We start from the raw sequence: 144,179 nt of genomic DNA on the forward strand, positions 1-144,179 counted from the left end.
CCGGCACCTGTCGCCGGTTGACGTAGGTAGTCGCCAATGTCGGAACCCGGCAACAAACCAACGTCATCCTGGCGACAATCTACGACAGGACCTACGTCAGGAGAAGTCAAGCTGCGCTCATTGGCGTCAAACCCACTGTCGCCGACTGTCGCTGAAAAGTTTTAACACGTTGAAAATCCAGCGGCGCCCAGAAAGACGCCACGACTCTTTGGGCGACTGAGGAGACGACTCACGACCGTACGGGCGACACCCCGGCGACCATGTGGCGACAGCCTAGTCGCCTGTAGGCGCCTAAATAATAGCCTAAGTGGGACAGGCCCATAAAGAGAGTGAGATGAGCTAAGAATTCGAGTGAGAGGGACAAAGTTTAAAGGAGATGTGTGGGGTAAATATTTTACACACTACGGAGTTGCCAGGGGTGGTGGTGGAGGCAGATACGATGGCAGTCTTTAAGAGGGTTTTAGATAAGCAGAGGGGATTAGTTTATCTTGGACTACGGTGTGGGGATTGTGGTCTCAATGGCCTGTTTCTGCACTGTACTGAACTGTGGAGAGGCACAAAATGCTGGAGTAACTCAGCGGGTGAGGCAGCATCTATGGAGAGAATGAATGGGTGATGTTTCGGGTCGAGACCCGAAACGTCACCCATTCCTTCTCTCCAGAGATGCTGCCACACCCGCTAAGTTACTCCAGCATTTTGTGCCTACCTTCGATTTTATCCAGCATCTGCAGTTCTTCTTTCTCATGCACTGTACTGCAATCGTGTTCTATCAAGGGGCAATTTACAGGGGGGCCAATTAATCCGCAGACCCGAACGTCTTCGGGACGTCGCGAGGAAACCTGAGCGCCCGGAGGAAACCCACGCGGGTCACGGGGAGAAGGTGAAAACTCCGCACAGCCAGCACCCGAGACCAGGATCCATCCCGGGCCTCTGGCGCCATGAGGCAGCAACTCTACCAGTTACGCCACCTGGGCTTGTAGTCTTTTCAGGCCATTTCAGACCTGCAATGGACACAAATAGACAATAGACAATAGGTGCAGGAGTAGGCCATTCGGCCCTTCGAGCCAGCACCGCCATTCAATGTGATCATGGCTGATCATCCCCAATCAGTACCCCGTTCCTGCCTTCTCCCCATATCCCCTGACTCCGCTATTTTTAAGAGCCCTATCCAGCTCTCTCTTGAAAGCCTCCAGAGAACCTGCCTCAACCGCCCTCTGAGGCAGAGAATTCCACAGACTCACCACTCTCTGTGAGAAAAAGTGTTTCCTCGTCTCTGTTCTAAATGGCTTATTCTTAAACTGTGGCCCCTGGTTCTGGACTCCCCCAACATCGGGAACATGTTTCCTGCCTCTAGCGTGTCCAAACCCTTAATAATCTTATATGTTTCAATAAGATATCCTCTCATCCTTCTAAATCCTACAAGCCCAGCCACTCCATTCTATCAGCATATGACAGTCCCACCATCTTGGGAATTAACCTTGTGAACCTACGCTGCACTCCCTCAATAGCAAGAATGTCCTTCCTCAAATTTGGAGACCAAAACTGCACACAATACTCCAGGTGTGGTCTCACAAGGGCCCTGTACAACTGCAGAAGGACCTCTTTGTTCCTATACTCAACTCCGCTTGTTATGAAGGCCAACATGCCATTCGCTTTCTTCACTGCCTGCTGTACCTGCATGCTTACTTTCATTGACTGATGAACAAGGACCCCCAGATCCTGTTGTACTTCCCCTTTTCCCAGCTTGACGCCATTTAGATTATAATCCTCCTTCCTGTTTTTGCTACCAAAGTGGATAACCTCACATTTATCTGCATTAAACTTCATCTGCCATGCACCTGCCCACTCACCCTACCTGTCCAAGTCACCCTGCATTCTCATAGCATCCTCCTCACAGTTCACACTACAAACCAGCTTTGTGTCATCTGCAATTTGCTAATGTTACTTTTAATCCCTTCATCTGGTATTGGGCAGGATTGTGGGAGCAGTGGTAGAGTTGCTGCCTCACAGCGCCAGAGACCCGGTTTCGATCCTGATCTCCAGCATTTTTGTCTGTACGGAGTTTGCACGTTCTCCCTGTGACTGCATGGGTTTTCTCCGGGTGCTCCAGTTTTCTCCACACACTCCAAAGGTTTATAGATTAAATTTAGTTTAGTTTAGAGATACAGCGCGGAAACAGGCCTTTCGGCCCACCGAGTACCTACCGACCAGAGATCCCAGCACAATAACACTACCCTACACACACTAGGTACAATTTATACATTTACCAAGCCAATTAACCTACAAACCTGCATGTCTTTGGAGTGTGGGAGGAAACCGAAGATCTCGAAGAAAACCCACGCGGGTCACGGGGAGAACGTACAAACACCGTACAGACAGCGCCCATGGTCAGGATCGAGCCCTGGTCTCTGGCTCTGTAAGGCAGCAAATTTGATATGGGTGTGCAGGTACCAAGGCCAAGGTCAAGGTCAAGACCAATGTCAAGGTCTGTTTTGGAACTGGGCGATGAGAAACAGGAGACAGAGATGGCAAATGTCCAAGTGAAATGCTGGAAGTGAATTTACAGACAGTTCTGTTCAAGAAAGAACTGCAGTTGCTGGAAAAATCGAAGGTAGACAAAAATGCTGGAGAAACTCAGCGGGTGAGGCAGCATTGAGACCCGAAACGTCACCTATTCCTTCGCCCCATAGATGCTGCCTCGCCCGCTGAGTTTCTCCAGCATTTTTGTCTACCTTATAGATAGTTATGCTAACTTCAAATAACACTGACTTAATTCCCTTCGCTTTGGCCAAAACCTCCGCTGCATTAATAGAATAACATTTCTTTGGAATTAAGTAATGCTAATATTTTGTTGGACAAGGAATAAATGAGTCATGTTCAGTTTGCGAAACTGTTAATGAAATAGTATTACAATTACAGGTGTAAATATTGAATGTGGCTTTCGTGACTGTGTGTTTTATAGTTAGGTACTTTTGAAGTCACTGTTGTGATGCAGGACAAAACAGCAGCCAATTTGTACAGCAAACTCTCTCAAACTACGAGCTAACAAATAATTGGACCATCTGTGTTATAGCAGCTGATTGAGAGATAAATATTGGCCAGGATTTGGGGGAACTCCTCTGCTCTTTATCCAAGTTTAGTTTAGTTTATTGTCACATGGGCCCAGGTACACTGAAAAGCTTTTAGTTTAGGTTAGGTTAGAGATACAGCTCGGAAGTCGAGTCCGCGCCGACCAGCGATCCCCGCACACCAACGCTATCCTACACACACTAGGGGGACAATTTACATTTATACCAAGCCTATTCACCTACAAACCTGTGCGTCTTTGGAGCGTGGGGAGAAAACGAAGATCTCGGAGGAAACCCACGCAGTCACGGGGAGAACGTACAAACTCCGTGCAGACAGCACACGCAGTCAGGATCGAACCCGGGTCTCTAGCGCTGCGAGCACTGTAAGGCAGCAACTCTACCGTGCTGCACCATGTTGCATGCTAACCAGTTACCAGAAAGACAATACATGGTTACAATGGAACAATCAACAGTGTACGGATAAGTGATAAAGGGAATAACGTTTGGTGCAAGATTAAAATCTAGTGAAGTCCGATCAGAGATAGTCTGATGGTCTCCAATGTGGTAGATGGTAGCTCAAGACTGCTCTCTAGTAGTTGGTAGGATGGTTCCGGCAACAACTAAATGCAACGCCAAAGTATCACGTTGAACGCAAAACAAGGAACTGCAGATGCTGGTTTACAGAATAGAACATGAATTGCTGGAGTAACTCAGCGGGTCAGGCAGCAACTCTGGAGAACATGGATGGATGATTATAGACAATAGACAATAGGTACAGGGGTAGGCCATTCGGCCCTTCTAGCTATTCAATGTGATCATGGCTGATCATCCCCAATCAGTACCCCGTTCCTGCCTTCTGACTCCGCTATCTTTAAGAGCCCTATCTAGCTCTCTTTTGAAAGTATCCAGAGAGCCGACTTCCACCGCCCTCTGAGGCAGAGAATCCCACAGACTCACAACACTCTTTTCCTCATCTCCGTTCTAAATGGCTTACCCCTTATTCTTAAACTGTGGCACCTGGTTCTGGACTCCTTGTTTCGGGTCGGGACCCTTCTTCACACAGGTTGATTCCTGGGATGGCGGGACTGTCACATGTTGAGAGAATGGAGCGGCTGGGCTTGTGTACTCTGGAATTTAGAAGGATGAGAGGGACTCTTATTGAAACATATAAGATTATTAAGGGTTTGGACACGCTAGAGGCAGGAAACATGCTCTGATGTTAGGGGGATCCAGAACCAGGGACCACAGTTTAAGAATAAGGGGTAAGCCATTTAGAACAGAGATGAGGAAAAACTTTTTCACCTAGAAAGTTGGGAATCTGTGGAATTCTCTGTCTCAGAAGGCAGTGGAGGCCAATTCTCTGGATGCTTTCAGGAGAGAGTTAGACAGAGCTCTTAAAGACAGCAGAGTCAAGGGATATGGGGAGATGGCAGGAACGGGGTACTGATTGTGGATGATCAGCCATGATCACAGTGAATGGCGGTGCTGGCTTGAAGGGCCGAATGGCCTACTCCTGCACCTATTGTCTATTGATTGTGGTGAGAGGGTGGGGGTGGGGGGGGAGGGGGGAGAAAGCTGGAAAAGAGGTGGGGACGGGACAAAGTCTGGCGAGTGATAGGTGGATACAGGTGAGGTGGGGGGGGGGGGGGGGGGGGGGAGGGGTGGGGGAGGTGATTGATTGGCAAATGGTTGGACAAAGGCCTGAGATGAAAAGGAGATGGAAAGGATGACAAGAGTGGACTAAAGAAGACAAAAGGGTGTTGGTGAGGAGAGGAGTGAGATGTAACTCCTGAGGGATGGACATAGGTGGAAGGGGAGAGGGGAAGGGGGATAGTAGGAACATGGATCAGAAAAGAAGGGGGAACGGGGAAAAAAATAATGGGATCGGGTGTTACCTGAAATAGAACATTGAATTCACCTTCTAATTGAGGTGCACTCTGAGCAATAGGATGGAGTAGACTTGATGGGTCGAATGGCCAAATTCTGCTCCGATAGCTTATAACTTCTTAAGTAGATTTGCCCGCCCTCTGATGTAAATCATTGCACCACTGTCGCCTGTATGTTCAGCTGTCCCGAACATTGGCCAAAAAACCTTTCAGTCTCTCTCTTCTTTTTGAAAATGCCTCAAAAACATGTGCCTGACCAAACGTTTGGCTCTCCGCCCTGTGGCCTATTTGCGTTACTTTGTACTGAATTCTGTTTGATAATTGTTTTTTGCTGAAGCACATTTGGCCTGTCCTGCTGCTAATAGACACTACATGGGTAACGTTGATATTGTTATGTTTATGATGTTTCAACGGGATCCTTCCCAAAACAAGAACAGCCGTACAGATCGTACAAGAGCCGCGAGCGGTCAGAAACTTGCCTTAGGTTGCCACAAAAGTAGAACTTGAGGTCAAATCCACAAACGTTTACAAGCTGAAAAGATAAGACGTCGGAGCAGAATTAGGCCATTCGGCCCATCGAGGCTGCTTTGCCATTCAATCATGGCCAAACTGGAATGTGGAATTCTCTGTCTCAGCACTCATTAGTAAGAGTGTCAAAGAATCAAGGAAAAGGCAGGAGAATGGGGTTGAGAGGGAACTATAGATAGACAATAGACAATAGGTGCAGGAGTAGGCCAATCGGCCCTTCGAGCCAGCACCACCATCAATGTGATCATGGCTGATCATCCACAATCAGCGCCACGTTCCTGCCTTCTCCCCATATCCCCTGACTCCGCTATCTTTAAGGGCCCTATCTAACTCTCTCTTGAAAGCATCCAGAGAACCTGCCTCCACCGCCCTCTGAGGCAGAGAATTCCACAGACTCACCACTCTCTGTGAGTAAAAGTGTTTCCTCGTCTCCGTTCTAAATGGCTTACCCCTTATTCTAAAACTGTGGCCCCTGGTTCTGGACTCCCCCAACATCGGGAACATGTTTCCTGCCTCTAGCGTGTCCAAACCCTCAACAATCTTATTTGTTGTACTTGTGAGTTTGAAGGATACTGATGTTGCAGCCAAAGAGGGAATCAGAACTTTATTCCCCAGGGTTGAAATGACAATGACTATAGTGTCTAGCTTTAAGATGAAAAGTAGCAAAGAGACTTGCTGGGCAACTTTTTTACACAGTGAGTGATGCAGGAATGTCATGATGAATTTCTGCACTCGGGTGCAGGAGTAGGCCATTCGGCCCTTCGAGCCAGCACCGCCATTCAATGTGATCATGGCTGATCATCCACAATCAGTACCCCGTTCCTGCCTTCTCCCCATATCCCCTGACTCCGCTATCTTTAAGAGCCCTATCTAGCTCTCTCTGTTCCCTCTGTAACCTGGCTTCTAAAAGGTACTGTTTCCTCGCTGTAACTGTAAACTAAAAATCCTACCATAATCTGGGGTCCTGTCCGATTCATCTCTACCCCATTGCGGACATTGGACTTTGTCTCTGGAACTGATGCTCTACAATGCTGAGAACTATATTCTGAACTCCGATTCTTCCCCTTTGCTCTACCAATTGTACTTAAGTTTGACTTGAATGTATTTATACGTATTTACTTGATGGTGTTTTATCATTAATGTTTTATTATTATTAATGTTTAGTGTTTTCGGAGTCATTAGTAACTGTCACTGTATGTCATGTTGTTATTTGTAGGCGGAGCACCAAGGCAAATTCCTTGTATGTGAATACTTGGCCAATAAACTTACTTACTTACCTATATATAGTATTATCTGACTTGATTGGACAGCCAATTAACCTACAAACCTGTACGTCTTTGGAGTGTGGGAGGAAATCTAAGATCTCGGGGAAAACCCACGCAGGTCACGGGGAGAACGCACAAACTCCGTACAGACAAGCATCCGTAGTCAGGATCGAACCCGGGTCTCTGGTGGTGTGAGGCAGCAACTCTACCGCTGCGCCACTGTGCCTCCCATTAATGCAGAATGTTATACCTAAGCGGAGGCAACTGCATCATCCATCCTACCACAACCAGAGAGCAGTGCTGAACTACTAACTACCTCTCTGGTGACCCTCGGACTATTCTTGATCGGACTTTGCTGGCTTTACCTTGCATTAAACGTTATTCCCTTATCGTGTATCTATACATTGTAAATGGCTCGATTTTAATCATGTATTATCTTTCTGCTGACTGGTTAGCACGCAACAAAAGCTTTTCACTGTACCTCGGTACACGTGACAATGAACCAACCTGAATTAGATTATTTTGTGAGAGTTACAGTCATAGAGTGATACAGTGTGGAAACAGGCCCTTCGGCCCAACTCGCCCACACCGGCCAACAATGTCCCAGCTACACTAGTCCCACTTGCCAGCGCTTGGTCCATATCCCTCCAAACCTGTCCTATCCATGTACCTGTCTAACTGTTTCTTAAATGATGGGATAGTCCCAGCCTCAACTACCTCCTCTGGCAGCTGGTTCCATACACCCACCACCCTTTCGACAATAGACAATAGGTGCAGGAGTAGGCCATTCGGCCCTTCGAGCCAGCACCGCCATTCAATGTGATCATGGCTGATCATCCCCAATCAATACCCCGTTCCTGCCTTCTCCCCATATCCCCTGACTCCGCTATTTTTAAGAGCCCTATCTAGCTCTCTCTTGAAAGCATCCAGAGAACCTGCCTCCACCGCCCTCTGAGGCAGAGAATTCCACAGACTCACCACACTCTGTGAGAAAAAGTGTTTCCTCGGCTCCGTTCTAAATGGCTTACCCCTTATTCTTAAACTGTGGCCCCTGGTTCTGATCTCCCCCAACATCGGGAACATGTTTCCTGCCTCTAGCGTGTCCAAACCCTTAACAATCTTATATGTTTCAATGAGATTCCCTCTCATCCTTCTAAACCCCAGAGTGTACAAGCCCAGCTGTGTGAAAAGGTTACCCCTCGGATTCCTATTAAATCTTTTCCCCTTCACCTTGAACCTATGTCCTCTGGTCCTCGATTCACCTACTCTGGGCAAGAGACTCCGTGATCTATTCCCCTCATGATTTTGTACACTGTAGAATTTTACAATGAAATTCTCCCATTATTTCAGCAAGGTTTATTTTGTGGATCAGAGACTGGCGGAGAGGTCAAGGGGGCATCACACTGAAGCTCTGGAGGGTTTGATGTGGTCAGGTATCCTGCTGATGTTTGAGTTGACATGAAAGCTGCCCTTGGTGATTTATTGAAGAGGCACAACAGAGCCCGGGCTTCAACCATTCATCAGCTCTGTCAACTACCTTTGATCTTTGAAAAGTTTGATGGCAGCTTGGTGCCAAACAGGAAGCTTTCATGTCCGTTTTAGATGACAAATGTTAATCCGGGAAGAATCCACTGCAGATTAGAGGAAAAAAATAGTCTTTGAATACAACCTACAGTAGTGTATGTATACCAGGCTATTAGATTAGCAACTCCCACCATCACTAATTTGTTCACTAGATACAGGAGTTGAGGCTATGTTTTAAAGTTACTCTGGCAGTTGTCAATTCATTTTCCCATCAATAATAATTACAGAATTAGAGAAAATAATAACATCCTTTCCACTTATGTCATGCACATGTAACAGTTCCAAAAAAACTTTAAAAGGAATGATTAAATCTCGATCTGTCAGCTTCACTTGCCTATGAGGAGATTTACTAGAATGTTGCCTGGGTTTCAGCACCTAATTTACAGAACAAGATTCTGAGGGAGGACATTCTTGCCATGGAGGGAGTACAGAGAAGGTTCACCAGACTGATTGCTGGGATGTCAGGACTTTCATATGAAGAAAGACTGGATAGACTCGGCTTGTACTCGCTAGAATTTAGAAGATTGCGGTGGGATCTTATAGAAACGTACAAAATTCTTAAGGGGTTGGACAGGCTAGATGCAGGAAGATTGTTCCCGATGTTGGGGAAGTCCAGAACAAGGGGTCACAGTTTAAGGATAAAGAGGAAATCCTTTAGGACCGAGATGAGTAAAACATTTTTCACACAGAGAGTGGTGAATCTCTGGAATTCTCTGCCACAGAAGGTAGTTGAGGCCAGTTCATTGGCTATATTTAAGAGGGAGTTAGATGTGGCCCTTGTGGCTAAAGGGATCAGGGGGTATGGAGAGAAGGCAGGTACAGGATACTGAGTTGGATGATCAGCCATGATCATGTTGAATGGCTGTGCAGTCTCGAAGGGCCGAATGGCCTACTCCTGCACCTATTTTCTATGTTTCTAAGATAGGTCTTTATTCTTTGGAGCGCAGAAGGTTAAGGGGAGACCTGATAGAGGTCTTTAAATTGTGAGAGGGATAGACAGAGTTGACATGGATAAGCTTTTTCCATTGAGAGTAGGGAAGATTCAAACAAGAGGACATGATTTGAGAATTAAGGGACAAAAGTTTAGGGGTAACATGAGGGGGAACTTCTTTACTCAGAGAGTGCTAGCTGTGTGGAATGAGCTTCCAGTGTAAGTGCTGGAGGCAGGTTCGATTTAATCATTTAAAAATAAATTGGATAGGTATATGGACGGGAAAGGAATGGAGGGTTATGGTCTGAGTGCAGGTAGATGGGACTAGATGAGAGTAAATGTTCGGCATGGACTAGAAGGGCCGAGATGGCCTGTTTCCGTGCTGTAATTGTTATATGGTTATATGGTGTGCAGGAAAGGGTAATTCAGAAGATGACGGCAGGGCGGTGCAGCGGTTGAGTTTCTGCCTCACCGCGCCAGAGACCCGGGTTCGATCCTGACTATGGGTACTGTCTGTACGGAGTTCGTACGCTCTCCCCGTCACCATGTGGGTTTTCGCTGAGATCTTCAGTTTCCCCCCCACACTCCAAAGGCGTACAGGTTTGTAGGTTAACTTAAATTGTGAATTGTCCCTTATGTGTAGGATAGTGCTAGTGTACGGGGTGATCGCTGGTCGGCGCGGACTCGGTGGGCCGAAGGGCCTGTTTCCGTGCTATATCTCTAAAGTAGGAATAGGAATAGGAATACTTTATGGTCACATGTGACTACACACAGTGAGATTCTTTGCTTGTATACACAAGTCTAAAGTCTGCATAATGTCTACAAATCTAAAGTCTAAAGTGCTGTATAAACGATAATTGAATTTTTTCTATAACTGATGGCTAATCCAATACCTTGTTCGAATTCAATAACATAGAAAATAGGTGCAGGAGTAGGCCATTCAGCCCTTCGAGCCTGCACCGTCATTCAATATGATCATGGCTGATCATCCAACTCAGTATCCTGTACCTGCTTTCTCTCCATACCCCCTGATCCCTCTTAAATATAGCCAATGAACTGGCTTCAACTACCTTCTGTGGCAGAGAATTCCAGAGATTCACCACTCTCTGTGTAAAACAATCATATTAAGTTTTTAGATGTTTTTGAAATCTGCATTGATGTCTTCATGAATCTAGTGGTGATGTTTCATTTTCAAGAACTCTGTTGTTTTGTTACCCCAAAATATATCACTGCAGTTTCAGTTTAGTTTATTGTCACGTGTACCGAGGTACAGTGAAAAGCTTTTGTTGCGTGCTAACCAGTCAGCAGAAAGACAATACATGATTACAATCGAGCCATTCACAGTGTACAGATACAGGATAATAGAATAACGTTTAGGGCAAGGTAAAGCCAGTTAAATCCGATCAAAGATAGTCCAAGGGTCACCAATGAGGTAGATAGTAGTTCAGCACTGCTCTCTAGTTGTGGTAGGATGATTCAGTTGCCTGATAACAGCTGGGAAGAAACTGGAGGTGAACGTTTTCACACTTCAGTACCGTTTGCCTGATGGGAGAGGGGAGAAGAGGGAGTGGCCAAGGTGCGGCTGGTCCTAGATTATGCTGCTGGCCTTGCCGAGGCAGCGTGAGGTGTAAATGGAAATGGAGGCAATGGAAGGGAGGTTGGTTTGTGCAAAGGTCTGGGCTGCGTCCACAATTCGCTGCAATTTCTTGTGGTCTTGGATGGAGTTTCCTTGTTGCTGCTCTTTACACTAATCTCGTTCACTTCCTCCTTCACTGGCTGGGTCTGTTCTTAAGTTGTTGTTGAGGGAATTTTATCATTTCTGCACATTTTCTTCTGTCTGGGTCCAAATTAGTCCCAGCACGTACTCCCGAAACACACATCTTGCCAATTCCCCCCAAAAAAACGTTTCACCTGCCTGTCGTATCTAATCCAAGGTGAGGTCACCTGCTGGCTGTTATTAAATATTATTCTCTAAGCTTTATAGCCCAGAATAATCAATTTGGTGATGCAAAGTTTGTCTGAAGTTCCTCAGAGTTTTGAACTTTTTCAGTGGTTTAAATCAATATCCAAAGACAAAACCATCACAGTTTAGATTGTCCTGATCCCACACTCCGCACTTGTGGGTTTTCTCTCTATGGCAAGATCAGGAACGCCGTGTTATAGGTTTCAGATGAAAAGAAGGAAATATAATATATTTTAGTGCGTAATTTAGTTTTATAGATACAGGCCCTTCGGCCCACCGAGTCTGCACCGACCAGCGATCCCCGCACACTAACACTATTCTACACACACGAGGGACAATTTACAATTTATACCAAGCCAATTAACCTACAAACCTGCATGCCTTTGGAGTGTGGGAGGAAACCAAAGCTCAGCTCTCGGAGAAAACCCACTAGGTCACAGGGAGAGCGTACAAACTCCGTACAGACAGCACCCTAAGCCAGGATCGAACCCGGGTCTCTGGCACTGCAAGCGCTATAAGGCATCATTTACGTACGCATGGCGCGTGGTGAGACGTGGTGGCGTAGGCAGTGATGCGCGGGCGCGTGCGGCACCCAGGGATATTGGGATTCACAAAGTCTTCGCGCGCCACCTGCGTGACGCGCAAATGACGCCAAAGTGGGACAGGCCGTTAAAGCAGCAACTCTACCGCTGCGCCACCGTGCCGCCCCAACTCTGTGGAAAGATCATGACAGATAGTTTTGCCTCGCTCTCAACTTCATACCCTTTAGTAGTGAAACGTGAAAACCTGATGATGAGGGGAGGATCTCATTTTTGTGCCTCAGGATGAATGGATGAATCTTTAGGAAGGAGATGAGGAGGAATCTCTTTAGTCAGAGGGTGATGAATCTGTGGAATTCATTGCCACAGACGGCTGTGGAGGGAGGCCAAGTCGTTGGGTATTTTTAAAGCAGAGATTCTTGATTATTAAGGGTGTCAAAGGTTATGTGGAAAAGGCAGCACAATGTGGTTGGGAGGGAGAGATAGATCAGCCACAGAAACACAGAAAATAGGTGCAGGAGGAGGCCATTTGGCCCTTCGAGCCAGCACCGCCATTCATTGTGATCATGGCTGATCATCCACCATCAGTGACCCATGCCGGCCTTCTCCCCATACCCCTAGATTCCACTAGCTCTCTTTTAAATTAATCCAGTGTATTGGCCTCCACTGCCTTCTGTGGCAGAGAATTCCACAACTCTCTGGGTGAAAAAGTTTGTTCTCATCTCAGTTTTAAATGCCTCCCCTTTATTCTTAGACTGTGGCCCCTGGTTCTGGATTCGCCCAACATTGGGACCATTTTTCCTGCATCCAGCTTGTCCAGTCCTTTTACAATTGTATACGTTTCTGTAAGATGCCCTCTCATCCCTCTAAATTCCAGTGAATACAAGCCCAGTCTTTTCTCATATGACAGTCCTGGCATCCCGGGGATTAACCTCATGAACCTAGGCTGCACTGCCTCAATAGCAAGGATGTCCATCCTCAAATTAGGAGACCAAAACTGTACACAAATGTCCAGGTGTGGTCTCACCAAGGCCCTGTACAACTGCAGAAGGACCTCTTTGCTCCTATACTCAAATCCTCTCGTTATGAAGGCCAACGTGCCATTAGCTTTCTTCACTGCCTGCTGTACCTGCATGTTTACTTTCAGTGACTGTTGTACAAGGACACCCAGGTCTCGTTGCACTTCCCTTTTTCCTAATCTGAAACCATTGAGATAATAATCTACCTTCTTATTCTTGCCACCAAATAGATAACCCCACATTTATCTACATTATACTGCATGTGCCCATTCACTCAACCTGTCCAAGTCTCCCTGCAACCTCTCAGCATCCTCTTCGTAGTTCACACTGCCACCCACCTTTGTGTCATCTACAAATTTGCTAGTGTTACTTCTAATTCCATCATCTAAAACATTAATATATACTGTAAATAGTTGTGGCCCCAGCACCGAGCCTTGCGGCACTCCACTCGCCACTGCCTGCAATTCTGACAGGGACCCGTTTATTCCTACTCTTTGTATCCTGTCTGCCAACCAATTCTCTATCCATGTCAATACCCTACCCCCAATACCATGTGCTCTAATTTTGCCCACTAATCTCCTGTATGGGACCTTATCAAAGGCTTTCTGAAAATCCAGATACATTACATCCACTAGCTGTCCTTCATCCATTTTATTTGTCACATCCTCAAAAAATTCCAGATTAGTCAAGCAGGATTTCCCTTTCATAGATCTATGCTGACTTGGACTAATCATTTTACTGCTATCCGAATGCGCTGTTAGTACTTCTTTAATAATTGACTCCAGCATCTTCCCCACCACCGATGTCTGGCTAACTGGTCTATAATTCCCCGTTTTCTCTCTCACTCCTTTCTTGAAAAGTGGGATAACATTAGCTACCCTCCAATCCACAGGAACTGATCCTGAATCTATAGAACATTGGAAAATGATCACCAATGCGTCCACGATTTCTAGAGCCACCTCCTTGAGTACCCTGGGATGCAGACCATCAGGCCCTGGGGATTTATCAGCCTTCAGTCCCATCAGTCTACCCAATACTATTTTGCGCCTAATGCAAATTTATTTCAGTTCTTCTGTCTCCCTAGATCCTCTGTCCTCCAGTACAACTGTTTTCATTAAGGAAGCCTCAAACAAAGTACCTGTTCAACTTTTCTGCCATTTCCTCGTTCCCCACAATAATTTCACCTATTTCTGCCTTCAAGGGACCCACATTTGTCTTTACTAATCTTTTTCTCTTAACATACCCAAAGAAGCTTTTAATATTCTTCTTTATATTCTTGACCAGCTTACCCTCGTACTTCATCTTTTCACCCCGTATTGCCCTTTTTGTACCTTCTGTTGTCCTAGGAAAGTTTCCCAATCCTCTGGCTTCCCGCTACTCTTTGCTGTTATACAACTTTTCTTTTAGTTTTATTCTATCCCTAACTTCTCTTGTCAGCCACGGTTGCCTTCCTCCCCTTAGAATCTTTCTTCCTCCTTGGAATAAAATTATCCTGTATCTTATGGATTATGCCCAGAAATTCCTGCCATTGCTGTTCCACCGTCATTCCTGCTAGGATCCTTTTGCAGTCGACCGTGGCCAGCTCCTCTCTCATGCCTTCATAGTCCCCTTTGTTCAACTGAAACATTGACACTCCTGATTTAACCTTCTCCCTCTCAAATTGCAGATTAAAACATCATATTATGGTCACTACCTCCTAGCGGTTCCTTTACCTTGAGTTCCCCTATTAAATCTGGTTCATTAGACAACACTAAATTCAGAATTGCCTTCACTCTGGTAGGCTCCAGTACAAGCTGCTTATGATTGAATGGTAGAGCAGACTCGATGGACTGAATGGCCTAATTCTGCTCCTATGTTTTATGAACATAATAACGTTTGTTTCTTTTAGCATGCATATTTACCAGATAATTACTCTTTAATTACTCTGTGGAATTCTCTGCCTCCGAGGGCGGTGGATGCCAGTTCTCTGAATACCTTCAAGAGAGAGCTAGATAGGGCTCTTAAAGATAGCGGAGTCAGGGGATATGGGGAGAAGACAGGAACGGGGTACTGATTGGGGACGATCAGCCATGATCACATTGAATGGCAGTGCTGGCTCAAAGGGCCGAATGGCCACTCCTGCACCTATTGCCTATTGTCTACTTGAGGTAGTGGAATCATGAAATACATGGTACAGGTAACGCTCAAAGAAGCAGACATTTAAACAAGATTTTTATTGTATTTTCTCATATTGATATACAATTTCCTATTAGTTTGAGCACTTCATATCCTAGTCTTGCTAAAATTGCAAATATCCACACACACATCTTTTGCAAGTGAGAGAAATCTGCAAAATTTTATTAAAGCTATATAAAACATGAACAATATTTTGTCTTTGTCAATTTTAAAGCACCAAAGCAAGCTCTTCATTTAGCCCTGACAATCTACGTATAATATAGTGGAATCACTACAGTGCAACACCAATTCTGATCAGATCAAGCTTTACTCGAGATAGTTACATTTAAGACCTATTTTTACTTTTGCCGTAAACTCGATTTAAAATAGCACATTTAAAATCAACGGTAAAATATCAAGTTACAATATATAACGTCTGTCATTTTCCCATTTTCGTAATTTGAGTTTAGGTTCAACATTTTCATTAACTAGTCACAAATCCCCACTAGCTTGTTTTTTCAGTTGGTGAGGGAGTCCTTTGTTGTTTTTTTTTATCACGTTTAAGATGAAATAGTACTGGCACTCCAAAGCAGAGAGCAAACGACATCAACCTATTTTAAGAAACATTTGAAGGAAGACAAAAATGCTGGAGAAACTCAGCGGGTGAGGCAGCATCTATGGAGCGAAGGAATGTGTATATATATATATATTCAATGGTATATGGACACACTGATCTGTTCTGTATTATTTATGCCTACAATATTCTGTTGTGCTGAAGCAAAGCAAGAATTTAATTGTCCTATCTGGGACACATGACAATAAACTCTCTTGAATCTTGAATAGGTTCCCTGAAACGTCACCTATTCCTTCGCACCATAGACGCTGCCTCACCCGCTGAGCTTCTCCAGCATTTTTGTCTACCATCGATTTTTTCCAGCATCTGCAGTTCTTTCTTAACAAACATTTGATGTCAGTCCACATACAGCTTTGAGGCACGTCTGTAATTCAGACTCCTTCAATATAGCGGACCAATAGTCACCAAGTGTTTTGACAAGCTGGTGACAATATCCTTTCAACTGCATATGGGAGAGAGTGGCAAATAAAGACTGTCATAGCAATTTGAGGGGCTTCTCATGCCATGAAAACAAAGTGCAATCTTACAGTCTGTCTTTAACATTGTATCACTAGACTTGCTCACTATGATTGTCCTGGGTCCACACACACAATAAGAGTAAAAACTAGCTCTGGCTTAATACCTCCGATACAATCAACTTCCCGCATTTCAAACTCAAGGGGAAATTATACGGGCTTTGTTCCCAAACCAGGAATTCACTGGCGTTCTGAATTCCCCCATCAGTTACCAAGAACCGCTGAGAAAATCTGGTTATACGTGAGAGAGATTCACTATTACTATTTGTTGCAGAAGCCTCACCAGAGGTTACAGCAGCATCTCTTAAAGCAAACAATGGATTGCCAAAGGAGAAATGGACATTGACTAACAACATCATTGCTTCACCATTGGCGGTGATAGCAACTCCAAGGCTGTCCCACTGTACGAGGTAATTCAAGAGTTGTCCCGAGTTTACCCGATTCGAACTCGGAGAATGTCCGTAGCGGGTCCGTAGGAGTTCGTGGATGTCTCGTAGCGGCTCGTACGAGTAAAGGCCGCTACTCGGGAAATCCGGTAAACTCGCGATGTTTTTTCAACACTGAAAAATGTCCACGAGTGAAAAAATACTCGTGATGAAAAAAATTGTTACTTTTTACTCGTACGAGCCGCTACGAGGCATCCACGAACTCTTACGGACCCACTACGGACATTCTCCGAGTTCGAATCAGGGAAAAACTCGGGAGAACTCGTGAATTACCTCGTACGGTGGGTCAGGCCCTTAAAGCTCCATAAATGTCTTCTTGTTTCCTCCCTCTCTTAATCTCAAAACCGACCTATCTGTTCAGTCTCTGGTCATTCACCTTGGTATCACCATATGTGGTTCAGTAACATCTGAAGTGCCTCTGGATATTTGAACCACATGCAAAATCGTACACAGATAGTTGTCGCCATAAAACTTGACCCTCGTGTTCACTCGAAGTTGCATAAATAGGTTAAATCAGCAGGATCAAGTGTTTGCACACAATTACAGAAAAACCGGAGCTTAAATTATAGCAAATATGAAAGAAATACCGTTTTACAATGCATGGTTGAGTCGAGGAAGGGTCTCGACCCAAAACGTCACCCATTCCTTCTCCCCAGAGATGCTGCCTGTCCCGCTGAGTTACTCCAACATTTTGTGTCTATCTCTAGTGGAGTCAATCTGACCTCAGTGTATATCGAATGTCTGTTAATTGTATGCAATTTAAAGTAAAAACAAAAGATCTACAGGCATTGCACCAAGTTTTGTTAAATGTACATTTTCACCACTAATATCTTAAGCATTCACTCACTCTTACATCACCGAATTGTTTGTCAAATTCTTGGTGAATTCACGATCAACCCCGGCATGACAGCACTAACAGCATGGTTAATAGTTTCACGTTTAAATAATTCAATGCGAGGTTTCATACCATACCTGCCACACCGATGCACACGCAATCACATCTTTTATCGGTATCTCCAAAAAATTTAAACTTATATACTGTATATCTGATCAAAACCTCACGTTAACTAACAGCCAAACATTGGTACATGTGTTATTACTAATTAGCCAGGTATCTTGCGCTGTAATCAGCAATGTTGAAATTCACGGACACTTTTGCTAGTTACTAATTCTAGTGCCAAAAAAAAGCAAATGTTGCTGGTCTTTTAGACAGAAAATATGGAATGCAATGCACTGACTGAAACTCAAGTCAGCGGGAAAGAACGGTGTTTTTTTTTTTACATTTATCTTTTTGGGACAATATATATCAATCAGGAAAACTCGCACCAATCTTGTGAATGCTCCAGTTTTAAACTGAGATGGGTGCAGGTCAAAGTAAAGCAGCACTTACTTGCATAATCAGGATATATATATATATATAAAGTACAAAGTGCAATTTTTATTGTGGTACCAAAAAAGATAAAGCTCTCAATACGCTTTCATTGATCACATTTAAAATATAAATAGACTATAGTTAGGTAGTCCGTCTGAGGCTGTGTATGGTAGCACTACTGGGATGAAACGTTTAGTTCACCGAGGTCCGTAGCCTGCAAACACCACCTTCGATTGCTAACGACTGCCCTGCCACAGCTCCTGGCGGAAGCCTTGAAATATGAGTCTGTGGAACAAAAGACATTCACCGTTAAGATTTCACACCTACAACAAAACTCAGACGCAAAACAAGTGTCCCTGGTGTGTATAGGATAGAGCAGTGGTTCCCAACTTTTTTTAGCTCATGGCCCCCTTGGGATCTTTTAATTTTTCTGTCCCCTCCCCCCCCCCCCGACATTATTAGCGGAAAAATATTTTAATACCTTCCATAAAACTATCAGTGTCTATTAATTGCACATATATTCTCTTTTATTCTATTCCACAAACATCAAAAATATTTTGTGGGTTCAATAAAACAACCATTTATAATCATACATTAAAAATATATTTCAACTACATAGATTTAAATTTATTAGAACTGAAATTTAGGAGGCAACAGGGTGGTAGCTCTGTGGCCCCCTAAATCCCAAAGTTTTTCTGTGGCCCCCTGAAATTTGCCATGGCCCCATGTTGGGAATCACTGGGATAGAGTTAGTGTGCGGGGATCGCTGGTCGGCGCGGACTCGGTGGGCCGAAGAGTCTATTTCCGCGCTGTATCACTAAACTAAACATATAGAATCTCACTTTTAACAGTTTCTGAGATTCTGATATTCACAGGCGCTTATAAATAAGGTAGAATTGATGCCTTCTGTTATCTGATACTGTTAACCACAACTCCTCTACATCCTGCTGCAGTTAGTCGAACGTGGTCCAATAACTTGCATTGTGGATGTCTCCAAAATGCAGAGTACGACACAGGTCACGATCGATAAACCTTAAAAATAGCAAGACCTTAAATGCCAATCGCTACAAGAACTGACAGGATATAATTGAGAAAAGCATCAACACAGTTTATAGGCTTTAAACATTATTTAACTTGTTACATGATGTGCCTTTCACCATTAACATCTTGATTCTATTTAAATAATTGTTTATTTACAAGCACATCTGCTCAACCAAAGCAAAAGAATTGAGAGGTTTTAATAATCAGACCCATAAAAGTGGAGCAAACGCACGCAGTTATATTGGTCGATTCTGTTTTTCCAAATGTTGCAACATCCTCTCCTGATAAAAAAAAACCCAAAACATCTATTGATGCTCCTGAACTCATCATCAGTGATGTAAGCTGGGGTCATCGGGTCTTTCAACATCACCCAGGCGTTTCCCCCCCTGCACCTTCTCTCCTGATCCAGAGCCATCTTGAGGCCTTCTCTGCTGCCTCTGTGGTGTTCTTGATGGCTCTTCAGTTCAGGAAATAGACACAAAATGCTGGAGCAACTCAGCCGGGACAGGCAACATCTCTGGAGAGAAGGAATGGGGGACGTTTCGGGTTAAGTCCCGTCTTCAGACTGTAGGTCTGAAATCTAATCATTTCAGGAAAGCTTAAAAAAGCAGCAGGATCCAAATTAATATTAATTGTGGAGACCCACAGGTGAAAACTAACATTATGGGCTCTGTATTGAAGGTATTTGCCAAGGTATATCTGGAAATGCATGATATAAAGAATTTATTTGAAATGATCAAGTCTGAAGAATTCTGAGTCTGAAGAAGGGTCCCGATGCGAAACGTCACCTATCCATGTTCTCCAGAGATGCTGCCTGACCCGCTGAGTTACTCCAGCACTCCGTGTTCTGCATTCCCTTGTTAAGGGCTTGGACACGCTAGAGGCAGGAAACATGTTCCCGATGTTGGGGGAGTCCAGAACCAGGGGCCACAGTTTAAGAATAAGGAGTAAGCCATTTAGAACGGAGACGTGGAAACACTTTTTCTCACAGAGAGTGGTGAGTCTGTGGAATTCTCTGCCTCAGACGGCAGTGGAGGCGGGTTTATTTATTTATTTATTTAATTTATTATACCTTTAATAATCCTTTACAGGAAATTACAGTGCCACGACAGCTTCAAGACAGACATAACACCACACATTTCCTCAAATGGCTTCCATACTTAACAAGTTAAATACAAGTTAAAATACAATGAATGAAAAAAAGTGCAGTTATTTATGCGCATTATATAACCTTATAGCAGCTGGTATACAAGACTTCCTATGTCTCTCAGTTTTGCACATTGGTGCAATCAGTCTCTGACTGAAGATGCTGCTCTTGATCACCTTCAGGGCATGGAGTGGGTGAGTGGGGTTGGTCATTATTGAACCCAGTTTGTTCAGAGTTCTGGCCTCTGCCACCTGCTGGACCGTTCGTTGCTCAGCCCCGACCACTGAGCCGGCCTTCCTGATCAGCTTGTCCAGTCTGTTTTTGTCCGCTATGCGGGCACCATCTCCCCAACAGGCCACAGCAAAAAACAGAGCACTGGCCACCACTGAATGGTAGACACTGCACAGCAGGGGTTGGCAGATGTTAAATGACCTCAGCCTCCTTAAAAAATAGTCGACTTTGTCCCTTCCTGTACACCGCCTCCATATGACCCTTCCAGTCCAGCTCACTGTCAAGCTGCACACCAAGGTACCTGTGGTTAGCGACCACCTCCACCTCAGTGCCCCTGATGGTGATTGGTGTTGGTTGAGTCCTCCTCCTCCCCCTCCTGAAGTCCACAACTATCTCCTTGGTTTTTGTGGTGTTAAGATGGAGGTTATTGTGTGCACTCCACTCCACAAAGTTGCTTATTATGTCTCTATACTCCTCCTCATTGCCCCCTTTGATGAGGCCGACAACAGCTGTGTCATCCGAAAATTTCTGCAAAAAGCAGCGGTTGGTGTTATATTGGAGATCCGCGGTGTAGATGGTAAACAGGAATGGAGCCAGCACAGTTCCTTGTAGAGCCCCTGTGCTGCTCAAGATGGTGCTTGAGACATTGTTCTGTAGGCACACGTACTGTGGTCTGAGGGAAAGGTAATCCAAACACCACAGTACCAGTGATGGATCCACTTTCATCTTGTCCATCTTCTCCCTTAGCAGTCGGGGCTGAATTGTGTTAAAGGCGCTTGAGAAGTCAAAAAATGTAATCCTTACAGATGCATCAGTAGTGTCCAAATGTGTGTACGCCCTCTGCAGCATGTAAATGAGAGCATCATCGACACTGATGTTGGGCTGATATGCAAACTGTAAAGGATCCATTTGAGTTGACACACTAGTCCTGATGTAGGAAAGGACAAGTCTCTCAAATGTCTTCATAATATGTGAGGTAAGCGCTACTGGTCTGTAGTCATTGTGGTGAGTGGGATGGGTCTTCTTTGGGACAGGTACCAGGCAAGATGTTTTCCACAGCCTTGGAACCTTCTGTAGACGCAAGCTCAGGTTGAACAGGTGTGTTAGAATACCACACAGCTCTGAAGAGCAGGTCTTCAGTAGCCTTGGGCTGGTGTCATCGGGCCCCACTGCTTTCCCTGGCTTCAGTCTGTCCAGCATCATCTTGAACTGAGCAGTATGAAGAGTCATAGGTGGGGCTGCTGGTGGAGTGGGAGGTGGAAAGAGGGGACTCCGTACAGGTGACATCTCAGGAGTGTTGGAGAGAGGGAGGGGAGGTGGAGAGGAAGCAGCAATGGTCAGCAGACCAGGTGGGGGAGGCTGGGGTGGTGTGGGGCAGTCAAATCTGTTGAAAAATCTGTTCAGATCATCAGCCAGACTCTGTTCACCATCAGGCAGTGTACCGCCCTTCTGCTTCATGCACGTGATCTTTTGCATTCCAGCCCATACCTGGGTTCTCTGGATGCTTTCAAGAGAGAGCTAGATAGGGCTCTTAAAAATAGCGGAGTGAGGGGATATGGGGAGAAGGCAGGAACGGGGTACTGATTGGGGATGATCAGCCATGATCACACTGAATGACGGTGCTGGCTCGAAGGGCCGAATGGCCTACTGCACCTATTGTCTATTGCGACTTCTCTGAATCCTCTTACTTTGCATCTCCACTTTGCTTCTTGACCTGACAGAAAAATCTAAATACCTTACATTTCTTATCCCATTTTTAGTACTTTTGAAGTAGGCAGCGTCTGTCAAATACCTCAATGAAGACAAAAGCTGGTCTGGTAATCCCAAATCAGTTCAATTTGCTAGTCAGAAAATATTCCCCATTAATGAATGCAAACCAAAATGGTGGATAATGTTTTCTGTGACAAAATATTTAAAGATTATTGTCATTGAAAATAATAAATGTAGGAAAATATAAAGAAAAGATATATGACATTAACATCGAGTCTGAAGAAAGGTTGCCTATTTCCTTCGCTCCATAGATGCTGCCTCACCCGCTGAGTTTCTCCAGCATTTTTGTCTCACAACAAAGCAAGATTTGTTTCATAAAAGCAACATTTTTTCAAAGTAAATTAATATATCTTTTGTTTACTCCTGTGGTATGTGACAAATAGATACAAACAAGCAAGTAGCAACAGTTGCTGAGCAAATACAATGGATAAAAAGCAGTAATGCAAACCTTGCAAAAACAAAACAGATTTTAAAACTCAAGGAAAATGGAAAAGGTGAGGCTAAATCTGCCTGTAAAAGTTGACCAAGATCATCATTTTTCACCTGCGTTAACAAAGATAACCCAATGTGGGCTATTTCTGACACTACAAGGTCCTGTAAAGGGGCTGTCCCACTGTGGCGACCTAGTCTGCGAGTTTAGAAGAGTTTGCCCTCGACTCATACTCGCAGCATGGTCGACACGAGGTCCTAGGAGGTCACTGGAACTCTCCTTCATGCTCGAAGAAAGTTCCCGAATACTCGCGGCCTCAGTTTGGTCGCGGAAAATTTTTCAGCATGTTGGTCGGCATGGTTCTTTTAAACTCATAGTGCAGTGGAGTGGGGTCGCTATGTAGTTACAGGCAATCTCCTTCGCTGACCGGGCATTTTAATTGGCTCATTGGAGTTTTCAGGACCAAGGAAAATAGACCGGAAATGTAAAATGCCCACTAAACTTTATTAAACGTTGTTTGATTTCTTAAAAGTGTCTCCGCTCCTTATCTCACCCTCCCCACCCCCCTCCGCGCTCTCTAAAGGACTTATCGTTACTGTGCAGCCGTACCATCCCGTTCATCGAGGGTGTGAATTTCAGACAGCGCTCCCCCGCTTTCCCTGGCCCCCGCTTTTACGATGTGTTTGTGTGTGTGTGTGTGTGTGTGTGTGTGTGCGCGCGGCCGGTCGATCCAGCTCACGGTTTCATCGCTGACGGTCGATCCAGCTCGAGGTTTTCCAGGCGAGTGCCCTCGAGCTTGAAGGTCGAAGACAGTCGCTGAAAAGTCGCGTCAGTGGAACAGGCCCTTTAATTGAAGCCAAGTACTCCAGATGGTAGAGTTGCTGCCTCACAGCGACAGAGACCCGAGTCCGAACCGGACTTCGGGTGCTGTCTGCATGGAGTTTGTACGTTCTCCCCGTGACCCGCACGGGTTTTTTTTCCAGGAGCTCCAATTTCCTCCCACACTCTAAAGACGTGCAGGTTTGTAAGCTAATTGGCTTCGTGTAATTGTAAAAAAGAGTGTGGAGGATAGTGTTAGTGTGCGGGGATTGTGGGTCGGCATGAACTCGATGGGCCGAAGGGCCTGTTTCCGTGCTGTGCCTCTAAACTAAACTAAACAATAGAAGCCAACCATGTGGATGAAAAATATAACACTTTTCTCAAAACACAATATCATATCTTAACTTATCTCGTTAGCTTAAATAAGGTAGAGTTGTAACATCTAATTTGAAGAGGCCAAATGTCAGATTCACTGCAAAATTATCTTTTCGATCAAACCTACCCCGACCTACCCACCCACCCCCCCGTCCCCCGAGTGTTTTGTGGTTACTTGGTGAAAAACATTTGAGGCCTCAGACTCAAAGTGGGGGTGGTGAAGAAGGATTAGTCTCGTAAAGTAAGGTCAAAAGCGAGAAGAGCAGCTGCATCTGTCAGGAGGACTTCAACAATACCAGCTGCACAATTTGTGGCCAATATGGAAACAATGTACACCAGATGTCAGAGAAAGGAAGGGAAGCTACCCAGCGAACGGCCAAATTACTGTGCCTTTAATGTCCCAGCCGTCACCTTTGTTCACTGCCCGGGCCACATTTCACACATAGGCTACGACGGCTACGTCCAAAATATAAATCAAGCTTCCGACTTTTTGAACATCGCTCCGCATATTTAATAGCCCGGCACAAAAAAACGTCTCCAATTCTTTTCGCTTTGAAGTGAGTGGCAGAAATGAAATGCGAAAAAAAGTTACAACTTTGAAAAAAAAAAACTCAAAGCACCATCATCGCGGATTTGGACTGCCAAACAATTTATGATTTGGTAATAGAAAACAATCTTCAAGGGATGTTCCACACTTCAAAGCTACTGAAAAATACAGATTTCTGAAAAATCCCACATGAGTTTTAAAGTCCGCCAACACATGATCTATATTAATTGGAAAAGACATTCTCCTCACAGTTTTGTGTGTGATCTCTGCAAATAATATTTTGGATAGACATCTGTAAAATGTATTAATAAAAAAACAATTTTGAAACTGCCTCTATAAGATTTTTAAAAAAAGGTATCAGAGCGAAAACATAGACAAGAAAAGTTATTGGTACTGTCTTACATTTACCTTAGCTTTTCCATCTTGAGTCGACATGTAGCCAACACACATGCTCTCGGTGGTATGACTCCATAAAAACTCAACTGCATGGGAGAAAGATTAAAATATGATGAAAGTAAATTCAAGTGGCATAATAGAAGCAGTTATTCAGGTCAAATACAACGCCTAACAAGACAGTCAGAACAGTTTTCCCAGGTTGGAAGCGTCAAGGACTTTGAGGCGAGAGAGGGGATAAGTTTGAAAAGGAGATGTGTAGGAAGGAACTGCAAAGCAGACAAACAAATGCTCGAGTAACTCAGCGGGCCAGGCAGCATCTCTGGAGAGAAGGAATGGGTGACGTTGTTTTGGGTCGAGACCCTCCTTCGTATTCGAACCTGAAGAGGGGTCACGGTGGCGCAGCAGGAGAGTTGCTGCCTTACAGCGAATGCAGCCCCGGAGACCCGGGTTCGATCCCGACTACGGGTGCTGTCTGTACGGAGTTGTACGTTCTCCCCATGTGGGTTTTCTCCGAGATCTTCGATTTCCTCCCACACTCCAAAGATGTACGTACATGTTTGTAGGTTAATTATCTTGGTAAAGGACCTGTCCCACTGTACGAGGTAATTCAAAAGTTCTCCCGAGTTTTCCCCTGATTCGAACTCGGAGAATGTCCGTAGCGGGTCCGTAGGAGTTCGTGGATGTCTCGTAGCGGCTCGTACGAGTAACGGTAGGTACTTGGGAAATCCGGTAAACTCGTGATGTTTTTTCAACTGTGAAAAATGTCCACGAGTAAAAAAAATACTTGTGATGAAAAAAATTGTTACTTTTTACTCGTACGAGCCGCTACGAGACATCCACAAACTCCTACGGACCCGCTACGGACATTCTCCGAGGAGAAAACTCGGGAGAACTCTTGAATTACCTCGTACAGTGGGACAGGCCCTTAAATGTAAACATTGTCCCTAGTGAGTGTAGGATAGTGTTAGTGTGCGGGGATCGCTGGTCGGCGCGGACCCGGTGGGCCGAAGAGCCTGTTTCCACACTGTATCACTAAACTAAACCTGAGATGTCACCCATTCCTTCTCTCCAGAGTTGCTGCCTGTCCCGTTGAAAGGAGGCAAGTTGAATTTTTTTTTTACACAGAAAGTGGTGGGTGCCTGGAACAGCTCCCAGGAGCGGTGGTGGTGGAGGCAGATACAATAGTGGAGTTTAGAAGGTTTTCAGAGAGGCACATGGATATGCAGGGAATGGAGAGATATGAGTGAGGCAGGTAGGGTTTGTCTTGGCATCGTGTTCAGCACAAATGTTGTGGGCCGAAGGGCCTGCTCTTGTGCTGTGCCTTTCTATGTTCTGGTCAAACAAAAAGCTGTACATTTTCCAAAGAGCAGCAATTTCAAGTTCAGTCGGCACGCCATGACAAAGCTAGTCCATTTCATTTTCTAATACAAATCTAAATTTCGCTATGTTTAATGAAGGAAGATTTGCTTAAATTAAAAATAATTTAGTGCTCAAACTGCAAGCGAATTGTATTTAAAGTCAATTTTTCGGTATTTTCCTAATTTCTCCTCTGTTTTAATGATCAGCGGGAATCTCTCTTATCCATGACCATAGGGTAGGGTTGGTAAAGAAAAAGAAGTTTACATTCATACATTAACACTAGAACAACATTTGTTATGATACAAAGTTAATCATGAACTCATAAGTGATAGGAGCAGAATTAGGCCATTCGGCCCATCGAGTCTACTCCGCCATTCCATCATGGCTGATCTATCTCTCCCTCCTAACCCCATTCTCCTGCCTTCTCCCCATAACCCCTGACACCCGTACTAATCAATAATCTATCTATTACTGCCTTACAAATATCCATTGACGGCCTCCATTCACCACCCTCTGACTAAAGAAGTTCCTTCTCATTTCCTTCCTAAAGGAACATCCTTTAATTCTAAGGCCGTGACCTCTAGTCCTAGACTCTCCCACCAATGAAAACATCCTCTCCACATACACTCTATCCAAGCCTTTCACTATTCGGTACGTTTCAATGAGGTCCACCCTCATTCTTCTAAACTCCAGTGAGTACAGGCCCAGTGCCGCCAAACACTCATCATAGGTTAACCCACTCATTCCTGGGGTCATTCTTGTAAACCTCCTCTGGACCCTCTCCAGAGCCAGCACATCCTTCCTCAGATATGGTGCCCAAAATTGCTCGCAAAACTTCAAATGCAGGCTGACCAGCGCCTTATAGAGCCTCAGCATTACATCCCTGCTTTTGTATTCTCTTGAAATAAATGCTACCATTGCGTTTGCCTTCTTCAATATAATCTTCAGTATAATTTAATCTCTTTTGAGGGCTTGTGTTAGGGCGGGCGAAGAAAGAAATGCCTTTCATTCCCATTTTCCATGACATCCAACTCAGTCCAGTTGGCAGGAAAACTTGGAAGCATGCATATAAAAATCTGGAGCCTCATCTGGCGGCTAGCCCCTCTCTCTATGCAGTAACTTCATGCACATATATACAAGGGTGGCACGGTGGCGTAGCGGTATAGCTACTGCCTCACAGCGCCAGAGACCTGGGTTCGATCCTGACAATGGGTGCTTGTTTGTACGGAGTTTGTACGTTCTCTCCATGACCTGCGTGGGTTTTCTCTGAGATCTTCAGTTTCCTCTCACACTCCAAAGTCGTATAAGGTTGTAGGTTAATTGGCTTGGTATCAATGTAAAATTGTCCCTAGTGTGTGTAGGATAGTGTTAATGTGTGGGGATCACTGCATGGCGCGGACTCGGTGGGCCGAAGGGCCAGTTTCCACGCTGTATCTCTAAACTAAACCTCTCTGTCCATAATTAAGTCCAAATTAAGTTCTAGAGCAATGATGTATAGGGGCCACAATACTGCTTTAATTATATTACTGAGGTCAAAGATTGGTTTGGCCAGTATAATACATTGGTTTATTAATAAAATATATTGTGTCTTCAATTGTCACAATCTAAGAATAAGGGGTAGGCCATTTAGGACTGAGATGAGGAAAAACGTTTTCACCCAGAGAGTTGTGAATCTGTGCGCTTCTCTGCCACAGAAGGCAGTGGAGGCCAATTCACTGGATTTTTCAAGAGGGAGTTAGACTTAGCTCTTAGGGCTGAGGGAATCAAGGGATATGCGGAAAAAGCAGGAACGGGGTACTGATTTTAGATGATCAGCCATGATCATATCGAATGGCGGTGCAGGCTCGAAGGGCCGAATGGCCTACTCCTGCACTTATTTTGTTTTCTATGTTTCAAAAACATCAACATAAAATCAATAAGAAAAAAAGCCTCCTTCATTTTTTTTTAAAAAAGTACCTTCGATGTGGAGAAAAATAAAGGTTAGGTTAGGATGTTGCCTGGGTTTCAGCAACTAACTTACAGAGAATGGTTGAACAAGTTAGGTCTTTATTCTTTGGAGTGCAGAAGGTTAAGGGGGGACTTGATAGAGGTCTTTAAAATGATGAGAGGGATAGACAGAGTTGACGTGGATAAGCTTTTCCCATTGAGAGTACGGAAGATTCAAACAAGAGGACATGACTTGAGAATTAAGGGACAGAAGTTTAGGGGTAACATGAGGGGGAACTTCTTTACTCAGAGAGTGGTAGCTGTGTGGAATGAGCTTCCAGTGGAAGTGGTGGAGGCAGGCTCGATTTTATCATTTAAAAATAAATTGGATAGGTATATGGACGGGAAAAGGAATGGAGGGTTATGGTCTGAGTGCAGGTATATGGGACTAGAGGAGAATAAGTGTTCGGCACTGACTAGAAAGGCCGAGATGGCCTGTTTCCGTGCTGTAATTGTTATATGGTTATATGGTTATAGGAAGGAAAATGGCTAATTCTATCCTCTGGCATATCACTCATTTCAAATTCAGTAGCAAACATGCCAGTGATCCTCGCACACTAACGCTGTCCTATACACACTAGGGATTATTTACAATTACATCAAGCCAATTAACCTATAGACCTGTACGTCTTTGGAGTGTGGGAGGAAACTGGTGATCCCGGAGAAAACCCACGCAGGTCACGGGGAAAACGTACAAACTCTGCACAAACGGCACCCGTAGTCGGGATCGAACCCGGATCTCTGGTGCTGCGAGGCAGCAACTCTACCGCTGCACCACCACGCTGCCTTACGTGCTAAGTAAAAGATCCAACAGACGGAATGTGAACAACAAACCACCTTGATTGGGATGTTTGAGAAAGAACTGCAGATGCTGGAAAAAAATCGAAGGTAGACATTTTTGTCTACCTTGATTGGGAGATCAATAGGTTCCTTACTTATGTGTGGGAAGGAATTGCAGATGATGCTGGTTTACACCAAAGATAGACATAAAATGCTGGAGTAACTCAGCGAGATGGGCAGCATCTCTGGAAGGAAGGGATGGGAGAGGTTTCGGGTCGAGACCCTTCTTCAGACGGAGAGTCGGGGAGACGGAGGCATAGACACAATGGAAGGGTGAGGTGTGAAACATATCAAAGGGGACGATGATCAAGGAAATGTAGAATGGTTCATTGTTAGCTGAGGGGAAGGTGACAACGAGGCGTACAGTCAGTAATATTTAATCAGCTGGTAGACAAAAATGCTGGAGAAACTCAGCGGGTGCAGCAGCATCTATGGAGCAAAGGAAATAGGCAACGTTTCGGGCCGAAATCCAAGGGTTGAAGCCCGAAACGTTGCCATAGATGCTGCTGCACCCGCTGAGTTTCTCCAGCATTTTTGTCTACCTTCGATTTTCCAGCATCTGCAGTTCCTTCTTAAATATTTAATCAGCTATCTGGTACGACGCAGAGTAACGATCATATTGGAAACGTATTGATTACCTAGGAGGGCTGGTGTGTTCAGTGCCGACTCAGAGTCCATTGAACATCTGCAGCAACGGAGAACTATGACTCCGCCAAGTACAGAGTCCTCACAGGCTAGGAATGGTGAACCTATGAAGAACACAAAACGTGTTACTGCAGTTGGACAACAAACTTAAAACAACCGAAATAACAAACTTAAAATATCGGAAGAAGGGTCTCGACCCGAAACGTCACCCATTCCTTCACTCCAGAGTGGCTGCCTGTCCCGCTGAGTTACTTCAGCATTTTGCGTCTACCTTCGATTTAAACCAGCACCTGCAGTTCTTTCCTACACAAACTTAAAATAACTCCAGTTTGCAAAGTCCAAAAGAATTACCGCTGCAAAATTGATCCTATTCCCCATAAAAGCAAACTATCTGTAAATCATCAAATGTCTCCGTTTTACACACAGCGCCCGTCCCACTTGCATGCGATTGCGTGCGTTTGGCGCGACCAAACGGAAGCGTTCACGCAAAGTTCACGCGTGACTTCATTCGCGTCATGCTTACCAATCAGCTGGGCCGGAGGCGGGCCGACTGAATTTTGGCGTCGCACGGCGTCGGGCGGTGACGTCATCACGCAACGCCACGCCGGGTGGTGACGTCATCGCGCAACGCCACATGCTAGGCGTACGCCGTCAAGACGCTGCGTACGACCGCAATGCGCCTGCGTGCCGACAAGCCGTTGGCGCGCGAAGATTTCGGCCACTGCAAGAATTTTGGAGCCCCGCGCGATGTCGGGGCCAGCCCCGCACAACTCGGCGCTTCTAAGTGGGACCGGCCCCGCGCAGCCATACGGTGCCCGTACGCCTCAAGCGCACACGAGGTCACGTAATTTGCGAGCCAAGGCCGCGTAAGAGGGACAGGCCCTTAACTCTCAGGGTCAATGTCCGATGCATGTAGAAGGCTGACTTAAGAAAAAGCCCAGTTTAATTTGAGGAAGGACATTCTTGCTATTGAGGGAGTGCAGCATAGGTTAATGAGGTTAATTCCCGGGATGGTGGGACTGTCATATGATGAAAGGATGGGTCGGCTGGGCTTGTATTCACTGGAATTTAGAAGGATGAGAAGGTATCTTATAGAAACAAGGTGGCGGTGTCAGCCGTATGCTACAGGCTGGCAATAGTGAGCGTGGTGCTACAACTTCCTCAACTACGATAATCCGAGCTCCACAGAGGCCTGACTGGGTGACATTCTGAGTGTACAGAATGCTAGTGTGATCCTGACCACGTGGTCTCATTGAAACATATTCAATTATTAAGGGATTGGACAGGGTAGATGCAGGAAACATGTCCCCGATGTTGGGAGAGTCCAGAACCAGGGGCCACACAGTTTAAGAATACTTTTTCACACGGAGAGTTGTGAATTTGTGGAATTCTCAGCTTCAGCAGTGCGGGGCGATTCACTGGATGCATTCAAAAGAAAGTTAGATAGAGCTCTTGAAGATAGCGGAATCAAGGGATATAGGGAGAAGGCAGGAACGGGGTACTGATTGTGGATGATCAGCCATGATCACATTGAATGGCGGTGCAGGCTCGAAGGGCCGAATGGCCTACTCCTGCACCTATTGTCTACAGTGGCTTGCAAAAGTATTCGTACCCCTTGAACTTTTCCACATTTTGTCACGTTACAACCACAAACGTAAATGTATTTTATTGGGATTTTATGTGATAGACCAACACAAAACAGGACCAACACAAAGTTATGCATAATTGTGAAGTGGAAGGAAAATGATACATGGTTTTCACATTTTTTTACAAATAAAAAACTGAAAAGTGTGGCGTGTAAAAGTATTCAGCCCCCTTTACTCTGATACCCCTAAATAAAATCCAGTGCAACCAATTGCCTTCAGAGGTCACCTAATTAGAAAATAGAGTCCACTTGTGTGTAATCTAATCTCAGTATAAATACAGCTGTTCTGTGAAGGCCTCATAGGTTTGTTAGAGAACATTAGTGAACAAACAGCATCATGAAGCCCAAGGAACACACCAGACAGGTCAGGGATAAAGTTGTGGAGACGTTTAAAGCAGGGTTAGGTTATAAAAAAATATCCCAAGCTTTGAACATCTCACAGAGCACTGTTCAATCCATCATCCGAAAGTGGAAAGAGTATGGCACAACTGCAAACCTACCAAGACATGGCCGTCCACCTAAACTGACAGGCCGGACAAGGAGAGCATTGATCAGAAGCAGCAGAGATCCACTGCTCAGGTGGGAGAATCTGTCCACAGGACAACTATTAGTCGTGCACTCCACAAATCGGGCCTTTATGGAAGAGTGGCAAGAAGAAAGCCATTGTTGAAAAAAAGCCATAAGAAGTCCCGTTTGCAGTTTGCCATAAGCCATGTGGGGGACACAGCAAACATGTGGAGGAAGGTGCTCTGGTCAGATGAGACCAAAATTGAAGCTTTTGGCCTAAATGCAAACGCTATGTGTGGCGGAAAACTAACACTGCACATCACCCTGAACACACCATCCCCACTGTGAAACATGGTGGTGGCAGCATCATGCTTTGGGGATGCTTTTCTTCAGCAGGGACAGGGAAGCTGGTCAGAGTTGATGGGAAGATGGATGGAGCCAAATACAGGGCAATCTTGGAAGAAAACCCATTAGAGTCTGCAAAAGACTTGAGACTGGGGCGGAGGTTCACCTTCCAGCAGGACAACGACCCTAAACATACAGCCACAGCTACAAGGGAATGGTTTAGATCAAAGCATATTCATGTGTTAGAATGGCCCAGTCAAAGTCCAGACCTAAATCCAATTGAGAATCTCTGGCAAGACTTGAAAATTGCTGTTCACAGATGCTCTCCATCCAATCTGACTGAGCTTGAGCTATTTTGCAAAGAAGAATGGGCAAAAATTTCAGTCTCTAGATGTGCAAAACTGGTAGAGACATACCCCAAAAGACTTGCAGCTGTAATTGCAGCGAAAGGTGGTTCTACAAAGTATTGACTCAGGGGGGCTGAATACTTTTGCACGCCACACTTTTCAGTTTTTTATTTGTAAAAAAATGTGAAAACACATGTATCATTTTCCTTCCACTTCACAATTATGCACCACTTTGTGTTGGTCTATCACATAAAATCCCAATAAAATACATTTACGTTTGTGGTTGTAACGTGACAAAATGTGGAAAAGTTCAAGGGATATGAAAACTTTTGCAAGCCGCTGTATGTATCTATGTAAACACAAAATGTAAACTTTGTCACAGTTCTGATGCAAGAAAGAAAACTGATTTCTTCTTTGTGAAAATCCAGAGAGATTAGAAGCGTTAGACATGCAATCTTGCCAAAAACTAGGCTCACAATCTGTGAAAAGGAAATGAGAAAAAGAAAACAGAAAGAGTAAAATTGTTTATACACCTCCCTGCAGCTAACTTCCAGACACATGGGAACAAATGATTATCAGTTGTCAAAGGAGAATATTTCCAAAAATCTGTCTGGTATGTCAAAGGAATAAGAATAAGGGGCAAGCCATTTAGAACGGAGATGAGGAAACACTTTTTCACACAGAGAGTAGTGAGTCTGTGGAATTCTCTGCCTCAGAGGGCGGTGGAGGCAGGTTCTCTGGATGCTTTCAACAGAGAGCTAGATAGGGCTCTTAAAGATGGTGGAGTCAGGGGATATGGGGGAAGGCAGGAACGGGGTACTGATTGTGGATGATCAGCCATGATCACATTGAATGGAGGTGCTGGCTCGGAGGGCCGAATGGCCTACTCCTGCACCTATTTTCTATTGAGTATATCATGAAAAATCTTTGTTAATAAAATACCACCATATATGAAAAGGAGTATCTCAATGCATAACATTTTTATAGCATCTGGTTTCATGATCAACAGCTATCTTTCCACAGACCCTGCTGCCAACACACTCATCTGCATTGCTGGACAGTGATACATATCCTGTCACAATGAAAGCAATTAGCCACATTGAAATCATAGCTCGGAACAAGATCAAAACAGAAAGACTGCAATTTCTCAGAATCACATTTCCAAAATATCTAATTATGGCCAACAAAATTATTCTTTGCTTTCAATGGCTAATTAAGTTAACGAGTGAAAGTGAGTGGTTGCTGGCGAAGAACAGATTATGGAGATTGACACTGTGAATGAGCTGAATTAATAACTGAGGGTGCTCCAGCGCACTTGTCATTTCAACTCTGTATAAGTGGAAGAGATGCATCATTAGACACAGTAACCTTGCCCGGCTAGTTTCCTTTAAGGTTGCAACGTTAGTTTTGTACGTTCGCCCCGTGACCTGCGTGGGTTTTCACCGAGAACTTTGGTCTCCTCCCACACTCCAAAGACGCACAGGTTGGTAGGTTAATTGGCTTGGTATAAATGTAAAAATTGTCCCTAGTGTAAGGGTATGGACACGCTAGAGGCAGGAAACATGTTCCCGATGTTGGGGGGAGTCCAGAACCAGGGGCCACAGTTTAAGAATAAGGGGTAAGCCATTTAGAACGGAGATGAGGAAACACTTTTTCACACAGAAAGTTGTGAGTCTGTGGAATTCTCTGCCTCAGAGGGCGGTGGAGGCGGGTTCTCTGGATACTTTCAGAGAAGGCTAGATAGGGGTCTTAAAGATAGCGGAGTCAGGGGATATGTGGAGAAGGCAGGAACGGGGTACTGATTGGGGATGATCAGCCGTGATCACATTGAATGGCGGTGCTGGCTCGAAGGGCCAAATGGCCTACTCCTGCACCTATTGTCCATTGAATGTTAGTGAGCGGGAATCTCCGGTCAGTGCGGACTCGGTGGGCCGAAGGGCCTGTTTCCGCGCTGTATCTCTAAACTAAACAAAACGCTTTATACCCCCCCCTCCCCGAACAATGTCTCTTAACACTACCTCACCTTTCTTAATTTTATTTGCCCTTCTTTAATCCAGATGTGAATATGTATAAACATCTGTGAATACTCCATTAAACAGAGGCATGGATAAGTTTATTCTCTGCAGAATTTCATAAATAACTTTAAAACTACATGGTAATCTCCAGAAGATTAGTCATGCCATTGTGGTTACAGACATGTCCAAGCGTTAGATAAAATTTCAATTCGCAGCTAGAAAACGCAACAATTTCAAGTATTTCTTAGCCTGAAAGCTGGTGTGGATCATAATGGGAACAGCATGTTTTAGTTAAGTGGATCTCTTACTGTGAAAGCGGTCGAACTGAAGCAGTTAAAAAGGGAAATCTACAGCTTATTTTTCCTATTGAAAGGTAGGCAGAAAATGCAATGCAATAGAATAATGATGTTTATACTGCCCATATTGTGATACAAAATGCTAGAGTAACTCAGCAGGACAGGCAACATCTCTGGACAGAAGGAATGGATGACATTTCTGGTCGAGACCCTTCTTCATGCATCGACCCGAAATGTCACCCATTTCTTCTATCCAGAGGTGCTGCCTGCCCCGCTGAGTTACTGCAGCATTTGTGCCTATCTTCGGTGTAAACCTCGACCTGAGTGCAGCCTTCGATACAGTGAACCATAACATCCTGCTTACCAGACTTGGGGACCTTGGCATTGAAGGTTCTGCACTCAGCTGGCTCTGTTCCTACCTTTCCAACAGATCCCACTTCATCTCTCTCCATAACCACACCTCTGCTACAGCCACAGTCACTCAAGGCGTTCCCCAAGGCTCCGTACTCGGCCCCCTCCTCTTCATCATCTACATCCTCCCCCTTGGTCAGATACTCCGCCACTTCAACCTGGACTTCCATTGTTACGCCGATGACACCCAGATCTACCTCGGCACCAAATCCCCCCACAACCCCCCCCCCCTCTCCCATATCAACTCCTGTTTGTCAGCTATAAAAACCTGGATGCAACATAACTTCCTCAAACTCAACAGCGATAAAACAGAATTCCTCCTCATAGGCTCCAAATCCACTCAGCAAAATCAATAACCCCACTCTCACCATTGACGGCACCACTGTCTCCCCATCTCCCCAGGCCCGCAACCTTGGCGTGATCTTGGATTCCACCCTCTCCCTTGAGCCTCACATCCGCCATGTCATTAAAACCTCCTTCTTTCACCTCCGCAACATCGCCAAAATCAGACCCTCTCTCACACCTCCCGCTGCTGAAAGACTCATCCATGCCTTCATCTCCTCCCGACTGGACTACTGCAACTCACTTCTCCTTGGCATCAGCTCCACCTACATCAACCGACTCCAACTGGTCCAGAACGCAGCCGCCCGACTCATCACCCACACCAAATCCTGGCTTCACATCACTCCAGTCCTCAAACAACTTCACTGGCTTCCCATCTCCCACCGGATCACCTACAAAATCCTGGTCCTCACCTACAAAGCCCTCCACCATCTGCCCCCCCCATATCTCACTGACCTCCTCTCCCCCTACCAACCCTCACGGTCCCTCAGATCCACATCAGCCGGTCTCCTCTCCATGCACAAATCCAACCTCCGCAGTTTTGGGGACAGAGCCTTCTCCAGGGCAGCTCCCAGGCTCTGGAACTCCCTCCCCCAACTGATCCGCAATTTCCTTGTCCCTCACCATCTTCCAGTCCCGCCTCAAGACCCATCTCTTCACCTCTGCCTATCCTTAGCCCCACGTCCCCCTCCCTTTTCATCTGTGCATTAATTGCCTCATATTGTGTTTTGAATTGAATTCTGTCTTTAATTTGTGTACTAGTCATGTCTCTACTATTTATTTCATTCCCCTTACATGTTTTTCCTCTACTTGCTAAATTTTTGTAAGGTGTCCTTGAGACTCTTGAAAGGCGCCCATAAATAAAATGTATTATTATTATTATTATTAAACCACATCTGCAGTTCCCTCCTACACATCATGTCTAGGCTGGTCTTTTACTACACCTTTCCAATCAATGACACTACTCCTTGGTTCACTCATTCTTCCCCACCCAAACCCCCTCCTCCCCAGGTGAGTGATGTTTCAGGTCGAGATCCTTCTTTAGTCTGAAGAAGGGTCTTGACCCGACAACGTCACCAATTCCTTCTATCCAGCGACGCTGCCTGACCCGCTGAGTCACTCCTTTTTTTACATCTTCGGTGTAAACCAGCATCTGCAGTTCCTTCCTCCACCTCCTGGTTCAGGAGCAGCTTCTTTACAACATCCATCAGGCAATTGAACGTTACAAACACCAATCAATCTTCGAACTACGAACTTTCTTGGTTACACACGAGCATCTTCAGTCTTTGGTTTTGTTTTGCACTAATATTGTTTTTTTTAAATGTTTTTTTGCTTGTTTATTCTGTTATCTATTGGGTACTATGTTAACAAAACTTGTGCTGCTGCAAGTAAGAATGTCATTGTTCCATTTTGGTGCAAATGGCATTTAAGCACTCTTGGCTCTTGCTGCCCTTCTCCTACAGTATCCTCCCCACTGCGACTCAGTATCATGAATAGTTTGAATGATGAGTTCAAGTAATCCACTGCCTTCCTTTCTGCCGAAGTACTCACAGTGCCTTTAAATTTAGTGAGAAGGAACTGCAGATGCTGTTTAAACCAAAGATAGATACAAAAAAGCTGAAGTAACTCAGCGGGACAGGCTTATGGGCGAGACCAAACATAGACTGGGCGATCGTTTTGCTGAAGTCCGCCTGATCTTCCAGTGGCTAAACACTTTAATTCTCCTTCCCATTCCCACACTGACCTTTCTGTCCTCGGTCTCCTCCTTTTTCAGAGTGAGGCTAAACTCAAATTGGAGGAACAGCATCTCATATTTTGCTTGGGCAGCTTACACCCCAGTGGTATGAATATTGATTTCTCCAACTTCAAGTAGCCCCGGCATTCCCTCTCTCTCTATCCCCCCACCGTCGCACCAGCTTCTCGTTTTCACCCAACAAACAGCTAATATGGCCTGTTTCCCCCATCATCATTACTTTTTTTGCATATCTTTCATTCATTGTTCTTTATGTCTCCGCATCACCATCTATATCTCTTGTTTCACTTTCCACTGACTAGTCTGAAGAAGGGTCTCGGCCGACGTCAGAAGATCATTCAGGGGGTGAACCTTCAGAAAGCGCCTGGACCTGATGGTATACCCGGTCGAGTTCTCAAGACATGTGCAGACCAACTGGCTGGAGTTTTTACAGACATTTTCAACCTCTCACCTCTGAGGTTCCCACCTGCTTTAAGAGGGCATCAATAATACCGGTGCCCAAGAAGAGTAAGGCGACGTGCCTCAATGACTATCGACCAGTGGCACTAACGTCCGTGGTGATGAAGCGTTTTGAGAGGTTGGTTATGGTGCACATCAACTCCTACCTCGACAAGAATCTCGACCAACTACATTTCGCTTACCATCACATTAGGTCCACGGAGGATGCAATTTCACTGGCTCTCCACTCCGCACTGGACCACTTGGACAATAAAAACACTTACGTCAGGATGTTGTTTATAGACTACAGCTCGGCGTTCAATACCATCATCAAGCTGGTTACCATGGGGTGGAGGGTATTGCACCTGCAACCTGTTTCTCTCGCGGTTCACACTCGCCAGCCGCCTGCCTCTTTTGCGGGCTGGAAGAGTCTGTGTACCACGTGTATATCGAGTGCGTGAGGCTGCAGCCACTGTTCCAATACCTGAAGGGGCAGCTCTTTGCCTTCTGGCTGCATTTCTCACCCACCATCCTCATCTTTGGACACCCTGTGCGTAGGGGAGAGGGCAGGGCCGAAGATGTCCTGGTTGGGTTGCCCCTGGGCCTGGCCAAGCTGGCCATCCGCGGAATCACAGCGCCAGGCGGTGGAGGGCTTTACCCGAGCCGGCTGCCTGCCCCTTTTCCGTGGTTACGTCCGTGCCCGGATGGTGTTAGAGAGGGACTACGCCCTGTCCATGGGCACCCTGGGGGATTCCTGGGACCGCTGGGGGTTTGAATGTATTCTGGGCAAGGATTGCAATATATTTGTTTGGTAGTTTACTTTGTATATTTGTTTGTCTTGTATTATGGCGGTGGGTTCTGTTTTGTTTCATTGTATTGTAAATATTATTTTAATATTTGAATAAATATTTTTGAAAATTTTAAAAAGTAAACATTTAAAAAAAAGCTGGTTACCAAGCTCACGGAACTAGCTGGGTCTCTGCGCATCCCTCTGCAATTGGATCCTCGACTTCCTCATCTACAGACCACAGTCTGTTCGAATTGGCGGAAATACTTCATCCTCAGTAACAATCAGTACGGGCGCACCTCAAGGCTAGGGTGCTGTACTCACTCTATACTCATGACTGTGTAGCCGGACATAGTGCGAACTCCATCTTCAAGTTCGCCGACAACACCACCGTTGCAGAGTATACAAGTGGGATCGACCGATTGACCAAATGGTGCCAGCACAACCTGGCTCTCAATATCAGACTGTGGACTTTGGAAGAGGTAGGATGAGGACCCACAATTCTGTTTATATCAACAGGACGATGGTGGAGAGAGTCAAAAACTTCAAATTCCTGAGCGTGCATATTTCTGAAGATCTTTCCTGGACCCAGCACACTGATACAATTATAAAGAAAGCACATCAGCGCCTCTACTTCCTGAGAAGATTACAGAGATCCGGTATGTCAAAGAGGATTCTCTTGAACTTCTACAGGTGCACAGTAGAGAGCATATTGACTGGTTGCACCATTGCCTGGTTCGGCAACTTGAACGTCCAGGAGCGGAAAAGACTGCAAAAAGTTGTGAACACTGCCCGGTCCATCACCGGCTCTGACCTCCCCACCATCGAAGAGATTTATAGGATTCGCTGCCTCAAAAAGGCAGCCAACTTCAGACTCACACCATCCTGGCCACGCACTCATCTCACCACTGCCATCGGGAAGAAGGTACAGGAGCCTGAAAATTGTAACATTCAGGAACAGCTTCTTCCCTACAGCCATCAGGCTATTAAACACAACAACCTCATATAAGCTCTTAACTACAATAGACTATTATTATTATTATTATTATTATTATTATTGCACCATTATTGTTTGTTTTTTGGGTATGTGTGTATGCGTGTGTGTGTATATATGCGAGTGTGTGTATATATACACACAACTTTTTTTTCTCGCTCACAATTATCGTATTATTTACAGTGTACTATGTTTACATATTCTGTTGTGCTGCAGCAAGTAAGAATTTCATTGTTCTATCTGGGACATCGGACAATAAAACACTCTTGGCTCTTGACCAGAAACGTCACCCATTCCTTCTCTCCAGAGATGCTGCTGCCTGTCCGGCTGAGCTACTCCAGCTTTTTTAGTCCATCTTCGCCTTTAATTTTAGTTGAGATTCTGGAGCTGCTGAACAGCACCAACCGTTCAAGCAAACTCACATTGGCATCCATTCACTGCACCCATGATAAACAGCTGTCCAGTCAAAACACACAACTAAGCAGCGGAACTGCAGATCAGACACATATCTGTGATTAATTTCTCATCGTTCCCAGAACACCAGTAAAAATAAAACCAATCTCCAAAAAGAAATGCATTATACATGTTAGCTTTCATTTGTGTTCCAAAATTATATTCTTTGATTTTAATGTTGAAGTGGCTTTGAATCTAACAGAAGGCAAATGATGTAAGCTACAAAGTCATCTTGGTCTGGGAAGGTAAGAGTTTATGGTGTAAAGAAGAGATAAAATAAATGAATAAGGTGTGAGGGCAAAGAGTAAAACACATTCAGAAGTTTGCGTTTAGCACTGCAAATAATATTTAGATGCACAGACTCTCTTGCTCAGAGTAGGGGAATTGAGGACCAGAGGACATAGGTTTAAGGCAGGTCTGCCAACATTGGGTGAGAGTTGGGAGTGAGAAATTGTGAGAGACCAAGCCCGATGGAGCATAGCGACCGGGGGGTGGGGGGGGGGGGGGGGTGGGGGGGGGTGGGGGAGGGTGTCCCTCTCCCATTGGTACGGAACATTTGCATTTTTCAGCTTGAAATTGTGCAATATGGTGCATACTGTAGCGAGTCTTTTAACTTACACTTGAATGCAATATATATGCTTTAAATTGGATTGGAGCGTTTTTGAAAGGGGGGGGCTGTGTGATCACTGATCACTGGCCTTGGGGGTACTCGGTGAGGGAGTGGAGCAACCGAGTGGGGAGAGGGTGTGGAAGAAGGGTGTTCCCCCCTACCAGGGTAGGAACCTTTTGAAATTTGATGTATTAAAATCATGTTTTAGTGCACTGTAGAAGTATAATTTCAATGTTTTTTGTTTGAAGTATTTTTAAGAGGTAACTTTTTAAGGGGTAACTTTATCCACACAAAGGGTGATGGGTGTATGGAACAAGCTGCCAGAGGAGGTAGTTGAGGCAGGGACCATCCCAACATTTAAGAAAAAGTTAGACTGATACATGAATAGGACAGGTTTGGAGGGATGGACCAAAAGCAGGTGGCGTAGCTGGGACATGTTGGCGGGTGTGGGCAAGTTGCACCGAAGGGCCTGTTTTCACACTGTATCACTCTATGACTACATTATACCTCCACCATGCATGAATGCTTCAAAATCAAGTGATCGAGTTTTATTGCCATATACTCAAGCATAGAAACATAGAAAATAGGTGCAGGAATAGGCCATCGGCCCTCGAGCCAGCACTGCCATTCAATATGATCATGGCTATTCATCTAAAATCAGTACCTCTTTCCTGTTTTTTCCCCATATCCCTTGATGTCGATAGCCCCAAGAACTAAATGTAACTCTCACTTGAAAACATCCAGTGAATTGGCCTGCACTGCCTTCTGTGGCAGAGAATTCCACAGATTCACAACTCTCTGCGTGAAGAAAGTTTGTTCTCATCTCAGTCCTTACTGCCCCCCCCTTTATACTTAAACTGTGACCCATGGTTCTGAACGCCCCCAACATCGGGAACATTTTTCCTGCAGTTACAATAAGTGAAAATCCAGCAGGCAAGCAGGATGCTTTCACCAACCACCCCCATTTGAAGTCCACTATCTTCCACTGTATCTACCCAGTGCTTGGTACTTACTTCCAGCAGCCACTGGTTGTCCTCCAGGATGCACCGAGCCGCAGCCTGATCCATGCCGGTCACCTGGGCGAATTCGGCACAGACTCTCACGGCAGCGGCGCTCCTCTCTCCTCTTCCCTCCCCCCCCCCTCCCTCTCTCCTCTCTCTCCCTTCTATTTCCCCTAACTCTCTCTCCCCTCTCTTTCTTCTCTCCCCCCTCTTCTCTCTCCCTCCCTCTCTTCCCCCCCTCTCTCTCTTTCTCCCTCCCTCCCTCCCTCTCCCTCTCACCTCTCTCTCTTCCCCCCCCTCTCTCTCTCATCTCTCTCCCTCTCTCCCCCATTTCTCCCTCCCACCTCACTCTCCCCCTGGCTCTCTCTCTCCTCTCTCTTTCTCCTGTCTCTATCTCCTCTTTCTCTTTGCCCCCCCACCTCTCTCTCTTTCCCCCTCTCTCCCCTCTCTCTTCCCCCTCTCTCCCATTATCTCCTACCCTCTCCACCCCCTCTCTCTTCCCTCTTTCTTCCTTCTCACCCCTCTCTCTCTTCCCTCTCTCTCCCCCCCCTCTCCCCCCTCCCTCTCCCCTACCTCGCTACCCCCCCTCCCTCTTCTCTCTCTCCATTAACGCCCCCTCGGTCTCTCCCCTCTCTCTCCTCTCACCCCCTCTCTCTCCCCCCTGTCTCCTTCCCCTCTCTCTCTCTCCACCTCCCTTTGAGGGTCTGTCCCTTCGGCACAGAGACTCTCGCGACAGCGGCACAACGCTTCCGACGGCTCCGCGGCCCGGGACACTCACACTGTCCGGAATGCTCAATGGCCGGAGCTGCAGCGAGCGACTCGTCAGCACCGCAAACACTCGACAGCGCCACAAACACTCGCAAGTCCCCGCTCCCCGCATCTGTTCCCGCTGCTGGTTCTGCTCCCATCCCTCCCGCAGCCCCTGCTCTCCAACACCCGCGGACCATGCAGTTTATCCGAGTTTTGAAATTTCCGTTGATCACAAAATTTCTCACCACTGAGCGTGAGAAATTTCTTATCAGCGTGAGGGCGTGAGAGTTTGCTTGAGGGCGTGAGTCTCACACTCAAAGCGTGAGAGTTGGCAGCCCTGTTTAAGGTGAAGGGGAAAAGATATAATAGGAATCCGAGGGGTAACCTTTTTCACACAGAGGGTGGTGGGTGTATGGAACAAGCTGCCAGAGGAGGTAGTTGAGGCTGGGACTATCCTAACGTTTAAGAAACAGTTAGACAGGTGCATGGATAGGACAGGTGTGGAGGGGCATGGACCAAATGTAGGCAGATGGGACTAGTGTAGCTGGGACATTGCTGGCCGGTGTGGGCAAGTTGGGCCAAAAGGGCCTGTTTCCATGCTGTATGACTCTATAATATGTGACCACTCCACCAATTTGTATGATGTTATTGTAATTAAATTCAAGGTTGGATTATTAACCTTAATTAAAATAATAAGAAGTATAATGCTGTTAGTTGCTACACTTTAGAATCATAGTCATACGGTACAGAAAAGTTTATGGGCAAACTGGAATTTAGCACTGTAAACTTTTGTGCTTCCCCCAGTGCTGTAACCTACTATCGGGAGTCCTATATAGTAAGTACTTAATGAGGTAAATTTGGGATTTTTTTTAAAAGAACTTTGAAAACAAAAGTATGCAATGAACTTGGATTTGGAAAGAGTTTTTTGTTTAAAAAAAAAAATCATTTAAAAAAAAAAAAAGTGCCCTTTTCCCCCTCAAAGAACCATTCTTAAATATTTCCACTCCCTGTCACCCTTTCCCTGGGCCTCCCCTCCAGCACCCTCCACCCCACTTGCCCAAATTTAGCAATATCTCCGCTGCATACTGCTTATAAGCTGCACAAGCAAAAAACATCTGCCATCAGTTTGTCTGTCACCTGCTGCTTAAAGAGCTCCGAATGACTACGCCAGGCATTCTCAATTTGGCCGGGGGCCCGCGGATCCCGCTGGGATTCAGATCTAAATTGTAAACAGGATGCTGAGTGCCGACGGCGAGGGCTACAATCAGTTGCTCTCGGGACAAATGTAACTAAGCTGCTTTCCCGCCTGCTGGCTCAAGCCTACTGTCCTGCCAAGTATTCTTTCAGCTCTGCTAACAAACAGCCTGTTCAAGGCATCCCTTTTGCGGGAAGACAGTAAAAAAGTGGACGTACACACACACACACACTGTGCACCTTTGATGTCCCCTCCTCCCCCCCCCCCCACCCGGCCAATTATAAAAAGTGACAAGTAAAAATGCATCTGCATTTTATGAAATATTCCACTGGCATGTAAGATCCTTCAGATCTTGACCATGAGACGAAACTTGTACACAGATCGGCTGGACATTATGAAATGTCGGACATTTAGAATATTTCTGTGAAGAAATAAACAAATACTGATTCTATTGCGATTCCACCTCCGTCATATTGAAATATAAGCTTATGAATGCAATTTTACTACTCTGTACTGCACCAATATAAATTCATTTCAGGAGTAGATAATTTAGTTTTGAGAGCTTAGATATACAGCATGGAAACAGGCCCTTCAGCCCACCCACCATGACATTTTATTCGTATGGCTGTATGGTGACCACAAATTTCACTGTACCGATTGGTACATGTGACAATAAATGTCTCTTGTCTTGTCTCAGTTCAGTTTGTCAGTTTGGTTTATTGTCACATGTGCCGAGGTACATTGAAAAGCTTTTGCTGCGTGCTGACTAGCCCGTGGAAAGACAATACCAAGATTCAAGATTCAAGAGAGTTTATTGTCATGTGTCATAGAAACATAGGTGTAGGAGTAGGCCATTCGGCCCTTCGAGCCTGCACCACCATTCAATATGATCATGGCTGATCATCCAACTCAGTATCCTGTACCTGCCTTCTCTCCATACCCCTGATCCCTTTAGCCACAAGGGCCACATCTAACTCCCTCTTAAATATAGCCAATGAACTGGCCTCAACTACCTTCTGTGGCAGAGAGTTCCAGAGATTGTCCCTGATAGGACAATAAAATTCTTGCTTTGCTTCAGCACAACAGAATATAGAAGGCATGAATACAGAACAGATCAGTGTGTCCATATACCATTGTATAAATATATACACACATGAATAAATAAAACAGATAAAGTGCAAATAAACAGATAATGGGCTATTAATGTTCAGAGTTTTGTTTGAGTTGAGTTCAATAGCCTGATGGCTGTGGGGAAGAAGTTGTTTCTGAACCTGGACGTTGCAGTCTTCAGGCTCCTGTACCTTCTACCTGAAGGTAGTGGGGAAATGAGTGTGTGGCCAGGATGATGGTCCACACATGATATGTCCACTCCGACGGCCCATCACACTATTTCAATGTTATCCCAATTTCTGATCCACCTCCTTACACATTAGAGGCATTTTCTCACAGGGGCCAATCAATCTGTAAACCCACACGTCTTATGTGATCTGTGAGAGGAAATTGGACAACCTGGAGGAAACCCACACGGCCACTATGAGAACCTGCAAACTCCACACAGACGACACCCGAGGTCGGGATCAAACCCAGGTCTCTGGCGCTGTGAGGTAGCAACTCTACCAACTGCGCCACAAATATATGCATATGCAAGGAATATCTCTGAACACAGTCTTATATTTATTCGACAGTGCGGAACTATAACACCTTAAAGGGCCTGTCCCACTTACGCGATTTTTTTTGGCGACTTGCCGGCACCCGTCATAGTCGCAGCAGGTTGCCGAAAATTTCAGCATGTTGAAAATCCAGCGGCGACCAGAAAAAGGCACGACTCTTTTTGCGACTACTCACGACCATACAGGCGTCACGTGTCGACATGGTCGACACGTGACGCCTGAATGGTCGTGAGTAGTCGCTCAAAGAGTCGTTACCTTTTTCTGGTCGCCGTTCTGGTGACCATGTCGACACGTGACGCCTGTATGGTCATGAGTAGTCACTCAAAGAGTCGTACCTTTTTCTGGTCACCGCTGGATTTTCAACATGCTGAAAATTTTCGGAGACCTGCTGCGACTATGACGGGTGGCCGAAAAAAGTCACGTAAGTGGGACAGGCCCTTATAGGATTCCACACGAAAACTTAACCAATGATCAGCCAGACGTGACATGAAAATACATTACTAAATGACGATTAATTTAGTACAAATGTAATCTTTACTCTTACCCAATAATGGCCCTGTCCCAGGGTACGAGTTCATTCCAAGAGCTCTCCCGAGTTTAATAATAATCAAGCTCGTGGTAAGCACGGAGAATGAACATAGCGGGTACGTCGGAGCTCGGGGACGTCTCTTCGCGGCTCGTAACGCTAACGGCAGGTACTCGGGAAGACTCGCTACCTAACGGCAGGTAAGCTCGGGAAGACTCGTGAAGATTTTTCAACATGTTGAAAAATGCCCACGAGAGCCCCGAGTACCGACAAGCGGCCATTACCGTAAATCTCCGAGTTCGAATCAGGGGAAACTCGGGAGAGCTGTTGGAATGAACTCGTACCGTGGGACAGGGCCATTAAGGTACGTTGAATTGGACTGGCAGTTCAATGCTCTGTGCGAGTACATGGCATTATTTTATTACCGATATGCAAATTTACCAAATTATCCACCCTACAATGTTTTACTTTCAAGGAGTCCTTTGAAGTGAGATTGATTTAAAAAAAAAAAAAGAAGAAAAATCAAAACTTGCCCAACAAAGCTGCCTTTCAAACTTGAATGTAATGGCCCAGTTTCAAAAGAAAGCAGGTGCAACTATTTCCAATGCAACATATCCCACTGGCACCACAGCTGAATTAGTGATTAATTTTCTGGGCAGCAATAAAATAAAAGCAAGTGGTCTGAATAAGTGGCAGGTTTTGACAAGGATCAATGTCCTTCCTGAGCAGAGATGGTAAGTAAGCTTAGCTGTCAGAAGCAATTAAAAGAAATCAGTACTTTCGAACACCATATCATTTAGTATACAATAGGACACAACATGCTGGAGTAACTCAGCTGGTCAGGCAGCATCTCTAGAGAACATGGATAGGTGACGCTTTGCATGGGGATCTTTATTCTCCCGACTAGAGGCATAGAAGATTGGGAAGGGGATAGAAAGGAATATTTTATAGACAATAGGTGCAGGAGTAGGCGATTCAGCCCTTTGAGCCGATCAAGTCTGATCATCCCCAATCAGTACCTCGTTCCTGCCTTCCCCCCCATATCCCCTGACTCCGCTATCTTTAAGAGCCCGATCTAGCTCTCTCTTGAAAGTATCCAGAGAACCTGCCTCCACCGCCCTCTGAGGCAGAGAATTCCACAGACTCACCACTCTCTGAGAAAAAGTGTTTCCCCGTCTCTGTTCTAAATGGCCTACCCCTTATTCTTATTTTTTTTTCCTGCGGGAGGGCTATCTAAGACAAAAGGGTAGAGATAAGTTGCTGGAGTAACTCAGTGGGACTGACAGCATCTCTGGAGGGAAGGAACGGGTGACGTTTCAGGCCGAGACCCTTTTTCAGTGGAAAGGGAAACAAGAGGTGCAGACGGTGATGCAGAGAGATACAGAACAAATGAATGAAAGATATGCAAACATATAACGATGATAAAGGTAACAGGCCCTTGTTAGTGGTTTGCTAGGTGAGAACAAGAAGCTGGTGCGACATGGGTGTGGGAGGGATTGAGAGAGAGGGAATGCAGGGGCTACTTGAAGTTAGATAAATCAATATTCAAACAAAAGGGCATCAGTTTGAGATACGTTGGGGGTTCAGAGGGGATTTGAATGGGATTTTTTTAGCGTGGTGCGTATTTGGAATGCACTATCTGGGGAGGTGGTGGAGGCAGGTACTCTAATGTGGGTTAATGAGATCATTGTTGATGGGTACAATAGTCAGTGTGATGTGGTGGGTTTAAGGGATCGTTTCTTCAATCCCTTCAATGCTTTATCCACTGAAATATGATAACCTAAAGTGACTTTGAGGGGCCTGGATATCTTCCCATTGCTACCTAAAAGTCGTCTTAAGGTGACATTAACTGTAAAAATGCAGACACTTCCATGGCACAGTGACGCCAGGTTGTAGGTTTAGGTTTATTATAACCATATAATGTAGATAAATGTGAGGTTATTCACTTTGGCGGCAAGAACAAGGTGGCAGATTATAGACAATAGACAATAGGTGCAGGAGTAGGCCATTCGGCCCTTCGAGCCAGCACCGCCATTCAATGTAATCATGGCTGGCCATTCACAATCTGTACCCCGTTCATGCCTTCTCCCCATATCCCCTGACTCCACAATCCCAAAAAGCTCTATCTAACTCTCCCTTGAAAGCATCCAGAGAACCGGCCTCCACCGCCCTCTGAGGCAGAGAATTCCACAGACTCACAACTCTCTGTGTGAAAAAGTGTTTCCTCATCTCTGTTCTAAATGGCTTACTCCTTATTCTTAAACTGTGGCCCCTGGTTCTGGACTCCCCCAACATCGGGAGCATGTTTCCTGCCTCTAGTGTGTCCAAACCCTTAATAACCTTATATGTTTCAATAAGATATCCTCTCATCCTTCTAAATTCCAGAGGATACAAGCCCAGCCGCTCCAATCTATCAACATATGACAGTCCCGCCATCCCGGGAATTAACCTCGTGAACCTATGCTGCACTCCCTCAATAGCAAGAATGTCCTTCCTCAAGTTTGGAGACCAAAACTGCACACAATACTCCAGGTGTGGTCTCACTAGGGCCCTGTACAACTGCAGGATAACCTCTTTGCTCCTATACTCAACTCCGCTTGTTATGAAGGCCAACATGCCATTCGCTTACTTCACTGCCTGCTGTACCTGCATGCTTACTTTCAGTGACTGATGAACAAGGACCCCCAGATCCCGTTGTACTTCCCCTTTTCCCAACTTGACACCATTTAGATAATATTATCTCAATGGTGTCAGATTATGAAAAAGAAGGAAAAGAAGGAAGAAACAAGATAAGGAGTAGGAAAGAACTGCGGATGCTGGTTTTCGCCGAAGATAGACACAAAATGCTAGCGTAACTCAGCGGGACAGGCAACATCTCTGGATAGAACGAATGGGTGACCCTTCTTCAGACTAAAACTTTCTACGGTTTTAAGGAGCATCTAAAAGGTGGAAATGGAGGGAGAGACACAAAAGTTTAAGGTGGTCATTTGGGGAAATTGAGTGTACAGTGTACAAAGGCACAGCAGTTAAACCTGAAGATTGTCAAGAGGCCAGAACTGGAGGAACACAGAAGGTCTAAGGGCTGAAGATAACAGAACAGCAAGGAATTTAAAAAGTAAGATAAGGCTTAGAATTGAGCAACTTTAACTGGGATCCAGCGAAGGCAAGCAAATAGAGAATAGTAGTTGTTGATCATTAGGTCTCAAGCAGTAGACCTTGCCTGTCCTCGTGTTTACATGGAGTGGAATGAGACATTAAATCTGGAAATGCTGGAGATACAGTACTTCTGCAAAAGAGGTACAGAGTTAATAACTCAACATAGATTAATGATCTCCCTTTGCACAGATGTTGCACGATCTGCAGAGTATCTCCAGCGTGTTCTGCATTTATTTTAGCTCGCCAGAATCTTCAGTTTTTTTGCATCTTCAATTAAATAGCAGGGTGGCAAAGAATGAGTTGAAAGAGCTTAAAGGCACCAATTAAGGCTCTCGAAGCAGTTGAGCTGAGGCAGGCGGAGTTGTGAATAGTTACAAATCTTTTTCTACTCCCCTATCCGTGCTATCAATAGGTCTCATCAGGACATCAAGGATCTGCAAGAATTTATTTCAACATCAAGAACCAGGGGGGTGGGAAGCACAGGTTTTAGGTGAGAGGGGAAATATGTGATAGGAACTGAGGGGCAACATTTTCACATTGATGGTGGTGGGTATATGGAACGAGCTGCCAGGGCGGTGGGTCCTATCAACATTTTCCTCTCTCACCTTAAATCAATGAATGTCCTTTGGCTCTTGGTTCCCTTACTCTGGGTAAAAGACTCTGTGCATCTAACCCTCATCCTCTTCTCCGTGGATTGTCACCTTGTCGTGGTGGAGAAGCTTGTGTGGACCTGAGATCCTGAGAGCGATGCCGTCTGGAGCTATGCTCCTGGTAGGGCCACCCATGGCGGTAAGGTCGAGGGGGAGGTCTCTGACAAATAGCAATCCAACCAAGACCTCAACGGTGGAACAGGCGGAGGGCGATGGCTGACCTTAGTGGAGCGTGACAACGGCTGGGAAGGCGGATGAAGGCTGCGGCAGAAAAGGGTCTCCGGTCGTCTTGGACTCCATGCCACTGGATCCTGACCCAGATCTGTCAAGGACCGTGGGGTGGCTGTCTGTGCACCAGTCTCCCCACGTTAAACAAAGTCACGCACAGGCGTCCTCCCAAAAGAGGACGGTCATACTCGTTCCGAGTGACCGCCGATGATGATGAACCCTCATCCTCCTGCGTCCAATAAATAAAGTCCTACCTTGCCTGGTCTCTCCCCGCTGCTTCGGCCCTCAAGTCATGGTAACATCCTCATTAAAAAAAAAGATTGCCAACATCCTCGTTCTTACCTCAATGTAACTGTGACTGAGCTACATGTTTCAATAGACAATAGACAATAGGTGCAGGAGGAGGCCATTCGGCTCTTCGAGCCAGCACCGCCATTCAATGTGATCATGGCTGATCATCCACAATCAGTACCCCGTTCCTACCTTCTCCCCATATCCCCTGACACCGCTATTTTTAAGAGCCCTATCTAGCTCTCACTTGAAAGCATCCAGAGAACCTGCCTCCACCGCCCTCTGAGGCAGAGAATTCCAGAGTTTCTAAAGCATGTCTCGTGTTAAATTTTACTGCAAATGTTAGTTCAATCAAGCATCTATTTAAATTTAACCATCACACTTCTCCAAACTCAATTGCTCCAAAGTATTAACCCATCTTCACAGTAGGCTGGAGATGCAGCTCCACCCGCAGCGTTACTCCAGTACTTTGTATCCTCATTCCTTCAATCTCGTTTTGTCCTTGCTTATAAAAAGTTCATAAGTTGTAAGAGATATCTCCACCGTACAAAAACACCCATGGGCTTGGCCTCCACAGCCTTCTGCTGCAATGTATTCACCACAGAGGGTGAATTCCTCCTCAAAACGTCAAATACTTTGGTGGTAAAAGGAGAAAATAGAAAGCTATGCTTGAGCAGGTATGAAGATTAAAAGAGACCTCGCGCTGCCTAGGCAAGGCCAGCAGCATAATCAAGGACGAGTCGCACCCTGGCCACTCTCACTTCTCCCCTCTCCCATTGGGCAAAAAACATAGAAGTGTGAAGATGCACACCTCCAGATTCAGGGACAGTTTCTTCCCAGCTGTTATCAGGCAACTGAACCATCCTACCACAACCAGAGAGCAGTGCTGAACTACTATCTAACTCATTGGTGACCCTCGGACTATCTTTGATCGGTCTTTACCTTGCACTAAACACTAAAAGTTATTCCCTTATCATGTATCTGTTCAATGTAAATGGCTCGATTGCAATCATGTATTGTCTTTCTGCCAACTTTCCACACACAACAAAAGCTTTTCACTGTACTTCGGTCCACGTGACAACATGCTAAACTCTATTGCATTAGAAGGAAGAAGTAAATGGAGCTTACGGACAAATTTCTTTTGCATAGTCTCCAACAGAGCTTGGTGGGCATCTTCGGACTGAAGGGCCACTGAACATTCCCTGGCCAACATGGTCCGCACTAGATGTTCACCACAGCCTAAATTGGGAAACAGTTTGAGAAATAGCAGATTAAGAAATCAGATTTGGAAAGATGGTCACTTAAATATAAACAGAGTAAAACAGATGAAAAATGGTAACAACCTCCTAGAGTTGCTGCCTTACAGCGCCAGTGACACTGGTTCGATCCTGATTATGGGTGCTGTCTGTACGGAGTTTGTACGTTTTCTCCCGTGACCTGCGTGGGTTTCCTCCCACACTCCAGACGTACAGGCTTGTAGGTTAATCGGCTTGGTGTAAATGTAACATCTGTCAAGGACCGGATGGAGCAGGTGGGCTTGTACATTCTGGAGTTTAGAAGGATGAGACATCTTATATTGAAACATATAAGATTGTTAATGGCTTGGACACACTAAAGGCTGGAAACATGTTCCCGATGTTGGGGGAGTCCAGAACCAGGGGCCACAGTTTACGAATAAGGAGTAAGCCATTTAGAACGGAGACGAGGAAACACTTTTTCTCACAGAGAGTGGTGAGTCTGTGGAATTCTCTGCCTCAGAGGGTGGTGGAGGCAGGTTCTCTGGATGCTTTCAAGAGAGAGCTAGATAGAGTCTCTTCAAAACAGCGGAGTCAGGGGATATGGGGAGAAGGCAGGAACGGGGTACTGATTGGGGATGATCAGCCATGATCACATTGAATGGCGGTGCTGGCTCGAAGGGCCGAATGGCCTACTCCTGCACTTATTGTCTATTGACCGTGGGGGGGCTGTCTGTGCACCAGTCTCCCCACGTTAAACAAAGTCACGCACAGGCGTCCTCCCAAAAGAGGACAGTCATACTCGTTTCGAGTGACCGCCGATGAATTGTAAAATTGTCCCCAGTGGGTGTAGGATAGTGTTAGTGTGCGGGGATCGTTGGTCGGCGGGGACGGTGGGCCGAAGGGCCTGTTTCCGCGCTGTATCTCTAAACTAAACTAATCGAAACCTTCCCATGTTACTTAACATTAGCCAGCGTGTTGTGTTTGAAACTATGTTTATTTGAAGTGAAAATCAACGTTAAAGCCTTCACCATGTTTTCACTTTCGCAATTCTGTCAGAACTCTATTCAAACCACAATGGAATTATTCTTCAAAGGAAAATCAATCTGAGTAACGATGATTGGACGGGAATCTCAACCAAAGGCTAATAAGATGCCTCAGAGTGACACACACACACAAATGTATTTGTTGAAATGAACAATAAAAGTTTGGTAACCATAACTCAAACAATCACCACCACTTGTGTGCTTCGTGTTCATTGGGTATCACGGAAGAATCGTGATTTTTTTTTTTAAAAGGTCTTTTGATGCAGACATCTTTCATGTTTGCAAATTAGAAACAGGTGCATGTGAAAGAACACACATCCATTTACTGCATTAAGATACACACGTTTTCAATTTCCAAACTTGAAAGAACCTCCCGTTAAAGAGACAACAAAAAAAAAGTTTGTTTCTGTTCTGTCCACCATATGATAAAGACTTTGCAGGCTGTGACATTTTAGTTTTAATTTAGTTCAGAGATACAGCGTGGAAACAAACCCTTCCGCCCACCGAGTCCACACCGACCAGCGATCCCCGCACATTAACACAATCCTACACACACTAGGGACAATTTACATTTATACCAAGTCATTTAACCTTCTTCTTCTTCCTCTTCTTCTTCTTCTTGCGAATGAAACATAAATAAACCAAAGGAATAGTTAGATCTCACAGGTTGTTGTCTCTGCGTCAATGTCTGCCAGGCCCTGAGCTCCATTTGGTGGGTGGTAGAGCGGGCACCCAGAGATGACATGGTTGGCTGTCTGTTGTTCCGTTAACCTACAAACCTGTATGTCTTTGGAGTGTGGGAGGAAAGCGAAGATCTCGGAGAAAACCCACGCGGTCACGGGGAGAACGTACAGACTCTGTACAGACAGCGCCCGTAGTCGTGATCGAACCGGGTCTCCGGGGCTGCGAGGCAGCAACCATGTTGTTAATGCACAGCCTTGGCTACCTTTCAGAGCTTTTTGAAACAAAATACCTTTAATGGGAACCACACTACTAAACACAGCGCGGTAGAGGTTAGGTGCATTAAATGTCGACAGAAAGATTTGCTTGAGGTGGCACAGTGACATAGCTGGCAGAGCTGCTGTCTCACAGTGTCAGAGACGCAGGTTCGATCATGATCTCGGGTCCTGTCTGTGTGGAGATTGCATGCTCCCCCTGTGGCCGCATGGGTTTCCTCCGGGCGTTCTGGTTTCCTCTCACATCCCAAAGACATGTGCAGATAGTGGATGGGAAAGTGGGATAACCTAGAACGAGTGTAAACGGGTGGTAGATGGTCGGCGTGGACTCATGAACTTGTCCACTTACTTACTTAGCCCACTGATTGTCACAAAGTCATACAGGATGGAAACGGGCCGTTCGGCCCAACTCGTCTTTACTAACCACGATGTCCATCTACGCTACTCAGGTTGATTGCATTTGTCCATATTTGGCCCATATCTCTCTAAACCAGGGTTTCCCAAACCTGGGGTAAACTTACCCCCATGGGGTAAACTTTTGCCTACCCAGGGGGTAAATTTGTTGATTCTGGATTTGTACATGTTTTTTCTCATTGACTGGCTGTGTTTGGTTCTGGTATACCGGTATCTGCTCATCATTAGTTGTTCATAAATAAGTGAAATATCATTGTTACGTGCCTTCATCTCCTCCAGACTGGACTACTGCAACTCACTTCTCCTTGGCATCAGCTCCACCTACATCAACCGACTCCAACTGGTCCAGAACGCAGCCGCCCGACTCATTACACACACCAAATCCTGGCATCACATCACTCCAGTCCTCAAACAACTTCACTGGCTTCCCATCTCCCACCGGATCAACTACAAAATCCTGATCCTCACCTACAAAGCCCTCCACCATCTGGCCCCCCCATATCTCACTGACCTCCTCTCCCCCTACCAACCCTCACGGTCCCTCAGATCCACATCAGCCGGTCTCCTCTCCATCCACAAGTCCAACCTCCGCAGTTTTGGGGACAGAGCCTTCTCCAGGGCAGCTCCCAGGCTCTGGAACTCCCTCCCCCAACTGATCCGCAATTCTGTCCCTCACCATCTTCCAGTCCCGCCTCAAGACCCATCTCTTCACCTCTGCCTATCCTTAGCCCCACGTCCCCCTCCCTTTTCATCTGTGCATTAATTGCCTCATATTGTGTTTTGAATTGTATTCTGTTTTTACTTTGTGTACCAGTCATGTCTCTACTATTTATTTCATTCCCCTTCCATGTTTTTCCTCTAGCTGCTAAATTTTTGTAAGGTGTCCTTGAGACTCTTGAAAGGCGCCCATAAATAAAATTTATTATTATTATTATTATTATTATTAAAGTTGTCTGGGGTAAATGGGACGAAAAAGGTTGTGAAGTCCTGCTCTAAACCATGCCTGCCCACGCGTCTTTTCAATGCTCTATCATACCTGCCTCAACTACCTCCCCTGACAGCTTGATCCATACACCTTGCCCTCTGAGTGAAAAAGTTGCCACTCAGGTGAAATCTTTCCCCCTCTCACTTTAAACCTATCTGGTTCTTGATTTTGATTAGTGCGGGTGTCAGAGGTTATGGGGAGAAGGCTGGAGAATAGGGTTAGGAGGGCGAGATATATCAGCCATGGTTGACTTGCGGAGTGGACGTGATGGGCCGAATGGCCCAATTCTGCTTCTGTTACTTATGAACTTATTCCCCCGATCTTGGGTAAAGAGCTCTATGCATTCACCCTGTCTATTCCCCTCATGATTTTGTGCAACTTTATAAAATCACCCCTCAGCCTCCGGCCCTCCAAGGAATAATGTCCCAGCCTGCCCAACCTCTCACTACAGCTCAGGCTTCGAGTCCTAACAAAACCCTCGTAAATCTTATCTACACTCCAGAACCAGGGGCCACAGTTTAAGAATAAGGAGTAAGCCATTTAGAACGGAGACGAGGAAACACTTTTTCTCACAGAGAGTGGCGAGTCTGTGGAATTCTCTGCCTCAGAGGGCGGTGGAGGCAGGTTCTCTGGATGCTTTCAAGAGAGAGCTAGATAGGGCTCTTAAAAATAGCGGAGTCAGGGGATATGGGGAGAAGGCAGGAACGGGGTACTGATTGGGGATGATCAGCCATGATCACATTGAATGGCGGTGCTGGCTCGAAGGGCCGAATGGCCTACTCCTGCATCTATTGTCTATTGTCTTTCCGGCTTGTATTCCTTTGCAAGCTAATTACACTAACTTCCTCCTTCACGTCTCGCTGTTACTGTATTACCTACGAATTTGTATGTCGTGCACTCAGTCCCTTTTTCCAAGTTAATAATAGTTTCTAAATAAGATTATGAACAGCTTAAAGATCAAGACCTGGTCTTTGTGGCGCCCAATAACACCTGTCAATCTGAAAATAACTTGAATATTCATATTCTCTTCTCTGTTCTTTAATTAATCCTCTAACAATGCCCGTATGTGATCTCCAAACCCACCAGCCTTTACTCAATTTAACAATCAGTTGTATGGTACTTTAAGTAAAATGGCAAAAAAATGCGCTTATGGCAGTACAATAGATAAAGCAAGGGGAAGATACGACACATGCTCAAACATTGCAGATGAAGGAACTGGTTTCAACCAAATATACTCAAAAAGCTGGAGTGAAGGGCCTGTCCTACTGCGGCGACCTAATCTGTGAGTTTAGAAGAGTTTGCGCTCGACTCAAACTCGCAGCATGGTCGTCACGAGGTCACTGTAACTCTCCTTCATGCTCGAGGGAAGTTCCCGCATACTGGCGGCTTCAGTTTGGTCGAGGAAAAATTTTCAGCATGATGAAATATTCTCCGCAAGTAAAAATTAGTCAACATGGTACTTTTAAACTCGTAGTGCAGTGGAGTGGGGCCGCTATGTAGTTATAGGCAGTCGAGGGCAGCCGTAGGCAATCTCCTTCGCTGACCCGGCATTTTAATTGGCTCATTGGAGTTTTCAGAACCATGGAAAACTGACCGGTAATGTATAATGCCCGCTAAACTTTATTAAACGTTTTCTGGCTTCTTAAAAGTGTCTCCACTCCTTCTCCTCCACTTCTCCTCTCCTCCTTCTCTCCCCCTCTGCGCTCTCTAAAGGACCTAGCGTACACTGTGCAGTTGTCTTTTACCATCCTGTTCATCGCAGGTGTGAATTTCAGACAGCGCTCCCCCGCTTTCCCTGGCCCCCGCTGTGTGTGTGTGTGTGTGTGTGTGTGTGTGTGTGTGTGTGTGTGTGTGTGTGTGTGCGCGTTACTGGGACAGGCCCTTCACTCAGCGGGTCGGACTGCATCTCTGGTCTCCACGGGAAAGACAGCATCTCTGGTCTCAAAAGTCAGCGTGCAGGTACAGCAGGCAGTGAAGAAAGCGAATGGCATGTTGGCCTTCAATGCAAGAGGAGTTGAGTATAGGAGCAAAGAGGCCCTTCTGCAGTTGTACAGGGAAGACCACTTCTGGAGTATTGTGTGCAGTTTTGGTCTCCAAATTTGAGGAAGGACATTCTTGCTATTGAGGGAGTGCAACGTAGGTTCACAAGGTTAATTCCAGGGGTGGCGGGACTGTCATATGTTGATAGAATGGAGCGGCTGGGCTTGTATACTCTGGAATTTAGAAGGATGAGAGGGTATCTTGTTGAAACATATAAGATTATTAAGGGTTTGGACCCGCAAGACGCAGGAAACATGTTCCTGATGTTGGGGGAACCAGGGGCCACAGTTTAAGAATAAGGGGTAAGCCATTTAGAACGGATATGAGGAAATACGTTTTCACACAGAGGGTTGTGAATCTGTGGAATTCTCTACCTCAGAAGGCAGTGGAGGCCAATTCTCTGGATGCTTTCAAGAGAGAGTTGGATAGAGCTCTTAAAGATAGCGGAGTCAAGGGATAAGGGGAAAAGGCAGGAACGGGGTACTGATTGTGGATGATCAGCCATGATCACAGTGAATGGCGGTGCTGGATAAAAAGGCCGAACGGCCTACTCCTGCACCTATTGTCTATTGACCCGAAACGTCACCAGCGTCTGCAGTTCTTTCTTTACACACAGATAACACCAAAGGATCTCTTCAAGGCCATGGACTCCTTCTCAACACGTCCAAATCTGATTGTAATCATTGTTATTCTCATGCAAGGGCTTGGCACCTCTACAAACATTTGCATCAACCAAGACCACGCACCGTATATTTACAGAGATAAAGATCACCAGTTCCATCAATGATATCTTTGCAATTCAACTTAAACCGACTCATGTAGCTGGGATACACACAAAAAGCTGGAGTAACTCAGGGGACCGGCAGCATCTATGGAGAGAAGGAATGGGTGATGTTTCGGGTCGAGACCCTTCAGTAGCTGGGACATTGTTGGCCGGTGTGGGCATGTTGGGCCAAAGGGCCTGTTTCCACAATGTATCACCCCATGACTGCAATGCAGAACCTTCTGCCTTTGAAAATCAACAAACCCGATCCAAAATCCATTCGCAAGGGACACAGGACTGAGTTTTCACAAGGATGTTAAGGCGGCACACTTTCGCCAGCTTATAACAGAATTTTTTTGAGCAACTTCTTTTTCTAATAGTCAAGTCAATATCCTTCCAGTCAATTAAAATTGTAACTCTCTACTCGTAGGATGGGGAAATGTTTGTTCTGGTTCCTCACATACGTCAAATAAAGGAGGAGTCAAAAGCCCACACTTTTACCTGCTGCGAATTCTCCAAGAAAGAAATAAGAGTCCATTAGTGAAGCCAAATGCAAATTGGGGGGGGACAGCTCATATTTCGTTTGGACAGCTTACAACCCAGCGGTATGAATATTGGTTTCTCTAGCTTCAAATTACCCTTGCATCCCATTCTCTCCCCGTCCCTCACCCACCCTAGTCGTCGTACTAGTTTCGCTGTCGTCCTGATGAGTTTCACTGTATAACTCGTTAACGATTAGCCCACAGCCAACAACGGACCATTGTGGTCTCCACCTTTCTTTGATCATTGTTACTTGTTGCATATCTTTCACTCATTTGTTCTACATCTCTCTATATCACCGATTATATTTTTCGTTTCCCTTTCCCCTGACTCTCAGTCTGAAGAAGGGTCTCGACCAGAAACGCCACCTATTCCTTTTCTCCAGAGATGCCACCTGAACCGCTGAGTTACACCAGCTTTTTGTGTCTATCAGTCATAAAGTATTCATGAAGATAGGCTTGGAGGTGGCGGTGAATAATGCAGTTCAAGGACTTTGCAGTTGTCGCTGGTCTCCGACAGAAAGAGAAAGGACAGGATAATTTATCAAGTGGACCAAAAGCGCAATAATAATGAATAATTAGCAAACAAAGTAGTAACTATATGCTAATTGAAAAAAATTACATATGTTGGAAATCTGAAATAGAATAGTAAACTTTGCAAATATTCAGCAGATCAGGCAGCATATGTGGGAAGAGAAACAGTGTTAAAGCAGAACCTGCAACAGAAGTGGAAAAGTGAGAAATAAGTTAGTTTTAAGTTGAGAAGTTGATGGTGGTGGTGTTGGATAGGAAAGGTGAATATGCTTTATACGATGAGGCTAGAGTTGTCCTGGCTTAGTTTACTTCCGTTTAGAGATACGGCGCGGAAATAGGCCCTTTGGCCCACCGCGTCCGCACCGACCCCCGCACATTAACACTATCCTACACACGCTAGGGACAATTTACATTTATGCCAAGCCAATTAACCTACAAACCTGTACGCCTTTGGAGGAAACTTGAAGATCTAGGAGAAAACCCACGCAGGTCATGGGGAGAAGGTAAAACTCCGTACAGACAGCACCCGTGGTCAGGATGGAACCCGGGTCTCCAGCGCTGTGAGGCAGCAACTCCACCGCTTCGTCACCGTGCCGTCCATGTGTTTACAACACGTTTCTTTACCAACCACTTTCAAAATCCTCATTATTGTCTTCTTTTTACCGAACCTTTGGCCACCTCTTCCAACAGCGTCTGCTTGTCCTGTGCAAACCCAATTTTAAAATTGTGGAACACCCTCACGATAGTAAACAATATGCGTAAGAGTACGGTTCTTTGACACACACGGTGGGTGGCTAAAGGTTAAAAACACTTCCTTTCCTCTTCCCCCCCTCCCGTTACCCAAATAGACTTGCATCAATGTCTCTGCACCTACATTCCTTCCTCTAGCTTCACAATTTACCAATCCTTTTGTCTCACACCATTTTATTTTCATGGCCTTTGTCCAACCATCTGCCTATCCCCCCCCCCCCCCTCTCTCTGTTCACCTTTTACCTCCCATGCTTTGTCAAGCTCCTCCTCTCTTCTCGCTTTCATCCTCCCTTCCCCCTCCTGTCTTCCCCCTTTTCAGTCTGAAGAAGGGTCCCTACCCGAAACATCACCTATCCATGTTCTCCAGGGATGCTGCCTGACCGGCTAAGTTACTCCAGCACTCTGGCAGACGCAAAATGCTGGAGAAACTCAGCGGGTGAGGCAGCGAAGGAAATAGGCCAACTCTGTGTGTGTCTTTGTGGTTGTTAACCAGCTCCTGCTGCCTCACCCGCTGAGTTACTCCAGCGTTGTGTTCACCTGCAGTATCCTGTTTCTACTTAAAAGCACCCACACTGTGTTCATTCAAGTTATATTATTGAAGCAGCTCCTCTTTTAATAAAATGGACAGCAATGAAAAATATTTGCATTTATAGTTAATACCTGATGTACTCACAGCTGTAGAATACACATTATGGCCACCTGCGTTTTCTGCCCAGCAACCGCATCCATATACAGCTGCCTAAAACAAAATTGAGGCAAGTGTTGGAAAATTGTCTTTTTAAACTCCAAGAGATAGAGAAATGCACTAAATATGTTCCATTTTTTCCATGAATATATTACTTATTATTGTCACTGTATGTCATGTATTGTCATGTAACTGTCATTGTATGTCATGTTGTCACCTGTGGGCGGAGCACCAAGGCAAATTCCTTGTATGTGAATACTTGGCCAATAAACTTATTCATTCATTCATTCATTCATTCATTCATTCATTGTTATCAGGTATCAGAGGTTATGGGGAGAAGGCAGGAGAATGGGGTTTTGGAGGGAGAGATAGATCAGCCATGGGCTTGTATGGTATAGTAGACTTGATGGGCCGAATGGCCCAATTCTGTTCCTATCATCTATGACCCGATTAACATCTTTGCGGTGAGATTCACAATTTGTTCTACTGTCGCGATCTCACTGTATTTCACAGTTTTGAGTTTAGTTTATTGGTGCCGAGGTACAGTGGAAAGCTTTTGTTGCGCGCTGACCAACAACAAACAGAGGCCACCATTATTGGCAAAATAAACTCCCAATCTACGCACCATGTTAATCACTACATCTCTGCACGTCATGTCACACACATGCTTGCATCTGTACTTTTTTTTTCTTGAAGGGAGAGGGGAAGAACAATGGACAATGGGGGGAGAGGGGGGGGGGAAGGGACAAAGGACAATGGGGACCTGGCGTGGGGGAACTGCTGTGGGGGGGGGGGGGGGAAGAGGGGCAAAAGGGGCGTGCTTTGTAACTTTGTCAGCACCGTAGGTGGCTGCTATTTGTATACATTGCGTATGCAAGCAAAGAATCTCACTGTGCTTAGGCAAGTGTTCCTATTCCCATATAGAACATCAGTCTGAAGAAGGGTCCCAACCCGAAACATCATTTTCTATGTTCTGCAGACATGCTGCCTGACCCACTGAGTTACTCCAGCACTTTGTGCCTTTTTTTTTGTAATCCAGCATCTGCAGTTCCTTATTTCCTTACATGGAACAAGTACTGCCTCCTTTCTTACTTGCCACCCTCCTTTTTGATGCTTCGCATCTCCCTTCCTGGCACAGTGGAGCTGCAGACAGTACTGCTGCCTTACACCTGCAGCAACGTCAGTTTGATTCTGACTCTGATGCTGTCTGTGTGGAGTTTGCATGATCTGCTTGTGACTGTGTACGCTACCCCAGGTTCTCCAGTTTCCTCGACATCTTGAGCTGGTTGGTAGGTAAAATGGCCACTATAAATGACCCCTGGTGTAAGTGGTTGATGGCATAATAAGGTCATAAGATAATCAGAGTAGAATTAGACCAATTGGCCCATCAAGTCTACTCTGCCATTCAATCGTGGCTGATCTATCTCTCCCTCCTAACCCTATTCTCCTGCCTTCATCCCATAACATCTAACAACCGTACTAATCAAGAATCTATCTATCTCTGCCTTAAAAATATCCACGCATTTGGCCTCCACAGCCTTCTGTGGCAAAGAATTCCACAGATTCACCATGTCAGGCTTGTGTTAATGGATATGATCGAGGGAATAGATCACTTAGATTGTATAGGGAGCTAAATGGAGGAATGGGGTTCCTTTTAAAGTTAACGCACTCATCGGGTGGAATAGGTCCTTAGGAAATATAAAATCTCTTCATTTACGAGGTTCTTTGTCCAACACTACCCATCCCACCATCCCCATTCCTCCATCCCCGGTTTTCCGACTCTCTGGCACAACTGTTCAATTTGTAGAAACTTCTAGAAACATATGAGATATATAACATTCTTAAAGGATTGGACAGGCTAGATGCAGGAAAAATGTTCCCGATGATGGGGGAGTACAGAACCAGGTGTCACACAGTTTAAGAATAAGGGGCATGCCATTTAGGACTGAGATGAGGAAAAACCTTTTCACCCAGAGAGTTGTGAATCTGTGGAATTCTCTGCCACAGAAGGCAATGGAGGCCAATTCACTGGATGGATTCAAAAGAGTTAGATAGAGATCTTAGGGATAGCGGAAACAAGGGATATGGGGAGAAGGTAGGAACGGGTTTATACTGATTGTGGATGATCAGCCATGATCATATTGAATGGCGGTGCTGGCTCGAAGGGCCGAATGGGCCTACTCCTGCACCTATTTTTCTACGTTTTTATGTTTCAAAGTGAGTATAATGATGTTATTTTGTATTTCGTTACTACAAGCAAAATGCAATTTTGATTTTCTCTCATTGCAGCAAAAAGGCAACTTTTATAAAGCAGCTCAAATCTCTCTCTACACCTGTTTGGCCATGCCTGATACAACAAGTCACGGGGACAAAATAAATTAACAATGACCGCCACTTTATAGACGGCTTGATGGGCCAAATGGCCTAATTCTGCTCCTATCACTTATGAGTTTATATATTCCCAAATACAATAATGCAAATAGTAAATACTTATAGGACTAGACAAAATTTCAAATATTTGATTAAAAAAAAAAATCATCTACAAACCAGACAGATAGTGAAAGGCCTGGATGGAGTGAATGCGGAGAGGATGTTTCCACTAGTGGGAGAGTCTAGGACCAGAGGCCACTTTTTACACATGCAAGAGGTTAACTGTAGTTCTCTGTCATCTGTGTGCCTGCGGTCTCCATTTACCTGGCAACAACTGAAATCATGACTTTGTTTTGTGCTAGCAGCTGAAGTCAATTAAAACAAAACATTTACACAATGATATTAAAAAAAATGTCAAATCAGACAAGATGCAATATTTTTGTCCAAATTCAAAACAAACTGCCTCAAGGAAAATAGGGCTAAGAAGATGCACCCAGCAAGGATCAATTCATATCACTAAAATATGTATTCTGAAACCAAAGTTGCACTGGTACTTGGGAAGGAAAGGTTGGGAGGATATGGGCCAAATGCAAGCAGGTGGGACTATTGTAGATGGGGCGTTTATGTCGGCATGGGCAAGTTGACCATCAGGTTAGGCAGTCGACACCTTGCTCGTCAGCACTGCCTACATCACATGAGAGAATAACAAAATATTTGCCCAAAGTACAATATTTATTTCACATTGCTCTCAATGCATTTGTTCTAATACGAAAAATGAATATGCTGCAATTTTATTGGGAAAGAAGCAGCCAGCATCATCACAGACCCCCTCCCCCCCCCCCCCCCCGGCCATGTTCTCATCTCACTCCTTCCATCGGGGAGAAAATACAGGAAAACAGTGACCATCTGGTTCATGAATAGCTTCTTCCCGACAACCTATTGAACGTTGCCCAACACTTCTCTTCTTCTTAGGCCCCCTTCGGTCGTGGCTGTCCATGGGTGTCTCCAGGGTTGGAGGACGCCTGTGCGTGACTTTGTTTAACGTGGGGAGACTGGTGCACAGACAGCCACCCCACGGTCCTTGACAGATCTGGGTCGGGATCCAGTGGCATGGAGTCCAAGACGACCGGAGACCCTTTTCTGCCTGCAGCCTTCATCCGCCTTCCCAGCCGTTGTGACGCTCCACTAAGGTCAGCCATCGTCCTCCGCCTGTTCCACCATTGAGGTCTTGGTTGGATTGCTCTTTGTCAGAGACCTCCCACTCGACCTTACCGCCATGGGTGGCCCTGGCCCTACCAGGCGCATAGCTCCAGACGGCATCGCTCTCAGGATCTCAGCTCCACACAAGCTTCTCCACTACGACAAGGTGACAATCCACTAACCTATGAACTATCAACTGTGTCTGGCTACTCCAAGGACTTTCGGTCTTTTTCTGCACTCGTATTGTAGTCATTAAATTATTGATTTTTTCTTAGTCAGTTTATTATTATTGTCACGTGTACGAAAGTACAGTGAAAAGCTTTTTGTTGCGTGCTATCCAGTCAGCGAAAAGACTGTACATGATTACAATCAAGTCGTCCATAGTGTACAGATACAGGACAAAGGGTATGTTTAGTGCAGGATAAATTTCAGTAAAGTCCGATTAAAGATGGCTCGAAAGTCACCAATGGGGTAGATGGGAGGTTAATGAGCTCTCTAGTTAATGAGTGGAGGGTTCAGTTTATTATATATTGTTGGGCCAGACAGCACGAAAAACAGGCCCTCCAGCCCAACTTGACCCTGCCGACCAAGATGCCCCATCTGCACTAGTCCCACCTGCCCGTGTTCAGTCCATAGATGTATTTATGACTATTTATGTGCATCGTGTCACAGGTCTGATATGCTGCTGCAGGTAAGAATGTCATTGTTCCATTGTCATTACTTGGAACAATGGAGTTCTTCTGCACTTGCATAGGGCTCTGGTTGGACCACATCTGGAGTATTGTGTACAGTTTCGGTCTCCTAATTTGAGGAAGGACATCATTGTGATCGAGGCAATGCAGCATAGGTTCACGAGATTGATCCCTGGGATGGCGGGACTGTCATATGAGGAGAGATTGAAAGGAGTTTAGAAAGATGACGGGGGATCTTATAGAAACATATAAAATTATAAAAGGACTGGACAAGCTAGATGCAGGAAAAATGTTCCCAATGTTGGGCGTGTCCAGAACCAGGGGCCACAGTCGTAGAATAAAGGGGAGGTCATTTGAGACTGAGGTGAGAAAAAACTTTTTCACCCAGAGAGTTGTGAATTTGTGGAATTCCCTGCCACAGAGGGCAGTGGAGGCCAAATCACTGTATGGATTTAAGAGAGTTAGATAGAGCTCTAGGGGCTAGTGGAATCAAGGGATACGGGGAGAAGGCAGGCACGGGTTATTGATTGGGGACGATCAGCCATGATCACAATGAATGGCGGTGCTGGATCGAAGGGCGATTTGGCCTCCTCATGCACCTATTTTCTATGTTTCTATGTAAATGGGTCTGCAATCATACATTATAATCGCTCCACACTATTTTTAATCTCTATCATGTATCTGTACACTGCAGGCGGCACGATTGTAATCCTTAGTCTGAAGAAGGGTTTCGGCCCGAAACGTCACCTATTTCCTTCGCTCCATAGATGCTGCTGCACCCGCTGAGTTTCTCCAGCATTTTTGTGTACCTACGATTGTAATCATGTATGGTCATTCCGCTGGCTGGTTAGCACACAGCAAAAAAGCTTTTCACTGTACCTCACCTATTTTCTATGTTTCTATGTTTTTATTACCTGACAATTAAACACTCTTGACTTGGATTGAGGCCAATGGTAAAAAATATATTTAGCTTGTCAATACAAATATCACAAGAATGAAACAAGCAAAATTACCTGGCCAACTCTCCCGGGATGTTTCATCGCCAAGCCTCCACTTGAAACAGCGGCAGCCACGTTCCCTTCATGGTCCACCACGACTGCCCCAACAGTATCAAGTGAAGCCGTGACGTTGGTCTAAAAATTAAATTAAAAACACCATCAGATGAAGTACTTAACCAGAGGCTCTTTAAGCCAAAATAGCATGTTATTAACCCGCAGGATGAAGGAAAAAAATTGAATTTATAACACGGTTCTCAAGTGTTCCAACGCACTTTCCAGGCAATGAAGTAATTCTGAGCTGTGCCAGTGAATTAAAGCAGGACAAACACACAAACTAATTTGCACAAACCAGAACCAACAAACAGCACAGCGATAAACAATCAAATCATCTATCTTAGTCGCGTTGAGTGAAACGCAAGAGTAAGGCAAGAGACAAAATTACTTTTGCTTCTTCAAATAGAACTGCAGGACTTTTAAATCCATGAAGGCAGAGGGATTATAATTTATCTTCTGTAAATTGGTGTCAACCATCTACACCACCCTCAATGAATGTATAATTGAAGTCCATGAATCCATCTTCTGAAGTCAAGTACAATCATCGAACCAAACGGCCATAAACATCGAATGTACTCAATGCAAGTACAGCAAAGCTACTCTTTCAAAGAATCACAGCCTTTTTGTCGTTTGAGTGAAGGCTTTTTACTGTTGCGAAATGGATATAAAGCTTTGGAACTGTGATAAGATTTTAATCTAAATTTCATGACTAAATACTTTAATATCAAGTGCATTAAACATTCATTTCCAGAAGGCAGATAAATAGTTTAGTTTGGGGATTCAGTGCAGAAACAGGCCAATCAGCCCACCGAGTCTGCGCCGACCAGCGATCCCTCATCCCCATAGACACAAAATGCTGGAGTAACTCAGCGGGACAGGCAGCATCTTTGGAGAGAAGGAATGGGTTGAGACCCTTCTTTAGACACACCTACACATCCTACATCCCCAATGTAGTATAACATTAATTAGCCCTTTGATATCAAAATTAGTTCATTTATTTTAACACTGTTCTTCAAAAGCAATTCTCTCGTGTCTTTTAATTTCTAATACCGATGTGGTCACTCTGATGACAGCAGTGAAACAAAGACGCTCGTTCAAGCCTAGAAGAGTTACGTGCATAGATCCAGCTATCTCTTTGACACGAAGTGTTCCTTTTCCAGAATTATTCAATTCTCGTACACAGCAAATCGCATATTTTAAACTAATATTTATGAGGATGTAAGTTAGAAATTGGAACAAACACTCAAGGTTCATAAGATCATAAGTCATAGGAGCAGAATTAGGCCATTCACCCCACCAAGTCTACTCCGCCATTCAATCATGGCTGATCCATCTCTCCCTCCAAACCCCATTCTCCTGCTCGCTCCCCATAACCTCTGACACCTGCAGGTTACGACACAATTTATCACCAACAACAATTTTTTTTAAGTCATCACACTGATTTTCATTTTGAATTATTTCTGAGAGACTGAAAATCCGGATATTTGATGGAAGATACAGCGTGCTGGAGTAGCTCAGTAAGTCGGGCAGCATCTCAGGAGAACACAGAAAGGCAAAGTTTCGGGTCGGGACCTTTCTTCAGACTGATCACAAATCAGACGTCCCGACCCCCGAAACATCTCTTATCCACGTTCTCTTGAGATGCTGCCTGATCCGCTGAGTTACTCCAGCGCTCTGTGTCTTCTTTTGTAAATCAGCATCTGCAGTTCCTTTTTTCTACAGATATGTGATTAAATCTTTTCAGGGCCAGAGGGATTGGGAGCCAGAGGGAGCAGTAATTTTGGCCCAGTATGTGATTAGGGATTGTCTAACAATTATTACATTTTGGTACGAGAATCAAGGGGAAGCTACATAAGCGGTCAGTGGTAGAGTTGCTGCCTTACAGCAAAATGCAGCGCCAGAGACTCGGGTTCGATTCTGACTACGGGCGCTGTCTGTACGGAGTTTGTACGTTCTCCCCGTGACCTGCGTGGGTTTTCTCCGAGATCTTCGGTTTCCTCCCACACTCCAAAGACGTACAGGTTTGTAGGTTAATTGGCTCGGTTAATAGGCTTGATAAAAATGTAAAATTGTCCAAGTTGGCGATATGCAGAGTACTGCCCTGCCGACTACAAAATTCAGAAGGTTCATAAATCAGGGAAACAATCCTGAAAGGGATGCAGAAACAGAGATCTGGCTGTACATGTGCGTGCGAAGAAAGAAGTTATAAAAGCATGAGGGAACATGAACTTTATAAAAGAGATTGAGCACAGGAACAAGAAAGTCATGATGTATTTTTGTAAGCGGCTCTTTCATCTACAAGGAAGTATTGAGTATCTCAGATTTGTGTACTGGCAGCACATAGATGCATATAAATAGCGGAGGGAACTCACCATCTCATAATCCACCAGCCCCGAAGATAGACACAAAATGCCGGAGTAACTCAGTGGGTCAGGCAGCATCTCTACAGAAAAGGAATGGATGACGCTTCTTCAGACCCACCTGCTCTTCCATGCACCTCCTGCCCCAGGAGGGTGAGCAATTCCAATGCTGGTCCCATCAGGACTGGACTGAAGCAATTCATCCTGTCTTCAGGGACAGACAAGTAGAAGCACAAAATCCCTGAAGCAACACACTTGGAATTGTGCGAGTGCTTTGGGTGCGAGGAAGGAGATTTATCAGAATAATATGTACGAAGGAACTGCAGATGCTGGCTTACACCGAAGATAGACACAAAATACTGGAGTAACTCAGCGGGACTGGCAACATCTCTGGAGAGAAGAAGGAATGGGTGACATTTTGGCTCGAGACCCTTCTTAAGACACATCTACACTCCCTGAATCCCCATATAGTATAACGTTCATTAGTCTTTTGATATCTAAATTATAGACTCTGAAGAAGTCTCAGATTCCAAAGAAGGGTCTCGACCTGAAACCTTACCCATTCCTTCTATCCAGAGATGCTGCCTGTCCTGCTGAATTACTTCAGCATTTTGTGTCGATCTTAATCAGAATAATTCCAGATCTTAGGGACTCCGACAAGAATGGATGGAGAAGACAGGCACAAAATGCTGGAGTAATTCAGGCAACATCTCTGGAGAAAAGGAATAGGTGACGTTTCGGGTTGAAACCCTTCTTCAGAGCCTATGATTGTCCCCCTCCGAGCAGAGAAGGTCGGGTGAGATCTAATACAGGTATTTGAAATCATGATGGGCACAATAGTTTGGGGGGGAAAACATGCCCATTGACAGAAGGATCCAGTGCTTGAATGGCAAAAGAACCGAACGAACATGTAACAAAGTCTATGTCCCGACCCAAAACATCGTCTATCCATGTCCTCCAGAGATGCTGCCTGACCCGCTGAGTTACTCCAGCATTTTGTAACTTAAAAAAAAAGAATAAACCAAAAATGCAAAATTTTTGGGTGGACATTTTAAAAATTATTTCTGAAGTTATCAATATCCAACTGGACCCAGAGCCAAAATTAATAATATTAGGATTATCAAAACATACCACAAACTTCACGATAAGTCAGAGACACTTTCTTGATTACAGTCTAATAACTGCGAAAAAATTAATACTAAAATTTTGGAAAAAATCAGCAGCCCCCACAATTAAAATGTGGATTACGGAAATGACTGAGACCTTGCGTTTGGAAAAAATAAGATTTGTCTTAATTGACAAACCAGAATTTTTTGTTAGAATACGGTCTCCGTTTATTGGATTTTTGAAAAAGTGAATTGGTTTAACACAAAATCAGGGTTGAAACCTGAGTTTGGGACTGGATAAATAGTTATACTCAACATTTCCTGGATCTATTTCCACAATCTTGTTATTGGTAGATGCCTTCTACATCTCCTTTTTTTCTCTATTACTTTCTCTCATCTTTTTCTCCCTTTATCTTTATTCTTTAAAAAAAAACTGAAGCTATGTAAGAAATCTGTAATTAAATTGTTGCTTACTATTATTTATATACATGCGTCTAATAAAAAAATATATTTTTTTAAATAATAAACCAGCATCTGTAGTCCCTTGTGTCTCCGTTCTTTCCTTTATTTCTTTACAAAGTGAAGGAGTGCTTGGGCTGATTGTGGGACTGTTCCAAAGGAGTAGCTGTGATCACTTTAGGGCAATATTGAGGGAGTGCCTCGGGCAATGTTGGACGAACTGGCATCTGCAAAACCCAGCATGCGCAGGAGAATAGAGGGTTTTACTATGAGCGGACAAAAAAGTTAAATGGAAAGCAGAAAAAAAAAGAAAACCTTGCAAACCTTCAACTCAAGAGTTATACCTAGTCCTGGTTACATCCATTTAAAGTACAGGATTGAGCTCTGCACTACGAGCTGTCTGGATACATTCCTCGTGGAATGTAGATGAAAGGGGAAAAGTAATTGAGTTGTTTATAACAATTAAAAGAGTTGGGAGGGTTGATAAAGGGAAATTATTTTCTCTTGGGAGTCTAGAACAGGAGGCCATGACCTGAAAATTAGATTTAAGCTATTCAGTCATGACAGCAGGAAACAATTCTAAACACGGATAGTGCAGTGCGCCCTCATCTTCCAGAAAAAATAGACACTACTGAAGTGAGGTCAGATAAAAATGTATTGAAATTTTGTACGGCATGAATTTTAGGATTTTGGGGAATCAAAATGGGGAGATGAAGTGAAAACACAGATTAATCATGATCTCATTGCAAGGCAGAACTACGCAACAGGCCTGTATATTCTGCTGCTCTGAGAATAGCAAGGACTGTCTTTCTTCTTCTAAATCTAATTGTGCTACTATAATTTTTTTGGAACTTCTTTCAAGGACCCCATGTCCCCTGCTAAATTAACAACAAAAAGACAAACCTGTTCACTTTTGAGTCTTTTTTTTTGCCAAAATTGAATGAATTCTGACAAACACAGTGAATGGCAAGGTTCTTGGGAGTGTTGTTGAACAGAGAGATCTTTGAGTTCAAATATATAGTTCTCTGAAAATTGAAAACAAAAGGTTGACAGTGTGATGAGGAAGCATATGGCTTGCAGGGCTTCTTTGACCATGCCACTAAGTCCAAGAGATGAGATATCATGTTACTGCTGTGAAAAAAAACCCTACTTAGGCTGCAGATGGTGACTTGTATGAATTGTTGATCACCACACTAAAGGAAGGACATAATTAAACTGGAGGGGGTGCAGAAAAAATTCACGAGGATGTTGCCTGGATTGGAGGACTTGGGATATCAGGAGAGATTGGATAGGCCAGGTGTGTATGAAGGAACTGCAGATGCTGGTTTAAACCAAAGATAGACACAAAATGCTGGAGTAACTCAGCGGGACAGTCAGCATCTCTGGCTGAAGGAATGGGAGGCGTTTCAGCTTTGAAGAAGGGTCTCGAACCGAAACGTCGCCCGTTCCTTCTCTAGAGAGATGTTGCCTGTCCCGCTGAGTTACTCCAGCATTTTGTGTCTATCTTTGGATAGGCTAGGTCTATTTTCTCTGGAGCAAAGGAGGTTGCAAGGTGCTGTGATGGAGCTTTGTAAAATTATGTGAAGAAGGAAGTTTGAATAGCATTGACTCCTGCAAAGATTTTAATGTCAAAAGTGCAGCAAGCAAAATATTTTCAGTACAAAATGCAGCTAACCAATGGACATTTCTAATGTATACTAAATGTTGTAAATGTTAATATTCTGCAGATTAATACAGAAAGACAATAGGTGCAGGAGTAGGAAGACTGTTTGTGTCCTCCATTGTGAAGACGGATCCAAAGTACCTGTTCAACTAATCTGCCATTTCCTTGTTCCCTATAATAAATTCACCTTTTTCAGTCTTCAAGGGTCCAACTTGGGTCTTAACTAATTTTTTCCCCTTCACATACCCAAAGAAGCTTTCACTATCCTCCTTTATATTCTTGGCTAGCTTACCTTCATACCTCATCTTTTCTCCCCGTATTGTCTTTTTAGTTATCTTCTGTTGCTCTTTAAATGTTACCCAATCCTCTTGCTTCCCGCTCATCTTTGCTACGTTGTATTTCTTCTCTTTTACTTTTTATACTGTCCCTGACTTCCCTTGTCAGCCACGGTCGCCCCTTACTCCCCTTGGAATCTTTCTTCCTCTTTGGAATGAACTGATCCTGCACCTTCTGTATTATTCCCAGAAATACATGCCATTGCTGTTCCACTGTCATCCCTGCTAGGGTATCTTTCCAGTCAACTTTGGCCAGCTCCTCCCTCATGGCTCCATAGTCCTCTTTGTTCAACTGTAATACGGACACTTCCGATGTACCCTTCTCACTCTCAAATTGTAGATTAATACAAGAATACCGGATAAATTTGAGATAAAATCATTGAACAACAAAAATAGAAAGGAAAGTTTGTCTCAGCTAAGAAACATGTACTCTTCCATCTAAAACTCAACCATAACCGGAAGTGGCGGCGCTGGGAACGGCTGCGGCTCGCCTGCAGTCCGTTTGTCTTTACTTTTTTGTGTTATTTTTTTTCGTTTTGTGTAGTTACGTTTTTGGTTTTTAAGTTGTGTTTATGTGGGGGGGGGGGGGGGGTTGAAACGGGGCTTGCTGTCTCTCCCTTCGGGGGAATACGACTTTTTGTCGTATCCCCCTTCTCTGCCTCCGTCTGCGCTGTGGCCTAATGGCGGAGCTGGCGACCTCGAGGCTCCGGAGGCAGCCTGTCAGGACTCGCCCTGGGCTCGCTCCCGTGAGGGCGGCCTGACGAGGGGCTGAGACTCTCGCGTGAGGGGCTGTGACGCTCCCGTCGGAGTGGCCCAGCCCGAGGGTGGAACGGCACTCCCGTCGGAGCAGCCCAGCCCGAGGGTGGAACGGCACTCTCGTCGGAGTGGCCCAGCCCGAGGGTGGAACGGCACTCCCGTCGGAGTGGCCCAGCCCGAGGTGGAACGGCACTCCCGTCGGAGTGGCCCAGCCCGAGGTGGAACGGCACTCCCGTCGGAGTGGCCCAGCTCAAGGGAGGAACGGCACTCACGTGAGGGCGATCCGGCTCGGGGCTGGAACGGTGCTCCGGTGGCTGGGACGGCGTTCTGGCGGCTATGACCTGAGTCCTGGGTTGAGCCGTGGGCCAGCGGATGTGTCCGCTGGACTGGAGGGCGGCAGCTTCGACCACCCCGGGACGCGGTGTTTGAGCCGGCCCGTTTGCGGGGTTCGGTGGGCCGCGGGACTGTTTGTGCCATCGCCCGGTGGGGAATCGCCTCAGCGCAGAGGGAGAAGAGGAGGGAAGAGACAGTAACCCTAAGATTTTTGCCTCCACCACAGTGAGGAGGTGCTTGGAGGATACACTGTGGTGGATGTTAATTTGTGTTTATTGTTGTTTATTATAGTATGATTGTATGTATGACTGCAGGCACAAAATGTCGTTCAGACCGTAAGGTCTGAATGACAATAAAGGTATTCAATTCAATTCAATTCAATTCAATAATTAATTAAAAAAATACTTAGAATACTGAATTATGAACAGTAGATGGAATATCTCTGTATTTATTTCCATTGTGATCTGTTACTTTGGGACAATAGCAAAATGTACGGTAATTGCTTAGACAGAAATACTGTTAGATCGTCAACTGCCCAACTCAAACATCCCCATCTACTGGCTAGAAAAATAATTGCAATTGCAGTAACTCAAGAGGTAGTGGATAGTTAATAGGACACTGCATATGAAGGTTGCTGTGACAGATAATTATTTTTGGCTTCAATGTACTTCCATTTAATATCATCTTTCAAGCATGTTATATAGATGTTGAGCAAACTGCATTCACAGACATTTCATATATTGACGATGAAGAGTTGACACTGCCAGTACATTTCTAGATGGCAAATATATAATGCACTAGAGAGGATGAGAAAACAAACAAGCACTCCGTTTCTAAGCAATGAGCAGAAACTCACAATGGATTGACATTTATACCAGAAGCTTACTGCAAGTAACCACTGCCTTCTGTGTCAGATAATTCCACATTTACACAATTCTCTGGCTGAAAATGTTTTCCCTCATTTCAGTCCTAAATGGCCTACCCCTTATTCTTAAACAGTGACCCCTGATTCTGGACTCCCACAATATGAGGAACATTTTTCCTGCATCTAGCCTGTCCGATCCCTTAAGAATTATATATGTTTCTATAAAATCCCCTCTCATCCCTCCAACTTCCCGTGAATAAAAGCCCAGTCGATCCATTCTCTCAGCATATGACAGTTCCGCCATCCCGGGAATTAACCTGGTGAACCTACGCTGCACTCCCTCAACAGCAAGAATGTCCTTCCTGAAATTAGGAGACCAAAACTGCACACAATACTCCAGGTGCGGTCTCACCAGGGCCCTGTACAACTGTAGTAGGACCTTCTTGCTCCTCCACTCAAATCCTCTCGCTATGAAGGCAAATATGCCATTAGCTTTCTTCACTGCCTGCTGTACCTGCATGCTTACTTTCAGTGACTGATGTACAAGGACACCTAGGTTTCGTTGCACCTCCCCTTTTCCTAATCTGACACCATTCAGATAAAAATCTGCCTTCTTGTTCTTGCCACCAAATGGATAACCTCACATTTATCTGCCATGCATCTGCCCACTCACCCAACCTATCTAAGTCACCCTGCAGCCTCATAGCATGCTCCTCGCAGCACACACTGCTACCCAGCTTTGTGTCATCAGCAAACTTGCAGATGTTGCAGTAATTCCTTTGTCTAAATCGTTAATATATATTGTAAACAACTGGGGTCCCAGCACTGTGTTTTGTGGCATCCCACCAGTCACTGTCTGCCTTTCTGAAAAAGACCTGTTAATTCCTACTCATAGCTTCCTGCCTGCCAACCAGTTCTCTATCCATGTCAATACCCTACCCCCTTTCTTTTTTAAAATTTATCCTGCATAAAGTACATTTTAATATCTCAGAATTTTCATAATGATTCCGACAGCATTATGCGAGTAACAGTATTTCTGACGTACGCAAATGAGTTGCAAAAGTAGTTTCTGTACAAACAAATTTACATTTTAGTTAAAGATCAAACTTATTCCATCCAAACCCATTGCTAAAAATCAGCTTAATTGGAGAATTGTCCAATGCATAATTTTTTTAGTAATCGTAAATTTCACATTCAGCACATCTTTGCTTAAAATGGACTATTATGGGCAGCAGTGGCTTGAATTTTGACTATCAGTGCTGTCTGCATGTAGTCTGTTTTTCCATGTGACCACAGGGGTTTCCTCCAGGTGGTCTGGCTTTCTCCCATAACACAAAATACACCACGCTGGTACCCAGGTTGGCCACTGTAAATTGCATTTGATCACCGGCTTCCTCCCGCACTCCAAAGACTTGCAGGTTTATAGGTTAATTGGCTTGGTGTAATTGTAAATTGTCCTTAGTGTGTGTAGGATAGTGTTAGTGTGCGGGGATCGCTGGTCGGTGCGGACTCGGTGGGCCGAAGGGCCTGTTTTGCCGCTGTATCTCTAAATTAACTAAAAAGCACAAAGAGCTGGAGGAACTCAACTGGTCGGGCAGCATCTGTGGTGGGAATGGACAGATTCATTTTGGGGTCAGGGCCCTCCTTCTACTTTTGGATGATAGTACCCAGTAGTAACTGATTCGAACATAAACCAGAATGAGCCATATCGCCAAAATGGAGGATTAATAATACATCAAAAAATACTGTTACATCACATCAATAGGATGCAAAATCTGTAGTTCTGATGCAAACAATGGAAATAATGCATTAGTAATCTCAGAAACAATCCAATGCATTCAGAATGTAGAAACAAGATGCTGGTTTACCAAATAGTGAAAGGACTGGATAGCATGGATATGGAGAGGATGTTTCTAGTGGGAGAGCCCAGGACCAGTGGCCATACACAGCCTCAGAATAAAAGGACGTACCTTTAGAAAGGAGATGAGGAGGAATTTATTTTGTCAGAGGGTGGCGAAAGTGGAATTTGTTGCCACAGACGGCTGTGGTGGCCGTCAATGGGCATTTTAAAAATGGCGATTGGCAAATTAGTACGGGTGTCAAAGGTTATCGGGAGAAGGCAGGAGAATGGAGTTGACAGGGAAAGATAGACCAGCCATGAATGAATGGTGGAGTAGACTCGATTGGATGAATGGCCTAATTCTGCTCATATGACTTATGAAAGACACAGTGCTGGAGTAACCTAGCTGGTCCAGTAGCATCCTTGGAGAACATGGATAGATTATGATTCCAGTCTGAAGAAGAGTCCTGACTCAGAACATCACCTATCCATGTTCTCCAGGAAAGCTGTTTCACCTGCAGACTTACTCCAGGTCTTTCATTCATAAGTACTAGAGACAAAGCTTCTTTCAGTTTCCTATTTACGTTCACTAAAAATATTTAAATGTAACCTTTACACAAGGTGTACTTCTTCAGTTCTTTCTTTCTGAAATTCAATGCCTGGAAATGTGCACTCGACCTCAAAGAATACACAACAGTAATCTTTTAAGCTAATAAATCTTTTAAAGTTATAAACTGTACACATCTCAATGGGTGAGCTGTGGTGAGCAAAGCTCAATCATACCTAAAATCCACAAATTTCTCCCATTACCAAGCAATCTTGGTGCACACAGAAAGCAAGCTGATTCTTCCACGGCATGGTGGTGGCGCAGCGGTACAGTTGCTGCCTGACAGCGCCAGAGACCCGGGTTCGATCCTGACTACGGGTGCTGTCTGTACGGAGTTTGTACATTCTCCCCGTGACCTGCGTGGGTTTTCTCCGGAATCTCTGGTTTCCTCCCACACTCCAAAGACATGCAGGTTTGTGGGTACATTGGCTTGGGAAAATTGTCACTCGTGTGTAGGATGGTGTTACTGTGCGGGGTTCGCTGGTGGGCGCGGACTCCAAAGGGCCTGTTTCCGCGCTGTATCTCTAAACTAAGTTTTAAAAAATCGTAACTACCAGCTTGAATTCTTGCACATGCATGCCTAAAAGAGACGATGCCAAAACAATAAACACAGGGTAAACTTCAGCCCTGAAGGAGATGGCACTGCTGCATCAAATCTCATATCTTAGAAGTTTATTCAGTCAGATCTGGTTATGCACCTTTCTTGCTCTCGTAAAGGTGTTGTTCGGAAATTAAGTCGCCTAAATCAGTGCAATTAACAATTGTAGTTTCCTTTTGTATTTCCCTTGATAATTTTTAACGGGTTTAAATACAGTGTAATGCACGACTCAAACAAAAATGCTGGCAATAAGAATACCATCGGCCAAAACAGAAAGGGCACAGGCCTTCAGATGAAGAAGGGTCCCGACCTCAAACGTCACCCATCCTTTTTCTCCAGAGATGCTGCCGGACCCGCTGAGTTAAGGGGCCTGTCCCACTTAGGCAATTTTTCAGCGGACTGCCGGGGACTGTCAAGCTCGCAGCACTCGTTGAAAAACCAGGAAGTGGAACGGAAAGTGCCAAGAGTGGAACACACACACACACGTACACACACACACGCACTCACACACGTACACACACACACGCACTCACTCACACACACATTCATTTCACTGTGCCTTAGTTGATGCACGCGACAAATAAATTTGACTTTGACTTTGTCGGGTTGGGTCGGGAGGAAAACTGAGGGAGGCGAGGCAGGACAAAGCATGGTAGCTAAGAGGTGGACACAGGCGAGGGGGCTCCTTGATAGGCAGTCGGTTGAGTGGTCATCTGCATTTTCAACACTCCCAACAGCAACCTGGCCCCCTGGTTCTGGTTGCACACTTAACCACACAGGTTGTTACTGATATATGCAACAATATCAATCAATTAAAATATTTAATTTGTATTTTTTGATGGGTAAAAGACAATAGACAATAGGTGCAGGAGTAGGCCATTCAGCCCATCGAGCCTGCACCGCCATTCAATTAGTACCCTGTTCCTGCCTTCTCTCCATATCCCTTAACTCCACTATCCCTAACAGCTCTATCTAACTCGACCACTTTCTTACTTACGACACAAGATTGAGTATTTACCACTGGAAATAAGGTTCACAACACAATGCACTGACATATGTAACATCCATTATATGCAGATGCCGGGAAGTGTGTTCAGCTCTGGCTGAACAACTTCTAATCTTGTGTTTGGACTCGATAAGAAGAAGAATGTGTATGGATTATATAATTCGCTTGTTTCCCCAAAAATAAACCTCAAAGCACCCAACTTACTCTCTCTGGGAAGGCCTTTTGGACTTTTGAAACAATTCAATAGAGCGCCCCCTACCTTTGTCCAATCTGCTCGACAAACTAATGATTCTACCATAAGTCAATGCATGGGAAAAATCCTTACTTAGTTTGTTTTTTTTTAAATCTGAAAATGTCTACATTAAGTTCCATACGAGAGAGATCTCAAAGAAGACTAGAAAAAAATGTGTGAATATCCAAAGGGCTTCATTCCCTTAATCTAACTTTACATTAGAGATACAGCATGAAAACCGTGTGCGGACAGGACACCGAGGCCAAGAAGACAAAGCCAAGTTGCCCAACGGACATGAGGCCGTAAAGCCATGACGCCGAACGGACATGAAGCCGAAAGGTTTGGGTTAGGGTTAAAAATATTGAGTTTTGAAAGTGTTTCATATCTATTTACATTTTGCCTTCATGTCGTTTCGGCGTCATGTACTTTCGGCTTCGGCTTCTCGTCCGGGTACCGTGGAAACAATTCCTTTGGTCAACCGAGTCCGCGCCGACCATCAATCATACATTAACACCATCTGACACATTAGGGACAATTTTTTTACATGAAGCCAATTCACCGACAAACCTTTAGCCTTTGGGAGTGTAGGGGGAAACTGGAGCACCAGGAGAAAAGCCACAGGGAGAACGTACAAACTCTGTACAGACAGTTGCTGTAGTCAGGATCAAACCCGGGTCTCTGGCGTTGAAAGGCAGCAATTCTACCACTGCACCACCATGCCGTACGTTTGCTCCCTGCTTTTGGAAATAGTGATTCTTCTATTAGCATTCTCCAGTACCCTCAACTGATCTTACTGTTGCATGGGCAAACTTGGAATAACACATGGGATTTGACAATACTATGGTTGAGACAGTGCTATTAAGTTTGTGCTTGCTACTCTACAGTTTGCCTGCAGAGGCCACTGTCAAGAATTACATAGACAATAGGTGCAGGAGTAGGCCATTCGGCCCTTCAAGGCAGTAACTGAAGTAAAAATGGCTAATCCATCCCATGGTGAATGCCTCAACTTAATTCATTATTTTTATCACATCCCCCTGACTTGAATCGACCTTTTATTGAACAGGAATATATTTTTCATCATGTGGTGCAAAGCGCTGCAAAATGATTAAACATCCATCAAGAAAGTCCAAGCGCTTTATACAAAAACAAATTATGTTTAAAGTATCACAAAGTATTAAAACCATCGGTTTTCCACTGGTGGGGGATTTATCCTTCAGATTACAGAGTCACTTTCAGCAGGTGAAGAATTTCATAAGGTCATATGGAATAGGAGTAGAATTAGGCCATTCGACCCATCAAGTGGTACTCCGCCATTCAATCATGGCTGATCTATCTCACTCTCATAACCCCATTTTCCTGCCTTCTCCGCGTAACCTCTGACACTTGTACTACTCAAGAATCTATCTATCCCTGCCTTAAAACTATCCACTGACGTCCTCCACAGTCTTCTGTGGCAAATAATTCCACAGATTCACCACCTTCTGACTAAAGGAATTTCTCATCTCCTTCCTAAAAGAACGTCCTTTAATTCTGTGGCTATGACCTCTAGTCCTAGGCTCTCCCACTAGTGGAAACATCCTCTCCACAGCCACTCTATCGAAGCCTTTCACTATTCAGTATGTTTCAATGCAGTCCGCCCTCATTCTTCTAAACTCCAGCGAGTACAGGCCCAGTGCCGACAAACGCTCATCATCGGTTAACCTACTCATTCCTGGGATAATTCTTGTAAAATCATTTCAAAATGACTTGCGAAGTACATCACATCACATCAGTCTCAGGCCACCAAGTTAACCATAAAATCAACTGGTAGTTTACTATTAAAAGAACAATATTCTGGAACTTGGCAAATTATGTTTCTGCATGAATTAAACTGAACTGTAAACTGAATGGCTAAACTGGAAAAACAAAGGGCTAGAAGTACTCTGGAGTTGAGGCATATTCTACATAGAAAAATAGTGTTTCAGGTTTATGAACATTAATCAGGATGGAAAATTTAGTTTAGTTTAGAGATACAGCATGGAAACAGGCCTCTCGGCCCACCGAGTCCGTACCACCTGTGATCCCCGCACATTAACACTCCCCTATATACACTAGGGACAATTTCATATTTACACCAAGCCAATTAACCTACAAACCTGTACGTCTTTGGAGTGTGCAAGGAAACCGAAGATCTCGGAGAAAACCCACGCAGGTCACGGGGAGAACGTACGAACTCTGCACAGATAAGCACCCGTAGTCGGGATCGAACCCGAGCCTCTGGCTCTTCAAGGCAGTAGGTCTACCGCTACGCCACCATGCCGCCCTTAAAGTTTAACAGGTCTTAAGGTTATACACAAGCCGAGGAAATGGAGGATGATGGTTTTGTTTAAGTTTAAAGATACAGCATGAAAACAGGCCAATTCGGCCCACTGAGTCCACACCGACCAACAATTTCCCACACACTAATTCAATCCTACACTCCAGGGGCAATTTACAGAAGCCTATTAACCTACAAATGTGCACGTCTTTAGAATGTGGGAGGAAACCGGAGCACCTGGAGAAAACCCGGATGGTCACAGGGTGAATGTGCAAACTCTGTAAGGACAGCACCTGTAGTCAGGATCGAACCCGGGACTCTGGCACTGTAAGGTAGCAACTTTAATGCGGGCCACTGTGTTGGTTGCAAAGGACAATAGGGAAGCACTCCAGTTGGATTGAAAGCAGGTACATTTAAAGCAGGTAAGGATAGCCCAAGGTAAAATACAGATAAATGAAGAACTGAAAATAAAAGTAATTGCGGCATGATGGAGAGTGGAACAGCAGAAAAATTACGTATGGTATAAAAAAAAATCGTTTTGATATTATTGAACTCAATACAGCCTTGAAAGCAATAAGTGAAAATATTGTCACACTTTTATTTTTGGAATTGCTTCTGGTCCAGGTGCCTTTAACGCAGTGTCACTGGGACAGTGCAGTGAAGAGAAGAAAGGTCAGAGTGAAAGGCCAAGATCAAGTGGACTGAACAAAAATGCTCCACTAAACAGACTCCTGACCTGCGTTTTGCGAGGAGAAACCATAATTTACTGAGGTATAGGTAAATTCTACGATTTGGAAAAGTGCTCAAAACATGGCACAAACAGCAGGTACTTCTAATGAAACCAGCGTAGAATGGAATTTGTGTCTCCTTATTAAGCTTCAAATGGAAACTGAAGGCTAGTTGTCTGCAAGTTGCAGGCTGGCCCTTTGATCTATAGCTGGGCCGGGTTCTGGGCCCTAATCAAATTACTGGTCCTTTGAAGGATAATGGGTGGATTCCAAACCATGACAATCGGACTGGAATAACTTCAATTTCATGAAAATATCAAAGTACAGGCTTACAGATGAAGGCAATATACCTTAACTGGCTGAAATATCAAGAGGGTTTTTTTGTTCTGAGAAATTCAAAATATGCATTGTTTAAGCCATCAGGAAATTCTGTTTAACAGCTGGCAAGCTCATTATCATGCATTCCACACATCCCCTACCAACGTGTCTTTGAACTTAAAAGACTGACAGCTCTTTCGTGTTCTTCTGGCCTGGAATATATCCAAAATCTTTTCACGAACATTGCTGGAATTGTCATTCGGATTGAGCGGGTAGACAAATGGTGAAGTTGTGTGGAAGACTTCATCAGATCATAAGACATCGGAGCAGAATTAGGCCGTTCGGCCCATCGATTCTGCTCCGGCATTCGATCATGGCAGATCTATTTTTCCCTCTCAATCCGATTCTCCTGCCTTTCCCTCGTAGTCTTTGGGACTCTTACTGATCAAGAATCCATCAAGTGTATGAAGGAACTGCAGATGCTGGTTTAAACCGAAGATAGACACAAAATGCAGGAGTAACATAGACTGCCAGTCTGAAGGGTCACGACCCGAAACGTCACCAATTCCTTCTCTCCAGCGATGCTGCCAGTCCCGCTGAGTTACTCCAGCATTTTGTGTCTATCTTCAAGAATCACTCAATATCCACTTTAAAAATACCCAATGCCTTGGCCTCCACCGCCATCTGTGACTATGAATTCTACAGATTCACCATCCTCTGACTAAAGAGATTCCTCCTCATCTCCATTTTAATGGTCCATCCTTCTATTCTGAGGATTTGCCATCTGATCCCAAAGCCTATTCATTTGGAACACTTGGAGGACAGTATTTTTTGTTAACTGTGTCACTATTTCTACTTTAGATGTTGCCTGAACATTGAGTTACTGCAGCATTTTATGTTTTATTAACTATTTTTACTATTAGGACTTTTCTATTTTGACATGACATATCACAGTCAAGAGTGAACCTGGGCCATTCAAACACAATCTTCAAACAATAGACAATAGACATTAGGTGCAGGAGTAGGCCATTCGGCCCTTCGTGGCAGCACCGCCATTCAATGTGATCATGGCTGATCATCCACAATCAGTACCCCGTTCCTGCCTTCTCCCCATATCCCCTGACTCCGCTATCTTTAAGAGCCCTATCTAGCTCTCTCTTGAAAGTATCCAGAGAACCGGCCTCCACCACCCTCTGAGGCAGAGAATTCGACAGACTCACAACTCTCTGGGTGAAAAATTGTTTCCTCATCTCCGTTCTAAATGGCTTACACCTTATTCTTAAACTGTGGCCCCTGGTTCTTGACTCCCTTTCTACTTTGACATGACGTATCGCAGTCAAGAGTAAACCTGGGCCATTCAAACACAATCTTCAAAGAATAGACAATAGACAATAGACGCCAGAAATCCAGGTTCGATCCTGACCTCAGGTGCTGTGTCCGTGTGGAGTTTGCGTGGATATGCAGGTTGATTGGCCTCTGTAAATTGCCCCGAATGTGTAGGGAGTGGATGCAAAAGTAGGATAACATAGAACTAGTGTGAAGGGGTGATCGATGGTCGGCGTGGACTTTGTGGCTGTTAGGCCTCTTTCTATGCTGTGTCTCTAAACTATGTTTTGGTGTTTGAGTTCGTAAAGTCAAACTAGAAACAAAATCTTCTCTTCCAAGAGACACAGGCAAATGTATTGAAAGAAAGCCCAAATCAAATTAACAGAACATCACCGGGTGAAAGGGTTAGGCCCGTGCATTCAAAATATTACAAGAATTTCAAAGATAAAATCAAGAATATTTATAACTAGTTTGGATAATCATTTATGATTTTGGCAGTCTGAGTAGGTAAATGTAATGTTTTTAAAGTACAATTAATGATTCTGGAGGCTAAGGGGCATCAGATCAAATGAATGCCAAACGTCTTAGCCATCTTATAACATGTTCTTAATGTTTTGATTATGATTAGTTCTGAAAAAGAATTATAATATAAATTGTTATTTTATGCCAGTTACATTTTTGATTCATAGTTTCTGGTATTTGTGCAAACATCTATGTGCAGTAGTCTTCGTGAATATAGTTGACTAAATACGAATCAATCAGCATTAACAAATTTAGACATGTTTATTGGAGCTAGTCACAATAATTTTTCGTCCATGACTGACCACTTATTTGAAAGTGTAATGCTATAGACACTTATTAAATAGTATGGGTGTCAGGGGTTATGGGGAGAAGGCAGGAGAATGGGGTTAGGAGGAAGAGATAGATCAGCCTCGATTGAATGGCACATAGAAACGTAGAAAATAGGTGCAGGAGGCCATCCGGCCCTTCGAGCCAGCACCGCCATTCATTTTGATCATGGCTGATTGTCCCCAATCAATAACCCGTGCCTGCCTTCTCCCCGTATCCCTTGATTCCACCAGCCTCTATTAAAATACAAGGCACAGTGGACTTGATGGGGCGAATGACCTAGTTCTGCTCCTAACACTTATGAACTTATAAATACAAAACTCAAATATAGATATGAATATGTCAACAAAAGGGAAGAAGATGTGCCGTTATAGGTCTAAAGATTAACCAGTAACGCCAATCATTAAGTGTGCTGAAATTATTTTATCTGATAAGAATTAAATTAATTGCATTCTTTATCACATCTTCCAATATAATTTCAAAACTATAGACACAAATGAAAGAAGAAACTACTTATAATTTTCCCTTAGTCATAAATATTTGGTGCCATGTTTCCCGAGAGAAAGTACAGTGACCATTGGGGAAACAAAATTAACTGGTGGAACAAGCGTTTATATCAGTTGTCTCCAAATTCTTGAAAAAGGATCTGCATGCTTTTACGTCATGTTTTAGGATTCATTTAAAAATTTAAACTATTCTCGTTACATTAATGTTTTATTATTATTAATGTTTAGTATTTTCCGAGTCATTCGTAACTGTCACTGTATGTCATATTGTCACGTGTGGGCGGAGCACCAAGGTAAATTCCTTGTATGTGAATACTTGGCCAATAAACTTACTTACTTACTTACACTTAGGGTAAAAATAAAGACACTAACGTTTTCAGTCACTTCTCTTCTCTTCTTTGTCTGAATCATTTCTGTTTCCACCTTCTCTGCAAGCTCCAGTTTTCGTCTGTTTTTCCTAAACGCAGATAAGCTGAACTCTAAAAGGGATTGGAAAAAAAAAAACGCTATTTGTATTAAAAAAACAAAATAACATAATCAAAGCTGGAAATACTCAGAAGATCAGGCACTGGGGACCACTCATATCAATTAATCAGGTTTATCACACCTTAATTGTCTTTTTCAGCAATTTGAAACATGTTATCTGCAGCTTTTAATATTTCCAATGAAAGGTCCAGTAATGTTAACACTTTTTTTCTCCACTATTTGTAGTAAACATATGCACAAATGATTAAATATGCTAATAACTTGCTCCTAAAAAAAATCAATGGCTGCTAAATGGAAGTAATGTTTTGTGTACATTTTTGTGCCGTGGAGCCTGGGATTCGAGATCACCAGAGTCGGAGCTCCAACCAGCGCGGTCTGAAGACTTCGGGTGCCGCGGTCTCCGGGGAGGAAGCGGCCGCTCCAGACATTTCCAAGCCGCCGAGGAGTGTTCACCCGATGCCGGCATTCCAGCTTTCTGGCAAGAGGGCCTGAAAACATCGGACTGGCTGCGGAGGCCACAAATAGGACCCGACCTCGGGTGATCACAGAGGGAGAGGACTGAACTTTCTGATGCCTTTCCCCACAGTGGAAATTTTTTATTCTGTTGTGGGGGGACGTTTGTGTTGAATTATACAATATGTTGTGTCATTTTTCTTAATTTTAATTTTTCTATGGATGTACGGAAGCTTAATTATTTTTTTTCTATGTAAAGCACTCTTTAATTTCTTATTTTGATTGCTTTTATTGCGTGGCTATTATTTTTACTCATGTTTTATGTCTTTTAATTTATTGTTGTATTTCATATGTAATTTTTGTGCCTCATGTGAGCTGTTATGTTGTCTGTTTATGATGTCTTGTTTATTCTTCTGTACAGCACTTTGGTCAACATTGGTTGTTTTAAAGTGCTTAACAAATAAAGTTGGATTGGATTGGATTGTGGTAACAAAGGCAAGTGTGACCCTATGACTATGAGTGTATATTCCCTGTAACTCAGAACTGTGATATAATGGTGCCCACAGATTTAGAACATTAATAATTCATCAGTACTCCATATAATACAAAGCCAAAATACCACGGATGTTTTATGGCCTTGGAGCGCTGGAGGCTCAGTGGTGATCTTGTAGAGGTGTATAAAATCATGACGGGTATAAATAGGGTGTATGCACATAGTCTTTTAATCAGGATAATCAAGAACCAGAGGTCAAGTTCAAGTGAGTTTATTGTCATGTGTCCCTGTATAGGACAATGAAATTCTTGCTTTGCTTAATCACACAGAAAATAGTAGGCATTTACTACAAAACAGATAAATGTGTCCATATACCATGATATAAATATATACACACATGAATAAATAAACTGGTAAAGTGCAAACAACAGAAAGTGGTTATTAATAATCAGAGTTTTGTCCGAGCCAGGTTTAATAGCCTGATGGCTGTGGGGAAGTAGCTATTCCTGAACCTGGTTGTTGCAGTCTTCAGGCTCCTGTATCTTCTACCTGAAGGTAGCAGGGAGATGAGTGTGTGGCCAGGATGGTGTGGGTCTTTGATGATACTGCCAGCCTTTTTGAGGCAGCGACTGCGATAAATTCCCTCGATGGAAGGGAGGTCAGAGCCGATGATGGACTGGGCAGTGTTTACTACTTTTTGTAGTCTTTTCCTCTCCAGGGCGCTCAAATTGCCGAACCAAGCCACAATGCAACCGGTCAGTATGCTCTCGACTGTGCACCTGTAGAAGTTAGAGAGAGTCTTCCTTGACAATCCGACTCTCCGTAATCTTCTCAGGAAGTAGAGGCGCTGATGAGCTTTTTTGATAATTGCGTTAGTGTTCTCGGACCAGGAAAGATCTTCAGAGATGTGCACGCCCAGGAATTTGGAGTTCTTGACCCTAGGTCATACGTTCAGGTGAGAGGGCAAGATTTAATAGGAATCTAAGGGGCCGCTTTATCAGAGGGAAGTGGGGATATGGAACGAGCTGCTGAGGAGGTAGTTGAAGCCGGTACTATAACATAATTTAAAAGACATTTAGGCAGGAACATGGAAAGGAAAGGTTATGGGCTGAATATGGGCATGTATGTACTGATCAGCACTATAGACAATAGGTGCAGGAGTAGGCCATTTGGCACTTCGAGCCAGCACCGTCATTCAATGTGATCATGGCTGATTAACCCCAATTGGTACTCCGTTCCTGCCTTCTCTCCATATCCCCTGACTCCGCTATATTTAAGAGCCCTATCTAGAGCCACTAAGGCAGTTCCTTCCTAAACATTTTGGAATTCTTGCTGTCAACTGCACCATGCAAAAACGAGAGCAAATATAAATACATTTTTTTCCTTTCTTGAATGTGAAACATTTTATATTTCTGGAAACACAGTTCTGGTCATCTGCTCCAGATTCAGGGACAGTTCCTTCCCAGCTGTTATCAGGCAACTGAATCATCCTACCACAACCAGAGAGCAGTGCTGAACTACTATCTACCTCTTTGGTGACCCTCGGACTATCCTTGATCGGACTTTGCTGACTTTACCTTACACTAAACGTTATTCCCTTATCATGTATCTATGCACTTTAAAAGGCTTGATTGTAATCATGCATTGCCTTTCTGCTGACCGGATAGCACGCAACACCAGACTGATTCCTGGGATGTCAGGACTTTCATATGAAGAAAGACTGGATAGACTCGGCTTGTACTCGCTAGAATTTAGAAGATTGAGGGGGAATCTTATAGAAACTTACAAAATTCTTAAGGGGTTGGACAGGCTAGATGCAGGAAGATTGTTCCCGATGTTGGGGAAGTCCAGAACAAGGGGTCACAGTTTAAGGACAAGGAGGAATTCCTTTAGGACCGAGATGGGGAAAACATTTTTCACACAGAGAGTGGTGAATCTCTGGAATTCTCTGCCACAGAAGGTAGTTGAGGCCAGTTCATTGGCTATATTTAAGAGGGAGTTAGATGTGGCCCTTGTGGCGAAAGGGATCAGGGGGCATGGAGAGAAGGCAGGTACAGGATACTGAGTTGATTGGTCAGCCATGATCATGTTGAATGGCGGTGCAGGCTCGAAGGGCCGAATGGCCTACTCCTGGACCTATTTTCTATGTTTTCACTGTACCTCGACACACGTGACAAAAAGTAAACTGTAACTGCAGAAGAATGAAGAAGCTGAAAACGTCTTACTTGTTGTCATGATGTCAGGAGGACATGGTACAATTCCATGATCCACAGCCCATTTATGAGCCCCTTCTCCAACTAAAAAACTAAAGCAAAAGAGAAATTCATTGATAGTTCAAGAAAAACCAGTAATAAATAAATATCTAATGCAAATAGCACGCACAGCACATAAAAGATATGAGATGACAGGAAAGATATCGCCCTTCCCCTTTGCAAGCAGATAACAATCGATGTTCACTTCTACAGCACCAGAAATATGTGAATTATTTTAAAGGGTGCACCTCAAATCATGGAAAATGCAAATATGAGCAAGTTGAAAAGGGTTCCAAAATTATTCTTAAATAGAAATACGAGGGAGAAAGGATAATCTAAGGAAGGAGGTGGACAAAAAGGCTGGAGAAACTCAGCGGGTGTGGCAGCATCTATGGAGCGAAGGAAATAGGCAACGTTTCGGGCCGAAACCCTTCGGGTTTCAGCCCGAAACGTTGCCTATTTCCTTCGCTCCATAGATGCTGCCACACCCGCTGAGTTTCTCCAGCATTTATGTCTACCTTCGATTTTCCAGCATCTGAAGTTCCTTCTTAAACATTTCTGCAGAAGGAGTTCCTGCAGAGAGTAAATGCCAGAGACAGAGGAGTAATCTCATCGTGGGGGGTGGAGGTGGAGGTAAAAATAGAGATTGATTTGGGATTAGGGAGTTTACACTGCCGAATTACAGAAATGTAACTTCAGCCCACTTGTCTATGCTCCACCCAATGAGCCTTAGCAAAGTTATTCCCTCATGGAAAGTATCCATGCATTAAGGATTCACAAAATAAATATTATACATTACTATACATACTACTAGTAGGCCTCCCCTCGGTCATGACTGACCATGGGTGATGCATCCTGGTCGGATGCAAGCCTGGGCGATGTCATATGGAGGACAGGCTGCTGCCCATGCATCACGTCCCCCCCTCTCCACGTCACTGATCGATCCAAAGGAACAGCAGGGCCGTTACAGTTTGGCACCAGCGCCGTCGCAGGAGCTGCCAGAGCGAGGTTGTAGACAATGGCAAACTGCCTTAGGGGCTCCGACTCCGGATTTTCTTGAGGTTTGCTCCTGGAGCCTTTTCCATGACTGGATATGTCCACAAGGCAGTGGAGGTTTTAAATCGGAGTTTTCCCTCTCCTAGATGGACTGCCTTCCCAGGCTGACGAGCCCCATCTTCCCAGGGCAGTATGTACATACTATATATGTACTATACATACATTTAGCTAGATTCAAGTATTTGACACCATAGCTCATTATTGACTATAGTTCTTAAGGTCTGAAGAAGGGTTTCAGCCCGAAACGTTGCCTATTTCCTTAGCTCCATAGATGCTGCTGCACCCACTGAGTTTCTCCAGCATTTTTGTCTACAATTGACCATAGTTTACAAGATTGAAGTCTTACTAAATAAACTAGAATGCTGCACTACAAAAATAAAAATGTGTTAGCATGTCTTTCTCAGAAATCTGATGAAAATGAAAATAGACAATAGGTGCAGGAGTAGGCCATTCGGCCCTTCGAGCCAGCACCGCCATTCAATGTGATCATGGCTGATCAACCCCAATCAGTACCCCGTTCCTGCCTTTTCCCCATATCCCCAGACTCCACTATCTTCAAGAGCCCCATTGAAAGTATCTAGAGAACCGGCCTCCACCGCCCTCTGAGGCAGAGAATTCCACAGACTCACAACACTGTGAGAAAAAATGTTTCCTCGTCTCCGTTCTAAATGGCTTACTCCTTATTCTTAAACTGTGGCCCCTGGTTCTGGACTCCCCCAACATCGGGAACATGTTTCCAGCCTCTAGAGTGTCCAAACCCGTAACAATCTTATATGTTTCAATAAGATATCCTCTCATCCTTCTAAACTCCAGAGTGTCCAAGCCCAGCCGCTCCATTCTCTCCGCATGAGTCCCGCCATCCCGGGAATGAACAGGCATTCCTTTCTCATCTTTGACAAGGTATTAACAAAGTCGTGAAAATTGTTTTTTGATGGAATAAAGACGTCGGTTTAAGAACAGTTAAGAATGGGAAAAGATTTGGAAAGGCAGAAAGCTTCAGGGTGGACATACTAGGAATTATACAGTTTTCTGCACAGATGCAATTACATTTGGCAACATCTGGTGTCATTGAAACATTTTTTTAAAGATTGGCTCGCTTTACATTCACAAAGAAACCATTAAAGCACTAAAAGGTAATTCTACACTCCACAACTTTGCTACATTGGTTGAGAATGAAAGCCCAAAAAATAAATTAAGCTCTAATAGTCTCATGTCCTGAGATGATTGCTTTCAAGGAATCTTTGCAAATGCTTAAGTTTAATGTTGCTATTGTTAAATGTTGAAGACATAATATTTAGAAAATTTTAATACTAGCTCCTCTTATAATATTTCTAAAATGTTAATGTTATTTAATCGGCTTTTATTCTTTCCCTTATTAATTTAATTCCCTTATTAATTTAATTCCCTTAATAAATTATAGTTTGAAAGAGCTCTTAAAGATAGAGGAGTCAGGGGATATGGGGAGAAGGCAGGAACGGGGTACTGATTGTGGATGATCAGCCATGATCACATTGAATGGCGGTGCTGGCTCAAAGGGCTGAACTACCTACTCCTGCATCTATTGTCTATTAATTAGTTAATTCCCTTAATTAATTAAAGTTAATTATTGGCATCAGGTTGCTAAAACACTTCAAAATATTTGCATCTCCATTGTCCCTCTTGATTGATACCTCTCCTCACCTTCAGTACATTTTTAGTGTTGCAAGTAAGTGTGTACACTCGAGCCACGAGATGCTTACACTCCAGATTTATCGGGCAGAGATCTCAATAACACACAGGACTAGAAATATTATTGTTGAGAGAGAGAGAAATTCTTATTGGCATGAAGTGGACCCACACCAGTTTCATCTGGATCGCGGTGGAAGGAATTTTCATTTGCACTTGTGCCAAGAACAATTTTGATTGCAAAATTAACCACCTTAGGGTGCAATTTGATCAGGGTATTACAAAGGAGCTTCACAGCTGTAAACTAAAGGGCCTGTCCCACTTGGGCTTCATTTACGTGACATCATTAACGCATAGGATTATGCAACATCATTACGCGCGGCGCCCCAGGATTTTGGGATTCACAAAATCTTCGCACGCCACCTGCGTGACGTGCAAATGTCGCACAAGTGGGACAGGCCCTTTAAACACCTCCACTATCTTATACTGTAGTTGGACCGGAATGGGTAGGATTAAAAATGTCTTAAAAATGTTTTTGTCTGGAAATAACATGTAGTTTCTGTGAATCTTTTTCACAAATACAACAAAACTGGCAAGAGCGATTTCAAAAGAAATAGAGATAAGAGTTTTACTGCAACACTCGTGTAAAAGCATAAAACAGCATGAATCACTGTGCAAAAAAAAAAAATCTTATTCCACTCATAAAAACACATTCTGTTTTCAAGAAGCGATCATGCATTGAATACCTAAGACACAATAAATGTGTGAAATAAATAATGTGAAAACATTACCAAGGAGGAATTCTGCCAGCAGAGAGCTTCCCCTTCTGTGCTTCACTTAATAGTTTATTTGCAACCAAGATCGGATTCTTGATCCCTAGAAGTAAAAGTGGATATTTTTAATGCACTTGACCTCACAATAATTTGAACCACATTATTTTGTAAAATACCTTAGCCAAAGTCCATTTTTCACTCTGCTACATAAATACATAATTGTCTATAAAGTTCTCTGGAACAGACATTTATATGGTACCTTTTACGACTCTGGCATGTCTTCCTTCATGTGGTACGCTTTTCAACTTCCCTTAAAAATGTATCAATGGATTGAGAATTAACTTCAGAATCCACTCATTCTGTTACTTGAAGGACTTTGGCTGATTGAAGTATTTTCAAAAGAAATCTTTGGATTGATTCTCACTTTGTTCCTGCGGATATTTTAAAGCTTTAAAGCAGGTTTTTTTTCCCCCTCACGTTGTAAATAGAAATAGACAATGCACAACATTACATGAAGCAGCATGGACCTGAATATAGAAGATAGCCACAAAAAGCTGGAGTAACTCAAGCGGGACAGGCAGCATTCACTGGAGGTACTCTGCAGCCTGTCCCGCTGAGTAACTCCAGCATTTTGTGTCTATCTCCGGTGTAAACCAACATCTGCAGTTCCATCCTACACATTAGACCTGCATATAGATATACCTACATGCACTACATGAAATGTGATTGGGCTGAGGTTAAATTCTTTCAAAAACACTCATTCAAAAACACAATGGTCATCTACACTTTTAGTTTGGTTTCGAGATATAGCGAGGAAACAGGCCCTTCTGCCCACTGTGTCCGCATCGACCTGCTATCCCCCGCACATTAACACCATCCTACACACACACACACACACACACACACACTAGGGACAATTTTACATTTATAACAAGCCAATTACCTACAACCTGTACGTCTTTGGATGTGTGGGCGGAAACCGAAGATCTCTGTGAAAACCCACGCAGGTCACGGGGAGAAGGTAAAACTCCGTACGACAAACACTCGTAGTCAGGATCGAACCCGGGTCTCTGGCGCTGTAAGGCAGCAACTCTACCGCTGCGCCACCTTGCTGTCCTTTGCCCTTCCATTCCTTTAATTTCTTCCATTCCCTTAACTTCTGTTAATGGTGCTCCTTCCATTTTTGCCTTCCCTTTCATGTTCCACCTTAAACCATACTTCCTTGACCTGGCTTTTGATAATCAAAGCTAATATTTTCTCGTGTGGCCGAGCATTATATTATTTTCCTTTGAGTAGTGAACCACTTAGGGATCCTTTAGCAACATTAGAAACATAATGGAGGTTGTTAATGATAGCAGTTTTACTTTGCAAGCCAGATGAACATTGCCTTTTTGAACTTGTAAAGTGAAGTTGAAGTTGTCAGGCAGCTTTCATGCTAATAGACACAAAATGCTGGAGTAACTTAGCGGGATAGGCAGCATGGGCCAAAGGGCCTGTTTCCACCTTGTATCTCTATACTAAACTAGGACAAGATGACGGAGGGTGTTTGAGGATGAGAATGAGTGAGGGCAGCAAGCAGGGTAAATGGTGAATGGGATGGGATACGTGTTCGAAGTTTTTTAATTTATTCAGTTCACAGAGACTAAGACGAAGGCAAAGTTCGGGATGCAGTGTAACAATTGAAAATCATAACTATATGGTTGGTTGTTTCACGAGCAGGGATGAATCTGCAGTTCTTTCCTACAAATCAGATTATAACATTGAAATGGAAATGTAGTAGTGATAGCAGATTTTTGTAAAGGCAAATAATTGACAACACGAAAAAATAATAGTCTGAAGACAGACCTTGACACCTATCCATATTCACCAGGATGCTGTTTGAACTGCTGAGCTACTCTAGCACTTAATGAATTTTGCTTGAATGTTTAGTTTAGTTTCGAAATACAGCACAGAAACGGGCTCTTCAGTCCACACCGACCAGCGATCCTACACTTAGCACTATCCTACACACACTAGGGACAATTTACATACACCAAGCCAATTAACCTGCATATCTGTATGTCTCTGGAGTGTGGGAGGAAACCGAAGATCTCGAAGAAAACCCACGCAGTCACAGGGAGAACGTAAAACACCCAGCAGACAGCACTCGTAGTGGGGTCAAGGAAAGAGCCTTCACGTCGCGGCCCTGTTTCCACCAATCTTTCCATCACCACGCACAAGAAGCGACAAGACAGACACCATTGTATGCAGATGCCGAGAAGTGCGTTCAGCTCTGGCTGAGCAACTTCTAATCCTGTGTGTGGACTCGATAAGAAGAAAAAGCACCCGTAGTTGGAATCGAACCCGGGTCTCCAGCGCAGCAAGGGCTGTAAGGCTGCAACTCTACCACTGCGCCAACATGGCCGCCCATAAACATGGAGTTTATTTAGTTGTTATTTAACTTATTAATTGAGGATCTTTTTTCCACTCGAATGAAATAATGAACATTTGGATCCTGTCAGCTCCTCTGCTTTGTACAAGATTTAATCATAGGACATGTCCTTTAATTAAATGAACCATAACCGGAAAAAAATACTCCAACGCCATTTATTAATTGAGCAATAAACCTGCAGCTTGACAAGACAGTAAATAATGGCAGTCAGAAAGATTGAAAGATGTTGTGTGCAAATGGGAAAGTTGGTTACAAGAAAATAATGTACTACCTTGCTTGGAAGCAGTTTTAAATGGTCAGCTGAATTGTCAAAATATTATTACAATTAAATTATTTAAGTAAGTGAATTGGTTGGCCAAGTATTCACATACAAGGAATTTGCCATGGTGCTCTGCCCACAAGTAACAATTTTTTGAATTGTTTAATGATATTTAATGATATTCATGCATTAGTTCAAAGATTCCGGAAGTGGCGGCGCTGTTAACAGCTGCGGCTCGCCTGCAGTCCGTCTGTCTTTACTTTTTTCTTTTTTGTCTTGTTTTGGTTAAGTTTTAGTTTGTTGGGTTGTGTTAGAGGGGGGGGGGGGGGGTGAAACATGTTCTTTGTCTCTTCCTTCGGGGGAATGCGACTTTTTCGTGTCGTATCCCCCTTCTCTGCCTCAGTCTGCGCTGAGGCCTAATGGCGGAGCTGGCGGCCTCCAGCCTGCGCCCGACCCCGAGGCTCCGGAGGCAGAGCCAGCCAGGACTCACCAACGAGAGGCTGGCCATCTTCGGGGCTGAGGCAGCGGTGGCCCGACTTGCTGGAGCGGCGTTCTGGCTTTCGGCGGCGGCCTGGAGCTGATGCAGCGGGGCTCGGAGCTGAGACTACGGGACCCGGAGCTGGGGCGGCGGCCTGGAACTGGGGCGGCTGCCCGGAGCTGGGGCAGCGGCCCTGAGCGGAGACTGCGGGACCCGGAGCTGGGGCGGCGGCCTGGAGCTGATGCAGCGGGGCTCTGAGCGGAGACTGCGGGACCCGGAGCTGGGGCAGCGGCCCGGAGCTGAGACTGCGGGACCCGGAGCTGGGGCGGCGGCCTGGAGCTGGGGCGGCTGATGCTGTGGCGGGCCGTCTCGGAGCGGAGACGGCGTTCCGGCCTTCGGCGGCGGCGACATCACCACGGAGGTCTGCTGGACTGGAGGGCGGCATCTCCGGCCTGGATCGATCGCCTCAGCGCAGAGGGAGAACCAGGAGGGAAGAGACGGAGACTAAGACTTTGCCTCCATCACAGTGAGGATGTGCTTGGTGAACTCACTGTGGTGGATGTTTAATTTGTGTTTATTGTATGTTTTGTTTTTATTGATTCTGCGTATGATTGCAGGCAACATAATTTCGTTCAGACCGAAAGGTCTGAATGACAATAAAGGAATCGAATTCTAATTCTAAAAATTCTAATTAATGACATAGATAACAAATTATTTTACTTCCAGCAATGTTCAAATTCAACCATTTTATGAAGTTAAAATGTGATTCTTTCTTGATTAGTACAACTGTCAAAGAGGTTACGCGGATAAGGCAGGAGAATGGGGTTAGGAGGGAGAGACAGATCAACCATGATTGAATGGCAGAGTAGACTTGATGGGCCGAATGGCCTAATTCTACTGCTATTGCTTATGACTTTATAACCTCCTTTACTCCTTAGACATTATAAAATGAGATTTGAAATAGGGTCTTGATCAGTTGCGCAATGCTATATTAAAAAAATCAAATGTAAATTATTCTTCCTGGTTACCCAGCCTAACAAAAACAAATTAAAAACAAACACATGGTTACCAGCTGTGATGAACTATTTTCCTAACATTGACAACAATGATCAGCATGATTAAACTTGTGGTAAAACAAAACATGAGATTGTTGGCAGCTACAAATGCTGGATTTGTAAAAAATACAAAGAGGATCTGAGTAAGTTCCATCCAAACAAGTTAAATGTTATTTTTGTTGTGTGCTATTTTAAGAAGTTAGTCAGAATGATTGGAAAGTTCAAACGCCAACTAGTTTTCTTTGAAATGTTTTATGATGGAAATTAATACCACATTCGGGAAATTAAGAAAACGAAAGATCGTTTCTTTTTCGGTTGAATTGAAACTGTCGCAGTCAGAAGGTCATAGAGTGGAAACAGGCCCTTCGGCCCAACTTGCCCACACCGACCAACATGTCCCATCTACACTAGTCCCGCCTGCCTGCGTTAGACATTGGACAATAGACAATAAGTGCAGGAGTAGGCCATTCGGCCCTTCGAGCCAGCACCACCATTCTTGGTTCTTGGTTTCTTGGTCCTCCAAAATATTCCAAATGGAATTTAAACTAGAGGTGGTGGAGGGAGGACTTAATCCAGAAAGGGTTATTGTGAAGAAAGAGCTACTTTAAATTTAGTTGCATCGGGTTGGGTAACTATAGTAGGGTGGAGATTATTCCATGCTTTAATTGTGCGGGGGGAAAAAAGAACCATGGCTGATCATCCACAATCAGTACCCCGTTCCTGCATTCTCCCCACATCCCCTATTTTTAAGAGCCCTATCTAGCTCTCTCTTGAAAGCATCCAGAGAACCTGCCTCCACCGCCCTCTGAGGCAGAGAATTCCACAGACACCACTCTCTGTGAGAAAAAGTGTTTCCTCGTCTCCGTTCTAAATGGCTTACTCCTTATTCTTAAACTGTGGCCCCTGGTTCTGGACTCCCCCAACATCGGGAACATGTTTCCTGCCTCTAGCGTGTCCAAACCCTTAACAATCTTATATGTTTCAATAAGATTCCCTCTCATCCTTCTAAACTCCAGAGTGTACAAGCCCAGCTACTCCACGTGGCCCTTAACAATCTTATATGGGCGTTTGGCCCATATCCCTCTCAACCTGTCCTATCCATGTACCTGTCTAATTGTTTCTTAAACGTTGCGATCGTACCTCCCTCAACCACTTCCTCTGGCAGCTCATTCCATACACCCACCACCCTTTGTGTTGAAAAATATACCTCTCAGATTTCTATTAAATCCATTGGCCAAATATATCTGAGTGATCTTCCCTTTGGTTCCTCGCTGCCCAACAATCCTGGATATGTTAATGAAAGAATCACTAATGAAGATTAAACATCCCCATGAAAAATTATAAGTAGACATCCAATTTCTGATGCCCAAATCTCCATTTGCACAGAATCTTCAGCATGTTAGGCATTTCAATCTGCTTCACTGAGGCATGGTTGAATGTAAATGTGGAGATGGGGAACGAAATCCTAAAATCTAGTAAAACGGATAATCAGGAAACTGAACCATTCTATATACAACTGGTCCTGAGCTACTATCTACCTCTTTAGAGACCCTCGGACTATCTTTAATCGGACTTCACCTTGCACTAAACGCTATTCTCTTTATCATGTACCTGTACACTGTGGACGGCTCGATTTTAATCAGGTTTAGTCTTTCCGCTGTCTGGTTGACATGCAACAATAGCTTTTCACTGTACCTCGGTACACGAGACAATAAACTAAACTGATCTTCAAGGAAATTCTTGAAGGGACAGTGCAAGTTGGAGTGGAAGAGGGTTTAGAAAAGGACATTCAAGTGGTGAAAACTCATTTACTCGTTTTTCTTTCGACAAATGGAGTCCAAAGTGGCGCAGGAGCAAGGCGACTCTTTGCGTGCTGGTCCTAGAATTGGATTCGCTATTACACCTGTATGATATCTGTACACTGAGGACGGCTTGATTGTAATCATGTATAGTCTCTGTCTGAATAGCACGCATCTTTTCACTGCAGCTCGTTCACTTAACAATAAATCATAGATACATAGAAAATAGGTGCAGGAGTAGGCCATTCGTCCCTTCGAGCCTGCACCGCCATTCAATATGATCATGGCTGATCATCCAACTCAGTATCCCGTACCTGCCTTCTCTCCATACCCCCTGATCCCTTTAGCCACAAGGGTCACATCTAACTCCCTCTTAAATATAGCCAATGAACTGGCCTCAACTACCTTCTGTGGCAAGAATTCCAGAGATTCACCACTCTCTGTGTGAAAATAAACTGAGCTAAATGGTGCCAGACCAGCTGAGCAGTGCCAATATTTTTCTGTTTTTGTTTCAGATCTCTAGCGTGTGACATTTTACATTTTTATTAGAAGGATACTGGGGGTGAGCACGCAGAGAAATCGGAGAGGTTTAGTTGAGTTATGCTTGCAGCATGAGTCAGGAGGATATTTGGGAGAAGTGTTCAAAACCACAAATAGTTTTGATAAAATAAGGAGTAAGTGTTTCCAGCGTTAGGATGGCCTAGAGAGCAGAGGGAAAAAGCTAAGATGGCACGGAAAAGAACCAGAGGCAACATGAGTTATGTTGTAGATAGACACAAAATGCTGGAGTAACTCAGCGGGTCAGGCAGCATCTCTGGAGAAAAGGTTGAAGAAGTCTGAGGAAAGGTTCCGACCCGAAACGTCACCTACTCCTTTTGGCACTTTGGTCTTCATCAGTCAGACCATTGAGTATAGAAGTTGGGAGGTCATGTTGCAGTTGTATAAGATTTAATAGGAATCCGAGGGGTAACTTTTTCACACAGAGGGCGGTGGGTGTATAGAACAAGCTGCCAGAGGAGGTAGTTGAGGCTGGGGCTATCCCATCGTTTAAGAAACAGTTAGACAGGTACATGGATAGAACAGGTTTGGAGGAATATGGACCAAGCGCAGGCAAGTGGGACAAGGGTAGCTGGGACATTGTTGGCCGGTGTAGGTGAGTTGGGCCAAGGGGCCTGTTCCCACACAGTATCACTCTATGACCCGCTGAGTTACACCAGCATTTTGTGTCTATCTTTGGTGTAAACCAGCATCTGTAGTACCTTACCACACACACATGAGCTAAATTGTGTCGTGATCAGATTGTACGGTCTAAATTGGTTATTTAAACAGAACTGCATTAATAGCTGAAAGGAAAACATTTATTTAGCTGTGGAAGAGCAGGTGAGTGGCACCAATTGTACAATTTTACCAAGACGTTGGTACACGTATGGTAGGCCAAATGGCTTCCTTTCATCTTGTATTGATTGATTAAAAGATAGAACATGAAAAACAGGCCCTTCGGCCCACCGAGACCCCGTCAACCACCGATCAACTGTTCACACTACTTCTATGTTATCCTGCTCTGTCATCCACTCCCTACGCACAAGGGGAAATTTATAGACAATAGACAATAGGTGCGGGAGGCCATTCCGCCCTTCGAGCCAGCACCGCCATTCACTGCGATCATGGATAATCATCCACAATCTATAATCGGCAATTTGCGATCGGCAATTAACCGACAAACCCACACGTCTTTGGGACGTGGGTGGGAACTGGAGTGCCCATGGGGACAGAGGAAGAACGCACAAACTCCACACAGACAGCGCCTGAGCACAGGACACCAGCTCCACCAGCTGCACATCTGTGCCACCTAAACATACCGATATTCTATTATTCTATGAAATTTAAAATACTGAATCTTAAAAACATATGATATAAAATATCTGGATGTTAATGACAGAATTAAATTAGGTTAAAAATCACCCCTTTTCAGCATTCAAAGGAACTCTTGTATGATAGAAATTGCATCACTTTCACTTTTATTCTATGTGGTTAATTTTTCAAAGTAAAAGTGTACGTACCCCTGAGTGCTCCTACAGCTCCAAAATTCAAGGACTTTCCATCCATTGTACTGGCATCACATTCTATATCCCCTGAGAGATTTAGATTGGAACCCATTCCTGCATTGGTGAAAGGAGAGTCCTAGAAATGGAAAGCTGATTGTAATTACACAAATAAATGAGGAAATAAACTCATATTTTAAAAAGTTCTTCGCGTCGGCCGGCTGGACTAGGAATGCGCCTGAAGGCTTGTCGGTCAGCGAGTCAGGGAACTCGCCAGAAAACTCATCGGAGGGTCCGCGGTCAGTGGGACCTCACCCACGGGGCGAGTGGGGAGCTGGAGATGTCGGGCATGAAGAGCAAGGACCAGGAGGGTGAACCGGAGTAATGCCTCCAGCGCTCTCAGGTAGGACCCTGGGACACACACACACACACACACACACACACACACAAAGATGGCTGGGCAAGGAGAGAGAGACGTTGGCTCGCGGGAACTGCTCCAGTTCCATGAGCGAGTGGGCCGACCGGACTTTGAACGTTGAATAATGGCGCTAAAAAATGGCGGCGTCCATATGTGTAATATACTGAAGGCAAAATTAATTTCACTGTACACTTACATATGTGAAGAATAAAGCACTATTGACTATTGAGGTTTATAGAAGCTAAATTCATTCGATCTGAAATAATATTTCAGGAGTCACATATAGTATATTCTTCCCAAACTATTATTCCTGAAATTCTTCATACAAGAAAAGAAGCAGAAACAGGTTATCAATAAGCCTGTTCTGCCATTCAAAAAGATTATTAATTATCTGACATTTGACTCCGCTTTCCTGGACTTTTACCATACTCTCTGTTTTGGTCTCATAATCCTTGATTTCCCAAGTCCAAGTTATTGAGTTAGTTTTGTGAAGTACAGTGAAAAGCTTTTGGTTGTGTGATATCCAGTCAGCGGAAAGATCATACATGATTACAATCGAGCCATCTACAGTGTACAGATACAGGATAAACGGAATAACGTATAAGGCAAGACAAAGTCCAGTAAAGTCTGATTAAACATAGTCTGATGGTCTCCAATGAGGTACACGATAGCTCAGGATGGCTCTCCAGTTGATGACCCCAAAATTAGTGGTACAGTGGACATGTGAAGAAGATTGTCTAAGGCTGCAACATATAGAGATCAACTGGGAAAGTGGACAACGTGATGGCAGATATAATTTAACAGGTTAATTGTGAAGTTAAATCAAGGCAGGACATACACGGTGAATGGCAGGCCGCTGGGGAGTGTTATTAAACAGATATACCTTGGTGTACAACCACATAGTCCACTGAAGATGGGAACATGGTGGTGAGGAAAGCTTACGGGTTAGCTTGCTTTCGTCAATCAAGCTATAAGCGTTGAGATGTTCTGTTCAATTGTACAAAATGGTAGTTAGGCCACACTTGGAGTATTATGTGCAGTTCTGGTCGCCACTCTGTGGGAAGGACATAAAAGAGCGATATACATTTATGAGAAACCTAGGCTGGGTGGATAGCCAGTATCTATTTCCCATGGTATTGGTGTCTAATACTAATGGGCAGAAGGTTAAGATGAGAGGAAAGCGGTTTTAAGGGGATCTGAGGGGTAAATTGTTCATCTGTCATCCTGTTGTCCACTTTCCCAGTTGCTAGGGCGCCATGGTGGCTCAGCGGTAGAGCTACTTCCTTACAGCACCAGGGACCCTGGTTCGATCCTGACTACAGGTGCTGTTTGTATGTACGTTCTCCCCGTGACCTGCGTGGGTTTTCTCCGGGATCTCCGGTTTCCTTCCACGTTCCAAAGATCTACAGGGTTGTACGTTAATTGGCTCGGTATAATTGTAAATTGTCCCTAAATAGTGTGTAGGATAGCACGTACAGCGAGTTGGTCACACCGCAGGTAAAAGGTAAGAGGACAGAAAGGGAACGGGTGGCCAATAGCCAGCAAAGCAGTAGGCAGGTAGTGCAGGAGTACCCTGCTGTCATCTCCCTCCTAAACAGGTATACCATTTTGGATACTGTTGAGGGAGATGGCTCATCAGGGGAATGCAGCAGCAGCCAAGTTCATGGCACCATGGGTGGCTCTGCGGCACATGAGGGGGGGAAAAAGAGTGGAAGGGCAATAGTAATAGGGGATTCAATTGTCAGGGAATAGATAGGCGTTTCTGCGGCCGCAAACGAGACTCCAGGATGGTATGTTGTCTCCCTGGTGCAAGGGTCAGGGATGTCACTGAACGGCTGCAGAACATTCTGGAGGGGGAGGGTGAACAGCCAGTTGTCGTGGTGCATATTGGCACCAACGATGTAGGTAAAAAAAGGGATGAGGTCCTACAAGATGAATTTAGGGAGCTAGGAGATAAACTTAAAAGTAGGACCTCAAAGGTAATAATCTCTGGATTACTACCAGTACCACGGGCCAGTCAGAGTAGAAATAGGAGGATATTGCAGATGAATACGTGGCTTGAAAAATGGTGCAAGGGGGAGGGATTCAAATTTTTAGGGCATTGGAACCAGTTCTGGGGGAGGTGGGACCAGTACAAACAGGACGGTCTGCACCTGGGCTGGAATGGAACTAATGTCCTTGGGGGAGTGTTTCCTAGTGCTTGTCGGGGAGCATTTAAACTAATGTGGCAGGGGGATGGGTACAAGAGCAGAGAGGCAGGGGGGTGTAAAATGAGGGTAGAAGCAATAGGTAGCAAGGTGAAAAGTAAAAGTAAAAAAGCAGACAAAACCAGGGCAAAAATCAAAAAAGGCCACTTTTCAACATAATTGTATAAGGGGTAAGAGCGTTGTAAAAACAAGCCTGAAGGCTTTGTGTCTCAATGCAAGGAGTATTCGTAATAAGGTGGATGAGTTGAACGTGCAGATAGCCATTAATGATTATGATATAGTTGGGATCACGGAGACATGGCTCCAGGGTGACCAAGGCTGGGAGCTGAACATCCAGGGATATTCAATATTCAGGAGGGATAGAGAGAAAGGAAAAGGAGGTGGGGTAGCGTTGCTGGTTAGAGAGGAGATTAACGCAATGGAAAGGAAGGACATTAGTTTGGAGGATGTGGAATCGGTATGGGTAGAGCTGCGAAACACTAAGGGGCAGAAAACGCTGGTGGGTGTTGTGTACAGGCCACCTAACAGTAGTAGTGAAGTTGGAGATGGTATCAAACAGGAAATTAGAAATGCGTGCGACAAAGGCAAAACAGTTATAATGTGTGACTTCAATCTACATATAGATTGGGTGAATCAAATTGGCAGGGGTGCTGAGGAAGAGGATTTCTTGTAATGTATGCGGGATAGTTATCTAAATCAACATGTAGAGGAACCAACTGAGAGAGCAGGCTATTTTAGACTGGGTATTGAGTAATGAGGAAGGGTTAGTTAGCAGTCTTGTTGTACGTGCCCCCTTGGGCAAGAGTGACCATAATATGGTTGAGTGCTTCATTAGGATGGAGAGTGACATTGTTAATTCAGAAACAATGGTTCTGAACTTAAAGAAAGGTAACTTTGAGGGTATGAGACGTGAATTGACCAAGATTGACTGGCAATTAATTCTAAAAGGGTTGACGGTGGATATGCAATGGAAGACATTTAAAGACTGCATGGATGAACTACAAAAATTGTTCATCCCAGTTTGGCAAAAGAATAAATCAGGGAAGGTAGTGCATCCGTGGATAACAAGGGAAATCAGGGATAGTATCAAAGCGAAGGATGATGCGTACAAATTAGCCAGAAAAAGCAGCATACCAGAGGACTGGGAGAAATTCAGAGACCAGCAGAGGAGGACAAAGGGCTTAATTAGGAAAGGAAAAATAGATTATGAAAGAAAACTGGCAGGGAACATAAAAACTGACTGCAAAAGTTTTTGTAGATATGTGAAAAGAAAGAGATTAGTTAAAACAAATGTAGGTCCCTTGCAGTCAGAAACAGGTGAGTTGATCATGGGGAACAAGGATATGGCGGACCAATTGAATAACTACTTTGGTTCCGTCTTCACTAAGGAAGACATAAATAATCTGCCGGAAATAGCAGGGGACCGCGGGTCAAAGGAGTTGGAGGAATTGAATGAAATCCAGGTTAGTCGGGAAGTGGTGTTGGGTAAATTGAATGGATTAAAGGACCGATAAATCCCCAGGGCCAGATAGGCTGCATCCACATTAAACAGGCCTCTTCTCTGTCTGTTTTTAAATCACTTCTTAAAACCCATCTCTTCTCCGTGGCCTTTGATACCCAGTAAGATGTCGACTTTATTTACTTGATTTAATTTCTTATTTTGATTGCTTTTATTGCGTGGCTATTATTTTTACTCATGTTTTATGTCTTTTAATTTATTGTTGTATTTCATATGTAATTTTTGCGCCTCATGTGAGCTGTTATGTTGTCTGTTTATGATGTCTTGTTTATTCTTCTGTACAGCACTTTGGTCAACATTGGTTGTTTTAAAGTGCTTAACAAATAAAGTTAGATTGGATTGGATTGGATCCCAGAGTACTTAAGGAAGTAGCTCCAGAAATAGTGGATGCATTAGTAATAATCTTTCAAAACTCTTTAGATTCTGGAGTAGTTCCTGAGGATTGGCGGGTAGCAAACGTAACCCCACTTTTTAAATTAGGGAGGGAGAGAGAAAACGGGGAATTACAGACCAGTTAGTCTAACATCGGTAGTGGGGAAACTGCTAGAGTCAGTTATTAAAGATGGGATAGCAGCACATTTGGAAAGTGGTGAAATTATTGGACAAAGTCAGCATGGATTTACGAAAGGCAAATCATGTCTGACGAATCTTATAGAATTTTTCGAGGATGTAACTAGTAGTGTGGATAGGGGAGAACCAGTGGATGCGGTGTATCTGGACATTCCAGAAGGCTTTCGACTGCAAGGTGACTTGGATAGGCTGGGTGAGTGGGCAAATGTTTGGCAGATGCAGTATAATGTGGATAAATGTGAGGTTATCCATTTGGTGGCAAAAACTGGAAAGCAGACTATTATCTAAATGGTGGCCGATTAGGAAAAGGGGAGATGCAGCGAGACCTGGGTGTCATGGTACACCAGTCATTGAAAGTAGGCATGCAGGTGCAGCAGGCAGTGAAGAAAGCAAATAGTATGTTAGCTTTCATAGCAAAAGGATTTGAGTATAGGAGCAGGGAGGTTCTACTGCAGTTATACAGGGTCTTGGTGAGACCACACCTGGAGTATTGCGTACAGTTTTGGTCTCCAAATCTGAGGAAGGACATTATTGCCATAGAGGGAGTGCAGAGAAGGTTCACCAGACTGGGATGTCAGGACTGTCTTATGAAGAAAGACTGGATAGACTTGGTTTATACTCTCTAGAATTTAGGAGATTGAGAGGGGATCTTATAGAAACTTACAAAATTCTTAAGGGGTTGGACAGGCTAGATGCAGGAAGATTGTTCCCGATGTTGGGGAAGTCCAGGACAAGGGGTCACAGCTTAAGGATAAGGGGGAAATACTTTAAAACCGAGATGAGAAAAACTTTTTTCACACAGAGAGTGGTGAATCTCTGGAACTCTCTGCCACAGAGGGTAGTTGAGGCCAGTTCATTGGCTATATTTAAGAGGGAGTTAGATGTGGCCCTTGTGGCTAAAGGGATCAGAGGGTATGGAGAAGAGGCAGGTACGGGATACTGAGTTGGATGATCAGTCATGATCATATTGAATAATAATAATAATAATGGATGGGATTTATATAGCGCCTTTCTAATACTCAAGGCGCTTTACATCGCATTATTCATTCACTCCTCAGTCACACTCGGTGGTGGTAAGCTACTTCTGTAGCCACAGCTGCCCTGGGGCAGACTGACGGAAGCGTGGCTGCCAATCTGCGCCTACGGCCCTTCCGACCACCACCAATCACTCACATACATTCACACACAGGCAAAGGTGGGTGAAGTGTCCTTGCCCAAGGACACAACGACAGTATGCACTCCAAGCAGGATTCGAACCGGCTACCTTCCGGTTGCCAGCCGAACACTTAGCCCATTGTGCCATCTGCCATTGCGCCATCGAAGGGCCTACTCCTGCACCTAATTTCTATGTTTCTTTGTTTCTATTAGTGTGCGGGGATTGCTGGTCGGCACGGACTCATTGAGCGTGCTCTGTATCTCGAAACTAAACTAATCTGGAACGAGCTCACGGAGGTGGTGTGGAGGAGACATGAAACAGTGACATTTAAAAAGTATCTGGACAGATAAATGAGCAGGGCATGGAGGGATGTGGAATTAATGCAGGTCTAGTGGGATAAATATAGATATAGACTAGTTGGTCTGATATAGACACTGTGGCCTGAAGGGGCCTGTTTCTATGCCATACAACCCTATGGCATTGGACCTATTTTCTATATTAATCAGAGCAATTACTACATTTTATTATTGGTTGGAAGAGGACGACAAAGGCCTAAGAATTGAATAACTCAATTCCATTGAGGCAAGGCTAAACAGAAACAGATTCTCCAAAAACAAAACAAAACTGGGATGAAGTCATTCTCACATACTTCATTCAGCCAACTGCCCCAAACTAACTACATATGAACAGGTATCTGCAATACCTGTCAACCAATACCAGATTCAGTATCTAAAGGGCCTGTCCCACTTGGGCGACTGACGCCTGTAAAACCGTCCAGTTGCATAACATACACGCTGACATATGCTGTCATGCGGGTGATGACCGGTTACGGTTCAGGCTGTAAAATATTCTTCCTTCAATGCATGGATTTTAAACATTAATATATTACATTTAATGCAATGAAATCAATTGTGCAAATCAAAAGATGTCTGAGTCGTTCAGTTTTATTTATAGATGTATTGGTCCGCTTTCAGATCCATCTCTATAACTTTTCACAGGGATGGATTCAGTGAGTGTAGACTGAACTCCCCTCTCCCTTCCTCCCGCCCCTCTTTCTCCACTCTTCTTCCCTTTCCCCCTCTTCCTCCCTTCTCCACTCTTCTCCCCCTTATCCACTACCCCCTCCCCTCACATCCCCTTCTCCCCCTCTCCCTCCCTTCTCCCATTCTCCACCCCCCCCCCCCTTTCCCCGACGCCCCCCCAATTTGTGGACCCAGCCTGCGACCAGCGATCCCCTGCACACTATCCCACACACGCTAGAGACAATTTATACAAACCTGTGCGCCGAAGCATGGAAACCGTGGGCCAAAGGGCCCCGTTTCCATGCTGTATCTCTAATGTCTCAGCAATGTAACACAGGGGTGCAGTGTTGCAATGTTTGTCATGTTCATTAACCACACAGATATTAGGCAAGGAGGGAGAGTTAGTAAGCTTGCAGATGACACAAATTTGGTGGTGTTATTGACAGTGGGGAGGACAGTCTTAGACTACAGAATGATACTGTTCAGCAGATAAATGAGGTAGGGCAGTGGCAGGCAGAATTTAATCTCGGTAAGTGTGAGGTGAAGGATTTTGAGAGGGTCATACAAATAGCCAAAAGAGGAATTTCCTTTCATATTATAAAAAACCACTAATGGAACAATGGCTCCTTTCTTCAATTTTTTAAAGGGCCAGATATAAAAAGTTTAAAAGCGGAAGTTTGGACTCTGATCAATCTCCTCTCCTGTTCAAGAGAAAAAGAATATTGAAAAGCTAAAGATATGAACTATGAAATAAGTTTTCTGCTCATCTCCTCACCTCTAGTTCAATAAGGGCTGCAGCCACTACATCCACAGCAAGAGCACCAGTTTGCAGTTTCTCTATTGCCTGAAATGCAAAAGTTTCTACTTTAAAACATATTCACTTTAGTTTAGTTTATTGTCATGTGTACTGAGGTCCAGTGAAAAGCTTTCAATTTCATTTCAATGTTATAGCTAAGTTTTCAGCATTTTGCAAAAATTTTTAATTTATGCTGCGCTGGAAGGTCTGTTGCCAGGACTAGATCGTATAGAAGTATATATAATCATGAGAGGAATAGATCGGGTTGATGCACAGAGTCTCTTGCCCAGTGCAGGGGTATTAAGGACCAGAGGACATAGGTTTAAGGTGAAGGGGAACAGATTTAATAGGAATCTGAGGGGTCGCATTTTCACACAAAGGGTAGTGGGTGTATGGAACGAGCTGCCAGAGGTGGTAGTTGAGGCTGGGACTATCCCAAGGTTTAAGAAACAGTTAGACAGGTACATGGATAGGACAGGTTTGGAGGGATATGGACCAAACGCAGGCAGGTGGGGCTAGTGTAGCTGGGTCATGTTGGCCGGTGTGGGCAAGTTGGGCCGAAGGGCCTGTTTCCACGCTGTATCACTCTATGACAGTAAAAAAGATAGAAAAATAAGAGCAAAAAAAGATCAACCAGTTTAAATTGCCGCAGAAGGCCGTGGAGGCCAAGCCAATGGATATTTTTAAGGCAGAGATAGATAGATTCTTGATTAATACAGGTGTCAGGGGTTATGGGTAGGCGGGAGAATGGGGTTGAGAGGGATAGATAGCTCAGCCATGATTGGTTGGCAGAGTAGACTTGATGGGCTGAATGGACTAATTCTGCTCCTATCATTTATGAACTTGCAATTATAAACCCACAAATAGCAAATAGTCCTACCTTTTGGCAAGCCTTCTTGCAAACTTGTTTATACTCCTTGGCCTTCGATTCAGAATGATAACCTGCTCCTGAAATAATCAAATTTTAACAAATTAATTAATACCTAACAAATTATCAGTCTGTACACGAGAATAAAAGCAATTTTGGTGAGAGGCATCCTGCCTTGATACATATTGATGTCATTGTATCAAGTTTGACATCTATGAGTTTAAAATATGCCATACAAACACAAGGAATAAAATTCTCTATTATTGTGTGGCTTAAGTAGAGATCCCACATATTACATCATCAGCTCCCCAGCAATAGACAATAGACAATAGGTGCCGGAGTAGGCCGTTTGGCCCTTTCGAGCCAGCACCACCATTCAATGTGATCATGGCTGATCATCCACAATCAGTACACCGTTCCTGCCTTCTCCCCATATCCCCTGACTCCGCTATTTTTAAGAGCCCCATTTAGCTCTCTCTTGAAAACATCCAGAGAACCCTCCTCCACTGCCCTCTGAGGCAGATAATTCCACAGACTCACCACTCTCTGTGAGGAAAAAGTGTTTCCTCATCTCCGTTCTAAATGGCCTACTCCTTATTCTTAAACTGTGGCCCCTGGTTCTAGACTCCCCCAACATCGGGAACGAGTAGTCTGGTAACTTTCCAATTACGGTTTGGTGTTGTCAAAGAACCAAACTGCATGCCCACCATTCTTCTTCTTCTTGCGTATGGCGTGCACAGCCTAAAGTTGTAGGACAACTTGTTCTCTTTGATCTTATTTGATTGTGCACGCCAGGTTGATTGCATTCGTTGAAACAGGGCGGACCAGGTGAAGGTTGCAATCTCCCATCCCAATGCTCACCATTAAATAGGAGCTAGTGCAGAGCTAGCAGATCAAAATTAGGAAGGCACAAAGTGCTGGAGTTATGGCCCTGTCCCACGGTACGAATTCATTCCAAGAGCTCTCCCGAGTTTAAAAAAATCACACTCGTGGTAAGCACGGAGAATGAACGTAGCTGGTACGCCGGAGCTCGGGGACGTCTCTTAGCGGCTCGTAACGCTAACTGCAGGTACTCGGGAAGACTCGCTAACGATAGGTAAGCTCGGGAAGACTCGTGAAGATTTTTCAACCGACGAGCGGCCATTACCGTAAATCTCCGAGTTCGAATCAGGGCAAACTCGGGAGAGCTCTTGGAATGAACTCGTACCGTGGGACAGGGGTTGAACTCAACGGGTCGGGCAGCATCTCTGGAGAACATGGACAGGTGATGTTTCAGGTTGGGACTCATCTTCAGACCCAAAACGTCACCTATCCATGTTCTCTAGAGATGCTGCATGACTCGCAGAGTCACTCCAGCACTTTGTGTCTTCTTTTGTAAAACGACATCTGCAATTCCTTGAATAATTCTAACTGTGGAAAGTAACATAAATTAAAATACAATTCAGCTATTTCATGCAGTGAAATAACTTATTAAGAATAACAATTATACATCACTCTTTATGTAAATATACTAGACAGATAAATAAATACACAATATATTTTCTGATTAGTTACCCAAACCTAATCCCATTGCTTGTCAATTTGAAACTGACAGACTGTGCCCCAAAGAGGTAACGGTGTCTGATTACTGCTGTTGTTATCCACCTACACTAGCCAGGCTTTACCTACCATGGCCTTTAATCTTTTCCAGTTTTCTCCCCACCAACTCCATCAGTCTGATGAAAGGTCCCGAGCCAAAATATCGTCCGACCATTCCCCCTCCTCCAACCATCCCCCACCCCTCCAGATGAATCCTGACCCTCTGTGTTCCTTCAGACCTTTGTTATTTTTTGCTCAAAATTTCAACATCTGCAGTTTCTTGCGTGTTGTCACTGAAGACATTTGCTTTGGACACGGCAATCTCTGTGATTAATACTTGTAGAATACTTTATCAAACAACGTTACAGCCACTGATATATTATGGCCGTCAAAACTATTGGTTCAATGGTGCCTTATTTGCCACACATGCGACTGAACAGTTAAATTATTTTTCTATATTTTACACATGCTGGTGCCGCCATTTGTGGCGTCATTATTCAGCGTTCGGTCGACCCGCACGCTCAATGTACTGGAGTAATTCCCACGGTATTGGACTTGGGATATTCTGAATTTGTATCATTGTAACTTCACAGGGAAAGCGAATAAATAAATATTCATATCAACTGACCCTCATTAAAATTATTTGCTGCTGACTTTAGTGGGACGGTGGCGCAGCAGTAGAGTTACTGCCTTACAGCGCTTGCAGCGCCGGAGTCCCGGGTTCCATCCCAACAACTGGTGCTGTCTGTACGGAGTTTGTACGTTCTCCCCGTGACCTGCGTGGGTTTTCTCCGGGATCTCCGGTTCCCTCCCACACACCAAATACGTACAGAAATGTAGATAAATTGGCTTGGTGTCAGTGTAGGATAGTGTTAGTGTGTGGGGATCGCTGGTTGGTGCGGACGCGGTGGGCCAAAGGGCCTGTTTCCACGGTGTATCTCGAAAACTAAAGACTTATGGAAAAATCAATTCATGGACAGTTCTCAGGAACATAATTCAGGTATAGCCTGTACATTCTAGTCAATATCTAAGGAGAAGGCTGTATTAAAAAGCTATGAAAACCCTACTGTATCACAATTTTTCCACTTTGCTTATTAAATCAAGCATATAATGTCACAAAGATGGTTAGATTAACTTTAACAAGCCAGAACATATTGAATTTTGCCAATGATGATCAAAATTGTTGACAATCAGCCATTTAAACAGCATCAATTCCCAGCCTTGCATGCACGTTTTGTGAAGAACTACAGCCCGGGACAAATGGCAGATTCAGGCAGGTGGGAGATGCCCATTCTCCTGCAGCCCTGCAGCAAAGTGCAGTTTTGTTGGGAATGATGAGTCATACCCGGCACTCGCTCCGAGATCCCACTGGAAGTGCAATTCGAGACAAAAGGAACTGCGGGTGCTGGAATCTTAAGCAAAATACAGAGTGCTGGAGGAACTCAGTGGGTCAGGCGGCATCTGCGGAGGGAATGGACAGGCGACGTTTCGGGTCGGGACCCTTCTTCGAACTGGTTGGCGTACGGGAAAACATGATCAGAGCAGGACATCTGCAAGAATCACAGAGGGTGAGCAGTGAGAGAGGGCCTCACAGAACTCTCGCCAAAGAGAGGTGGAGAACTTCTTCAAAGTGGGCATACTTTGAGGAGATTTCGCAGCGGGGTAGTTCCGGAAGCGGCGGCGCTGCCCAAGCAGCTGCGGCTCGCCTGCAGTCCGTCTGTCTTTCCTTTTTTAGTTTTAGTTTTGTCTTGTTAGATGTATGCATTAGTCTCTTTTTAGTTGTGTATGTGTGGGGGGGTGGGGGAAACTTTTTTTTGATCTCTTCCTTCAACGGGGATGCGACCTTTTCCTTGTCGTATCTCCGTCTCCGCTGAAGCCTAATATCGTGGAGCTGGCGGCCTCCAACTGGAATCGACCTTGGGGCTCCGGTGGCAGAGCCTGTGGACTCACCATCGTGGAGCTGGCTGACTTCGGAGGCTGTGGTGGCGCCGTGGTTGCGACCTGACTTCGGAGCTTCGGAGGCTTCGGCCGCGGGCCCTGTGGAGAGTAACATCGGGAGCTCGCAGGTCCCTGGTTGGTGACCGATTTTCAGGAGCTCCCGCAACAGCAGCTTCGTCCACCCCGAATCGCGGAGTTTGAATCGGCCCATTCGCGGAGCTTAAAACCGGCCGGGGGATTTACCATCACCCGGCGGGGGCTTCAACATCGAGAGCCTCGATCGCCTCAACGCAGTGGGAGAACAAGCAAGGAAGAGATAAGACTTTTTGCCTTCCATCACAGTGAGGAGGTGCCTGGAGATTCACTGTGATGGATGTTTGTGTTAAATTGTGTTCATTGTGTTATTTGTTGGGTTTTTTCCTGTCATGACCGCATGGTACATAATTTCGTTCAAACTTTGGTTTGAATGACAATAAAGGAAATTCAATTCAATTCAATTCAAATGAAGACCTAAGTAACTGTGGATGCTGGCATCTTGATCAAAATGCAAAAGTATTCATTGGGTCAGGCAGGATCTGTGGAGGGTATGTGGACAGGTAATATTTGGGGTCGGGATCCTTCTTCAGACCAATGGTTTCGGAGACAAGATTATTTTCCTTTAGAATAATGCCTTCAAATATGTTTTTTGTTTTATTGAGACTTTTTATTAGACTTTTATTTTAATTGCATGCTTCAACTTTAATAGTTTAAATATGTCTGAAGTTCAGGAATGTTTTTTGAATCTTGCTCTGACAGATGGCTCATACAAAAATAATTTTGGAAATAGGAGGAACAGAACCTAAAGACAAAGAGCAAAGGTGGAGGCAGGGAAATATTATCGAATAATCTGCAGGGGACCAACCATAATGAAGAAATATCCAAGAAAGCACACCGATGCCTCTACTTCCTCCGAAGACTGATGTAATTCTGCATAGAAACATAGAAAATAGGTGTGGGAGGAGGCCATACGGCCCTTGGAGCCAGCACCGCCATTCATTGTGATCATGGCTGATCGTCCCCTATCAACAACCCATGCCTGCCTTCTCCCCATATCCCTTGACTCCACAAGCCCCTAGAGGGATATGGGGAGATGGATCCAATGGATGTGTAGGAAGGAACTGCAGATGCTGGTTTAAACCGAAGATAGACACAAAATGCTGGAATAACTCAGCAGGACAGGCAACATCTCTGGATAGAAGGAATGGGTGACGTTTCAAGGGTCTCGACCCAAAATGTCACCCATTCCTTCTTTCCAGAGATGCTGCCTGCCCCGCTGAGTTACTCCAGCATTTTGTGTCGGTCTCCAATGGGTCTGACAAACCACTACAGATGAATTATAGAAAGCATATTGTCATTTTGCATCATAGCATGGTTTGGGAACAGCTCTGCCCAAGACGTGGCCCAGACTCCCACCACTGACTCCATCCACACCTCACTCTGCTTCGGAATAGCAGTCAACATAATCCAAGACCTTTTCCACCCTGGCCACTCCTTCTTCTCCCCACCCAATTTGGCCAGATGATACAGGAGTTTGAAAGCATGTACCATCAGACTCAGGAACAGTTTCTTCCCCTATGTTATCTGGCATCTGAATGGTCCTTCAAAAAGATAGGGTACTGGTTGATTCACCTCTACCCCATTTTGGACATAGGACTTTGTCTCTGGAACTGGCGCGTTATAATGCTGAGAACTATATTCTGCGCTCAGGGTGATACAGCACGTAAATGGGCCCTTCAGCCCAACTTGCCCATGCTGACCAAGATGCCCCATGTACAGTAGTCACACCACCACATCCCTCGAGGTCTTTCCTATTCATGTACCTGTTAAATGTTCTTCTTGGATCGGCCTCAACTACCCTCTGCATTCTGCACTTTGGATCTTCTAAATAGGAAACAATTCCATTGCACAACACCCCTTTAGGAAGGCACAAACGCTGTGCACTTGAATGGAACTAAAATGTAAGTAATCATGGACTCACCAAAAATCAAACTGGATGTTTGTACTTTTGTACACATTTTTTTACTTCATGGTGAAATGGACAAGCTGAGTGAAGAGCGGCAACATTGCAAATGAAATACAATGTGGAAAAATATGAAGTTCTCCACATTGGTACAGGAAATATAAACATGGAAAATAGGTGCAGGAGTAGGCCATTCGGCCCTTCGAACCAGCACGGCCATTCAATATGATCATGGCTGATCATCCAAAATCAGTACTCAGGCCCTGCTTTTTCCCCATATCCCTTGATTCTGTTAGCCCTTAGGGCTAAATCTAACTCTTTCTGAAAACATCCAGTGAATTGGCCTCCACTGTGGCCGTGAATTGCACAGATTCACAATCCTCTGGGTGAAAAGGTTTTTCCTCATCTCAGTCCTAAATGGCTTACTCCTTATTCTTAAACTGTGACCCCTGGTTCTGGACTTCCCCAACATGGGTAACATTTTTCCTGCATCGAGCCTGTCGAATCCCTTAAGAATTTTATATGTTTCTATAAGATCCCCTCTCTCATCCTTCTAAATTCCAGAGAATATAAGCCCAGTCGCTCCATTCTTTCATTATATTACTGTTCATTATAGTACAGCATCCCGGGAATTAACTTGGTGAACCTAGGGTGCACTCCCTCAATAGCACAAATGTTCTTCCTCAAATTAGGAGACCAAAACTGCACACAATACTCCAGATGTGCTCTCACCGGGGCCCTGTACAACTGCAGTAGGACCTTCTTGCTCCTATACTCAACAGAAGATAACTAAAAAGGCAATACGGGGAGAAAAGATGAGGTACGACGGTAAGCTAACCAAGAATATAAAGAAGGATAGTAAAAGCTTCGTTAGGTATGTGAATAGGAAAAAATTAGTTAAGACCAAAGTTGGACCTTTGAAGACTGAAAAAGATGAATTTATTATGGGGAACAAGGAAATGGCAGGTGAGTTGAACAGGTACTTTGGATCTGTCTTCACTAAGGAGGACACAAACAATCTTCCTGATATACTAGTGGCCAGAGGATCTGGGGTGACGGAGGAACTGAAGGAAATCCACATTAGGCAGGAAATGGTGCTGGGTAGACTGATGGTACTGAAGGCTGATAAATCCCCAGGGCCTGATGGTCTGCATCACAGGGTACTAGAGACAGTGGCTTTAGAAATCGTGGACGCATTGGTGATAATTTTGGAGGGTAGCTTTTGGTGAATTGGTGGATTGGAGGGTAGCTAATATTATCCCACTTTTTAAGAAAGACGGGAGAGAGAAAACGGGGAATTATAGACCAGTTAGCCTGACATCGGTGGTGTGGAAGATGCTGGAGTCAATTATAAAAGATGAAATAGCGGCACATTTGGATAGCAGTGACAGGATCGGTCAGAGTCAGCATGGATTTACGAAGGGAAATCTTCGTGAATTTTTTGAGGAATAACTAGAAAAATGGACAAGGGAGAGCCAGTGGATGTAGTGTACCTGGACTTTCAGAAATCATTTGATAAGGTCCCACATAGAAGATTAGCGGGCAAAATTAGGGCACATGGTATTGGGGGTAGAGTGCTGACATGGATAGAAAATTGGTTGGCAGACAGGAAACAAAGAGTAGGGATTAACGGGTCCCTTTCAGAATGGCAGGCAGTGACTAGTGGGGTACCACAAGGTTCAGTGCTGGTATTCGCAGCTATTTACAATATACATCAATGATTTAGATGAAGAGATTCAAAGTAACATTAGCAAATTTGCAGATGACACAAAGCTGGGTGGCAGTGTGAACTGTGAGGAGGATGCTATGAGAATGCAAGGTGACTTGGACAGGTTGGGTGAGTGGGCAGATGCATGGCAGATGCAGTTTAATGTGGATAAATGTGTGGTTATCCACTTTGGTAGCAAAAACAGGAAGGCAGATTACTATCTAAATGGTGTCAAGTTGGGAAAAGGGGAAGTAATAATAATAATAATGGATGGGATTTATATAGCGCCTTTCTAATACTCAAGGCGCTTTACATCGCATTATTCATTCACTCCTCAGTCACACTCGGTGGTGGTAAGCTACTTCTGTAGCCACAGCTGCCCTGGGGCAGACTGACGGAAGCGTGGCTGCCAATCTGCGCCTACGGCCCCTCCGACCACCACCAATCACTCACACACATTCACACACAGGCAAAGGTGGGTGAAGTGTCTTGCCCAAGGACACAACGACAGTATGCACTCCAAGCGGGATTCGAACCGGCTACCTTCCGGTTCACTTAGCCGAACACTTAGCCCATTGTGCCATCTGTCGTCCCAACAGGAGTACAACAAGTACAACAGGATCTGGGGTTCCATGTTCATCAGGCAATGAAAGTAAGCATGCAGGTACAGCAGGCAGTGAAGAAAGCGAATGGCATGTTGGCCTTCATAACAAGAGGAGTTGAGTATAGGAGCAATGAATGAATGAATGAATGAATGAATGAATACGTTTATTGTCATTGCACAAACTGTGCAACGAAATTCCATTTACATCTCCTCCGGTTAAAAACAAATACAAACACGACAACCATTAACACATATGTACACTTTATTTTAAAAGAGTTTAAAAGAATTTGGCGACATTTCTTGGAATTATATTTTGCTTCCCCAGTGTTCTCTGTTGGAATTTAGCTCTTTTATCGCACATGGGTAGAATCTATTTTTAAGTCTGCCTTCAGAGACCTGAATCGCCTCCCGAGGATAGCAGAGTGAAAAGGTGGTTGGCAGGGTGGGATGTGTCCTGCTTGATATTTGTGGTCCGGCGCAAGCATCGGGCCCTATATATATCATCCAAGGAGGGCAGTTGAGCGTTTGTAATGCTCTGCGCAGTTTTTATAATTCCCTGCAGCGCCCTCCTCTCAGCCACAGTACAGCTAGCAAACTACACCAGGATTCCATAGGAGAGGATACTTTCCACGGCGCATCGGTAGAAGGACAGCAGCAGCGGCTGTGAGACGTTTGCTCTCCGCAGAGACCTCAGGAAATACAGCCGCTGATGTGACTTCTTCACGAGAGTGACGGTGTTCATTTGCCATTTGAGGTCCTGGGAGATGTTTATTCCCAGGAACTTAAAGCCGGTGACTCTCTCCACCATGTCTCCCTTGATGTATAAGGGAGCAGGTTCCTCTCTCCTCTTCCTCCTGAAGTCAACGACCAGTTCTTTTGTCTTTGATGGGTTGAGTACCAGGTTGTTTTTGGTACACCAGACAGTCAGTTTTTGGACTTCATCCCTGTAGGCAGACTCGTCGTTGTTGTTTATCAGTCCCACCACAGTCGTGTTGTCCACAAACTTGATGATCCTGTTTGTACTGTGTGTTGGTATACAGTCATAAGTGTATATTGTATACAAGATGGGACTCAGCACACAACCTTGTGGCGCTGCTGTGCTGAGCGTCAGGACTGGGGAGTAATTGGACCCCATCCTGACAGTCTGTGGGCGGTCTGTTAAAAAGTCCTTAATCCATCCGCATGTGTTTGCATTAACACCCAGATCAGACAGTTTGTCCACCATTCTGCTGGGGATGATTGTATTAAATGCAGAACTAAAATCTACAAATAACATCCTCACATATGAGCCAGGACGCTCCAGATGTGTCAGTGCAGAATGTAGAGCTATGTTGATGGCATCCTCCGTTGACCTATTAGCTCTATATGCAAACTGATGCTGATCCAGGGTGGATGGGAGTGAGGACTTAATGTAGGCCAGGACCAGCCGTTCAAAACACTTCATCACCGTTGAAGTGAGAGCAACAGGTCTATAGTCATTCAAGCTGGTAATGGATGTTTTTTTGGGTACAGGCACGATGGTAGCAGTCTTAAAGCATTTAGGGACAGTGCACGTTGACAGAGAGAGGTTGAAGATGTCGCTAAAAACCTCAGCTAACTGGTCTGCACAGTCCCGCAATACTCTCCCTGGGATGCCATCTGGGCCAGCACCCTTCCTGGGGTTGACCCTGCGGAGTGTTCTTCTGACGTCCTCCGTACTCACAGTGAGTGCCAGTTCGTCAGTGCTGGGTGCGGCTGCAGGTGCAGGCTCCGCCTCATTCAGCTCAAAACGGGCAAAAAAATGGTTGAGCTCCTCAGCTAGCGAGTTGTTACTGCTGCAGATGATCGCCCCCCCCTTGCCCTTGTAGTTTGTGAGTTGCTGAATGCCCTGCCAGACACGCCGAGGGTCCCTCTCGTTAAAATACCCCTCTAACCTTCTTCCATAGGCTGTCTTTGCCTCTTTAATGGCTCTCTTTAGTTTAGATCTGGCAGTGCTGTACAATTCATCACTGCCAGATCTAAAGGCTGAGTTGCGTTCCCTCAGCAGCTTCCTGACATCCCTGGTCCTTCTGCAGTTGTATAGGGCCCAAGTGAGAACACACCTGGAATATTGTGTGCAGTTTTGGTCCCCTAATTTGAGGAAGGACATTCTTGCTATTGAGGGAGTGCAGCGTAGGTTTACAAGGTTAATTCCCGGGATGGCGGGATTGTCATATGCTGAGAGAATGGAGCAGCTGGGCTTGTACACTCTGAAGTTTAGAAGGATGAGAAGTGATCTTATTGAAACATATAAGATTATTAAGGGTTTGGACACGTTAGAGGCAGGAAACATGTTCCCGATGTTGGGGGAGTCCAGAACCAGGGGCCACAATTTAAGAATAAGGGGTAAGCTATTTAGAATGGAGACGAGGAAACGCTTTTTCTCACAGAGAGTTGTGAGTCTGTGGAATTCTCTGCCTCAGAGGACGGTGGAGGCTGGTTCTCTGGATACTTTCAAGAGAGAGCTAGATAGGTCTCTTAAAGATACCGGAGTCAGGGGATATGGGGAGAAGGCAGGAACGGGGTACTGATTGGGGATGATCAACCATGATCACATTGAATGTGCGGTGCTGGCTCGAAGGGCTGAATGGCCTACTCCTGCACCTATTGTCTACTCAAATCTTTGAGTTTGGTTTGATTGTATTTACGCAGAGTGTAATCTGATTTTCAGTATTCAGTATTAACTTTATTGTCATTTCACCGAGTACTTGCATACACAGAAGAAACGAAGAATTGTTTCTCCTCAGTTTTTGTCAGTGCAATTAATAAAAACAGAAATAAATACATACCACAAAAATTATCATATCTAAAATAGACCTAAAATTGAACTAAAAACAGACATTCAAACCAAACAGTGACTTTTTATCGGATCGCATGCAAAAAAACTTTTCCCTGTACCTCAGCACACTTGACAATAATAAACCTAAACCCGAATTAATGGACAGATCCATTTGTGCATGCAGCCGATACAACATACTTGTGGTGCTATGCTCTTTCAGGCTACTATGTTATAATCTGGTCGCTATGGTACAATCTCTACCAGACAAGTTATAGAACATAATAGTACATACAGCACAGGAACAGGTGGAACAGGTCCTTCAGCCCACAATGCCTGTACCGAAATTGTCAACCTCTTTTTTGCATCATAGCCTGGTTTGGGAACAGCTCTGCCCAAGACGTAGTTCAGTCTGGACTGATCAGGCTCCCACCACTTACTCCGTCTCCAACTCCATTCTGTGGAATTATTTGCCATAGAAGGCCGTGGAGACCACGTCAGTGGATATTTTTAAAGCACAGATTGATAGATTCATTAGTACGGGTGTCAGTGGTTATTGGGGGAAGACAGGAGAATGGGGTTAGGAGAGAGAGATAGATCAGCCATGATTGAATGGCGGAGTAGACTTGATGGGCCGAATGGCCTAATTCTACTCCTATTCCTTATGACCTTTGGCCCAACTTGCTCTCACTGACCCATTTGCCCCATCTTCACTTGTCCCACCTGCCTACGTTTGACTCAACCTATCCTATCCATGTGTAGGAAGGAACTGCAGATGCTAGTTTACACCGATGATAAGACATAAAATGCTGGAGTAACTCAGCAGGACACCCAGCATCTCTGGAGAAACGTCACCCATTCCTTCTCACCAGAGATGCTGCCTAACCGCTGAGTTACTCCAACATTTTGTGCCTATCCCATCCATGTACCTGTCTAAATGTTTCTTGAATGTTAATTTCCTTTAAACTTTGCCCCTCTCACCTCGCTTGACACTTTATCACTTCCATCCTGGAGAAAGAGGTAATGACTAACTACTCTGAAGTCGTGTGATCTATAAGCACTTGGTTAAAACTGTCAAGGTGATATTTGTTTTAACATGTGTTATCTACCACCAATAAACGTGAATCTGACTGGGAGATGGGTCGGTCTGAAGAAGGGTCTCAACCCGAAATGGCACCCATTCTTTTTCTCCAGAGATGCTACCTGTCCTGCTGAGTTACTCCAACATTTTGGGTTCAATCTATCCTTGTACGTGTCTAAATGTTTCTTAAACGTTAATCTCATTCAAACCTTGCCCTTCTCACCTTAAAGCTGTGCCCTCCAGTATTTGACACTTCCATCCTGGGGGGAAAAAGGTAATGACTGTCCACTGTGAAGTTGTGTGATATATAAGCACTTGATACAACTGTCAAGATGGATATTGGTTTTAACATGAAACTTAATGAACAGTGAAAGGCCTGGACAGAGTGGATGTGGAGATGATGTTTCCACTCGTGGGAGAGTCCAAGACCCAAGGTCATAGCCTCAGAATAAAAGAACGTTCCTTTCGGAAGGAGATGAGGCGGAATTTCTTTCGTCAGTGGTTGGTGAATCTGTGGAATTCATTGCCACAGAAGGCTGTGGAGGCCAAGTCAGTGGATATTTTTACGGCAGGGATTGGAAGATTCTTGTGTAGGAAGGAACTGCAGATAGACACAAAAGGCTGGAGTAACTCAGGCAGCATCTCTGGAGAGAAGGAAAGGGTGACGTTTCGAGTCGAGACCCTTCTTCAGACTGAGTCATGGGAGTGGAAGACATAGAGATATGGAAGGCTAAGGAGTGAAAACGAGAGATTAAAGGGGACGAAGTTCAAGGAAAATGTAGATCGGATCATTGTTAGCTGCGGGGAAGGTGACAACGTTGCATAAAATCAGTAAAATTCAAACTGGAGGACAGTCAAGCAAGTCGGAGAACTAGGATGGGGGAGGGATGCAGAGAGAGGGAAAGCAAGGACAAAGTCAGGGAAGTCAATATTCACTGCTGGGTTGTAAGCTGCCTAAGTGAAATACGAGGTGCTGTTCCTCAAATTTGTGTTGGGCCGCACTCTGACAGGGGAGGAGGCCCAGGACAGAAAGGTCAGTGTGGGAATGGGAGGGGGAGTTAAAGTGTTTAAACACCAGGAGATCACGTAGGTCTAAGCGGAGATACATTCTTGATTAGTACGGGTGTCAGGGGTTACGTGGAGAAGGCAGGGGAATGAGGTTAAGAGGGAAAGATTGATCAGCCATGATTGAATAGTGGAGTAGACTTGATGGGCAGAATGGCCTAATTCTGCTCCGAGAACTTATGAACAGAAACTGCACCATTCAGGATATGGCTTGGCCTATTTATGGTCTCAAAACGGACAATATTTGATTTAGGTGGGTGGGAGTGGGGACATATCCTCCCTCTGAAGATAAGACACAAAATGCCTGGAGTAACTCAGACAGCAGCTCAGGAGAGAAGGAATTGGTGTCGTTTTGGGTTGAGAACCTTCTTCATGTCATAGGGAATAGAAGTAGAATTAGGTAATTCGGCCCATCGAGTCTGACATTCAATCTCTCCCTCCTAACCCCATTCTCCTGCTTTCTCCCCATGACCTCAGAAAGCTTTATCTGCAGTGTCCTCTCTCTAACCGTGAGCATTGCTGAGGGGAGGGACGGAGGGAGAGAGGGAAGGAGGGAGGGAGAGAGGGAAGGAGGGAGGGAGAGAGAAGGAGAGAGGGGAGGAGGGAGGAGGGGGGGAGAGAAGGAGAGAGGGGAGGAGGGAGGAGGGGGGGAGAGAAGGAGAGAGGGGAGGAGGGAGGGAGAGAGGGGGGAGAAAAAGGAGAGAGGGGAGAGGGTGGAGAGTGGCATGGAGGGAAGGAGGAGAGAGGGATAAGGGAGGGGGAGAGAAGGAGAGAGGAGAGGGAGAGAGGGGAGGAGAGGGGGAGAGAAGGAGAGAGGGAGGGAGAGAGGGGAGGAGGGAGGGAGAGAGGGAGGAGGGGGGGAGAGGGGAGGGGGGGGAGAGGAGAGAGGGGAGGAGGGTGGAGAGTGGCATGGAGTGAGAGAGGGAAGGAGGGAGAGAGGGAAGGAGGGAGGGGGGGAGAGAAGGAGAGGGGAGGGAGAGAGGGGGAGAGAAGGGGAGGGAGGGTAGGATAGAGGGAAGGAGGGAGGGATAGAGGGAAGAAGGGATGGGAGAGAGGAGAGAGGAAAGGAGGGAGAGAGAGAGGGAAGGAAGGAGGGGGAGAGGGAAGGAGAGAGGGAAAAGAGGGAGGAGAGAGAGAGGGAGGAAGTTCACCTTTCGGCGGCGGGAGGAGGAGGGGGAGGAGGAGGCCGATGGCGGGTGAGGGGAGGGGAGGGAGGGAGGGGAGAGTGGACAAGAAGCCCGGGCTCACCTGCGTGCACCAGCACGAAGCCCACGTTCCTCCCGTCCGCGCCGCCATCTCTGTCGCTCCTCCTCATCGCCGCCGGTCCCGTCTTCTCCCCCTCAGCGGCGGCGGGCGGCGAGGAGGACGAGGACGAGGAGGACGAGGAGGCCGCTGGGCCCGGGCGCCCGCTCTCTGCAGCCTCCATGATGGTCACACACGGGCGCCATGGCCGCCACCGCCGCCGCCTGCCATCGGTCGCTCGCTCGGTCAAGGTGGCGGCGCGGGCGGGGGCGGGGGAGGAGGAGGAGGAAGAGGAGGAGGTGGGGGCAGGCCGAGCGGTGGAGGGAGGGAGGCGGTGTCCGGATTAGGAGGGGATCCGGATTAGGAGGGGGATCCGGATTAGGAGGGGGGTCTGTATTAGGAGGGGGATCCGGATTAGGAGGGGGATCCGGATTAGGAGAGGGGATCCGGATTAGGAGGGGGGTCCGGATTAGGAGGGGGGTCTGTATTAGGAGGGGGTGTCCGGATTAGGAGGGGGTGTCCGGATTAGGAGGGGATCCGAATTAGGAGGGGGTGTCCGGATTAGGAGGGGATCCGGATTAGGAGGTGATCCGGATTAGGAGGGGGTGTCCGGATTAGGAGGGGGTGTCCGGATTAGGAGGGGATCCGAATTAGGAGGGGGTGTCCGGATTAGGAGGGGATCCGGATTAGGAGGGGATCCGGATTAGGAGGGGGTGTCCGGATTAGGAGGGGGTGTCCGGATTAGGAGGGGGTGTCCGGATTAGGAGGGGATCCGGATTAGGAGGGGGGTCCGGATCAGGAGGGGTGTCCGGATTAGGAGGGGGTGTCCGGATTAGGAGGGTGTGTCCGGATTAGGGGGGGTGTCTGGATTAGGGGGGGAACCGGATTAAGGGGGGCGTGTCTGGATTAGGAGGGGATCCGGATTAGGGGGGGATCCGGATTAAGGGGGGGCGTGTCTGGATTAAAAGGGGGGGCGTCCAGATCAGGAGGCGGTGTCCAGATTAGATGGGAGGGATCGGATTAGGAGGGGGGATCCGGATTAGGAGAGGGGATCTGGATTAGGAGAGGGGATCCGGATTAGGAGGGGGGTCTGTATTAAGAGGGGGAAGCGGATTAGGAGGGGATCCAGATTAGGATGGGGGGGTCTGGATTTGCGGGGAGGGAGTGGTAGGGGCCGGACGAGCAAGGGGATTGGGGAGCCGGACGAGGGGGTGGTGGGGCTGGGGGAGTGGGTGGGGGGAGAATGGTGGACGTGCGGGGATGGGGAGGCTGTGGCCGGATTAGCGGGTGGAGGCCGAGCGAGGGAATGGGGAGGGGGGGTGCTGGATGAGCGAGGGGATGGAGAGGAGACGGGGTGTGGGGCAGACGAGTGAGGAAATGGGGTGCAGGACGAGGCCGGATTAGCAGGGGGTGGCAGGCCGGATGAGGTGGGGGGGGGGGGGGGGGGATGAGCTGCCCATCTGGACCTCAGGACAGGTGTTTCCAACTTTTTTCATCCCGCTCACCCCTGCCAACTTTAATAGCGGGGCCTCTTCGTGGCGATCCCTGGATGCGACGACACGTTGCGCTCTGTGACGCTTCGGGTGACCAATTCTGTCATGTTGGACGACGACAGAAGCCAACGTCGTCTGACACACGAGTAAACAAATTTTAATAGCACATGACAATGATATTTCACTTATTTATGAACAACTAATGATGAGCAGATACCGGTATACCAGAACCAAACACAGTCAGTCAATGAGAAAAAATATGTACAAATCCAGAATCAACAAAGTTACCCCCTGGGGGTAAATTTACCCCAGGTTGGAAACCCTTGACCTAGGGCTATGCGAGATTCCGGTTGCCAAACACTTTAAGGGTCTCGACCCGAAACGTCACCCATTCCTGCCACCCAGCGGTATGAACATTAAAGATAGACACTAAATGCTGCAGAACAGTCAGCATCACTGGAGAGAAGGAATTGGTGATGTTTCGGGCCGAGGCCCTTCTTCAGACTCAATATGAATATTGATTTTTCTTAATTAGAACTAACCCTTGCTGTCTATCCCTTCCCCACCCAAGTTTTCCGACTAGTTTCACTGTCCTGATTTATTTTAGATTGTATGCCTCCTTGTTAACTTCCCCCCCAGCCAATAATGGACCATTCTATCATCGTCTGGTTTGATTTATCATTTTCACTTCTCCTTCCATATCTCTGTCTCCCTCTCACCCCGACTCTCAGTCTGAAGGGTCGACCCTAAACGTCACCAATTCCTTCTCTCCAGAGATGCTGCCTGTCCCGCTGAGTTACACCCGCTTTTTGTCTCTATCCGGCGGTTTAACGGACAGAAACAACCTCCACCCCGAGCGCAGTTTGGCTCAACCGCTCCCAACCCACTGCCCAATCACCGGTCGCCCTCCAGGTTAGCTGGTTTCCCACTTCATGCCTTGGCGGCCCTGACTGCTTCCCAAGATGGCGGCCGGGGGTGATGTTGGTAACGAACCGGTCAGTACCATTGAAAGTCGCTCAACATGGTAGCTTTGGTGTGTAGGAAGGAACTACAGATGCTGGTTTACTCTGAAGGTAGACACAAAGTGCTGGAGTAACTCAGTAGGTCAGGCTGCATCTCTGGAGAAAAGGAATAGGTAACGTTTTGGGTCGAGGCCCTTATGTCTTTCTTGTAAAAGCAGAACAAATACTACAGCACTTTGTGTCTTTTTTAGTCTTAAGAGTTTCGACCTGAAACTTCACCTGGCCATTTTCCTCCACAGGTGCTGCCTGGCCAACTGCGTATATCCAGTAAACCACAATAACGAGAGTTAGTTGTGTGGATCAGCTTGTCATGTTTGAACTCCACCTACAGTGACTTTGGTTCTTGCGCTCCCGACTAACTGGAATATATTGTAATACTCCAGAGCATCAAAAAAGTGAATTAAAATAACATCCAATAGTCCAGAACATTTGCTTGTCAACCATAATCCAGAACATGTCAGATTATTGGACGGGAAATATTTTGTACCAAAACTCTAAGGCTCCTCATAAATTTCTATTCAATTACAGCATCATCCTTGTTCAGAATTATTTTTTTCTTCAACTTCAGCATGCAATCCCGTACCTAACCTTGGCTTTACAATCAACAGGCAAAAACAGTTTTAAATATGGTAACTCTGGCAAAACAAGTTTAAATGTCATATTTCAAGTTCAAGGCATGCATGAAGATGGCCAACCAGGATCCACTATCCTTGCCTTCAATAGCAAAAATAAAAGCAAATGTAATAAAATTTAACTTGTTACTCTGAATTATTTTGAGTTACTTAGAAAGATGGGCGATGCCTTTCTAGATTGAATCCCGGGTAAATTATTTTGCTGCTCATGGTTTGATAACTTTTCAGAAAACGATCGATTCTTTCCAAGGCTTTCACGCATGCTGAATCATTTTTTGTGTTCAGTAATATTTAAGGCAATGAACTTTGCCTCTTCAGTCTGAAGAAGGGTCCTGACCTGAAACGTCACCTGAAACATGTTCTCCAGAAATGCTGCCTGACCCAGCGAGTTTGAGCGTGCCTTACACCAATTCATGCATCATAGTTCCACTATTTTTAATTATCAAATCTGCAGAAATAGAGTTCCACAAAATTATAATAAATTTCCATAAAATGTATTGTTACAAAGTTCTGCTTTGTTAAATTTAAAGTAGTTACCATGATGAATAAAAGTAATCGTGTAAAACATGGAGAATCTGTTCTAATTCTGCAAGATTTACCGTGGTAATTGCCTTTATCTGAACGTTAATGGAAAAAAATAAGCATTATTAAAGAAACAGATAAGCCGCCCACATCCTTAATGTCATGAATTTTGATCTGACAGAAATTAAAGGCATTTTGTGAAATTGATCATTGACCTTCACCAATTTTTTTAAATGTTGCTTTCCATACAGCTGTTATTCACAGAAATCATCTTCCTGTTGGTATCAGGTGACGCTTTAGAAAACATCTGAATATTACTAACATGATCAAAGAACGTTGGGCGTGTGGACATAAACAAAAATTAAAAAAGAGCAATTGCCCACAGTTCTTTAAAGCTTGATTCCCAGCAGTGGGAAAAATTAAATGGAAAAACTGTTGGTAAAAAATACAGCAATATAGTCAAAAGCGATGACAAGGAACTGCAGATGCCGGAGTCTTGAGTGAAACACAAAGTGCTAGAGTAACTCAGCATGTCAGCAAGCATCTCTGGAGGATATGGATATGAGAAATGTTGGGTCAGGACCCTTCTTGAGACTGTGGCACTTAGTGTTTTAGTGAACAATGACACTGGTCCTTCAGGATCTTGTGAATTAAGGGCCTGTCCCACGTGGGGGTCATTTGCGCGTCACGCTGGTGGCGCGCGAGGATTTTGAGAATCCCAAAATCCAGGAGTGTTGAGCGCAACCACGCGTCACTGCCTATGCCACCACGTCTCACCACGCGCCATGCGTGTTACGCTTGCGTCAATGATGTCTCGTAAATGACGCGCAAATAACGCCCAAGTGGGACAGGCCCTTTATAAATCTACAATATAGCTGTCAGTAATACACATTGAACTCCATCGCAAGCAATGGCTAACCTGGAACAGAATCTACACCCTCCATGCAAGAACAGCCCATATATAACCATATAACAATTACAGCACGGAAACAGGCCATCTCGACCCTTCTAGTCCGTGCCGAACACATAATCTCCCCTAGTCCCATATACCTGCGCTCAGACCATAACCCTCCATTCCTTTCCCGTCCATATAACTATCCAATTTATTTTTAAATGATAAAAACGAACCTGCCTCCACCACCTTCACTGGAAGCTCATTCCACACAGCCACCACTCTCCGAGTAAAGATGTTCCCCCTCATGTTACCCCTAAACTTCTATCCCTTAATTCTCAAGTCATGTCCCCTTGTTTGAATCTTCCCTACTCTCAGTGGGAAAAGCTTATCCACGTCAACTCTGTCTATCCCTCTCATCATTTTAAAGACCTCTATCAAGTCCCCCCCTTAACCTTCTGCGCTCCAAAGAATAAAGCCCTAACTTGTTCAACCTTTCTCTGTAACTTAGTTGCTGAAACCCAGGCAACATTCTAGTAAATCTCCTCTGTACTCTCCCTGTTTTGTTGACATCCTTCCTATAATTAGGCGACCAAAATTGTACACCATACTCCAGAATTGGCCTCACCAATGCCTTGTACAATTTTAACATTACATCCCAACTTCTATACTCAATGCTCTGATTTATACCCATCACCTGCATAAGTGGGGGATGCCCTGCTTGCAACTGCTGACATCCAGACCACACCATCCCACACATCATGGGATGAGCTAGATAGGGCTCTTAAAGATAGCGGAGTCAGGGGATATGGGGAGAAGGCAGGAATGGGGTACTGATTGTGGATGATCAGCCATGATCATATTGAATGGAGGTGCTGGCTCGAAGGGCCGATTGGCCTACTCCTGCACCTATTGTCTATCGTGAATGACTGCCCACTGAGGCATTTCCCTGGGGGCATCAAAGCCATCCACCCAGTAACTGATGCTGTCCTGACCTGGATGTCTACCCTTGGTCTACAACTTTAGGCTGTGCATGGCCATACGCAGGAAGAAGATACACATTGAACTCTTGCAGATTTAAAATTATCCCAACAATTTACTTTTCATACACTTGATTCCATGCAATATCACAAATGTACACACTCAAAACTTAGAGGAATATTTCAAATTAAAAATGATTTCCATCTTTGTTCACAGGTTGTGTTAGACAACTTTTTGTTTCTTTCGGGCTTGAAATTGTTCAGTTTTAGCTTTCACTGATTTTACAAGTAAGGAAAGTCCATGGTCTACAGGTTTCTTGACAGTCACTGTTTCCTCTCCAGAAATCTCACTCTTTCCCACAAGAGATGCTGCCTGCTTCTGCTGCTCTTGTCTCTGTCTTGACTTCTCTTGCAGAAAAGACTGCGTGGCATTAGTCTTCTTAAAACCAGGGTCTGAAGGGTCCAGGTTGAAATGATGTGATGAATAAATGGCTTGAAACCGAGGGTCCGCAACATCCACCTGCAAGAAAAACACTTTCTTAAACATGTAATCCTAAATCCTATTTCACATAGTCTTACCACGTAATATATTTTGTTGGTTCACATGCTTGATCAATGGTGTTTTATCATTAATGTTTTATTATTATTAATGTTTAGTGTTTTCTGAGTCATTCGTAACTGTCACTGTATGTCATGTTGTTACTTGTAGGCGGAGCACCAAGGCAAATTCCTTGTATGTGAATACTTGGCCAATAAACTTACTTACATGACAAAAAATAAGGCAACCTCAATCTTGCCAGTGATCTCCATAGTGATAGGACTGAAAAGCTTGGATCTTTGAAAATAACTCGATTATGGCCACAAACCATAAATAGCCCCCGCTCCCAGACAATACATTGGGGGCTTAAATACAATTGATGCATTTTATATTCTGAGATTGAGTTTGAATTAAAATTGGCACATGGATAGGACAGGTTTAGAGGGATATAGGCCAAACACAGGTAAATGGGACGTGCAGGTGGGACATGTTGGCCGGTGTGAACAAGTTGGGCTGAAGGGCCTATTTCCACGCCGTATCACTCTATGAATCTAAGTCACTATTTAGAAGTTCTTTCCTCACAATTACCCAATTTCCAAAATCTCAAAGGGAACGCAATGGATGTAACTCAATTTTTCCATTTTTCCCTTTTTCCACAGAACAGACAATATAGTTTATGTGAACTTCACAAATGTGTTAATAACATAGATTTACATAGATTTATGGCCCAAGATGTCGCTCAGCCCATCATATTAATTCCATTAAAAATAGACCTGGTTAACTTTATTTTTCAGCATGATCCAGTCACAATATTCTTATAGACCTTTTAATAAATAAGTTGAAAATGCCTGCCTCCTCTGTCTGAGCAGGGGGAGTGTTAGGCCACCACCACTAGCTTAAAACAATTCTCAACTCACAAGCTCTTCCACAAATTACCAAGTGGGCATAGATTTGATACCTCTCTGCTAAAGAAAATTAATCATTTTTGCTTACCTTCGTTTTTACACTTCCAATCTCTCTGCAGTCTCCTCCTCTGTCCCAAAGAAGAAAACTTTACCCGGGCAATCTCTTCTCAAAACTATAGTTCTCCATTGAGAATATGCTCCTCTGCACTCACCAACATTGCAATCAAATCCTCAGTGGTGCAACAACCACAATTGTACACAGTACTCTCGTTGTGGCCCAATCAATAATCTATATACATTTACCTATGACTCCCTGTTCTTGTATTCTCTGTGTTGATCGACAAAGGCAACTTCATCAATCTTACCTACTGCCATCAAGAAAATAGGGACTTGCACTTCAACATCCTCCTATCCCCCAACACTTCTCAGTATCCTATGTATGAATTATTTCCTTATCTTGATTGTTCTCCCCAGATGCTTCTCGCTTTCTATTCCATTTGTCAATTAAATGTCCACATAATAAGTTGATTGCTGTAGCCCAAAACTATCTTCCTCACTATCAGTATCACACTGCCAATTTTAATATTATCAGCAAACACCCCGATTGAAACTCCACTATTTGTCTAAACCACTTGCATTTCCCATTATAGGCAATAGGTGCAGGAGTAGGCCATTCGGCCCTTCGAGCCAGCACCGCCATTCACTGTGATCATGGCTGATCATCCACAATCAGAACCCCGTTCCTGCCTTCTCCCCATATCCCTTGACTCAGCTATCTTTAAGAGCTCTATCTAGCTCTCTCCTGAAAGCATCCAGAGATTCGACCTCCACTGCCTTCTGAGGCAGAGAATTCCACAGATTCACAACTCTGGGTGAAAAGGTTATTCCTCATCTCAGTCCTAAATGGCCTACCCCTCATTCTTAAACTGGGACCCCTGGTTCTGCACTCCCCCCAACATCGGGAACATGTTTCCTGCCTCTAGCGTGTCCAATCCCTTAATAATCATATATGTTTCAATAAGATCACCTCTCATCCTTCCAAATTCCAGTGTATACAAGCCCAGTCGCTCCATCATTTAACATGTGACAGTCCAGTCATCCCGGGAATTAACCTCGTGAACCTACGCTGCACTCCCTTAATAGCAAGAATTTCTTCCTCAAATTTGGAGCTCAAAACTGCACACAATATTCCAGGTGTGGTCTCACTGGGGCCCTGTACAACAGAAGGACCTCTTTGCTCCAATACTCAACCCCTGTTGTTATGAAGGCCAACATGTTCAACCAATCCCCGTCTACAGATACTATCCTCCGCCTAGCGGAGCTTACCCCTAATAACTTTTCGTTTGACTCCTCCCATTCCCTCCAAATACAAGGCGTAGCCATGGGCACGCGCATGGGCCCCAGCTATGCCTGCCTCTTTGTAGGGTACGTCGAACAATCCTTGTTCGAGACGTACCAGGGCCCCATCCCCGACCTCTACCTGAGCCACCGGGAGATCAGGTTGGTTATTGTGAACCGAGCGGGTGTTCGGCGAAGCGATCACCAAGCCTACGCTTGGTCTCACCCGTGTAGAGCAGCTGATATCTAGAGCAGCGGATGCAATAGATGAGGTTGGAGGAGGTGTAGGTGAACCTCTGCCACACCTGGCAAGACTGCTTGGGTCCTTGAATGGAGTCAAGGGGGGAGGTAAAACGACAAGTGTAGCATTTCCTGCGGTTGCAAGGGGAAAGTGCATTAGGGGGTGGTACAGGTGGGAAGGGACGAATTGACCAGGGAGTTATGGAGGCAGCAGTCTCTGCGGAAAGCAGAAAGGGGGGGAGATAGGAAGATGTGGCAAGTGGTGGGGTCACGTTGGAGATGGCGAAAATGTTGGAGGATTATTTGTCGTATGTGATGGCTGGTAGGGTGGAAGGTGAGGACAAGGGGGACTCTGCCCTTGTTACGAGTGGGGGGGGATGGGGAGTGAGAGCAGTCATGGGGTATAGAAGAGACCCTGGTGAGAGCCTCATCTATAGTGGAAGAGGGGAACCCCCGTTCCCTGAATAATGAGGACATCTCTGATGCCCTGGTGTGGAACACCTCATCCCGAGTGCAGATGCGGCGTAGACGGAGGAATTGGGAGTAGGGGATGGAGTCCTTACAGGAAGCAGGGTGGGAAGAAGTGTAGTCCAGATAGCCATGGGAGTCAGTCAATAGTCTATCACCTGCGATGGAGATAGTGAGGTTAAGAAATGGTAGGGAAATGTCGGAAATGGTCCAGGTGTATTTGAGTGCCGGATGGAAGTTAGTGGTGAAATGGATGAAGTCAGTGAGTTGTGTGTGGGTGCAGGAGGTAGCACCAATGCAGTCGTCGATGTAGCGGAGGTAGAGTTCGGGGATAGGGCCACGGTTTGGTCGACGTACCCTACAAAGAGGCAGGCATAGCTGGGACCCATGTGTGTGCCCAAAATTATAATGTGAGTTTGTTTTCTCCTTCATTTCCTTTCAGAACCCAAAATCCAAAATGGCTGATATTAAATAAATAATTGCCCGAAAGATGTCTTTTTCAAGGAGCCCTTCTTTTTAATTAGTTTCTTCTTGCTAAGATTCTGTTTTTTCATAATTAAAATGTTTTTGGTCTTCCTCTTCATCATAGTGTAAAAGTTACCCCTCGGGTTCCTATTAAATCTTTTCCCCTTCACCTTAAACCTATGTCCTCTGGTCCTCAATTCCCCTGCTCTGAGGAAGAGACTCGGTGCATCTACCCAATCGATTCCTTTCATGATTTTATACACCTCTATAAGATCGCCCCTCATCCTTCTGCGCTCCATGGAATAGAGTCCAAGCCTACTCAACCTCTCCCTGTAGCTCAGACCCTCGAGTTCCTGCCAACATCCTCTTGATTCAAGCCTCGTGGCATCAAGTCTTCAGCCAAATACCATTAAATAAAATATCATCTGAGTTTGCAGTGTTTCATCCTTCACTTTTGTTAAGAACCCAAAATACATAATGGGTGGAATTAAATGAATAATTACCTGGAAGTTGTCTTTTCCAAGGAGCTCTTGCTTTTTAATAAGTTTCTTCTTTTTCATCTTGCTAAGATTCTGTTGTTCCACTATTTTGTCATAATTAAAATGTATTCGGTCTTCCTCTTCATCATCCATCATCAGCAAGGCCATTTCTGCCTGATCATGACACATTAAGCAAAGTAAGGTCTCCAAACATTTTACTCACAAAAGAAAGTAAGGATTTGTAAATCTTATTTAAGGCAAAAGATGCCGATATCAGAGATCAGAGATGGAGGATTTGGATGCCATCCGGTACCACTGACACCAATGTTAAACCAAGTGTACTTAGCGAGCATTTATGTTCCTATAAATCCTATTCACTTGTCAGTTTCATCAATATTCCAAACCTCCACATGGATTTATCATCAGTTTTCTACAGATACGATGGAACTTTATTTATCCCAGGAGGGAAATAAGTCTGCCACAGTCATAAAACACAACAAAGATACGTGAAACATTAAATTCAAGTGACGAGTGGAAAGTTCAGGATTGGGGATGTGCAAAGATTGGGGAGTTGGGGGGGGGGGGAAGAGGAGTCAGCCCACCCCACGACAGAAGGGAGAGGAGTTGTATAATTTGATAGCCGCAGGGAAGGATATCCTGTGGCGTTCTATCCTGCATCTCATTGGAACCAGTCTTTTAACCATATAACAATTACAGCACGGAAACAGGCCATCTCGGCCCTACAAGTCCGTGCCGAACTTTTGTTGAAGATGCTCCTCAGGTTGACCAGTGTGTCATGGAGGGGGTGAGCTGTATTGTCCAGGATGATCCACAGTTTGAGGAGCATCCTCCCCCTCCAAGACCCCCACCTCCCGTGAATCCACAGCTTTTTTACGTGTGGGGGGGGGGGGGGGGGGGGGGGGGAAGGGGGAAACTAATTTTCAGGGTCCCTACCTGGTCGGAGATGCAGCTTTTCTCCGGGCTGCACTTTCGACCCGTCCTCGCGGCCTACCAGCGGGCCTGGAGCGGCGTTTCCTGAGGGGATCGCCCGGGGCATCGGCGGCGGCTGCGGAGCTGCGGGTCCGAGGAGCGAGGGGACCGCCCTGAGCCTCGGCATCGGCGGCACCGGCATCGGCGGCACCGGCACCGGCGGCGGCAGAGCTGCGGGTGTGAGGACGGCGGTGCAGCGCTGGAGCGCCATTGCGGGGCGGGCGGTGCCTTGCCTGGGTCGCCGCGCTGGAACTCCGGTGAGCTGGGACCGGCGTTAAAAACATCGCGGAGCTGCGGGCGGCGGCGCTGAAACTTTCCATCGGGAGCCTGGGATCTCGCGACGAGATCGCCAGTTGAGCTCCATTCCCTTGTCGGCTCCGGAAGCCACGGTCTCGAGTAGGGAGGCGGCCGTTCCAGGGTTCCCAAGCCGCTGAGAGGACTCTCCCGACGCCGGAACACCATCACCCGGCGATGACGGCCTGGAACATCGGGCCTCCGTGAAGGCAACTGTGGAGGCCTCAATAGGCCCGACTATGGGTGAACATTGGGGATGGGACTGGACTTTGTGCCTTCCCCCATAATGGGAACCATTGTGGGGGGATGTTTTTATGTTGAAGCTATTTATTATTGCTATGTTTGTATTCTTTTTTATGTGCTGCATTGGCAAAAAGAATTTCACTACACCTAGGTGTATGTGACAATAAATTCAACCTTTGAACCTTTGAACCCCCAGGATGGAGCCAGCCTTCCAGATGAGCTTGATTCTTGTTGGCGTCCTCGGCCCTCCCCCTGCTGCCCCAGCACATGACACCGTAGAAGATGGCACTGGCCACCATCGATTGATAGAACATCTGCTGCATCTTACTGCAGACGTTGAAAGAGCGGAGCCTCCTCAGGAAGTAGACGGCTCTGTCCCTTCTTACACTGCACATCAGCATTCCTGGACCAGTCCAGTTTATTCCTTCGCTCCGTAGATGCTGCCTCACCCGCTGTTTCTCCAGTATTTTAGTCTTCCTTTACCTCTTGGTAAACTGCACATCCACATCATTGATGGAGACAGGGGACAGGGGTGTTCCTCTCCTCCTAAAGTCCACCACTAACTCCTTAGTCTTGTCGGTGTTGAGCTTCAGGTGACTCTGCCCACACCACTCAACAAGTTGTTGACAACACCTCTGTATTCAGCTTCTCTCCCCTCACTGATGCAGCCCACAAATGCAGAGTAATCCGAATACTTCTGCAGGTGGCAGGTATTGTGGGCGAAGGTGGATATGGCGAACAGGAAGGGAGAGAGAACGGAGAGAGGACTAGTCATCTGTGGGGCCCCTGTGTTGCTCACTACCATGTCCAAGACACAGCTCTGTAGCCTGACATACTGTGGTCGTCCAGTCAGGTAGTTGGTGATCCAGAACACCAATGGAGCATCCACCCGCATCTTCGTCAGTTTGCTCCCCAGCAGTGCAGGCCGGTTGGTGTTAAAAGCACCGCAGAAGTCAAAAATAGGATTCTGTGCAAATTTTAGAGGAAACTGTGAGGGTGGTACTCCCGTGCACCTCCTGGCTTGGCTCTTCATGATGGCGGACGTGCTGGCAATGCACGTAAGAGACAGCTGTGCATTTTGCAGATGCCCCACATTGCAGCCACCGTGCACTGGTGGGGGAGGGAATAAATGTTTAAGATCTTGACCGGGAAACTCCTTCATTGACGCCTCACCTTGCTTGCCCATTGCATCCCTAGTTGAACTCGTGTTGGCCCCCTGGCTTGATAGTACTGACTCAGTAGAGCATGCCGGGCCCAAAGTCACATATTGTTATTGGTCACGGGGAGAAGGCAGGAGAATGGGGTGAGGAGGGAGAGATAGATCAGCCATGATTGAATGGCAGAGGGGACTTGATGGGCCGAATGGCCTAATTCTACCCCTATCACTTGTGACCTTACGATAATAGAATTCTGCAGCGGCTGATTGTCTCTGGCTTTAAGAACTGCCAGACCTATTGAAAGTTTATGCCATTTAGCATGACACCAATGCCACACACCATGGTGAAGTGTATCCTCGAGATGAGCATTAGATTTTGTCTTCTTCTCAGCTGTTATCAGGCAATTGAATGGTCTGCTCACAAGCCGGTGTGATTGTGACATTCCATCTACCTCATTGGAGATCTTTAAATTTTCTATAATGGGACTTTATTGGATTTCAATGTTACGTCCTTGCACTAAATATTGTACCCTTAATCTTTGCACTTTGGACGGCTTGATCGTATTCACGTATAGTCTTTTTTTGACTGGATAGCACGCAAACAAAAGCTTTTCACTGTACCTCGGAGTTGTTACACGTGATAATAATAAACAAAATTAAAAAATGTATCACGTTACACAACCGATTGCTTAGTCCAAAGCTGCCACTTTTCACAATGCAACAAAGTTCTACAAATAGTAACCATATAAATGCACTATTTAAGAATAAAGGGCCTGTCGCACTTGGTCGTCATTTGCGCGTAATTTACGCAACATCATTTACGCGTCGTGATATGCACGTGATGCGCGCATGGTGCGCATAACGCGCGCATAATGCGTGATGGCATAGGCAGTGACGCGCGGCCGCGCAGGATTTTGTGATGTACAAAATCTTCGCGCGCCATCTGCGGGACATGCAAATGACGGCCAAGTGGGACAGGCCCTTAACTGATTGGCACTGGTTACAGATAAACTTTAATACAGAAAAGGGGGAAAAAATCTTCCTCTTAATTTCCGGCAGCAGGATATTTTTGACCTAGCAGTATCTATCATTGAAAATATATATCTCAATTGCATAATAATATTCACTGCAGAGAGCATATTTTTAATTCCTGAGCCGTTTTTTACCTTTTCTTTCTCTAAATTGGCTTCATCTTCTGTCGTCAATGGTTTATTCTTGGACCTTTGGATCTTTTTGCTCGCTTTCTTCAGCTGTGGTGCTAGAGAAGAAATAAATCAGGGAAAAACGTGATGATATAGTTAATATCGTTTGCACAACAAAAAGTGCAAAATCAAGCAAGATGTTACTAAATAGGAAACAATCCCATTGCACAACACCCCTTTAGGAAGGCACAAACGCAGTCCACTTGAATAGAACTAAAATGTAAATAATCATGAAATCACCAAAAATCTATCTAGATTTTTGTACTTTTGTACACATTTTGTGACTTCATGGTGAAATGGACAAGCTGAGTGAAGGGCGGCAACATTGCAAATAAGATACAATGTGGAAAAATTCTCCACATTGGTACAGGAAATAGAACATAGAAAATAGATGCAGGAGTAGGCCATTCGGCCCTTCCAGCCAGCACCGCCATTCAATATGATCATCCAAAATCAGTACCCTGTTCCTGCTTTCTCCACATATCCCTTGATTACCTTAACCCAAAGTGCTATATCTAACTCTCTCTTGAATACATACAGTGAATTGGCCTCCACTGCCTTCTGTGGCAGAGAATACCACAGATTCACAACTCTCTGGGTGAAAATGTTTTTCCTCCTCTCAGTCCTAAATGGTCTACCCCTTATTCTGAAACTGTGATCTTAAACCCTGGTTCTGGACTCCCCCAACATCGGGAACATGTTTCTGGCATCTAACCTGTCCAATCCCTTAAGAATTGTATATTTTACTAATGATAGAGGGAAAACAACACATTCGCCTTCATCACGAGAAGGTTTGAATGCAGGAGAAACAAAGGCTTCATGCAATTATGGAAAGCCTTTCTGATATTGCAGCTGAAATATTGTGAATAGATTTGGTCTCTTCAGCTGGAAAGGATGCAGTTGATAGAATGAGTGGAGTGAAGATTTACTGGACTGGTTCCAATGAAGGCTGCTCTGCAAAATGAGAACGTTGGAGCTGTATCTTCTAGTGTTTGGAAAACAAAATTACACAGAATTCTTAAAGGGCCTGACGGGTCAGATGCACGGAAGATGTTTGTTCTAGCAGAGTCTTCTTCTTCTTCTTCTTGCGTATGGCGAGCACAGGCTAAAGTTGTAGGCCAAGGGTAGACATCCAAGCATCAGTGACTGGGTGGGACGGCTTTGATGCCACCAGGGAAAAGCCTCATGGGCAGTGATTCACGATGTGTGGGATGGTGTGGTCTGGATGTCCGCAGTCGCAAGCAGGGCTGTCTGTTATCCCCCACTTATGCAGGTGATGGGCTGTTCTTGCATGGAGGGTGCGGATTCTGTTCAGGGTTAGTCATTGCTTGCAGTGGGAGATTGCAACCTTCACGTGGTCCACCCTGCTTCGACGAATGCAATCAACTCGACGTGCACAAACAATTAGATATAGTGTTTTGGTGTCAACTTTGACCAACAGGGGAGTACAGGGCCAGAACAAGGAATAGGCCCTTTAGGATCGAGGTGAGATTTTGTTCCTCCGACTTGAAGTCTGGTGAACCTTTGAAGTTCTCTGACTGGCAGGCTGTGAAGGTTCAGGCATTCTGTGCATTCAAAACATATTGATAGATATCAGGGCATGAAGGAATCCAGGGATATGAGCAGACTGTTGGTCGAAGATCAACCATGATATTAATAAATGGCACAGCTGGCTTCAAGAGTTAGATGATAGCCTTATGTTTTTTTAACATCTGCGTGTAACCGAATCGTAATACTTTTTAAAATTAAGTTTGGTTACATGATTAGAGTAGAGTTAAAATGTAAATAGAAAGTAATTTTGAATAGTTTCTCCTGTAGAATTTTATACTCAGCTAGGATTTTCTATTAATGTTTAATTGATCACTGAATTCAAAACCATCACATATTACTAAATGCTACTCCTGAAACATTAACTTAGATTAAATGTTACCAGGATATGTTTAAAGCCAATTATAATCCCCTACTTAAGAAATTAAATAATTTGATTAAATTCTGGAAAACACTTCCGATGTCCTTAATAGGCAGAATAAACGCTATAAAAATGATTTTCTTACCACAAATTCTATACCTATTTCAATCAATACCTATATATCTCCCAAAAAAGTTTTTCAAAAAATTGGACTCAGACATTACAAATTTCATATGGGATTATAAACCCCATAGAATACAAAGAACACACCTTAATAAACGAAAAGAGTGGGGGGGTCTAGCGCTCCCTAACTTTATGTATTATAATTGGGCAGTAAATATTAAAAATATGATTCACCTGCTGGACAATTCTGCCCAGCAGGCGGACTGGATTGTAATGGAAAAAGGGGATTGCTCCCCGAGTAATATAGGAGCGATTATCCTCTCACCAATAAATCTGAATAATAAAAATTATAATAAAAACCCAATTATACATAGCACAATTAGAACATGGAAACAAATAAAACAGAATCTAAAATTAAGAAACCTATCTCTCTCAATACCAATAGCCAATAACCCATCGTTTAAACCATCAATCATAGACAAATCATTTATACATTGGGAAAGAATGGGAATCAAAACGCTCGAAGATCTGTATGAAGTGGGAAAATTACTATCATTTCAACAATTACAACTGAAATATAATTTGAAAAATAACCAATATTTTAAATATCTTCAAATTTGTGATTATTTGAAAAAATACACAAAAGACTATCATAATATGCCTTCCGACTTACTGGATGAAGCAATGAAGACAAAGGCGGAATCAGCTAATTTAATATCGTACTTATATAATATCATTTTAAACATAGAAATACCCACAACAGATGGAATTAGAAGAGACTGGGAACAAGAATTAGCTATAAAAATTTCAAAAGAGAGCTGGGATAAACATTTACTACAGGTGCATAAATGCTCGATCAATGTACGACATACGCTTATCCAATTCAAAACATTACATAGACTATACTATTCAAAAACTAAATTAAATAAAATCTTTCCCAATGTTTCACCAATCTGTGATAAATGTCTGTGTCAAGAAGCTACCATAGCGCATTCTTTTATTTTTTGTATAAAAATCCAAAAATTCTGGCATGGAATATTTGATATTTTTTCAAAATTAATTAAAATAAAACTGGTACCAAAACCAGAATGGATCATTTTTGGGATATCGGAAGATATCCCTGAATTAAACGTGTATCAGAAGAATTTACTCAATTACGGGCTAATAATGGGAAAAAAGCTCATACTTAAATTCTGGAAAAATGCGCCCACACCAACAATAAAAATGTGGATATCAAATATGTTTGAAACATTACATCTGGAAGAGATGAGATTCCTCTTAGCAGATAAAGCAAACCAATTCCAAAAGACGTGGTCTACGTTTATGGACCTATTACAAGCATGAGGTGCAATAGTAATTTTAAAAAAATAAATAAATAAATAAATGGTATCAGGACCTGGCATTGGGAGATAAAACAACAAAAACAGACTTGGTTGGTAGTCTTTCTGCGGAGTTTAATGTTATAATAGAGCGATTGTCCTTACTTTCTTTTTCTTTCTTTTCTAGGGTCTACTTTCTTACTTTACTTCCTTCTCTAACTTCTTTTCTAAGGGGCTTTCTTTTCCCAACACTCTTCTGCACTTCACAACTCTTGCGCACCTTCTTTACTTTCCTTACTTCTATAACTTAGATTAAATGATAAAATATTGTGATATAGGAACATGGGCATCATCTCTGGAGAACATGGAGATGATGTTTTGGTTCGTGACCCATCTTGAGGCTGATCGCGGGACGTGGGGAGGGAAGAAAGCAGGAAGAGAGGAGGGGCAGGACAACACCTGGCAGGTAATGGGTAGGAGGTAGACACAAAATGCTGGAGTAACTCAGCGGGACGGGCAGCATCTTTGGAGAGAAGGAATGGGTGACGTTTTGGGACTCGCAATAACCAACCTGATCTCCCGGTGGCTCAGCACTTCAACTTCCCCTCCCATTCCGAATCCGACCTTTCTGTCCTGGGCCTCCTCCACGGCCAGAGTGAGTCCCACCATAAATTGGAGGAGTAGCACCTCATATTTCGCTTGGGTAGTTTACACCCCAGCGGTATGAACATTGACTTCTCCAATTTCAGGTAGTCCTTGCTTTCTCCCTCTTTCCCCTCCCCTTCCCAGCTCTCCCACAGCCCACTGTCTCCGCCTTTCTTCTACCCTGTCCCCACCACCCCCACATCAGTCTGAAGAAGGGTCTCGACCCAAAACATCACCTATTCCTTCGCTCCATAGATGCTGCCTCACCCGCTGAGTTTCTCCAGCATTTCTGTCTACCTTCGATTTTTCCAGCATCTGCAGTTCTTTCTTAAACCTCTCCCCTTTTATGTAATTATTAAATTACAATATTGTGATATGTTTTCCTACTTTCAAGAGGGATGGATGAAGTTCAAGTGAATTTATTGTCATGTGTCCCTGTATAGGACAATGAAATTCTTGCTTTGCTTCAGCACACAAAACATAGTAGGCATTTACTACAAAACAGATAAGTGTGTCCATATACCATAATATAAATATATACACACATGAATAAATAAACTGAAAAAGTGCAAATAACAGAAAATGGGTTATTACTAAACAGAGTTTTGTCCGAGCCAGGTTTAATAGCCTGATGGCTGTGGGGAAGTAGCTATTCCTGAACCTGGTTGTTGCAGTCTTCAGGCTCCTGTACCTTCTACCTGAAGGTAGCAGGGAGATGAGTGTGTGGCCAGGATGGTGTGGGTCTTTGATGATACTGCCAGCCTTTTTGAGGCAGCGACTGCGATAAATCCCCTCGATGGAAGGAAGGTCAGAGCCGATGATGGACTGTGCAGTGTTTACTACTTTTTGTAGTCTTTTCCTCTCCAGGGCGCTCAAATTGCCGAACCAAGCCACGATGCAACCGGTCAGCATGCTCTCTACTGTGCACCTGTAGAAGTTAGAGAGAGTCTTCCTTGACAAACCGACTTTCCGTAATCTTCTCAGGAAGTAGAGGCGCTGATGAGCTTTCTTGATAATTGCATTAGTGTTCTCAGACCAGGAAAGATCTTCAGAGATGTGCACGCCCAGGAATTTGAAGCTCTTGACCGATGAATAGTGAGGAGTTACTAGAACCATCACTGTAATCGCAGTTAAATGACTTGTTCTGCCTTTATAGCACACATTTATTGTTATAATAGCTATAAATGCATCGAAGTACAAAGCAACTTACCCGACTGCCCCAGTTCATCTGTGAAGAAGGATTCACTCAAATCTACATCAGATGGAACCTCGTCGTCACTCAATTCCTCTGCACTTTTTGCCTACAAAGAGAAAAATATATTACATTATTTTCCATGAGAAATTAGATTAATTGCAAAAAACATATGCTATGTAACTGTGAACTATGACTGTGGCCAAATTTCAAATAATACTACACAAAGGAGTTGTTTAAGAAGGAACTGCAGATGCTGGAAAAATCGGAGGTAGACAAAAATGCTGGAGAAACTCAGCGGGTGAGGCAGCATCTATGGAGTGTAGGAATAGGTGACGTTTCGGGTTGTGAGTAGTCTCCTCAGTCACCCAAAGAGTCTTAGCGTCTTTCTGGTCGCCGCTGGATTTTCAACATGTTGAAAATGTTTCGGCGACCGTGGGTTTGACTCCAATGAGCGTAGCTTGACGTAGGTGCTGTCGTAGGTTGTCGCCGGTGCTGACTTCGGTGAATTCCATTGTCGTATTCGCCGGCAGCCGCCTAGAAATATCACCTAAGTGCGACTGGCTCATAACAATCAATGACCCGTGCTTGCTTGATTTTTCTCAAGGTTCAAACTGATGGTGTCACAAGATATGGGGGGGGGGGGTGGGGGGGTCGACCTTCTGCTCAGATCAGCATGGATCTGCTGGCATACAAGCCTGTAATTGGACTCCTCCCAAGTGGAGACTGCAATGTAGCCGATCATTTAGTAGGTTCAGTCCAGGGAATATCCTGGAAGAATTCTCAAGGGTCCAACAGAGTAGTTGTAACTTCCACACATTTTCAAGATCTGAGACTGGGAAAACTTTGCAGTGAACCTACACCAGATTATTCCGGGGCAAGTCCCATGAGCCCATCAAAAAATGAAAGGATGAAACACTACACCACTGGAAGGGCAAGTAGAGCTTTTAATAAGTTAATTTAAGTGTTTTGAAATAGTGTGTGTGTGTTTTTACTTTAACAAATTAAAAATAAGCATCTACTTAAAAAAAATTAAAAAATTGGTCCAAAGCGATTTGATATGTCAAAGACCTGTGAAAGATCTTGCCCATAGTAAAATATGATCTTTCACAGGATGAGACCAATTCAAATACCCAACTCCTGCTTAAGGGGCTTCCCAACTTTCACGACCTAAATCACGACCTCTGCCGAGTTTGCCCTTGACTCATACTCGTAGCATGGTCGTCACGAGGTCGTAGGAGGTGGTAGGGGGTCGTAGGTAGGCCGTAGCAGGCAGTGATGCTAGTCGTAGGTACTCGTGGTGTTTTTTTCTAGCAAGATGAAAAATGTCCATGAGTAAAAAAGGTTGTGAATTAGGTCGTGAAAGTGGGACAGGCCCTCAAGCAGGAGTTGGGTATTTGAATTGGTCTCATCCTGTGAAAGATCATATTTTTTTTTGATGAAGCAGAAACACTACATTTTATTCGTAAGGCAACAAATGAAGGCAGAAAATATGTATATCTGCAGCCACCTCAAAAAAAAATCCTATTAAAGTCACCGAACACCAATTCAAAAAATCGATATTAACTTCAGCATTGTGCAAACAATTGCAGTGTATTCTTTAAAGAGATATAACAGTAACTTGTTAGACCTCTTTAAGTTATATATTTCTACATGGATTTCTACATGGAAGAAACAGAAACTTATTTTTTATTGCTGTAGTTCAAACAACTACTGTAATATCCGTCCCTATAATTGAGAGTATTAACTGAAAGGCCAACCTCTCCATCTGGATTCTATTTGGCAGTTCAGCTGTCAAGAAACTTAATTTTTATTTTAAACATCTGAAGCTATAAAGCTGCCAAAAATATTAATATATTCAGATTTCCACGTCGTTAACTAATGGAGGCTATAGGAGAGTATCAAATACAAACGTGGGCTGTGCACAAGTTTTTTTAAAATTTGTCTCTAGTATAATTCCAAACTAACCACAATCGAGGAACGAGCAAGTAGTTTTAGGTAAAAGTAACCCTGCATATTCCTTAAATATTCATAGTTCTCAAAAAGAGCTAAGATAGACACAAAACACTGGAGTAACTCAGCGGGACAGGCATCATCACTGGAGAGAAGGAAGGGGTGACGTTTCGGGTCGAGATCCTTCTTCAGAGTGATGTCGGGGAGTGGGAGGTACATAGATAAGGAAGTGTATAGATAAGGACGTGTAAGGTGTGAAAAACGGACAAAGTACTTACTTATCTATACATTTCCTTATATGTGCCTCCCACTCCCCTGACATCAGTCTGAAGAAGAGTCTCGACCCGAAACGTCACCCATTCCTTCCCTGTCGCCTATCCCAGCTTTTTGTGCGTATCATCGATTTAAACCAGCATCTTCAGTTCCTTCCTACACATCTCAAAAAGAGCTACATTTATTTATAGACAATAGACAATAGGTGCAGGAGTAGGCCATTCGGCCCTTCGAGCCAGCACCACCATTCAATGTGATCATGGCTGATCATCTCCAATCAGTACCCCGTTCCTGCCTTCTCCCCACATTCCCTGGCTCCGCTATTTTTAAGAGCCCTATCTAGCTCTCTCTTGAAAGCATCCAGAGAATCTGCCTCCACCGCCCTCTGAGGCAGAGAATTCCACAGACAGTAGGAAGAAAGGGTTAATTCATATTTTAAAATATAAATGAAGGTTAAGCTTCCCCTCTCTGTAAAAGCCAGACATGAAAGTTAACAGAATTCTAGACAGTAGATCCGACACATCATTCAGCCCAGATGCACATTAATTTTGACAAATATATCACACAGATTTGCAGTAAGATCTAACTTAAAGAGCGCAGTCAGTTATGTGACAATAAATCCTACAACCCATCCATCATTCTTTCCCTCTTCTGTAAACGCGGATGGCAAATTAAACTAAATGTCATACTGCAGTATGAAAATAACTGTACCATCCAAACTGATCAGATAATCACTATCTGTTAAATTAATCATGCTAATTTAAGCAAATATAGACTGTTTCTAAAAGCTGCAGAGATCACAGATATATTTGAAGTAATTTTAAAAAATAAAATAAAAATAAGTGACCTCTGCATTTGGTATTCCCAGAAAATAGTCTGTATTGCAATTTTCCACAACGCAGTCACATTACCAGTGCATGCCTCCAGAAATACAAATTGAAAGACAATTTATGTTTATTTATTGCGTTTTTCATTCCATATCTCATATTATAGGGTAGTTTTGCAAATTCTATAAGGTCAAATTTCATTACCTAACCATACCCAGGACACCTTTTGATTTGCATTTCTGAACACTATTTCTTTTTGAAAGTGGCTATAACTTATGCTCTACAGATTTAATTGTATACATAGAGAGTCAGAGTCATAGAGCACGGAAACCAGACCTTCGGCCCAACTTGACCATGCCGACCAAGATGCCCCATCTATGCTAGTCCCATTTGCTCGCATTTGGTCCACATCATTCTAAGCCTTTCCGATCCATGTACCTGTCCAAATGTCTTTTAAATGTTATTGCACCTGCCTCAACTATCTTATCTGGCAGCTCATTCCATATACCCACCATCCTCCAAGTGAAAAGGTTGGGCCTCGGGTTCCTATTAAATCTTTCCCCTCTCACCTTAAACCTATGTCCTCGAATTCTAGATTCCCCGACCATGAGTAAAACACTCCGTGCATTCACCTTATTAATTCCCCTCATGGTTTTATACACACATGCCTGGGACACAAGGAATACAACTCAAAAGAAAAAATTTCAAAAGACACTTGAGTCATAAAATTAGTGATTGTTATTCTGGAAGTAATTCAAAGATGTTTCTCTGCATACACTTTGATTTTGAATGTAAATTGTTCTGATACCACTTTGTACCCCAGCCTGTTTAAGAAGCTTCACTAAAGACTAGAAAGCACCAGTATGGGGTGGAAGATTGCAACCTTCACGTGGTCCACCCTGTTTCGACGAATGCAATCAACCTGGCG

The 144,179-nt window shown here is 44.6% G+C and overlaps 2 protein-coding genes across 10 annotated transcripts in view; both read right to left on the minus strand.

The window, feature by feature from the left end:
• Positions 1-17,335: 17,335 nt before the first annotated feature.
• tasp1 (taspase 1) lies at positions 17,336-121,430 on the minus strand. 6 transcript variants are annotated; one of them, XM_033026278.1, is made up of 13 exons: positions 121,158-121,430; positions 107,155-107,222; positions 106,254-106,322; positions 98,605-98,725; positions 90,541-90,625; positions 87,002-87,081; positions 83,717-83,823; positions 65,123-65,242; positions 59,823-59,901; positions 51,029-51,139; positions 29,484-29,594; positions 24,673-24,746; positions 17,336-18,189 (listed from the first exon to the last, which is right to left on the minus strand). In XM_033026278.1, the coding sequence occupies exons 1-13, from the start codon at positions 121,333-121,335 to the stop codon at positions 18,097-18,099; spliced, it is 1,296 nt and encodes a 431-aa protein (XP_032882169.1). In that variant the 5' UTR covers positions 121,336-121,430; the 3' UTR covers positions 17,336-18,096. The 6 variants fall into 6 exon arrangements, with proteins under 6 accessions (XP_032882169.1, XP_032882168.1, XP_032882167.1 ...); XM_033026277.1 differs by having other exon boundaries at positions 24,667-24,746; XM_033026276.1 differs by having other exon boundaries at positions 83,690-83,823.
• Positions 121,431-126,784: 5,354 nt separating this feature from the next.
• The window catches only part of esf1 (ESF1 nucleolar pre-rRNA processing protein homolog), a 60,726-nt gene continuing 43,331 nt past the window's right edge, over positions 126,785-144,179 (minus strand). For 3 of the 4 annotated variants that reach the window (XM_033026271.1, XM_033026270.1, XM_033026272.1), the window contains exons 11-14: positions 140,217-140,307; positions 134,975-135,066; positions 131,150-131,299; positions 126,785-127,212 (exon numbers count right to left, since the gene is read on the minus strand). In XM_033026271.1, the coding sequence (XP_032882162.1) occupies positions 126,916-127,212; positions 131,150-131,299; positions 134,975-135,066; positions 140,217-140,307 (630 nt within the window). In that variant the 3' untranslated portion in view covers positions 126,785-126,915. The remainder of the gene's footprint in view (positions 127,213-131,149; positions 131,300-134,974; positions 135,067-140,216; positions 140,308-144,179) is intronic. The other variant, XM_033026274.1, reaches the window with a different exon arrangement.

This window comes from Amblyraja radiata, chromosome 8, assembly GCF_010909765.2.
Source record: "Amblyraja radiata isolate CabotCenter1 chromosome 8, sAmbRad1.1.pri, whole genome shotgun sequence".
Taxonomy (NCBI): Eukaryota; Metazoa; Chordata; class Chondrichthyes; order Rajiformes; family Rajidae; genus Amblyraja; species Amblyraja radiata.

Excerpts from the sequence above, each read along its gene's own strand:
- tasp1 (XM_033026275.1), bottom strand. The coding sequence starts at position 121,335 with ATGGAGGCTGCAGAGAGCGGGCGCCCGGGCCCAGCGGCCTCCTCGTCC. Across the intron at positions 107,223-121,157 it reads CTTCGTGCTGGTGCACGCAG|GAGCAGGTTATCATTCTGAA; the intron begins GTGAGCCCGGGC and ends TGATTATTTCAG. Across the intron at positions 18,190-24,666 it reads ATGGAAAAGCTAAGGTAAAT|ACTCATATTTCAAGGCTTCC; the intron begins GTAAGACAGTAC and ends TTTGTTCCACAG.